The sequence below is a fragment of the Nicotiana tabacum genome, chromosome 5 (genome assembly GCF_000715075.1).
Source record: "Nicotiana tabacum cultivar K326 chromosome 5, ASM71507v2, whole genome shotgun sequence".
Taxonomy (NCBI): domain Eukaryota; kingdom Viridiplantae; phylum Streptophyta; class Magnoliopsida; order Solanales; family Solanaceae; genus Nicotiana; species Nicotiana tabacum.
The window spans coordinates 63792261-63936439 of NC_134084.1; the positions used below are offsets into that span (position 1 = coordinate 63792261).

The 144179-nt window shown below is 40.5% G+C and overlaps 1 non-coding gene across 1 annotated transcript; it reads left to right on the top strand.

Moving 5' to 3' along the window:
- Positions 1 to 20263: 20263 nt before the first annotated feature.
- LOC142181372 (small nucleolar RNA R71) lies at positions 20264 to 20370 on the top strand. Its single transcript, XR_012710040.1, has one exon. It is a non-coding gene; the product is annotated as a small nucleolar RNA R71 (small nucleolar RNA).
- Positions 20371 to 144179: the final 123809 nt, after the last annotated feature.

A 144179-nucleotide genomic window follows, 5' to 3' on the forward strand; every position in this document is an offset into this window, starting at 1 on the left:
CAAGGAGTGGTATGGAATTTGAAGTGAGGATCAAGGTTGCAGTTCGGTGTTGACAAGGATATCACGAGCTCGGATGAGCAGGAACAGAGTCTCGATGTTTAAAGTAAGTTGGTATTGTCTTCAGCATCACCTGAGATCAGTGTTTTGTGAAAAAGGCTTTGCATCCTGGTTAAGGATTCTTGATCGCTTTTCAGCATTAGTGCAGCCGGTGGTTTGGATGTACAAACATGTTATCTGTTACGGAAGGTTGTGGGAGCGTGCCCCATAGGAAGGTTGTATAAGTGTGGCATGTAGCCACTTGATCGATTGAAGAGTTAAACCAAGTATGAAGATTGTAGTGATGTCATTAAATTGAGAATCGATGCCTGGAGGGCACTCGATTTATTGGGTTATTGACCGTGGAGGATTACTCCGGTTATGATGGTTGTTCTTGTGTTTTATGAGAAAAAGGGGGTTATTATGGAACTATGAAAGGTTATTGGCCTAGTTTAGTGTGATCAAAATCAACTTGAGGTCTGTGGATGGATTTAAATATGAATATAGGCTCTATATCAGGCCAGATGCGTTCATTTTAGCAATGTGCTCCTTATAGAAGAGTAGTCGGGGTGTTATTTCGTCGTCAGCTATTTCATGTAATGATACATTGCACCGTGTGGGATGTGAGATGGCTTGGTGAATTTCTTATGTGATGAGATTCTGCGTAGGGATGATGTTATATGAGCGGAATGGCTCTTGAGATTCAGATCGTATATCGCACCTCAGTTGTGCTTGAGTTGTAGCTTATAGCGCTATATGTCTCCCCAGGGATGGTATTATGCACTTAGCGTGCTTGTGACTGACATTTGGTATTTTGTTGTAATGAGCAATCTAGCTCGGTGTGTATCTCCTTATGTGAATTTTATGGGTGGATCGGGTGGCACGCCGCCATAGGTATGTTATTTGAATCGGGTTGCGCGCCGCAACAGTGTGATGTTAAATACAGCTTTCTATATTCTATTTTGTGTGTCTTGTTTTCCATTTATGAGGAAAGTTCAAAATAGCGCATGATTTGTGTAGTTCCTTCCAGGGTTTGTTTTCCTTTTGTATCCCGTTCGAGTTGGGTAGCCTATTGGCACATTGTGACATCATACGAGACTTTTTGGTCATGTCTGGGTGGCTTATTGCCTGAGCAGTTCGTACTGGGTGAGACGAGATCATTGGATTTAGGATCAGTGCAATCTGATTATATGAAGTATGTTAAGGATCTAAGACCATTATTTGGTTCAGAATGAGGTGATGGTTCTTGTCACGAGTATAGACACAATGATTTGTTGATTCAGTAGTTGGTTATGAATTTCTATACATCTCTTCTGTCATGGTGGTATTGTAAGAGTTAGAACAAGACCTATGTATGACATGAGGTGCAATGGGAGAATCAGATTCGTGGAATTTTGACTAATGTGATCAGAGAATGTATTGTGATTCTGTGAGTAAAGCGGTGCAAGGTGTGAATCCAGCAAAGGTATGCAATCATATTCTGGTACATCGTGCAGTGATTGATACGGTGAACGTATGTTGGAAACAAGCCTGACAGAGAATTTCGGATGTTGGAATTGGGCTCTAAGGCTTATTTGCTTAAGTGAAAAAAGATATCTTCAGATTAATCAAGCTAAGGTGCCCAGCCGAGTTGTGGTAGCACAGGTAGGTGCTCGAGGTGTTAAATAGTGATTTCGGACAACTCTAGTGCAGTTCTTAGCACGTTCGAGGATGAACGTATGTTTAAGTGGGAGAGAATGTAACGACCCGACCGGTTGTTTTGAGATCTAGCACGTCGTTCAGTGGTTTGAGGCCATGAGCAGCTTCACTTCAGGTATTATGACTTGTACGCATGGTCGGAATTGAAATTCGGGAAGTTCGGAGTTGATTTGGAAGGAGAATTCTCATTTTGGAAGCTTTAAGTTGAAAGAATTGACTAGGATTGGATTTTTGAGTAAACGACCTCGGAATTGAGATTCAAAGGTTCCAGCAGGTTCGTATGATGATTTCGGACTTGGGCGTATGTACGGATTGGGGAAGACACGAGAATATTTCGGCACCTATTGTGGAAGTTAGCACTTTTGAAAGAATTTCATAAGTTTAGGTTGAAGTGCATTTCAGTGTTATCAATGTCTGTTTGGGATTCCGAGTCTGGGAATAGCTCCGTATGTTGATTCTAGTGCTGGGAGCGGGATCGGATGTGAACTCAGAGGTTCGTGGGTCATTTGGCTAAAGATAGAAATTTGAAGTTTTTTTTAAAAGTTTGACCGGAAGTGGACTTTTTGATATCGGGGTCAGAATTCGATTCCGAAAGTTGGAGTAGGTCTGTAATGTCGAATATGACCTGTGTGCAAAATTTGAGGTCAATCGGACGTGATTTGATATGTTTTGGCATCGAATGAAAAAGTTTGAAATTCTAAAGTTCATTAAGCTTGGATTGGAGGTCGATTCATGATTTTAGCGCTGTTGGATATTATTTGAGGCCTCGAGCAAGTCCGTAATGTGTTTTGGGACTGAGTGGTATGATTGGTTGGGGTCCCGAGGGCCTCGGGTGGATTCCGGGTGGTTAACGAATCGAAAATAGAATTTTGGAAAGGGCTGAAGTTGCTGGTTGCTGGTGTAACAGCACCTGCGAGACTAGGGCCGCAGGTGCGGAGCCGCGAAGCGGCCTTCGTGTCGCAGAAGCGGCCTTCGTGTCGCAGAAGCGGAAATGGACGGCTAGGCTGGGACCATAGATGCGGTCGTTTTGCCGCAGATACGGGACCGCATCTGTGGAGGATAGGACGCAGAAGCGAAATGGGCTGGGAGCCCTGGACCGCAGAAGCGGCGTTTTGTTCGCACCTGCGAGACCGCAGAAGCGGTCAAGAGACCACAGGTGCGAAAATGCTGGAGGCAGTGAGGTTCTTTTAAATCGGGGGTTGGGTTCATTTCAACCCCATTTCTTCCATTGGAGCCGATTTTGGAGCAATTTTGAGGTGTCATTTTCACCACCAAGCATTAGGTAAGTAATTTATGCTAGTTTTTAGTTAAATACATGATTATATACGGATTTGGACATGGAAATTGGTAGAAACCTGGGGTTTGAGGGGAAACCTAGAAAATTGATATTCTTGGAGTTTGATCACGACTTTGGATACGAAATTAAGAAAAAATCATATATTGAGTTCGGGAGTTCATGGGTAAACTTTATCTTCGAAAAATTTCGGAATCCATGCACGTGGGCCCGAGGGCAATTTTGTTAACTTTTCGATCAGGGTTAGGAAGTGTTATAAATTGGATTATAATGAGTAATTGAACAAATATTCATGGATTTGAATAATTATTGGCTAGTTTTGGAGCATTGTGCATCGATTCGAGTCTTCGGAAGAGCGTGGAATGCCGGTTATAGGTCTTCGAAGCGAGGTGAGTCTCCTTTATAACCTTGTAATAGGGAATTGTCCCCATAGGTGAAATAATTGGTTATGTGCTCCTATTTGTGGGGGATACGTACGCACGAGGTGACGAGAGTCCATGAGTAGCTACTATTATGTGTAAGTCCGGGTAGTCTAGGACCCAAAAGCATGCTATACTTGGAGTATTTGTAACCTTGTTGACAAATGAATTGCTTAATTCCTATCGAATTGGTAAATGAATTTCTAAAAGGATTAAACTTCTTTTTATTAAATTTTTAAAAGAGAATTGGCTTTTCTTTGGATAATTGTTCCCTGTTGACTTCTTGATTGACTGTCTGTATGTGTTTAATTTCGGAATGGGCCGAACGCCTCGCTAGATTAAATAGATGCATCTATGGTTCGCGCCATTCGACCCTCTGGCAGTGCACATTTTAAATATTGTTGGATCGGGCTGTATGTCCTCGGCATGATTTGCGCATGCTTGTAATGCTTGCCTTGTGATTTATCGATATTAATATTTTCCCTCCCTGGCTTGAGATAATTGGAAATTAATAGATTATTAATTCAGAGATTTTTAATATAAAAAGAAACTTTTACCTGTTCGTGACTTATTTGAAATTACTGTCATTCTTAATAACTCCATGATTAATCGCATTAATAATATATTACTATTAGACCACTAGTAAGTGTCGAAGTTGACCTCTCGTCTCTACTTCTTCGAGATTAGATGGGATACTCATTGGGTACACGTTGTTTTCGTTCTCATACTACACTTGCCGTGCATTTTTGTTGCATAGGTTTATGTGTGGCTAGTGGCATAACGACATGATTGATACAGAGACTTAGGTGAGTTGCATTTATCGAGACGACCGTAGCCAGCAGAGTCTCCTTCAGAGTATTGTACTGCATTTTCATTTCTATCCACTTGTATTCCGGACAGTTACTGTATTTTATTCCATTCCCTAGTAAATGCTCATGCACTTGTGACACCGGATTCTGGGATGTCTATGGAAGTAGCCAGTATTTTGAAATTGTTAAAGATATCATTATTTATTTAGTGGAAATTTATTCCTTATTGTTTAGACGTATAAAAGAAGTGAAATAAGAAATATCTAAAATGAGAAACTACTAGTTATTTAGTGTTGGCTTGCCTTACAATGGTGTCTGGTGCCTTCACGACCCTTAGTGGATTTTGGATCGTGACATTTTTGCCTCCAATCTCGCACCTTCGCCCCATATTGCCCCCTGATGATTCCTACACATAAAAACACAATGAATTAGCACAAATTATTATATTTCACATCCGAAATTTACGAAACATGAGTAAAATACGAGGCAATATACATATAAGTATGCATACTTTAAGCTAAATATCGATAATGCAACCTGATGTCGCCCAAACTCACACCACAAATATAGGTAGTGAGGCGTTCAAAGCAATAATAAATCCCAACGCGAGTCGGGATCGAATCCTCAGGGAGTTAGAACTGGGATTAGGTATATATTTAGTGCAATTGTATGTTGTGTCTTAAATTACACTTCCACATTCTTGTTTGTTGTTTTTACTTATACTTTAAGATATTGATTGCAAATATGAAACTAGGAGACAATATTTTTGGTTTTGGTTGTTTTTCAAATGATAAAAGATACCGTGATTTACACCTAGGTGGTTACCTAACGGGTTGTACACTCTAGGGCAAGTTTGATTAGTCGAGGTTGTAATATAGCAATCACACGTAATTACCCATTCTATACCTCTCGGTAGTTTGAGTGATTTTGCCCATTTGGCCTTTTCAAGTCCAAATGGGTATTGCACAAAACAAGTGATATATTCTCAAGTCGTGTCTTACTATCTCAAGATTTGACCTTTTAATTGGGGCTAACAATTTCTTGAGTTCACCCCAATTTCTTGTTAGCCAAGTGTTCCTAGACTTACCCTCTCTTTCTCAAGAAGAGACTAAGTCAAATAGGCATGAATCAATGTTTGCAACCACTAATTCTTGAATTTAAGCATGAACTTTGCTAAATATCACTAACCCAATCACAAACAAGCCCTAAATCAAACACCCCTTAAGTACCCACACTAGGGTTGGGCCACAACCCTAACTACTCATGAAACATGAAGAAATACAAGAAGAAATTAAGATAGAATGCATAATAATTGATTAGAGAAAGAAAATCTAACATTTAGAAATTAATTTAGTACAGAATTACTCAAAACAGCAAAGAAAAACGGCTCAGGTGTTCTCCCAAAACTAAACTTTACCTAAAAATAACAAAAAGTTCTATTTATATTAAGCTGAAAATATCTGATAAAAATGCACTTGCAAAGGTTGTCCGTCCGCATAATTGTGTGCGGTTGATACGCTCAAATTACACTTTAATAAATAGTGTAAGATGCTCGGTGTAAAATATAATAACCCAACAAGGTTGGGGTCGAATCCCAAAGGGAATAAGTGTTAAAAGGTTACTCGAATAGTGTGTTGCTCGACTAAAGTCGTAATTCTATCCAGTTAATGGTAACAAGAGTATGAATTGAGTTTGGTTTGAAGAAATAACTAATTGTAATATTGAGAATGTAAATAAATTTGATTAGAGAAACCAAGGTTGTGTCCCCTTTAATGAAGTGTAATGCTATCGATGTTAATATGATATATTTCTAATGGAAGGCCCTTTTTGACATGCAAATGATGCCTAAATGACTACCCAAAAATTTTCAATAGTTGGGTAGTATTTCCTCTTTATGATTTTTCCAAATATAAAAGAGTTGCAATTAAGAATAATCAATATATGCCAAATAAAACTCACTTATTCCTAAGCGATTCTATTAAATAAAGTTTAAAGCCTTGAGTCTTTAATATTTACTTTTACCAAATTCTAACCCACTTTCCCAAGCAAAGCAAGAATTTAATGGCACTTGTTAATGTTTGCAACCACCAACAATAAATGAAGAATGAGAAGTAAATAAATATCAACCAACCATTATATATATATATATTCAATGTTAAACACCCATTAACATAACACCCATTTAGGGTCCGCAACCTCAGTATTTAAAGTTAGCTACTCATACTAAAATACAACAATAAGAGAATATTAAATGCCATAAAGCTTACAAAGTGAAAGATTCTTGACCCAAAAGCTTCCAAAAGAGAGGAATATTAAAGCCTTGTATTGTAGTCTCAAAATTAGACAAGATGAGCCCACAAAACCTAAATAAATCTATTTATAGAGGGCCAAGATTTGGGACAAAAAGTGGACAAAAATGCCCTTTTCGGTTAAATATGCGACTGCATATCTGTCACATAATAGACATGCGGACGCATTCTATTCATGCCCATCGCACTTCAGAACCCTAGTTTCCAGGCCATCATCGCATTGTTGATTTGCGGTCCGCATTCCAGATATGCGATCGCATTTTGCGTCGCATTTTCCACCATCAGCATTTCTCTCCATGAGTTTGCGGTCCATTATGCGTTTCGCAAACCTGTTATGCAATTGTATTCTGGACCGCATTTCTTGCACTGGACTTTGGACAACATTCTGTTGTGGTTTGCGATCCTTTGCACATTATGCTGCTCGCATGTAGGATTTGCGATCGCATCTTGGACCGCATTTCCACATTTGTGCTGTATCTTGCTATTTTCTTGTCTTTTTGTGGCCTTTTTCTTTCATTCCATGCTCTTAGGTCCATAAAACTCATGTACTGCAATAACACTAAAATTACATAAGTATAGGAGATAATTGCATTCAAAACAAGCTAAAATCTAAGCAATTTGCATTGAAATGTGCCGAAATTCTTTGGCACATCAACACCCCCAACTTAAACTCTTGCTTGTCCTCAAGTAACTAAAACGAAACTATCCTATTATAGACTCCATCTAATAGATATGAAACAATAGTGACCGTGGATGGTGTCCGTTGTCAGTACTACAAGCATGCATTTTTCAATTGTTTACCCTTCCTGAACCATCAATATTTACAAGGAACTAATCAACTTATAAACTTTGAGCCTCGACCAATTTGACAAAATGTTACCCTCAACTGAGTGCACTTGTATTTGATTCCAAAAGCTCAACTTCTATACAACCTCACAGTTCATGTGCCCTCACTAGAAAGAAAGTCCCAAAATCACAATATTTACAATGACAACAAAAAGGGACAAATTTACAAATACACTCACTCTCTGAAAGAGTTTCAAGTGTTACAACATACCATACCATAGGCTTGCCCTTATTTTAATTCTTCGCATAATTCTAAGAATGCTCGGTTGGAAATCCCATTAGGACTTTTTAAGCTTGTAATGTAGGTTTAGGGAAGGTCGGATAAGCATTTAGGTATAAGTGACTACACCCTCCTTGAACACTAGTCACATTTTTCTTTCTTGTTGCTCTTTGCTTTTTTTCAAACCACATAGCCTTTATTAGCTTCAATATTTCCACCATTTAGCCACCTTAACTACCCCTTCAATTCTTTTCAAGACTCCATATATATATAGACAAGTAATTCTTCTTTTTCTTCTTTTCTCGTGCCAATTTTATATATAATTTATATATTTTTCTTTTGGAGCTTGAGTAGTTTCACACTTTGAGGTTCACTTTCCTATGATCATTGTACAATCTTGCCAATTTCTGACTTTACACCACACCCCCAACTTAGGCTTTTAGCCTCATTCTTAATGCTCAAGGAGGGACGGGTTCAAAAGAGGGAATTATTTCACAAAAAAGGGAAAGGTTTATAATGAGGTAGCCAAAGAAAAGATTAAAGGCTGAAATGGGGTGACTAGTGATACTATCTGTACAATGGGTGGCTTGAAAGGCTAACTGATTTTCCAAAAATACAAAGACTGCCTAAGGTCATTTCTCCAACCAAATGTAATTATTATAAGAATCGAAAAACCAACCGGGCATGTTCTAGATGGCAGAAGCAAACACAAGAATTATTTACACAAAGAACTCACACACATGGCACATGAACTGTTTGGCTCACATAGTTTGAAGCCCTCGAGTCAACACTTGGCAACTCAAAGCTTTCATCATATATACATGTATAACTCTAGGTAGACATAGAGTCACAGAGCGAGCCTCAAGTTCACACAGTTGATATTTCTTTTTTTTATATTAATGGAAAGGTATATGGCTATATACAGACACACATGCTTGAGACTAGACACTTACACCAAACCGGTCAACATGTTTCATTCTACCGTACTGGTTCTACTATTATACCCTTGGAAAAGAACTTGGCGAAGAAAAACCAAGGGGAATTTATTGCTAAGTACTAAAGATGGACAACTATCTACTTGTTTTTGTTTTTTTTAATATACAAAAGGATAACCTAACTTCTGTACGTAAATTGCAAAACACTAATGTATACAAACTCACGAATTACACAACATAACTTATGTACAGAAATCACAAAACACTAATATATACAGAATCACAAAATACACATGAGTAAATACAAAAGCATAAACATGTACAACAGTTGCCAATGTCACAAAAGTATATACAAGGCTACCAAAAATTTGATACGCTCAAATTATACTTTAATAAATAGTGTAAGGCGGTCGGTGTCAAAAAAAAAATAACCCAACAAGGTTGGGATCGAATCCCATAGGGAATAGGTGTGAAAAGGTTACTTGAATAGTGTGTTGCTCGACTAAAGTCGTAATTCTATCCTGTTAATGGTAACAAGAGTATGAATTGAGTTTGGTTTGAAGAAATAACTAATTGTAATGTTGAGAATGTAAATAAATTTGATTAGAGAAACCAAGGTTGTGTCCCCTTTAATGAAGTATAATATTATCGGTATTAATATGATATATTTCTAATGGAAGGCCCTTTTTGATATGCAAATGATGCCTAAATGACTACCCAAAATTTTCCAATAGTTGGGGTAGTATTTCCTCTTTATGATTTTTCCAAATATAAAAGAGTTGCAATTAAGAATAATCAATATATGCCAAATAAAACCCACTTTTTCCTAAGCGCTTCTATTAAACAAGGTTTAAAGCCTTGAGTCTTTAATATTTACTTCTACCAAATTCTAACCCACTTTCCTAAGCAAAGCAAGAATTTAATGGCACTTGTTAATGTTTGCAACCACCAACAATAAATGAAGAATGAGAAGTAAATAAATATCAACTAACCATTATATATATATATTCAATGTTAAACACCCATTAACATAACACCCATTTAGGATCCACAACCTTAGTATCTAAAGTTAGCTACTCATACGTAAATACAAAAACAAGAGAATATTAAATGCCATAAAGCTTACAAAGTAAAAGATTCTTGACCCAAAAGCTTCCAAAGAGAGGAATATTAAAGCCTTGTATTGTAGTTTCAAAGTCAAACAAGATGAGCCCACAAAACCTCAATAAATCTATTTATAGAGGGCCAAGATTCGGGACAAAATGCGGACAAAAATGCCCTTTCTGGTTAAATATGCGACCGCATATCTGTCGCATAACAGACATGCGGTCCGCATTCTCTTCATGCCCATCGCACTTCAGAACCCTAGTTTCCAGGCCATCATCGCATTGTTGATTTGTGGTCCGCATTCCGGATATGCGATCGCATTTTACGTCACATTTTCCACCATCAGCATTTCTCTCCATTAGTTTGCGGTCCATTATGCGGTCCGCAAACCTGTTATGCGACTGCATTCTGGACCGCATTTCTTGCACTGGACTTTGGACAACATTCTGTTGTGGTTTGCGATCCTTTGCACATTATGCTGCTCGCATGTAGGATTTGCGATCGCATCTTGGACCGCTTTTCCACATTTGTGCTTCATCTTGCTCTTTTCTTGTCTTTTTTTGGCTTTTTGCTTTCATTTCCATGCTCTTAGGTCCTTAAACCTCATGTACTACAAAAACACTAAAATTACATAAGTATAGGAGATAATTGCATTTAAAACAAGCTAAAATCTAAGCAATTTGCATTGAAATGTGCCGAAATTCTCTGGCACATCAACACCCCCAACTTAAACTCTTGCTTGTCCTCAAGCAACTAAAACGACACTATCCTATTATAGACTCCATCTAACAGATATGAAAAAATAGTGACCGTGGATGGTGTCCGTTGTCAGTACTACAAGCATGCATTTTTCAATTGCTTACCCTTCCTGAACCATCAATATTTACAAGGAACTAATCAACTTGTGAAACTTTGAGCCTCGACCAATTTGACAAAATGTTACCCTCAGCTGAGTGCACTTGTATTTGATTCCAAAAGCTCAACTTCTATACAACCTCACAGTTCATGTGCCCTCGCAAGAAAGAAAGTCCCAAAATCACAATATTTACAATGACAACAAAAAGGACGAATTTACAAATACACTCACTCTCTGAAAGAGTTTCAAGTGTTACAACATACCATACCATAGGCTTGCCCTTGTTTTAATTCGTAGCTTAATTCTAAGAACGCTCGGTTGGAGATCCAATAAGGACTTTTTAAGCTTGTAATGTAGGTCTAGGGAAGGGTCAGATAAGAATTTAGGTACAAGTGACTATACCCTCCTTGAACACTAATCACATTTTTCTTTCTTGTTGCTCTTTTCTTCTTTCCAAACCACATAGCCTTTATTAGCTTCAACTTTTCCACCATTTAGCCATCTTAACTACCCCTTCAATTCATTTCAAGAGTCCATGTATATATAGACAAGCAATTTTTCTTTTTTTCTTCTTCTTCTCTCTTGCCAATTTTATATATATTGTTTTATATTTTTCTTTTGGAGCTTGAGTAGTTTCACACTTTGAGGTTCACTTTCCTACGCTCATTGTACAATCTTGCCAATTTTTGACTTTACACCACACCCCCAACTTAGGCTTTTAGCCTCATTCTCAATGCTCAAGGAGGGACGAGTTCAAAAGAGGGAATTATTTCACAAAAAGGGAAAGGTTTGTAATTAGGTAGCCAAAGAAAAGGTTAAAGGCTCAAATGAGGTGACTAGTGATACTATCTATACAATGGGTTGCTTGAAAGGCTAACTGATTTTCCAAAAATTACAAAGACTGCCTAAGGTCATTTCTCCAACCAAATGTAATTATTATAAGCATCGAAAAACCAACCGGGCAATTTCTAGATGGCAGAAGCAAACACAAGAATTATTTACATAAAGAACTCACACACATGACACACGAACTGTTTGACTCACGTAGTTTGAAGCCCTCGAGTCAACACTTGGCAACTCAAAGCTTTCATCATATATACATGTATAACTCTAGGTAGACAGAAAGTCACAGAGCGAGCCTCAAGTTCACACAGTTGACCTCAAGTTTACATAGTTGATCTCTTTTTGGAAGGGTATAGCCTATATACAGGCACACATGCTTGAGACTAGACACTTACACCAAACCGGTCAACATGTTTCATTCTACTGTCCTGGTTCTACTATTACACCCTTGGAAAAGAACCCGGCGAAGAAAAACCAAGGGGAATTTATTGCTAAGTACTAAAAATGGACACCTATCTACTTGTTTTTTTTGTATACACAAGGATAACCTAACTTCTGTACGGAAATCGCAAAACACTAATGTATACAAACTCACGAATTACACGACATAACTTATGTACGGAAATTGTAAAACACTAATATATACATAATCAACAAATACACATCAGTAAATACAAAAGCATAAACATGTACAACAGTTGCCAATGTCACAAAAGTATATAAAAGGCTACCACCCCCAACTAAAAAGCATGCATAGTCCCTAATGTATAAGAACATAGAATAGAGTTAAAGGGGCTCCCTGAGGCGCACTAAGCTCTACAGGAGTCGGCAGCCGACTGAGTGATGGTGGGATCGCCCTCAGATGCTGAAGATGGGACCGATGAGATCTCAGCATGAGGAGTGACCTCCACTAATGGAGGAGGGATCTCTGGCTGGCCTAATACTGGAGCTAGGGCCTATGAGCTGCTATCCTCGCCCGCTAATGGCTGAGTGGCCGATGGATCTGCAGGGGCGGCCATATCTACTAGCCAATGTTGTATCGCCATCCGAATTGCTGCTTGCTCCTCATCCTCAGCTGTAGAAGCAGCAATCTGCTTGCCCTTCTCCTGAGGGTCACCATCATCCGTGGACCATGAATCCTCCTCATCCTCTCTCTCATCAGCCTCCTCACCCTTGAACTCAGTAGAGCATCGGGAAACCTTCTCATCAGGATACGTACAGGAGGAGCTAGAGGATGGGAAGCCTCGGCAGTCGGAGGTGTGATGTCTGTCATCAATGTGGTGAAGTCAAGACCCAAATCTGGTGTTGCTGTGTCTGCTCCCTTCTCACCTTCCTTGGGTAGGAGGGATGATAGATCGAACTCCAAAGTCTACATCTTGTGGATCTCGGTCTTCATAGTGGCAACCTCCTCTCGGAGCTTAGGCAGGTCACAAACCTCACCTTGCTCTATCTTCTTAAACCTCAACTCAAGCTATTGCAGGCGATCCCCATAAGTTGTTTGTTGTTGTTGGTGGGCTATCACTGAGGACTGTATCAGAGTCAAGGCCTATTTGATGAGGTTCGGTAAGGTTTTCAGAAGCTGGTCTACCTTAGCATTGGCATGCTGAGCTATGAGACCAAGCCTCGAGATGGCTGGCAGTGCAGCAGAAGGCTAAGCAATGGTAGACTGAGAAGCGGGCTGTGCAGTGGAAGTGGATGCAACCGGAGCCTGAGGGGACACAAGAGTTTGGGACTCTAAGGGATCTACATCAACTGGAATCAAAGTTTGAAGCTCTAGGGGAGTAACAACATCACTAATGCACGTGATGTCAATATCCTTCAGCACCTTCCATGTCTTGTCAGAGTGTGACATGAGTGGGACGTTCATAGCCTTGCAGAGGGTTATGATCAAACAGGGGAATGGCAGTGAAGTGGATGTCTGGCTTGCTCGGATCCCTAACTCTTGGAAGATAAGGGCACCCACATCGATCTTAATTCCCGTCATAATGCATGCAATGAGAAGAGCCTTCTCAATGCTTATGTCAGTCTTATTTGTGGACGGTATGAGTTGAGAGGTGACAAAACTAAGCCAAAATAGACCCTCTCGTATGAGATTCTCCTTGAATATTTTGCGCACAAGATTGATCCAAGCAGGGGTTCTCTTTGCTATCACAGATGCTATCCAACTCCGCTCATTCTCTCAGTTTACCCATTTGGCTTGGTACTTAGCTGCGCCCAGACTCCAGTCAGGGATGTAAAATTTATTAATAGTCTTAGCGCTGCAGCTCATGTTTTCCCCCCGAACTAATACAATATCACATAATACCCTATTACGTTTGTGGTGAGCAGTCCTCGAAGCTCTGTATGAGGCATAAAACTCACGGACAAGGGTGTCATTGTAGTCATCCGGCAGCTTAGTGAAACACTCCCATTTTCTAGCTTTTATGTTCTCCCAAATGTGGGGGTGCTGCTCTTTAAGTCCGTTCATGCTCACTTGTTTCTCGGCAAGGATTTTTCTCTTTGTTAGCCCTTCTCGATAGAGTTCCCTAGAACCATAGATTGCAAACCAGAGTTGGTAGTCATCACCCCTTTTTCTTCTTGCCTTTGCCTATAAGTCTATTGAAGGCAAGGTCTCCTCCTCATCAGACTGGGACGGACATGCCGCAGTAGGATCCGGTCGTGGACGTTTTGATGGTATTGCTTGACGGATGGTGGAGGCCCTTTTCTTGGAAGACGATGCGTGTTTCTTGGGAGCCATATCTGCACAGAAATACCATGTGAGAAATCGAGTAGGCAACAGTGAAAAACAAAGAAGAAGTTCAGAATGCGACAGGTATGCGGTCGCATAACCACTATGCAGACCGCAAACTTGTTGCAAACTTGCAAGCTCTTGAAATGATCCAAGTATGCGATGGGTTATGCAATCGCATAACCACTATACAGACCGCATAACCATCGCAAACCTGATTTCACAGAAAACCAAATCATGAAATGCGATCACAAATTCCACTGCAAAGTGGGAAATGCAATCGCAAAATGGCCGCAAAAATCATGTTGTGAAACTAGGTGTACTGTGTCAATATGTGGTTAGTTTGCGGTATGCATATCAATTATGCGATCGTAAACTCGCCGCATTTCATCATCTTTCTCAACCAATCTAGGGTTCAGTTATGTGGCAAAAATGCGGACCACTTTTTGATTTTGCGAACCGCAAATGTCGTCGTTCCCAACGATTAACTGATCCTCAGTAATGGAGGACCTAATTTTCACTACCCAACACCCCCAAAACACATTACTTACTAAGAGCACACTACGAATAGGTATCTAATTACAAAGCACGAAAGAAAAACACAAAAGAAAAGAAAACATGAAACAACAACAGGAGGAACAAGAATATGAACAAATGTGCAACCAAAGCTTGCAATAATGGAATTGGGAACAAGAAAACATACTAGTGACGTTGTTTATGGGCACACACTTGGGGTATTAGATCATGCACTAGTTGATTTTGCCTTCTCTGTTCCTTTTTTTTTGTTTTACTTCTGATAAAATAAAAAAACTTTCTTTTTGTTTGTTTTGAATGAAGAGATGCAAGGGTGATACCTGCACGATTTGCGGTGGATAAGTCACCGCATAACACACTATGGGTTTAAGTGAGATGCTAAAGGGCCAGAAATGCGGTGCACTATGCGATCACATAGTTGAAATGCGGTCCGCAAAGTACACCACCTTGTCGCATTCTTACCACCAATATTAGCCAAACTCACTGTTTTGATTTGCAACCAAAATGCGGTCTGCATAGTGAAAATGTGACCGCATTTTTGTAGCAAACTTCACACGGTGATTTTTCTTCCCTTTCTTATGCAATCTTACCCAGAGTTATGATCCTTTGAATCCCCTGCACTCTAATACACACTTTAAATTGCTCAATTAAATGTATCTACCACAAAATTAAAAATTTAAAGAACAAAAAGGGTGTTGCCACACATGGGTTTCCTCCCATGAAGCGCTTGATTTAACATCGTGGCACGACAAAGTTGGCGTTTCTTTTGCTTCACTCTTTTGTCGGGCATGGACCATCTTGGAGAGCCAACTGTTCCACCAAATTTTTTTCTCCATCTATGCCCAAGTAGTGCTTGATTCGGTGGCCATTAACTTTGAATGTCTGGAGCCCATCTTCCGATGCTAGTTCCACAACTCCAAAAGGAGAGACATTGACCACTTTGAATGGACCAGACCATTTTGATTTGAGCTTGCCCGGAAACAATTTGAGCCTTGAGTTAAAGAGAAAAACCATGTCACTCGACTTGAACTCTCTTTTCAAGATCTTCTTGTCATGGATGAACTTCATCCTTTCTTTGTACACAGCTGCACTTTCATAAGCATGGAAACAGAATTCCTCTATTTCATTGAGTTGTGTTAACCTCAAATTTGCAGCTTCAGCCCAGTCTAAGTTCAACGTCTTTAAAGCCCACATGGCTTTGTGCTCCAATTCCACGGGTAGATGACAAGCTTTGCCGAACACTAACCAATAAGGAGAAGTACCAGTAGAAGTTTTGTATGCTGTGTGGTACGCCCACAATGCGTCATCTAGCTTCCTTGACTAGTCGGTCCTGTTTGCATTAATAGTCTTTGCTAGAATGCTTTTGATCTCCCGGTTGGAAACCTCAACTTGACCACTAGATTGGGGATGATAAGGTTTGGCCACCTTGTGCTTGACACCATACTTCTCTAGTAGCCCCGTGAAAGCCTTGTTACAGAAATGAGACCCACCATCACTAAGAATGGCCTTAGGAGTGCCAAACCGAGTGAATATGTTTTTCTTCAAGAATGCGGTCACATTTCTTGCCTCGTTGTTTGGTAGGGCAATCACTTCAACCCATTTGGACATATAGTCCACATCTACCAAGATATATTTCATCCCACAAGAGCTCACAAAGGGACCCATAAAATCAATTCCCCACACGTCGAAGATTTCTATCTCCATCACAAAGTGCATTGGCATTTCATGCCTCTTGGAGATTGATCCTTGCCTTTGACATTGGTCACAAGCCTTGACCATTTGATTGGCATCATGATAGATTGACGGCCAATAGTAACCACATTCAAGCACCTTAGCCACCGTTCAATTTCCTCCATGATGACCCCAACCGGTGAGTCATGGCATGCCTTTAGAATTGGGATGATCTCTTCTTCTGGAATGCACCTTCTGATAATATTGTCAGCACAAACACGGAACAAGAATGGTTCCTACCAATAGTATTGTCGGCAGTATCTCAAGAACTTCTTCTTTTGATAGGATTCCAATCCGTCCGGAATAAGGTCACTAACCAAATAGTTAGCAATATCGGCATACCAAGGAGAAAAAGTGCTAGATAGTGCCAATATATGTTCATCCGGGAATGCATCGTTGATTTCAAGATCTCCCTTTGGTCTCTCTGCCTCTTCAAGCCTTGATAAATGATCCGCTACTTGATTTTGAGTTCCCTTGCGATCCATAACCTCGAAGTCAAATTCTTTCAACAATAAGACCCATCGAATCAACCGAGGATTTGCATCCTTCTTTGCCATGCGATAGCGAAGAGCAACATGATCTGTGTACACTATCACCTTGTATCCCAACAAATAAGGCAGGAACTTCTCAAAGGCATAGGCAATGGCAAGAAGTTTTTGCTCAGTTACTGTGTAATTCATTTGCGCCCCATTGAGTGTCTTGCTTGCATAATAGACCGGGTGGAGAACCTTATTGTGACGTTGGCCAAGCATTTCTCTAATAGCTACACCACTGGCATCACACATGAGCTCGAAAGGAAGAGACCAATCAGGTGTGACAATAATAGGTGCCGTGGTGAGCCTTTGCTTCAATTCCTCAAAGGCTTTGAGGCATTTCTTGTCAAACACAAATTTGGCATCCTTCTTAAGGAGTTTGCACATAGGATTTGCAATCTTGGAGAAATCCTTGATGAAGCGCCTATAGAACCCGGCATGTCACAAGAAACATTGAACACCTTTAACGGAAGTAGGTGGAGGAAGCTTAGAAATAATCTCGATCTTTGCCCGGTCAACCTCTATGCCACGTTTTGAAATTTTATGCCCCAACACAATGCCTTCATCCACCATGAAGTGACATTTCTCCCAATTTAGCACAAGGTTGGTCTCTTCACATCTCTTAAGCACTTGTCTAAGATTGTTAAGACAATGCTCAAAAGAATCACCTACCACAGAGAAGTCGTCCATGAAGACTTCTAGAAAATTCTCTACCATGTCGGAGAAAATGGACATCATGCATCTTTGAAAAGTAGCTGGAGCGTTACATAAACCAAATGACATCCGGCTAAAGGCAAAAGTTCAATAGGGGCAAGTGAATGTCGTCTTCTCTTGATCCTCCAATGCTATGTTGATTTGGTTGTAGCCGGAATATCCATCAAGGAAATAATAGAATGACCTTCTCGATAGCCGATCAAGCATTAGATCAATAAAAGGAATAGGGAAATGGTCTTTGCATGTGGCACTATTGAGCTTCCGATAATCCATACACACCCTCCAACCGGTCACCGTTCTTGTTGGGATAAGCTCATTTTTCTCATTTTCAATTACGGTCATGCCTCCCTTTTTCGGCACGCATTGAACCGGGCTGACCTAAGAACTATCGGAAATAGGGTAGACTACCCCGACATCCAACCATTTGATGATTTATTTCTTTACCACCTCTTGCATTGACGGGTTCAACCGTCGTTGATGTTCCACACTTGGTTTCATTTCACTTTCCAATTGGATTTTTGCTCGCAAATTCCCACGGGGATCCCTTGGATGTGCGCAATTGTCCATCCAATAGCTTGCCTATGCTCCTTCAAGATTTCCAACAATTGTTCTACCTGCACATCATTCAACAAAGAATAAACAATTACTGGTAAAGTATCATTTGAGCCAAGAAATTTATACCTCAAGTGTTGTGGGAGTGGTTTGAGCTCTAGTTGCGGAGGTTCAATAATAGAAGGCTTTGAGGGTGGAGTGGATCTATTCTCCAAGTCGAGAGAGAGCTTTGCCGGAGCATAAGTGTAGGACCCAAGCCCCTCCAATGCATTCACCGATTCCATATACCCCTCCATATCTTCACCATCAAAGTTCACCAAAATAGCCGCCAATGCCTCGCCGAGGCATTGTTCCTCCATTTTCATTTCAACCGCATCCTCTACTTCATCAACAACATTAATCATCGAGATGATTTCATACTCATGCGGTAGTTTCATACCCTTGCTTGCTTGGAATGTAACCTCTTCATCATTCACACGAAATTTGATCTCATTCCGTTCCGAATCCATTAGTGCTCTTCCAGTGGCAAGGAATGGTCTCCCCAAGATGATAGGGATCTCTTTGTCAACCGCACAATCAAGGATTACGAAGTCGGCGGGTAAATGAAATTTTCCCACATTCACAAGTACATCATCAATAATTCCCACTGGTCATTTGATGGAACGATCGGTCATTTGCAATCTCATACTTGTGGGCCTTGGCATACCTAATCCTGCTTTCTTGTAAATGGAAAGAGGCATCAAGTTGATGCTAGCTCCATTATCACAAAGGGCTCTTGCAAAATCATGTGCCCCAATGGTACAAGGAATGGTGAAAGCTCTCGGGTCTTCTTTCTTTTGAACGGTGGATGTTGCAATGATGGAACTAACCCGGTGAGTCACATTCACCACTTCATTTTTGGTGGTTTTATTCTTGGTGATCAAATCTTTCAAATACTTAGCAAAACCCGGCATCTCTTGAAATGCTTCCACAAATGGAATATTCACCGATAATTGGTTGAGAATGTCGTAGAACTTTTCAAGTTTGCTATCATCAACCTTCCTAGCGAGTCTTTGAGGGAATGTAAGAGGAGGTCTAGGAATAGGTGGAAGAGTTTTTGGTGTCTCTTTTACCCTTTCCTTTACCTCTTCCCGGTTCTCTTTTTGCACTTGCACATCCTCCAGAATCTTCTCAATTTTGATAACACTTGGCTCTTCAATCTCAACCCCTTTCTCTAACTCTTCTACATCAACCACTTGTTTGCCCTCTCCTTGTAGTACCTTCCCACTCCGAGTAGTAATTTCCATAACATGAGAAGTTGGGACACTCCCACTAACCTTTGGGTTCGCAATTGTGTCACTAAGGAGTGTTTCCTTTTGATTTGGATTTTGTTCCTAGAGAGGTCTCTCATTTGCATCTCCAATTTTTGAATGGATGCGGTATGAGATCCAATAAGCTCGGTCATGTTCCTCATAGAAGTGTCGGATTTTTCTTGATTTTGCAATGCCCGTTCAAGCATACTTTCCAACTTAGACTCACTTGAGGAACCTTGATTTGAATATTGACCTTTTGGGGGAACATAAGAGTTTGAACTCCGGTTTGAGAAGTTGTTGTTCCAATTTCCTTGGTTTGAGCCACCTTGATCATTTCACCATTGTTGGTGGCCTTGCCCTTGTGGGTTTGGCCTCCATTGATTTTGTTGTCCTTGACCTTGGTATTGTTGCCTTTGATAGCCTCCTTGAGAGTTGTTGACATAATTTGCTTCCTCAAAATCCTCATTTGATATGTGTTGCACATCCTCAGTCACATTTACCTTCTTCATTTGGCTTTTGGTGAATATCTTTGTCAACACATTGACATTTGTAGCAAGCCCTACAATCACTTGATCTCTCTTTTGATTTTCCTTGATCATGTTGCTCAAGGAAGGAGAACCATATGTAATTCCACATGTGGTGTCCTCGGAATGCCATGCTTGATTATGCTTTGCCATTTTATCAAGTAATTGTGTCACCCTTGCGAATGATTTGTCCATGAAAGATCCGTCAGCTGCATTCTTCGCTATAGATTGGTTCATAGGATCCAAGCCTATGTAGAATTTTTCCAACAAGATAGAATCCGGAAAACCATGGTTGGGAAACCTCACCAAATATAATTTGAAACTATCCCATGCCTCATATAGATGTTCTCCCGGTACTTGCTTGAAAAAGAAGATTTTATCTCTAAGCTCAGACTTCTTACTTTGCGGGATCCATTTAGCTAAGAATGCTCGAACAAGTTCGGGCCAAGAATGAATAGAGTTTGGTGGCAAATTCTGAAGCCATTTCCTTGCGTCCCTAGCTAGTGAGTACTTGAAGCACCTCAACCTTAGAGCATCATCTGAGACATTGTTCGACTTATGCATCGCACACACACCCAAGAAGTTTCTGAGATGTTGTATCGGATCATAATCAGTGGAATTCCTGAAAAACCCCTCCGCTTTGAGCATAAGAATTAAACTATGTTCCACCTTGAAAGTTGTAGCACCAACAGCCGGAGGTACAATAGCATTTGTATCCTCAATATACTCCTGTATGTCCGCAAAAGGATTTTCTTCCATTTCCGCCACCATTTCTTCTTCATATTCGGCCATGTTTTCCGATCAACACCAAGCAAAACAAGCAAAGTGTGATGGGATAGACTAAGACGTAAAGTAAAGCACACACTAATTAGTAATTTCAAAACTGTATTCCCTGGCAACGGAGCCAAAATCTGATATGCTCAAATTACACTTTAATAAATAGTGTAAGGCGGTCGGTGTCAAATATAATAACCCAACAAAGTTGGGGTTGAATCCCACAGGGAATAGGTGTGAAAAGGTTACTCGAATAGTGTGTTGCTCGACTAAAGTCATAATTCTATCCAGTTAATGGTAACAAGAGTATGAATTGAGTTTGATTTGAAGAAATAACTAATTTGCTGAGAATGTAAATAAATTTGATTAGAGAAACCAAGGTTGTGTCCCCTTTAATGAAGTGTAATGCTATCAGTGTTAATATGATATATTTCTAATGGAAGGACCTTTTTGATATGCAAATGATGCCTAAATGACAACCCAATATTTTCCAATAGTTGGGTAGTATTTCCTTTTTATGAGTTTTCCAAATATAAAAGAGTTGCAATTAAGAATAATCATTATAAACAAGGTTTAAAGCCTTGAGTCGTTGATATTTACTTCTACCAAATTCTAACCCACTTTTCCAAGCAAAGCAAGAATTTAATGGCACTTGTTAATGTTTGCAACCACCAACAATAAATGAAGAATGAGAAGTAAATAAATATCAACCAACCATTATATATATATATTCAATGTTAAACACCCATTAACATAATACCCATTTAGGGTCCACAACCTTAGTATTTAAAGTTAGCTACTCATACTAAAATATAAAAACTAGAGAATATTAAATGCCATAAAGCTTATAAAGTGAAAGATTCTTGACCCAAAAGCTTCCAAAAGAGAGGAATATTAAAGCCTTGTATTGTAGTCGCAAAGTCAGACAAGATGAGCCCACAAAACCTCAATAAATCTATTTATAGAGGGCCAAGATTCGGGACAAAAAGCGGACAAAAATGCCCTTTTCGGTTAAATATGCGACCGCATATCTGTCGAATAATAGATATGCAGTCCGCATTCTCTTCATGCCTATCGCACTTCAGAACCCTAGTTTCCAGGCCATCATCGCATTGTTGATTTGCAGTCCGCATTCCAGATATACAATCACATTTTGCGTCGCATTTTCCACCATCAGCGTTTCTCTCCATGAGTTTGCGGTCCATTATGCGGTCCGCAAACCTGTTATGCGATTGCATTCTGGACCATATTTCTTGCACTGGACTTTGGCCAACATTCTGTTGTGGTTTGCGATCCTTAGCACATTATGCGGCTCTCATGTAGGATTTGCGATCACATCTTGGACCGCATTTCCACATTTGTGCTGCATCTTGCTCTTTTCTTGTCTTTTTGTGGCTTTTTGCTTTCATTTCCATGCTCTTAGGTCCTTAAACCTCATGTACTGCAAAAACACTAAAATTACGTAAGTATAGGAGATAATTGCATTCAAAACAAGCTAAAATCTAAGTAATTTGCATTGAAATGTGCCGAAATTCTCTGGTATATCAGCGGTTCGCACAATAAGCTTCTGCGGCCGCACAATTATAGTGCGGTTCACATTCCTGGAACTTGGGCTTGGTACTTTGGGACTTCTGCGGTCCTCATAAAAATTATTGTGGCCGCGCTTCTGATTGTGCGGCCGAACAAAAATAGTGCGGTCTGCATTCCAGCTTGACTCTAGAATTCCCATCTCTCTAATCTTTGTCTTCTTGGGACTACATAATTTTGAGTGTGGCCTCACTGGTCCTTTTATGACTGCACAATTATTATGCGGACCGCATGCCTTCAACCTTCCAAAAATCCAACTCTCTGAATCTCCTTGTCTACAACTGCATAATAATTGTGCGGTCCGCACTGTAGGCCTTTTTGCCCTATTTTGGTTTGTGTTCACTTTTGACTCCGTTATGAGTTGATTTTGAATTTTTTGGCTCGTTTTTCAGTATTCCTGTACAAAAGCACATTTAATTAGTTCTTGGGAATACCTTTATGCATTTTTGAGCTAAAACGCAAGTAAAAGAGAGCAAATAAGCGGTTAAAATCCCTGCTTATCAGCTCCCCCAAACTTAATCTTTTGCTTGTCCTCAAGCAATTAAGGCGATTCGCACCTCTACTAGAAAAAAGGGATATTTCAGCTGGCCTAAGGTGAATCAATAACACATCAATTGGAACCAACAATTACCCACAACATATATGAATTATCAACAATGCAATGATTTGACTTTTTGAGTACAATAATTCTAATGTGACACTAGAGCATCAAAAATTGAGTCTATTCATCAATGAAGCTCGCTCTTTCACGTAGGTCATTGTTGATCCCACATTCTTCCTCCTCTACTCTCCATTAGAAAATTTCACTTTAGAATGTAACATTCAAATCAAAGATTGTGAAAAATTCGCTCTTCTCTCTCAAAAGACCTCATGTAAATCACCACTAATGTAAGCTCACTCAATTTGAAATCATGTAGGGCTTTTTCGGGATGTAATGAAGGCTCTTTGGATCAAGGTAGGTCTTGATGAAATAGAATGGGTTCATCTTTCAGTAAGCACTCCATTTTTTCATTTGGCTTATATGTTGTCGACTCTTTGAGTTAATTTCTTTTTCCTTGGGGGAACTAGAGAGACGTAACATCATTTTTTCTTGGTCATGACATTTATTTTTCTCCTTTTCTCTTAACTCCATGCCTTTCATCATTGTTTTCTTTGAATCCCTTCAACTTTCTACCTTATTCACTTTCTTTTTGGCATCTTTTTTTTGTTCTTTTTTTTTGGCCTTCCCTTTCCTTCATTTCTTTCTTTTCTTTGTACCTTATATCACTTTAAAGCTCCTCGTATCTCCCCCAAACTTATTTTTTTGCCAATTATTTCTCAAGAATGCCAAGGAAATATTGGGTGCCAAGAGAGGGTCATTACAAAACGGATAAATGCTTGTACGTGGTTATTGTAATAAAAAGGGCTTAGGCTCAAATAGGTTGACTAGGGATATCACATTGGTAGGATATGGATGATTTCAAACCTTCAAATCGGATCAAGGAGATCCTACATTCATTTCTCAAGCTAAGCTACACTTAGAATTTCACCTAGAAAAACATTCAAGGCAAGTTCTAGACTATAAGCACGGGTACTTGGACTTGCAATTCAATACCTCACCTCTCACACTTCCGGATTGCTAAAGAGAAAGGAGTCGAGGGCCCACAACAACCCTAGTTAAGATTGAGAATCACAAATGGCTCGACTGAACAACTCGATGGCTGCTTAAGTCAACACAAGAGTCAAAAGGTCACAACTAGAGCTATTTTCTGCCAACAACTTGTTTTTAACCATACGATCATAGGTAAATGTGTTGGTACCAAGTGAAGCATGCTTGAGACCCTTTATTCATTACTACTATATTTTCCTACACATAAAAGAAAACGGACTCAATCCCTTAAAAAGGTTGTTACGCCATCTATCATTGGGAAGAGCCACCCGGTTCACACAAAATCCACCTTTGGAAAGAACCGTGGCATTAAGAAAATCGAAGGCTTATTGTTCACTCAAAACATAAAAAGAAGCTACTAAAGTAAATAAGAAATTATACTACTAAGGAAAAACAAACTAAAGAAGTTAGAAGTAAACTACCGAAAGTAAAATGAATATACAAAACGAAGTAAAGTGAATATATACATAAGGGAATGAATATATACATCAAATGGGGAGATTATACACATACCAAAGAGAAAATAAAGATAAAGGAAAAATAGTGTAATAGTTATTACATGCCAAATGTCAATGTCAATCAATTAAAATAGACCACCCCCTAAATGAAAATATGCATTGTCCCCAATGCTTAACAAAAATAAGAGCAGGGAATGGTAGAGAGTGAAGAAAAGTCTCTATGTGCTCTTAGTCTTCATGGCATCCACAACACCTTCGGGCTCCTCTAGCTATATCTCATCATCCCCTAGCGGAGGGATAACAAGGTTGCTGAGCATTTGGATCATCTCCTCACTGGTGTGGGCAACATCAACCGGCTCCTCAGACTGACCGACTGCTATATGTGATGCCTCTGGTACTGCTGGTGCTACCTATCCTGCTGGGGTAGAAGGTGATCCCTCCATAAGTTAGTCCAGTGGTAGATCTCTGGCAAATGTAATCTTTTTAATCTCTTTGCTCCGCTTCTCCGCCAACTTCTTTGATGCCTGAGACCTCCGCCTCTTCTTGACCTATTTGCCCCAATCCTTAATGACCTCCCCATGCATCAATAGAGTCTCCATAATGGTCTTTTAGTTGTCCAGAATCTTCTTCAATATTTCCTCCACTGACGGAGGTACATGTGGCTCTGTTGGGGCTGCTGGGGTAGAGGACTGTGCTACAACAGCACTGGATATGTCCATTAGCTTTGTAGTAGCTGCCTGCATCCAGTTGTTGAGACTTGCAACACAGTCTAAGGATATGTGCATGAAGTTGGCACTAATAATGGCACTAATAGTCTGGCAGAGGAAGATGGTGGTAAGTTTGCTGTCTCGATGGAAGGGCCGGCTGCTGTGGGAGGTAATGCAGATGCTGTAGGCTCAGCAGCCAAATCAGTAACCACTACCACTGGCTCCTCAGACTGGCCAGTGGTGGTAGTATCCTTACCCTTGAATTGTGGGTTATCAGCTCCCTGAAGGTGGTACCATGAGAAAGTCTTCTTTGCCTTTACTTCGGTATCATAGTGTCTTGGCTCCACCCTTTGATCCTTGAAGTATTCCGTGAGGAAGTTCTGGTACGGATAGGATCTTTTAGCCTTCTGGACAGTTAAAGTGATGTTGGTGGACATGATGGCACCAACATTAATAGAATACCCAGCCATAATGGATGCCACCAACATTAATCGGATACCCAGCCACAATGGATGCCACCAAAACTGCACAGGGAAGTGAGAGGTTGTTCTCATTGAGGCATGGATTAATGCGGCTACAGACGAATGTATTCCACCGTTTTGCTTCAAAGTTTAGGGTGGCTCGAACTATTGGAACCCCTACTGTAAGCCACAAAGGTGTCGACCCTTGGATTGCCAGAATCTCAGCTAGCTACGGACGAGCTGCATCACCCATAACTAGCTTTTCCAAGTATTGCACTGCTTCTACTTCTTCAAACCCCACATATGAGTTTAGTGCACAGGAGTCAAAATGAATTTTCAGATTTCGGGCTTTTGTCACCTTGGTACCCTTTTCGATGTGAGCAACGTTGGCATAGAATTCTTTGACCAAGTGCTCATTTGCATATAGAACACTGTAGGTGAACCATTTCCATCCTTTTCGCTCTTGGAATTGTATAAAGACATTGGGGTTGTGCTTGTTCAAATCTTTCATCAATAATTGCCGCTGAAGAGTGAGCGACCTTTGCGGCCACCATTCTCTAAATTTTGCAAAGGCATTGGCATTGGCACCGACAAATCTGTCTTCCCACAGCTCTAGCCTCCTTGATCTCTCTAAACCTCCCATTGTAGTATCACCCCTATCCCATCATCTAGGACATCATCATGATTGTCCAATTTAATTGGAATAGCTGGAGCATATGGGGAAGAGGGCTCAGAGTCTTGACTACCCTCTTCCGAATATTCAGAATAGCTGGCATCAAAAGATGACTCATCTACTAGGTGGAATCTACCCGGGACTTGTTGTGATTGGGCTTCCGGCTGTTCTTGCACAGAGCTACCCTCAGAAGCTTCCCCAAATGGGACATACTCACTGGTTTCGGAGGGTTCAGGAGCTTTGTTGGTAGTTGCCTTCTTACTTATGGCTCTTTGTATTGCTAAGGGTAAGTTGCTTTTGCCTCGGCCTCGGGAGGGTTCTACCCTCCCTTTTGATGTATCACCTCTTCCCCTCGATCTAACCATTTTCTGCAACACAATAGTGATAGTAATTAGTAGACTTGAACTCCTAATGTATACAGAAGCATGCTTGGAAGTTGCAGTAAATCAATCTCAGAAGAGGCAGTGCGGACCGCACAAAAATGAGTGCGGCCGCAAACTGCCAAGTGCAGACCGTACAAAAGTGAGTGTGGTCGCACAACCCCAGGTTCAGACGACTGGGGTCTCTGAGGTTTCGTCAGTGCGGACCGCACAAAAGTGAGTGCGGCCACACACGTCCACTGTGGACCAGGCAATTTTGAGTGCAGCCGCACAATTCATGCACACACATTCCCTAACATAGAAAGTTGCAGACCACAAATAGTGTGTGCGTCCGCAAAGCTCAAAGTGTGGAACACAATTTGAATTTTACAGGCACTGCCTTACGATTCAGACAGGTTTTTCAAAAATTAGGCATGGATCTCGCAATTAAGCATGATTAGCTGCTTACCTAGGCCCCAACAAACATTTAAGATGCTACCCACATGATTCTAAACAAAAAATGACTAACTATTGGCACATTTTTTTAGGCATGAAATTATCCCTAGGGAAAAGAACCAAACTAAGAGAAGATGAAAAATCCAAAGATGTAATGAACATACCAGTAATGAAGAATGCAGGTGAAAATATAAGAGATGAAATGCTTGAAGTTTGAGAATCAGTGGGGGATGCACTATGTTTGCTTAAGGCTTGAAGGTTCAGAGAATGTAAATTGTAAAAAGTTGAGAAAAGCCCTATTTATAAGTTGACCCATCGGGCCCAGACCTACCTGAGTGCGGCCGCACAATTTTGAGTGCGGTCCGCACAAAAGAGAGTGCGCTCGCGAAACTTGTATGGACAACACAATTTTTTGTGCGGCCGCAATTTGCTAAGGAATTTTGATAGGCCAAACTTCAAAGACCATGCATTTGTGATATTCCAGTTGTGCGACCGTACACAGAATTGTGTGGCCGTATAGTGCCAGTGCGGTCCTCATAATTATGACACTTAGACAAATTTTCTTGTATAGTCCCTGCAATGCACAAGCATTCCTCATACACTCCAAAACTAGTTAGCACAAAACCAAGACTATCTAATCTAAAGAAGAAAAACAAGAAAACGAAAAAGAAACACATGGGTTTCCTCCCTAGAAGCACTTGATTTAACGTCGCGATACGACGCAAATTACCAATCAGTTGAAATGAAGAACCACCACAATGTGGCCATCATCAACCTTGCCAAGATAATGCTTAAACCGGTGCCTATTGACTCTAATAACCTCATCATTCTTATTTTTTAAATCTAGAGCACCATAGAGGGTTACATTCACCACTTCAAAGGGGCCACTCCATTTTGACTTCAGCTTGCCCGGAAACTTCCGTAATCGGGAATTGAACAAGAGCACGAGATCACCTTCTTTAAACTACTTGTTGTGGATGTACTTGTCATGGAGGTACTTCATATTCTACTTGTAAAGGGACGAACTTGTGTAGGCATGGTACCGGAATTCATCAAGCTCATTCAAATGTGCCACTCTTAGGTTTGCGGCAACATCCCACTCAAGCTTCAACTTTTTCAAAGCCCACATGGCCTTATGCTCAAGTTCTACCGGAAAATGACACGCCTTCCCAAACAACAATGAATATGGAGACATCCCAATCAGCATCTTGTAGGCTGTCCTATAAGCCCAAAGAGCATCATCAAGTTTTCTTGACCAATCCGTATAGTTGGCATTCACAGTCTTCGAAAAAATACTCTTGATCTCCCAGTTGGAGACTTCAGCTTGTCCGCTTGCTTGAGGATGGTAGGGGGTCGAGAGATTATGAGTGATACCATACTTGGTGAGTGAGGTATCAAAAGCCCAATCTCTAAAATGCGAACCCCCATCATTAATAATGGCCCTCAGAGTACCAAACCTTATAAAGATGATTTTCTTCAGAAATGCCACCACACTTCGAGCTTCATTGTTGGGTAAAGCCACGACTTCAACCCATTTTAACACATAGTCCACAACTACCAAATGTAAGTGTTCCCACAAGAGCTCACAAACCGTCCCATTAAATCAATACCCCAAACATCAAAGATATCAATTTCTAAGATGGTGGTAAGGGGTATCTCATTCTTCTTAGAAATTCCAGTAGCCCTTTGGCATTCATCACAATGCTTGACAAGCTCACTAGCATCGTTGTAGACAGTAGGCCAATAGAATCCACAACTCAACACTTTTGTAGCCGTTCTAGCTCTACCATGGTGACCACCATACGGTGAAAAGTGGAAAGCGTCAATAATTCCCATTTGTTCTTCCTCTAGCACACATCGCTAGATCACACCATCATACATATCCGAAAAAGATATGGATCATCCCAATAATAGTCCAAGCCATCCCGTTTAAGCTTCTTCCTTTGGTTTGAAGAGAATTCATTTAGCACAATGCCGCTCACAAGATAATTGGCTAGATCGGCAAACCATGGCATCCCGGCCATTGAAACGGCTAGGAGTTGCTTGTCCGGAAATGAATCATTGATATCAAGGTCGTCATGTTGTCACAACCCAAACTGATGGGCCGCGACGGGTGTCTGAGTCCTACATATCAAACACCCCTAAGCATGCGTCTAAGATATGAACCTAAATAACATATATTGCATTACGAAAATAACATAAATAAAGGAAACCTAGCAACAAGGCATATGCACGTATGCATGCAGAATACAGTGGGCGAGTCGGCAAGGCTACTATAGACAACTATATATCCAAAATTGAAAGCCGACAAGGCCACATACAACCCAACTAGACTTACTGTCTACATACCTCTAATGGAAACATAACTGTACAAAGACGGGACGGAGCCACGTCATACCCATATATATATAAATATATAAACATATCATACCAAAATCAAAAGCAGCTCCGGATCAAGTGGAGCACGCCAACTCTCGCTGATCAGAGATCCTAAGAAGGGGGACCGTTAGCTTGCCTACCTGCACCTACGGGCATAAAACGCATGCCCCGTGAAATAGGGCGTCAGTACGAAGAATGTATTGAGTATGTAAGGCATGAAAATCGGTACGTAAAAGACATAGATGAAATATAGAATATAGAAACACGTCTTTAAATCTGAATAACTTTGTAAATTCTAAAACATTTATAATGTCATACACGTGTGTATAAATGTCATGCCATGCATAGGTATGGGTGTGCATTATATCATCAAGCCACTGAGGGCATCCCATCATATCATCTCGGCCACTGTGGGCAACATCATCAACATATACCAACTGATAAGGTGGTGGTGCGTATATAATGCCGTAACCTTTTTCCATATCTCATACACATATATTTACATATATACACGTATATAATGCCATCTGGTCATGGGTTAATACCCATGCATAAATGGGTGAAATGCATGAAAAATACATAAAAATTTCAATATTCCTTCCGGATAAACTTTTTTTCAACTGAGTATTATTCTGAGACCCATGAACAGAAGATAATAATAATTCTCATGGGGAATCAAGAATATAGATACCCCTAGTATCTCTATGAATAGAGTAATTTATGGAAACCGTGTGTTTGCTCGTTTCTTTAGTATAATTTAGACCATGCCAAAAGAAAGAAGGGATGACCTTAACATACCTGGAGTAGGGAAAATTCCGTATAATATCCCGTTGAAAACCTTTGTGGATTGAACTTAGAACCCAAAAATTGGATTAAGCTTTTGCGTTTTGAAACTTATGAAGGAAATCGGCTTCTATTTTTGGTGTTGAAGTGTCTGGACGTTGGAGCTTCTTTGAACAAATTGAACAAAATTTCAAGCTTCTTACTTTGTTGAAGTGATGAACGACTTTGTTAGTCTTCTGTTCTTGAATTTTCAAACCAAGAAGGAAGCCTTCTAACATTATTTTCTATTTCTAATCCATAACAAGACTTATGTCTTGTTTTGGATAATTAGGTTAGGCCTAGGTTGCCACCTAATACTTGGAGTGACTAAGAGTCACCTTATTCTGCCACGTCACTTGGGGTGTAAATTATTAAGTTTTCATCCACTTATTAGTTAATTGGGTAATGTCCCGTTACCCGGTAATTAAACAATTACCCGCATAATTTAAAAATGACCAAATTTACTTAAAATTCCACTTATTTTTTTATATACTTTATATATATACTACCATGGTGATATGGTACCTTGCATGGTACTAGTTCATAATTATCGGGTATTATCGCTCGGCCCGTATTTTATCCCAAATTGGCCACTTTCAACGAAACTCGTTTTCTTTAATTTGTGCACCCTTTATCCTTTATGACACTTATTTATAGCTTGTTATAAATAGCATAAATATGTTAATCTCAAGATAATCTCATCCTTGAGACTACGTCGATTAACTGAAGGTGAAACTTTTAACGTACGAAAATGCGAGATGTAACATCCTTTCCCTCTAGAAACATTAGTCCTCGAATGTTAAACTCCCCGTGATCTATGTAACTTTTGCAGGGTCGCCTATGAAACAACACCACTACCAACTCTTCTCGTAGAAGCTTAATAACCCAATCCCACACAGGACCATAATTATGAATAACGACAATGGCCTCACACGACCAACGACAATAACCAACACAAGAATGTATACACGTACCTTACTGTTATGATGTCTCAGTTGGACCCTTCTCCGAAGGAGGAAATAAGTAGGGATGTCTAGACTTCATGTCTTTTTCGGCCTCCCAAGTCATTTCTTCCACATTGTTGTTCCTCCAAAGTACTTTCACGGAGGCTACCTCCTTATTCTGCAGCTTGCAGATTTGTCGGTCTAGGATGGCAACCGGAACTTTCTCGCATGATAAGTCTTCTGTAATCTGTACATTATTCATGGGCACCACTCGGGTAGGATCGCCAATGCACTTCCATAACATAGATATGTGAAAAACCGGATGGACAGACTCCAATTCTGAGGGTAATTCTAACTCATAAGCTACTTGGCCCACTTTCTGATTAATCCTATAAGGCCCAATATATCGTGGGCTAAGTTTTCCTTTCTTGCAAAACCTCATTACACCCTTCATAGGTGACACCTTTAAGAATACCCAGTCATCAACCTCGAACTCTAAATCTCGTTGTTGTACATTAGAATATGACTTCTGATGACTCTGAGTTGTCAATAGTTGATCCCGAATCAACATTACTTTTTCTATGGATTAGTGATCCAGGTCTGGACCATGTAATCCAGATTCTCCAACAACGAACCACCCTATAGGCGATCTACATTTTTGTCTGTAAAAAGCTTCGTATGGAGCCATCCGAATACTAGAATGGTATCTATTATTATATGTGAACTCAATAAGCGACAGATGATCATCCCAGCAACCTTTGAAGTCTATTACACAAGCTTGTAACATATCCTCTAGTGTCTAAATAGTACGCTCAGCCTGTCCGTCTATCTGGGGATGAAATGCTATATTAAGACTTACTTGAGTCCCCAATCTTTTTTGGAAGGACCTCTAGAAGTTAGCTGTAAATTGAGCTCCTCTATCCGAGATAATAGATAAATAGACACCATGCAGTCGTACTATCTCCTTGATATAAAGTCTCGCATAATCCTCTGAGAAATATGTAGTTCTAACGGGTAGAAAATGGGCTGACTTTGTAAGTCTATCAATAATCACCCATATCGAATCAGACTTATGCTGGGTATGAGGTAAGCCTAAGATGAAGTCCATATTGATTACTTCCCACTTCCAAGTCAGAATATCCATATCTTACAATAACCCACCGGGTTTCTGATGCTCAATTTTAACCTGCTGACAGTTAGGACACTGAGCAACAAACTCTGCTATATCCTTTTTCATTCCGTCCCACCAATACACTTCCCTGATATCATGATACATCTTTGTTTCTCCTGGATGGATAGAATAACGAGAATAGTGAGTTTCTCCCATAACATGCCGACGCAGCCCTGCAACATTAGACACACATAATCGTCCTCGATATCTGAGGACCCCATCTTCTATAATTTCAAACAACATCTTCTCCTTCTAAAGTGTGGTATCCCTATAATGAACTAACACAGGATCCTCGTACTGGCATTCCTTTACTTTAGTTACTAAAGAGGATGTTGTCGTATCCTCAAGAGTAATTTCAATGTCAACTGAGTCTAGTAACCGAACTCCGAGACTAGCTAGCTGATGAACCTCATGGGCTATTCCCTTCTTTTCTTGCTGTAAATAAAATAGGCTACCCATAGATCTATGGCTGAGGGCATCGTCTACTACGTTCGCCTTCCCCAGATGGTATAATATATCAACGTCATAGTCTTTAAGTAGCTCCAACTATCTCCTTTGACGTAGATTCAATTCCTTTTGCTGAAGATGTATTGGAGGCTCTTATGATCTGTATAGATATCAACATGAATGTCATACAAGTAGTGCGTCCTCATCTTTAGTGCATGAATCACCATGGCTAACTCTAAATCGTGGGTCGGGTAGTTCTTCTCTTACTTTCTTAGTTGCCTAGAAGCATAAGCCACAACCTTACCATGTTGCATCAGTACACAACCCAATCCAATGCCTGAAGCATAATAATAGATCATATAACCATCGATCCCTTCTGGAAGCGTTAGAACCGGTGCTGACGTTAATCTATCCTTTAATGCTTGGAAAATTCGTTCACAAGCATCAGCCCATTGAAACTTTGCTCCCTTCTTAGTCAACTTTGTCAAAGGTGCTGAAAGGGAAGAAAATCCCTCTACAAATCTCCTATAATAACCTGCCAAACCGAGGAAGCTACGGACCTCTGTCAATGTTGTAGGGCTAGGCCAAGTCTTTGCTGCCTCAATCTTTTGTGTATCCACCCAGATGCCTTCACCCGAAAAGATATGCCCAAGGAAGGTTATAGAGTTCAACCAGAATTCATATTTAGGAAATCTTGCATACAACTTCCCTTCTTGTAGAACTCTGAGCACAGTACGCAAATGATCAACATGCTCATCCTCTGAACGAGAATACACCAATATATCATCGATAAATACAATTACGAACAGATCTAAAAATGACCTGAACACACGGTTCATCAAATCCATGAATACTGCTGGGGCTTTGGTCAGACCGTACGACATAACCCGAAACTCAAAGTGCCCATATCTAGTCCTGAATGTTGCCTTCGGAATGTCTTCATCCTTAACCCTTACCTGATGGTACCCAGACCTCAAGTCTATCTTTTAAAAACACTTGGCACCTTGTAACTGATCAAATAAATCATCAATTCTTGGGAACAAGTACTTATTCTTGATCGTCACCTTATTCAGCTGCCTATAATCAATACACATTCATAAGGAACCATATTTCTTTCTCACAAACAACACAGGCGCTCCCCACGATGATGTACTAGGTCTGATAAAACCTTTTTCAAGTAAGTCTCTTAGTTGTTCCTTTAACTCTTTCAGCTCTGCGGGGGCCATTCTATCGGGGGGAATAGATATTGGATGAGTATCTGGTAGTAGGTCAATGGCAAACTTAATTTCTCGCTCTGGCAGGAGACCTAGAAGCCCATCGGAAAAAATATCGGGAAACTCATTCACCACAGGGATGGACTGAATGGTTGTTGACTCCACTTCCACATCTTGAACCCGAACTAAGTGATAAATATAGGCCTTTCTGATTATCTTCCTTGCCTTGAGGTAGGAAATAAATTTTCCTTTCGGCAACACCGTATTACCTTTCCACTCCAAAACAGGCTCCCTTAGAAATTTAAAATTGAACTATCTTTGCTCTACAATCAACATTGGCATGACAAGAAACCAACCAATCCATACCCATTATAACATCAAATTCTACCATATCTAACTCGATTAGATCTGTTATGGTAGATCGACCATGAACTAGTATTATATAACCCCTATATACTTGCTTAGCTATCATCGAGTCCCCAACAGGTGTAGATACCTCAAAAAGTTTAACCATTTCAGGTTTTATTCCAAACTTACTAGCAACTAATGGAGTAACGTATGATAAGGTGAAACCTGGGTCAATCAGTGCATATACATCATACGAGGAGACTGATAATATACCTGTAACAATATCAGGCGATGACTCTTAGTCCTATCGTCCTGCCAACGCATAAATGCGGGTCTGAGGGCTACTCGAGCTAGATGCTTCGCCTCTTCCTCTACCACGACTCATTGGTGCTTGGGGACCTTGCCTAGGGGGGCGTACTGATGATGACGAACCAGCTACAGATCCCGATGGTTGATCTATGCTTGCATCACCTCTCATCGGACAATCCCTCATAACGTGGCCCGGATAACCACAAGTGTAACAAACACCTAACCCCATACGACACTACCCGGTATGTTGCATACCACATTGATCACATCGTGGCAAGGGTGGCCTCATCTAATTTGACTCACTCCTATATTGAGAACGTGAGGCCCTAAAATTCTGACCAGACCCTGAATATATGGAACGATTGAGGGGGTGTATTAGCCGATGGCTGGGCTGGATACCTTGGGTACTACTGCCTTTGACCACCTTAAAACTCACCAGAAGGATCCGAAGACCTCGCTCTCTTATTTTGGGCCCTATCATGCTCATGATCGGCCCTCTATTTCTGTTTACGCTCCTTTACACCCTGAGCGTATGCCTGAATACGAGAAATATCCATGTCTAGCTGAAGTGAGACTGGCATACAATCGTTAAGCAAGTGGGGCTCTAATCCCATTACGAACCGGTGAACCCAATCCTCCATCTTAGATACAATAGTGGGATCATACCTAGCCAATGAATCAAGTTGAAGGTTGTACTCCCGAACACTCATGTTACCCCGCCGAAGGGTCAAGAACCTATCAACTTTTGCCCATCTAAGCTCTAGTGGCAGATAATGATGAAGAAAAGCTTATGTAAACTCCTGCCATACTGCTGGAGGGGCATCCTCACCTCTGGACAATTCCCAAGGCATGTACCAATTAACTACAATATCTCGGAGTCTATAGGAAGCCTTAACTGACTCAGTCTCAGTGGCCTTCATTACCCTTAACGTCCTCTGTACCCTATCAATAAATACCTGAGGGTCCCCATTCGGATCTGACCCAGTGAATACTGGAGGGTCTAAGAATGAAGCCAAGAACCCTCGCACTGACGGACCTATCTGCATGACCAATACCTATTTCCTGAAGCTGAGCCTGCGCGGCTACTAATCGGGTTAATAGCTTAATAACATCTCTCATCTCCTAATCCGGTGCATCCAGCTGAGGTGCTGAATGTATAGGGGTAGGCGCTGGAGCTGGTGTCCCTCAAAGCTCTTCTGGTAAGGGCGGGGTATGTGAAGTCTAAGATGGAACCTCACCATGAGACTCTCCCTAAGCCCTGGTAACTCATGGATCTCGACTAGTAGTCTCACCAGCCACAGACTTTCCCTTCTAGGCGGCCATACTCTTTGGAGGAATCGCGGAAAATAGAACATATCATTAGGAACATGAATTCTTGTATCGTACGATCTGAGATAAAAACAGAGTATAACATCCTATATGTCCTGTAGCCTTATGTCTATTAGTGTGGTGCACAACACACCCATAAACAAGACTCTACTAGACACGATCTGTAGACAACCCTAGGACAGAACTGCTCTGATACCACTTTTGTCACGACCCAAACCGATGCGCCACGACGGGTGTCTGAGTCCTACCTGTCAAACACCCCTAAGCATGCATCTAAGATATGAACCTGAATAACATATGTTGCATTACAAAAATAACATACATGAAGGAAACCTGCCAACAAGGCATATGTACATATATATGCAAAATATAGTGGGCGAGCCGGCAATGCTGCTATAGACAACTATATATCCAAAACTGAAAGCCGACAAGGCCACATACAACCCAACTAGACATACTGTCTATAGACCTCTAATGAAAACATAACTGTACAAAGATAGGACTGAGCCATGTCATACATACATAAATATATATATCGTACCAAAATCAAAAGCAGCTCCGGATCAAGTGGAGCACGTTAACTCTCGCTGATTAGGGATCCTAAGAAGAGGGCCCGTCTGCTTGCTACCTACACCTGCGGGCATGAAATGCAGGCGCCGTGAAATAGGGCATCAGTACGAAGAATGTACTGAGTATGTAAGGCATGAAAATCAGTACGTAAAAGACATAGATGAAACATGGAATATAGAAACACGTCTTTAAATCTGAATAACTTTGTAAATTCTAAAACATTTATAATATCATGCACGTGCGTATAAATGTAGTACCATGCATAGGTATGGGTGTACATTATATCATCAAGCCACTGAGGGCATCCCATCATATCGTCTCGGCCACTGTGGGCAACATCATCAACATATACCAGTTGGTCAGGTAGTAGTGCGTATATATTGCCGTAACCTTTTCCCATATCCCATATACATATATTTACATATATACGCGTATATAACGCCATCTAGTCATGGGTCAATACACATGCATAAATGGGTGAAATGTATAAAAAATACGTAAAAATCTCAATATTCCTTTTGGATAAACTTTTTTTTCAACTGCGTATTATTCTGAGACCCATAAAAAGAAGATAATAATAATTCTCATGGGAAATCAAGAATATAGACACCCATAGTATCTCTATGAATAGAGTAATTTATGAAAACTGTGTGTTTGCTCATTTCTTCGGTATAATTTGGACCATGCCAAAAGAAAGAAGGGATGACCTTAACATACCTGGAGTAGGGAAAACTCCATATAATATTCCGTTGAAAACCTTCGCGGATTGAACTTAGAACCCAAAAATCGGATTAAGCTTCTGTGTTTTGAAACTGATGAACGAAATCAGCTTCTATTTTTTGGGTTGAAGTGCTTGGACGTTGGAGCTTCTTTGAAAAAATTGAATAAAATTTCAAGTTTCTTACTTTGTTGAAGTGATGAACGACTTTGTTAGTCTTCTATTCTTGAATTTTCAAACCAAGAAGGAAGCCTTCTAACTATATTTTCTATTCTGATCCATAACAAGACTTATGTCTTGTTTTTGATAATTAGGTTAGGCTTAGGTTTCTACCTAATACTTGGAGTGACTAAGAGTCACCTTATACTGCCACATCACTTGGGGGTGTAAAATATTAAGTTTTTATCCACTTATTAGTTAATTGGGTAATGTCCTGTTACCCGGTAATTAACCAATTACCCACATAATTTAAAAATTTCCCCAAATTACTTAAAATTCAACTTAATTTTAATATACTATATATATACTACCGTGGTCATATGGTACCTTGCATAGTACTAGTTCATAATTATCGGGTATTATCGCTCGACCCGTATTTTATCCTAAATTGGCCACTTTATACGAAACTTGTTTTCTTTAATTCGTGCACCCTATATCCTTCATGACACTTATTTATCGCTTGTTATAAATAGCATAAATATGTTAATCTTATAATAATATTATCCCCGAGAATAAGTCGATTAACTGAAGATGAAACTTTTAACGTACGAAAATGCGAGATGTAACACATGTGGCCTCCTCTCCCCCTTCAAGCAGGGCAAGTGGTTCGCCACTTGATTTTCACTACCCTTGCGGTCTTGAATCTCTAGATCAAACTCTTGCAATAAAATCACCCATCACATTAATCTTGCTTTAGAATCTTTCTTGCTCATCATACCGAAGCGCCACATGGTCGGTGTGAACAATCACCTTAGTGCCCATCAAATACTGCCAGAACTTCTCCATAGCAAAAACAATAGCAAGAAACTCCTTTTTGGTCAATGTGTAGTTGACTTGGGCATCATTCATGGTCTTTCTAGCATAGTTGATCGAATGAAAGATTTTGTTGATTCTTTTCCCCAACACCGCTCCAACCGCAAAATTACTAGCGTCACACTTGAGCTCAAAAGGCAAGCTCCAATCTAATGCGGTGATAATAGGAGTAGTAGTCAACTTGAACTTTACCAATTCGAATGCCTTCATAAAATCTTCATTGAAATGGAACTTGGCATCCTTCTCCAAAAGTTTGCACAATGGGTTCACCACCTTGGAAAAGTCCTTGGTGAATCGGTGATAGAAACCCGCATAACCCAAGAAGCTCCTCACTCTCTTCACGGATGTAAGGGGGAGGGGGGGGGAGTTTGGAGATCACCTCAATCTTGTCCTTGTCAACCTCAATACCATGCTTTGAAATTTTGTGGCCAAGGACAATGCCTTCCTCGACCATGAAGCGACACTTCTCCCAATTCAACACCAAATTTGGCTCCTTACATCTAACCAATACCCTATCCAAATTGTTCGAACAATCTTCAAACGAATTCTAAACCACAGAAAAATCATCCATAAAGACCACAAGAATATCCTCGACCATGTCTGTGAAAATAGCCATCATACACTGTTGAAAAGTCGCCAGTGCATTACACAACCCAAATGGCATCCGCGAGAATGCAAAAGTACCATAGGTACAAGTGAAAGTGGTCTTCTCTTGGTCCTCAGGAGAAATAAGGATTTGATTATTGCTGGAGTATCCATCAAGAAAGCAATAAAAAGCACGTCCGGCCAACCTATCTAGCATTTTATCAAGAAATGGAGTGGGAAATGGTCTTTCCTCATGACTTTGTTGATCTTACTATAGTCCATGAACACTCTCCACCCGGTGATGGTTCTTGTAAGGATCAATTCATTCTTGTCATTTGTTACCACAACCATGCCCCCTTTCTTTGGGACACATTGCACCGGAGAAGTCCACGAGCTATCGGAAATGGGGTAAACAACCCCGACATCTAACCACTTGATTATCTCCTTCTTTACCACCTCTTGTATTGCTTTATTTAGTCTCCTTTGATGTTCAATGGAGGGTTTGGCACCCTCCTCCAAAATAATCTTGTGCATGCAAAAGGCGGGGCTTATGCCCCGGATATCCTCCAAAGTCCAACAGATTGCTCTTTTCCTCCTTTTTAGCACCTCCAATGTGGACTCTAACTGCATGTTAGTTAAGCAAGAAGAAAGGATAATCGACAAAGTAGAAGAAGGGCCAAGAAATTCATACCTGAGATGTGGAGGCATTGGCTTTAACTCCAAAGTGGGAGGCTCCTCGATTGAGGGCTTTGCTGGAGGAATCTTCCAGTTTTCAAGATCCAAAGGTAGCTTGCGAGGCTTATAAGTATACGACCCCATGCCTTCCAATGCATTCACTCACTCCACATAGACTTCTTTCTCCCAACATCATCAAGATTGGACAAAACAACTTCCAAATTATCCTAAACATTCATTGTGGCACTAGGATCATCAACAATCACATCGGTGACCAAATCCACGAATGAAGACACTTAATTACTATTCAGTTGCCTAATAGATTTGCACACATGGAAGACCACCTTTTCGTCACCCACCTGGAAGGTGAACTCACCGGCTTCCACATCAACAAGAGCCTTCCCCGTAGCAAGGAAAGGTCTACCCAAAATAATAGGCACCTCATAGTCCACTTCATAATCAAGAATCATAATGTCCGCCGGGAGGATGGTCAACTCGAACCAACACATCATTAATAATACCCAATAGCCTCTTCATTGTACGATCCACCATTTGTAACACTCATGGATATGGGTCTTGGTTGCCCCATTCCCAAAGTTTTAAATACCGAATAGGGAATCAAGTTGATACTCTCCCCAAGATCACATAATGCTTTGGCAAAGTCGGCACTCCCAATAGTGCAAGGGATTGTGAAAGCGCCCAGATCTTCCAACTTAGGAGCCATTGAGTGCACAATAGCACTCAGTTGATGTGTGATCTTGATTGTCTCTCAATTCATCGATCTCTTCTTGGTTACCAAATCCTTCATGAATTTTTCATATCTCGGCATTTGTTCCAATGCCTCAACCAATGGTACATTAATCGACAAACTCTTTGTCATATTGATAAACCTTTTGAATTGGTTCTCACTATTTTGCTTTGCAAGCCTTTGAGGGTATGGAGGAGGAGGCCTTGGTATTGGTGCCTTAGCCTTTGGTATTATCGGTTCCGGCATGTCGATCATGTGTTCCTTAGAGGGGTTCACATCTTCTTGCGTCTCCTCCAAACTTTCATCAATATCAATTCTCACTTCTTCATTAGCTTGAACTACATTGCTTGGGATTTTATCTTCTTGTACCACAACATCTTCATCCACAATACTTATTTGATTTGAGGTGGTTGCATCTCCACTTTTTCCACTTCTAGTAGTCACAGCCATAGCATGTCCCATATTATTCCCACCCTTAGGGTTTACCACCGTATCACTAGGCAGTGCCCCCTTAGGACGAGTGTTCAAAGCTTGTGAGATTTGGCCTCATTGAACCTCCAAATTGCGAATAAAAGTGTTGCGAGAGGCTAATTGAGCATCAGAGTCAGCATTATTCTCCATCACCTGTTTGAACATATTCTCAATTCGATGTATTTAATTATTAGAGGAGCTTGGACCTTGAGAAGGATAGGGGTGGATTCCTCGGTTGTTGGAACATCGGAGGCCTTTTAAAACCTGGCCCCCTATTGTTGTTGTTGTTCCATCCTTCTTGATTATTTCCTCCCCAATTGCTTTGATTGTTGTTACCCCAATTGACTTGATGATTACCTCCCCATTTGCCTTGATAATTACCTCCCCAATTTCCTTGGTTACCTTGATTATTCCAATTGCTTTGATTATTGTTGCCACCACTCCAATTGCCTTGGTGGCCTTGGTTGTTCCAATTGCCTTTGATTTCCTTGCGATCTCCATTTTTGTTGATTTTGTCCTTGAGCATTGTTTATTTGACCTTGATAATTGTTGACATATTGAACTTCTTCTTCTTGCTCATTGAACAAATCACCTTGATCATAACCACTATCATCTTGCATGAATTGTTCCGGACGACTTTGCATTTGTTGACCTTGTTGCCGTCTCTTGTTCATCATTATATTTACACATTCCATTGCATGTACTTGTTTCAGCCCTTGAACTCGTTGAAGCTGAGCTTTGGCCAATTGGTTCATGGTAGTTGTCAACTCGGCAATAGCTTGCCCATGATCATGTAACTCCTTGTGTAGGTAAATAACATTAGGGTCACCTTGTGGAACATTGGCTCTACTTTGCCACACTGATGAGGTATCCTCCATCTCATCAAGTATTTCACAAGCTTCGGCATTCGGCGTGTTCATGAAGTTCCCTCCGGCGAGTTGATTTACCACACATTGATTTGTTGTGTTGATCCCCCTGTAGAAGGTTTGTTGGATCATGGCCTCGGTCATATAAGTTATTTGGGCATTCTTTGACCATGGTACGATATCTTTCCCAAATCTCGTGCAATGGATCATTAGGTTCTTGCTTGAATGCAAGAATCTCATCCCGAAGTGTTGCCATATGTCCAAGAGAGAAGAATTTGGATATGAATTTCTCCCGCCAACTCATCCCAAATGTAGATGGAATGATTGGGCAATCTCTCTAACTAGTCCAATGCCTTTCCCCCTAGTGAAAAGGGAAATAGCCTCAACCTCCGCGCGTCCTCTGAGACATTTTTTTGCTTGCTCTCCTAAAAAGTATCGACGAACCCCTTGAGATGCTTGTAGGCATTTTGATTCGGAGCCCCGGTGAAGAATCCCCGTGTTTCTCAAGTAGTGTAAGCATCACGTTGGTGATTTGGAAGTTGCCTGCCCTAATGCGGGGCGGGACTATAACACTTGCATAACCCTTGTTCGGTAACTGTCGGTGGGCTTCCGATCTTGGTGGATGTGGGGGAGGGATGGGACTATTATCTTGAAGTGGGCGTCCTTGTCTATTTGCTTGAGGTTCAAGAGTGTCACACCTCCTTTTACCCACACCCCGTAAAGGGTATATTTATAAGTGAGTTTTTTCAATTAAAGGATAATCGAAACGGGATTGTTTATTTATTAAAAATCAGAGTCGCCACTTGGGATAATTTATGGTGTCCCAAGTCACCGGTTAAAATATCGAATTGAGGAAATTGACTCTAATTACAGTCTGCGAACACAGAAATCTAGGCAAGGGATTCTGTTAACCTGGGATAAGGTGTTAGGCACTCCCGAGTTCCATGGTTCTAGCACGGTCGCTTAGCAATTTATACTTGGCTTAAATTATTTAAATACTCATTTTTAGGACCTATGTGCATTTATCTATTAACCGCTTTTAAATCACTTGATTATTCGTAGTTAGAGAATTGAGTTACGCGTACATATGCTCTATTCCTTTGGCGCGTCAAAAATCATGTCACGCGTACGTGTCCACAATTAATAACGCTTTATGAAGAAAAATTTGGCCAAAGTTGCGCGAAAGCATACTCCGGTTTTGTTTTTGAGATCATAATCATGTCACGTAAACGTGTCCACGACCACGATAATATATTAAACGTGCCTAAAGCAAACTACGATAATTGGTTATTTTATATCTATATTATGAAATTAACATGAGGGCCATTTATTACGAAGTGTCTAATTATGGCTCACCTCAAATCTTAAATTAAAAAGATTAACTTAACTCATCCGGAGGTTTGTGTTATGGGGATAGCTCACCTCCAGCCTAATTAATGGGCTCAATTAACACTAAATGTTGTCCAATGTTCCATTTAAACTGGGCTGCATGATACAGTTAATCCAATCACGGCCAAAAATGCTTGAGCCAGGCCAGAGGACTAATAGTCCGATAAAAGGAACGACCCAGACTTTGTTCAAAAGGGACTTTAGGATTGGGCTTCAAAATTGGGCCCAAGTTAGGGGCCCTGCAGTTGAGCAATAATGTCTCAGGATCGAATCCATGAGACACCCAGAATTACACTGATTTGATCATGAAAGATTCAAACGTTAATGCCACTGATTTTGGAACACAAAACAGGACCACGCCTCTATAACTAAATAACATGTAACTTTAAATTCTGGATAACTAAATAACATGCAACTCTAGTCTTCAGAATCTCATGGAAAGAGATATCAACAACTTCTGAGAATTGGCACTTAACAGCTGGAGAATCCAATTTATCAAAACTAGCTTTCCCTTTTTGTTTTTAGAAAGTATTAATCAACATTACGATAATAACTAATTCAAACCATCTGTCAGGCCTAACCACACTGATACAATGTCCATTTACACATTAGGAATTGTAAAGTTGCTGTAACAGAACACTAAATACATAATCACGCTTATTACCAAAATAGACTGCATATTAACTTCCCTTTAAATGCTACCATTCGGATATAATGGCAGATCTAAATCACTTAAAGCCATACAAGTCAAGGGTTCATTTAATACGACTGAATTTTCTCATACAACACCATAGTCCCAATATAATTATAACTATATGAATCAATCTCATCAAATAACAGTATCAGAATTCGTGACACTTCAAATGACCAAAGTACAACAATAACATGAAGAAAAATGCAAATGAAGTAACGCCAGGTTGATTGTCAGGCTTTTAGCTTTTATTTCCATCTTCATTATAGTACTTACATCGAGTAAAGCTTAAGAAAATGTACATGAGAGAACAGATAAGAGAGGGGTAAGAAGATCAATAACAAGCAGTAACAAGAGCAAGGGTCAGCAGCAAAAACAAATCAACAGAACCAACCAGCAGCTCCAAAATCAAATTTCAAAACCCAGAAATTGAAGTAAACGACCAGAAACCAGTCCAATCCAAACAATGGACCAGGAAAACTTCAACCAAGCTGATTTTAATTCATGTCTAAGGTCAGCTAGTCAAGACTTTTTGTATCACCAGGAAAATTTCAGAAATTAGCAGAAGAACTCAATGAAACAGTATTTTTCTGAAGTTTTTGCCGTCTGGAATTTTTAGGGAATTTTTAGCTCTTAAAATCCTTGCCTTCTAAGGCAAGTAAGAATGCCTTTATAGGCAAGTCACTAGGGCAGACCCCAGGTTTCAGTTTTCATTTCTAGTCCTTCCTTTAACTTTATTTTTGCCCATTGAACCCTCATTTTCTGACTTGCTCCCCAAGTTCAAACACCTAAAATCTGAAATTCCCTTAGAAACCCCCACTAGAAGCTTCCTATTTATGGAAACCGTGTGTTTGCTTGTTTCTTTAGTATAATTTAGACCATGCCAAAAGAAAGAAGGGATGACCTTAACATACCTGGAGTAGGGAAAATTCCGTATAATATCCCGTTGAAAACCTTTGTGGATTGAACTTAGAACCCAAAAATCGGATTAAGCTTTTGCGTTTTGAAACTAATGAAGGAAATCGGCTTCTATTTTTGGTGTTAAAGTGTCTGGACGTTGGAGCTTCTTTGAACAAATTGAACAAAATTTCAAGCTTCTTACTTTGTTGAAGTGATGAACGACTTTGTTAGTCTTCTGTTCTTGAATTTTCAAACCAAGAAGGAAGCCTTCTAACATTATTTTCTATTTCTAATCCATAACAAGACTTATGTCTTGTTTTGGATAATTAGGTTAGGCCTAGGTTGCCACCTAATACTTGGAGTGACTAAGAGTCACCTTATTCTGCCACGTCACTTGGGGTGTAAATTATTAAGTTTTCATCCACTTATTAGTTAATTGGGTAATGTCCCGTTACCCGGTAATTAAACAATTACCCGCATAATTTAAAAATGACCAAATTTACTTAAAATTCCACTTATTTTTTTATATACTTTATATATATACTACACTGGTGATATGGTACCTTGCATGGTATTAGTTCATAATTATCGGGTATTATCGCTCGGCCCGTATTTTATCCCAAATTGGCCACTTTCAACAAAACTCGTTTTCTTTAATTTGTGCACCCTTTATCCTTCATGACACTTATTTATAGCTTTTTATAAATAGCGTAAATATGTTAATCTCAAGATAATCTCATCCCTGAGACTACGTCGATTAACTGAAGGTGAAACTTTTAACGTACGAAAATGCGAGATGTAACATCCTTCCCCCCTAGAAACATTCGTCCTCGAATGTTCAACTCCCCGTGATCTATGTAACTTTTGCAGGGTTGCCTCTGTAACAACACCACTACCAACTCTTCTCGTAGAAGCTTAATAACCTAATCCCACACAGGACCATAATTATGAATAACGACAATGGCCTCACACGACCAACGATAATAACCAACACAAGAATGTATACACGTACCTTACTGTTATGACGTCTCAGTTGGACCCTTCTCCTAAGGAGGAAATAAGTAGGGATGTCTAGACTTCATGTCTTTTTTGGCCTCCCAAGTCATTTCTTCCACATTGTTGTTCCTCCAAAGTACTTTCACGGAGGCTACCTCCTTATTCTGCAGCTTGCAGATTTGTCGGTCTAGGATGGCAACCAGAACTTTCTCGTATGATAAGTCTTCTGTACTCTGTATATTATTCATGGGCACCACTCGGGTAGGATCGCCAATGCACTTCCATAACATAGATATGTGAAAAACCGGATGGACAGACTCCAATTCTGAGGGTAATTCTAACTCATAAGCTACTTGGCCCACTTTCTGATTAATCCTATAAGGCCCAATATATCGTGGGCTAAGTTTTCCTTTCTTGCAAAACCTCATTACACCCTTCATAGGTGACACCTTTAAGAATACCCAGTCATCAACCTTGAACACTAAATCTCGTCGTTGTACATTAGAATATGACTTCTGACGACTCTGAGCTGTCAATAGTCGATCCCGAATCAACATTACTTTTTCTATGGATTAGTGATCTAGGTCTGGCCCATGTAATCCAGATTCTCCAACAACGAACCACCCTATAGGCGATCTACATTTTTGTCCGTAAAAAGCTTCGTATGGAGCCATCCGAATACTAGAATGGTAACTATTATTATATGCGAACTCAATAAGCGACAAATGATCATCCCAACAACCTTTGAAGTCTATTACACAAGCTTGTAACATATCCTCTAGTGTCTGAATAGTACGCTCAGCCTGTCCGTCTGTCTGGGGATGAAATGTTGTATTAAGACTTACTTGAGTCCCCAATCCTTTTTGGAAGGAACTCTAGAAGTTAGTTGTAAATTGAGCTCCTCTATCCGAGATAATAGATACATAGACACCATGCAGTCGTACTATCTCCTTGATATAAAGTCTATCAACAATCACCCATATCGAATCAGACTTATGCTGGGTATGAGGTAAGCCTAAGATTAAGTCTATATTGATTACTTCCCACTTCCAAGTCGGAATCTCCATATCTTACAATAACCCACCGGGTTTCTGATGCTCAATTTTAACCTGCTGACAGTTAGGACACTGAGCAACAAACTCTACTATATCCTTTTTCATTCCGTCCCACCAATACACTTCCCTGATATCATGATACATCTTTGTTTCTCCTGGATGGATAGAATAACGAGAATAGTGAGTTTCTCCCATAACCTGCCAATACAGCCCTGCAACATTAGGCACACATAATCGTCCTCGATATCTGAGGACCCCATCTTCTGTAATTTCAAACGGCATCTTCTCCTTCTAAAGTGTGGTATCCCTATAATGAACTAACACAGGATCCTCATACTGGCATTCTTTTACTTTAGTTACTAAAGAGGATGTTGCCGTATCCTCAAGAGTAATTTCAATGTTAACTGAGTCTAGTAACCGAACTCCGAGACTAGCTAGCTGATGAACCTCATGGTCTATTCCTTTCTTTTCTGGCTATAAATAAAATAGGCTACCCATAGATCTATGGCTGAGGGCATCGGCTACTACGTTCGCCTTCCCCGGATGGTATAATATATCAACGTCATAGTCTTTAAGTAGCTCCAACTATCTCCTTTGACGTAGATTCAATTCCTTTTGCTGAAGATGTATTGGAGGCTCTTATGATCTGTATAGATATCAACATGAATGTCATACAAGTAGTGCGTCCTCATCTTTAGTGCATGAATCACCATGGCTAACTCTAAATCGTGGGTCGGGTAGTTCTTCTCTTACTTTCTTAGTTGCCTAGAAGCATAAGCCACAACCTTACCATGTTGCATCAGTACACAACCCAATCCAATGCCTGAAGCATAATAATAGATCATATAACCATCGATCCCTTCTGGAAGCGTTAGAACCGGTGCTGACGTTAATCTATCCTTTAATGCTTGGAAAATTCGTTCACAAGCATCAGCCCATTGAAACTTTGCTCCCTTCTTAGTCAACTTTGTCAAAGGTGCTGAAAGGGAAGAAAGTCCCTCTACAAATCTCCTATAATAACCTGCCAAACCGAGGAAGCTACGGACCTCTGTCAATGTTGTGGGGCTAGGCCAAGTCTTTACTGCCTCAATCTTTTGTGTATCCACCCAGATGCCTTCACCCGAAATGATATGCCCAAGGAAGGTTATAGAGTTCAACCAGAATTCACATTTAGGAAATCTTGCATACAACTTCCCTTCTTGTAGAACTCTGAGCACAGTACGCAAATGATCAACATGCTCATCCTCTGAACGATAATACACCAATATATCATCGATAAATACAATTACGAACAGATCTAAAAATGACCTGAACACACGGTTCATCAAATCCATGAATACTGCTGGGGCATTGGTCAGACCGTACGACATAACCCGAAACTCAAAGTGCCCATATCTAGTCCTGAATGTTGTCTTCGGAATATCTTCATCCTTAACCCTTACCTGATGGTACCCAGACCTCAAGTATATCTTTTAAAAATACTTGGCACCTTGTAACTGATCAAATAAATCATCAATTCTCGTTAACAAGTACTTATTCTTGATCGTCACCTTATTCAACTGCCTATAATCAATACACATTCATAAGGAACCATCTTTCTTTCTCACAAACAACATAGGCGCTCCCCACGACGATGTACTAGGTCTCATAAAACCTTTTTCAAGCAAGTCTCTTAGTTGTTCCTTTAACTCTTTCAGCTCTGCGGGGGCCATTCTATCGGGGGGAATAGATATTGGATGAGTATCTGGTAGTAGGTCAATGGCAAACTCAATTTCTCGCTCTGGCAGGAGACCTGGAAGCCCATCGGAACAAATATCGGGAAACTCATTCACCACAGGGATGGACTGAATATTTGGTGACTCCACTTCCACATCTTGAACCCGAACTAAGTGATAAATATAGGCCTTTCTGATCATCTTCCTTGCCTTGAGGTAGGAAATAAATTTTCCTTTCGGCAACACCGTATTACCTTTCCACTCCAAAACTGGCTCCCTTAGAAATTTAAAATTGAACTATCTTTGCTCTACAATCAACACTGGCATGACAAGAAACCAACCAATCCATACCCATTATAACATCAAATTCTACCATATCTAACTCGATTAGATCTGCTATGGTAGATCGACCATGAACTAGTATTATATAACCCCTATATACTTGCTTAGCTATCACCGAGTCCCCAACAGGTGTAGATACCTCAAAAAGTTTAACCAATTCAGGTTTTATTCCAAACTTACTAGCAACTAACGTAGTAACGTATGATAAGGTGAAACCTGGGTCAATCTGTGCATATACATCATACGAGGAAACTGATAATATACCTGTAACAACATCAGGCGATGACTCTTAGTCCTATCATCTTGCCAATGCATAAATGTGGTTCTGAGGGCTGCTCGAGCTAGATGCTTCGCCTCTTCCTCTACCATGACTCATTGGTGCTTGGGGACCTTGCCCAAGGGGCGTACTGATGATGACGAACCAGCTACAGATCCCGATGGTTGAGCTATGCTTGCATCACCTCTCATCGGATAATCCCTCATAACGTGGCCTGGATAACCACAAGTATAACAAACACCTAACCCCATACGACACTGCCCGGTATGTTTCTTACCACATTGAGCACACCGTGGCAGGTGTGGCCTCATCTAATTTGACTCACCCCTATATTGAGAACTTGAGGCCCTAAAATTCTGACCATACACTGAATATATGGAACGATTGAGGGGGTGTACTAGCCGATGGCTGGGCTGGATACCTTGGGTACTGCTGCCTTTGACCACCTCAAAACTCACCAGAAGGACCCGAAGACCTCGCTCTCTTATTCTGGGACTTATCATGCTCACGATCGGCCCTTTGGTTTTGTTTACGCTCCTCTACACCCTGAGCGTATGCCTGAATATGAGAAATATCCATGTCTGGCTGAAGTGAGACTGACATACAGTCGTTAAGCAAGTGGGGCTCTAATCCCATCACAAACCGGTGAACCCGATCCTCTATCTTAGATACAATAGTGGGATCATACCTAGCAAATGAATCAAGCTGAAGGCTGTACTTCTGAACACTCATGTTACCCCGCTGAAGGGTCAAGAACCTATCAACTTTTGCCCATCTAAGCTCTAGTGGCAAATAATGATGAAGAAAAGCTTATGTAAACTCCTGCCATATTGCTGGAGGGGCATCCTCACCTCTGGACAATTCCCAAGGCATGTACCAATTAACTACAATATCTTGGAGTCTATAGGAAGCCTTAACTGACTCAGTCTCAGTGGCCTTCATTACCCTTAACGTCCTCTGCACCCTATCAATAAATACCTGAGGGTCCCCATTCGGATCTGCCCTAGTGAATACTGGAGGGTCTAAGAATGAAGCCAAGAACCCTCGCACTGACGGACCTATCTGCATGATCAATACCTATTTCCTAAAGCTGAGCCTGCGCGGCTACTAATCGGGTTAATAGCTTAATAACATCTCTCATCTCCTAATCCGGTGCATCCAGCTGAGGTGTTGAATGTATAGGGGTAGGCGCTGGAGCTGGTGCCCCTCAGAGCTCTTCTGATAAGGGCGGGGTATGTGAAGTCTAAGATGGAACCTCACCATGAGACTCTCCCTGAGCCCTGGTAACTCGTGGCGCTTGACTAGTAGTCTCACCAGCCACGGACTTTCCCTTCTAGGCGGCCATACTCTTTGGAGGAATCGCGGAAAATAGAACATATCATTAGGAACATGAATTCTTGTATAGTACGATCTGAGATAAAAAGAGAGGATAACATCCTATATGTCCTGTAGCCTTATGTCTATTAGTGTGGTGCACAACACACCCATAAACAAGACTCTACTAGACACGATTTGTAGACAACCCTAGGACAGAACTGCTCTGATATCACTTTTGTCACGACCCAAACCGATGGGCCACGACGGGTGTCTGAGTCCTACCTGTCAAACACCCCTAAGCATGCATCTACGATATGAACCTGAATAACATATGTTGCATTACAAAAATAACATACATGAAGGAAACCTGCCAACAAGGCATATGTACGTATACATGCAGAATATAGTGGGCGAGCCGGTAATGCTGCTATAGACAACTATATATCCAAAACTGAAAGCCGACAAGGCCACATACAACCCAACTAGACATACTGTCTACAGACCTCTAATGAAAACATAACTGTACAAAGATAGGACTGAGCCATGGCATACATACATAAATATATATATCGTACCAAAATCAAAAGCAGCTCCGGATCAAGTGGAGCACGCTAACTCTCGCTGATTAGGGATCCTAAGAAGGGGGCCCATCTGCTTGCTACCTGCACCTGCGGGCATGAAATGCAGGCCCCATGAAATAGGGCATCAGTACGAAGAATGTACTGAGTATGTAAGGCAAGAAAATCAGTACGTAAAAGACATAGATGAAACATGGAATATAGAAACACGTCTTTAAATCTGAATATCTTTGTAAATTCTAAAACATTTATAATATCATGCACGTGCGTATAAATGTCGTACCATGCATAGGTATGGGTGTACATTATATCATCAAGCCACTGAGGGCATCCTATCATATCGTCTCGGCCACTGTGGGCTACATCATCAACATATACCAGTTGGTCAGGTAGTAGTGCGTATATATTGCCGTAACCTTTTCCCATATCCCATATACATATATTTACATATATACGTGTATATAACTCCATCTAGTCATGGGTCAATACACATGCATAAATGGGTGAAATGTATAAAAAATACATAAAAATCTCAATATTCCTTTTGGATTAACTTTTTTTTTCAACTGCGTATTATTCTGATACCCATGAAAAGAAGATAATAATAATTCTCATGGGGAATCAAGAATATAGACACCCATAGTATCTCTATGAATAAAGTAATTTATGAAAACTGTGTGTTTGCTCGTTTTTTCGGTATAATTTGGACCATGCCAAAAGAAAGAAGGGATGGCCTTAACATACCTGGAGTAGGGAAAACTCCATATAATATTCTGTTGAAAACCTTCGTGGATTGAACTTAGAACCCAAAAATCGGATTAAGCTTTTGTGTTTTGAAACTGATGAACGAAATCAGCTTTTATTTTTGGTGTTGAAGTGCTTGGACGTTGGAGCTTCTTTGAACGAATTGAATAAAATTTCAAGCTTCTTACTTTGTTGAAGTGATGAACGACTTTGTTAGTCTTCTATTCTTGAATTTTCAAACCAAGAAGGAAGCCTTCTAACTATATTTTCTATTCTGATTCATAACAAGACTTATGTCTTGTTTTTGATAATTAGGTTAGGCTTAGGTTGCCACCTAATACTTGGAGTGACTAAGAGTCACCTTATACTGCCACATCACTTGGGGGTGTAAAATATTAAGTTTTTATCCACTTATAGTTAATTGGGTAATGTCCCATTAACCGGTAATTAAACAATTACCTGCATAATTTAAAATAGTTACCACAAATTACTTAAAATTCTATTTATTTTTAAAATATATCATATATACTTTATATATTATACTATTGTGGTCATATGGTACCTTGCATGGTACTAGTTCATAATTATCGGGTATTATCGCTCGACCCGTATTTTATCCTAAATTGGCCACTTTATACGAAACTTGTTTTCTTTAATTCGTACACCCTATATCCTTCATGACACTTATTTATCGCTTGTTATAAATAGAATAAATATGTTAATCGTAAGATAATATTATCCCCGAGAATAAGTCGAATAACTGAAGATGAAACTTTTAACGTACGAAAATGCGAGATGTAACACATGTGGCCTCCTCTACCCCTTCAAGCGGGGCAAGTGATTCGCCACTTGATTTTCACTACCCTTGCGGTCTTGAATCTCTAGATCAAACTCTTGCAATAAAATCACCATCACATTAATCTTGCTTTAGAATCTTTCTTGCTCATCATACCGAATCGCCACATGGTCTGTGTGAACAATCACCTTAGTGCCCATCAAATACGGTCGGAACTTCTCCATAGCAAAAACAATAGCAAGAAGCTCCTTTTTGGTCAATGTGTAGTTGACTTGGGCATCATTCATGGTCTTTCTAGCATAGTTGATCAGATGAAAGATTTTGTTGATTCTTTTCCCCAACACCGCTCCAACCGCAAAATTACTAGCGTCACACTTGAGCTCAAAAGGCAAGCTCCAATCTAATGCGGTGATAATAGGAGTAGTAGTCAACTTGAACTTTACCAATTCGAATGCCTTCATAAAATCTTCATTGAAATGGAACTTGGCATCCTTCTCCAAAAGTTTGCACAATGGGTTCACCACCTTGGAAAAGTCCTTGATGAATCGGCGATAGAAACTCGCATAACCCAAAAATCTCCTCACTCTCTTCACGGATGTAAGGGGGAGGGGGGGGGGGAGTTTGGAGATCACCTCAATCTTGTCCTTGTCAACCTCAATACCATGCTTTGAAATTTTGTGGCCAAGGACAATGCCTTTCTCGACCATGAAGCGACACTTCTCCCAACTCAACACCAAATTTGTCTCCTTACATCTAACCAATACCCTATCCAAATTGTTCGAAAAATCTTCAAACGAATTCCCAACCACAGAAAAATCATCCATAAAGACCACAAGAATATCCTCCACCATGTCGGTGAAAATAGACATCATACACTATGGAAAAGTCGCCAGTGCATTACACAACCCAAATGGCATCCACGAGAATGCAAAAGTACCATAGGGACAAGTGAAAGTGGTCTACTCTTGGTCCTCATGAGCAATAATGATTTGATTATTGCTGCAGTATCCATCAAGAAAGCAATAAAAAGCACGCCCGACCAACCTATCTAGCATTTTATCAAGAAATGGAGTGGGAAATGGTCTTTCCTCATGACTTTGTTGATCTTACTATAGTCCATGCACACTCTCCACCCGGTGATGGTTCTTGTGAGGATCAATTCATTCTTGTCATTTGTTACCACAGCCATGCCCCCTTTCTTTGGGACACATTGCACCGGAGAAGTCCACGAGCTATCGGAAATGGGGTAAACAGCCCCGGCATCTAACCACTTGATTATCTCCTTCTTCACCACCTCTTACATTGCTTCATTTAGTCTCCTTTGATGTTCAATGGAAGGTTTGGCACCCTCCTCCAAAATAATCTTGTGCATGCAAAAGGCGGGGCTTATGCCCCGGATATCCTCCAAAGTCCAACAGATTGGTCTTTTCCTCCTTTTTAGCACCTCCAATGTGGACTCTAACTGCATGTTAGTTAAGCAAGAAGAAAGGATAGTCGAAAAAGTAGAAGAAGGGTCAAGGAATTCATACCTGAGATGTGGACGCATTGGCTTTAACTCCAAAGTGGGAGGCTCCTCGATTGATGGCTTTGTTGGAGGAGTCTTCCAGTTTTCAAGATCCACAGGTAGCTTGCGAGGCTTATAAGTATACGACCCCATGCCTTCCAATGCATTCACTCACTCCACATAGCCTTCTTTCTCCCAACATCATCAAGATTGGACAAAACAACTTCCAAATTATCCTAAACATTCATTGTGGCACTAGGATCATCAACAATCACATCGGTGACCAAATCCATGAATGAAGACACTTAATTACTATTTAGTTGCCTCATAGATTTGCACACATGGAAGACCACCTTTTCGTCACCCACCTGGAAGGTGAGGTCACCGGCTTCCACATCAACAAGAGCCTTCCCCGTAGCAAGGAAAGGTCTACCCAAAATAATAGGCATCTCATAGTCCACTTCATAATCAAGAATCATAATGTCCGCCGGGAGGATGGTCAATTCGAACCAACACATCATTAATAATACCCAATAGCCTCTTCATTGTACGATCCACCATTTGCAACACTCATGGATATGGGTCTTGGTTGCCCCATTCCAAAAGTTTTAAATGCCGAATAGGGCATCAAGTTGATACTCTCCCCAAGATCACATAATGCTTTGGCAAAGTCGGCACTCCCAATAGTGCAAGGGATTGTGAAAGCGCCCAAATCTTCCAGCTTAGGAGCCATTGAGTGCACAATAGCACTCACTTGATGTGTCATCTTGATTGTCTCTCAATTCATCGATCTCTTCTTGGTTACCAAATCCTTCATGAATTTTTCATATCTCGGCATTTGTTCCAATGCCTCAACCAATGGTACATTAATCGACAAACTCTTTGTCATATCGATAAACCTTTTGAATTGGTTCTCACTATTTTGCTTTGCAATCCTTTGAGGGTATGGAGGACGAGGCCTTAGTATTGGTGCCTTAGCCTTTGGTATTACCGGTTCCGGCATGTCGATCATGTGTTCCTTAGAGGGGTTCACTTCTTCTTGCATCTCCTCTAAACTTTCATCAATATCAATTCTCACTTCTTCATTAGCTTGAACTACATTGCTTGGGATTTTATCTTCTTGTACCACAAAATCTTCATCCACAATCCTTCTTTGATTTGAGGTGGTTGCATCTCCACCTTTTCCACTTCTAGTAGTCACGGCCATAGCATGTCCCATATTATTCCCACCCTTAGGGTTTACCACCGCATCACTAGGTAGTTCCCCCTTAGGATGAGTGTTCAAAGCTTGTGAGATTTGGCCTAATTGAACCTCCAAATTGCGAATAAAAGTGTTGCGAGAGGCTAATTGAGCATCAGAGTCAGCATTATTCTCCATCACTTGTTTGAACATATTCTCAATTCGATGTATTTAATTATTAGAGGAGCTTGGACCTTGAAAAGGATAGGGGTGGATTCCTCGGCTGTTGGAACATCGGAGGCCTTTTAAAACCTGGCCCCCGATTGTTGTTGTTGTTCCACCCTTCTTGATTATTTCCTTCCCAGTTGCTTTGATTGTTGTTACCCCAATTGACTTGATGATTACCTCCCCATTTGCCTTGATAATTACCTCCCCAATTTCCTTGGTTACCTTGATTATTCCAATTGCTTTGATTATTGTTGCCACCACTCCAATTGCCTTGGTGGCCTTGGTTGTTCCAATTGCCTTTGATTTCCTTGCGATCTCCATTTTTGTTGATTTTGTCCTTGAGCATTGTTTCTTTGGCCTTGATAATTGTTGACATATTGAACTTCTTCTTCTTGCTCATTGAACAAATCACCTTGATCATAACCACTATCATCTTGCATGAATTGTTCCGGACGGCTTTGCATTTGTTGACCTTGTTGCCATCTCTTGTTCATCATTATATTTACACATTCCATTGCATGTACTTGTTTCAGCCCTTGAACTTGTTGAAGCTGAGCTTTGGCCAATTGGTTCATGGTAGTTGTCAACTCGGCAATAGCTTGCCCATGATCATGTAACTCCTTGTGTAGGTAAATAACATTAGGGTCACCTTGTGGAACATTGGCTCTACTTTGCCACACTGATGAGGTATCCTCCATCTCATCAAGTATTTCACAAGCTTCGGCATTCGGCGTGTTCATGAAGTTCCCTCCGGCGAGTTGATTTACCACACATTGATTTGTTGTGTTGATCCCCCTGTAGAAGGTTTGTTGGATCATGGCCTCGGTCATATAGTTATTTGGGCATTCTTTGACCATGGTACGATATCTTTCCCAAATCTCGTGCAATGGATCATTAGGTTCTTGCTTGAATGCAAGAATCTCATCTCGAAGTGTTGCCATATGTCCCAGAGAGAAGAATTTGTAAATGAATTTCTCCGCCAACTCATCCCAAATGTAGATGGAATGATTGGGCAATCTCTCTAACTAGCCCAATGCCTTTCCCCTAGTGAAAAGGGAAATAGCCTCAACCTCCGCGCGTCCTCTGAGACATTTGTTTGCTTGCTCCCCTAACAAGTATCGACGAACCCCTTGAGATGCTTGTAGGCATTTTGATTCGGAGCCCCGGTGAAGAATCCCCGTGTTTCTCAAGTAGTGTAAGCATCACGTTGGTGATTTGGAAGTTGCCTGCCCTAATGCGGGGCGGGACTATAACACTTGCATAACCCTTGTTCGGTAACTGTCGGTGGTCTTCCGATCTTGGTGGAGGTGGGGGAGGGATGGGAATATTATCTTGAAGCGGGCGTCCTCGTCTGTTTGCTTGAGGTTCAAGAGTGTCATACCTCCTTTTACCCACACCCCGTAAAGGGTATATATATAAGGGAGTTTTTTCAATTAAAGGATAATCGAAACGGGATTGTTTATTTATTAAAAATCAGAGTCGCCACTTGGGATAATTTATGGTGTCCCAAGTCATCGGTTAAAATCTCGAATTGAGGAAATTAACTCTAATTACGGTCTGCGAACACAGAAATCTAGGCAAGGGATTCTGTTAACCCGGGATAAGGTGTTAGGCACTCCCGAGTTCTATGGTTCTAGCACGGTCGCTTAGCAATTTATACTTGGCTTAAATTATTTAAATACTCATTTTTAGGACCTATGTGCATTTATCTATTAACCGCTTTTAAATCACTTGATTATTCGTAGTTAGAGAATTGAGTTACGCGTACGTATGCTCTTTTCCTTTGGCGCGTCAAAAATCATGTTACACGTACGTGTCCACAATTAATAACGCTTTATTAAGAAAAATTTGGCCAAAGTTGCGCGAACGCATACTCCGGTTTGTTTTTGAGATCATAATCATGTCACACAAACGTGTCCACGACCACGATAATTTATTAAACGTGCCTAAAGCAAAATACGATAATTGGTTATTTTATATCTATATTATGAAATTAACATGAGGGCCATTTATTACGAAGTGTCTAATTATGGCTCACCTCAAATCTTAAATTAAAAGGATTAACTTAACTCATCTGAAGGGCCACAATTATTTGTGTTATGGGGATAGCTCACCTCCATCCTAATTAATGGGCTCAATTAACACTAAATGTAGTCCAATGTTCCATTTAAACTGGGCTGCATGATACAGTTAATCCAATCACGCCCAAAAATGCTTGAGCCAGGCCAGAGGACTGATAGTCCGATAAAAGGAACGACCCAGACTTTGTTCAAAAGGGACTTTAGAATTGGGCTTCAAAATTGAGCCCAAGTTAGGGGCCTTGCAGTTGAGCAATAAAGTCTCATGATCGAATCCATGAGACACCATGAATTACACTGATTTGATCATGAAAGATTCAAACGTTAATGCCACTGATTTTGGAACACAAAACAGGACCACGCCTCTATAACTAAATAACATGTAACTTTAAATTCTGGATAACTAAATAACATGCAACTCTAATCTTCAGAATCTCATGGAAAGAGATATCAACAACTTCTGAGAATTGGCAATTAACAGCTGGAGAATCCAATTTATCAAAACCAACTTTCCCTTTTTGTTTTTAGAAAGTATTAATCAACATTACGATAATAACTAATTCAAACTATCTGTCAGGCCTAACCACACTGATACAATGTCCATTTACACATTAGGAATTGTAAAGTTGCTGTAACAGAACACTAAATAGATAATCACGCTTATTACCAAAACAGACTGCATATTAACTTCCCTTTAAATGCTACCATTCGGATATAATGGCAGATCTAAATCACTTAAATGCATACAAGTCAAGGGTTCATTTAATACGACTGAATTTTCTCATACAACAGTTCCATAGTCCCAATATAATTATAACTATATGAATCAATCTCATCAAATAACAGTATCAGAATTCGTGACACTTCAAATGACCAAAGTACAACAATAACATGAAGAAAAATGCAAATGAAGTAACGCCAGGTTGATTGTCAGGCTTTTAGCTTTTATTTCCATCTTCATTATAGTACTTACATCGAGTAAAGCTTAAGAAAATGTACATGAGAGCACAGATAAGAGAGGGGTAAGAAGATCAATAACGAGCAGTAACAAGAGCAAGGGTCAGCAGCAAAAACAAATCAACAGAACCAACCAGCAGCTCCAAAATCAAATTTCAAAACCCAGAAATTGAAGTACATGACCAGAAACCAGTCCAATCCAAACAATGGACCAGGAAAACTTCAACCAAGCTGATTTTAATTCATGTCTAAGGTCAGCTAGTCAAGACTTGTTGCATCACCAGGAAAATTTCAGAAATTAGCAGAAGAACTCAATGAAACAGTATTTTTCTGAAGTTTTAGCCGTCTGGAATTTTTAGGGATTTTTTAGCTCTTAAAATCCTTGCCTTCTAAGGCAAGTAAGAATGCCTTTATAGGCAAGTCACTAGGGCAGACCCCAGGTTTCAGTTTCATTTCTAGTCCTTCCTTTAACTTTATTTTTTGCCCATTGAACCCTCATTTTCTAACTTTCTCCCCAAGTTCAAACACCTAAACTCTGAAATTCCCTTAGAAACCCCCACTAGAAGCTTCCTATTTCTGTTATCAGGGAGATTCTCTCAACCAAATACCCAAACTAACCCTCATGCCCCTTTTATTTCCCCTTTTGACCCAATGGGTATAGGTCAATGTTGATCTAAAATTTGAGAAACTCCAGGAGGATTGGAAGCAAACGTTGTGGGGATTCAAGATGAGGAGGGGGAGGTGGTTGTCTGGTGTGATTTTGGACCCGATTGGACGAGTTAGGGTTTCGGTCGCCCTCTTCAATCCAAGATTCGAAGAGTTTTGGTGGGATTAGAGGGAGATGGTTTGTAGTTTTGGAATGGGGAGATGAAGGGGAATCAAGGGTGTAAATTTGGGGTCAATCGGAGCACCGCCGCCAGCGGAGACGATTTCTGGTAAGCGGTTCAGGTGGGGATGATAAGAGTATGGTGAAAGAGATGAGAGGGGGAAGGGGCACATTTGGACACTTAAATATCAGGTGATCCAAGCTTCAGGCCCGTCTGATCAACAAACCTCGATGGTCCTGATCTGTCGCCAAGAAGACCGGACCGGGTTAAGGTGGTTTGGGTCGGGTGAGGGGGTTTGGACGGGTGTGGGGATGGACGACTTGGGCCTGAGGAATTTTGAATACAAATGGCCCAAATCAGGATCTTCTAAATCCAACTCTTTTTATTTTCCTTTCTTTTGATTTTTTTCTAATTTCTTTTAAAATCAAATTTAAAAATTAAAAATTAAAATAAGACCTAAATTAATTCCTAACCAAATTATCCTATCAAATTGAATTAACTAACTCTAAATAATGCTCACTACCACTAATTAAATTCCAAATTAAAGAAAACTAACCAAAATTCGAAAAATTAAAATTAAAGTGCGAAAAATGAACTATTTTGTGATTTTCTCATTTTTATAAAACACTAAATTATTAATTAGTTCAAAAATACAAAAATAAAATCCTAAATGCAAATGCAACATATTTTGTATTTTTCATTAATTAAACAAAATAAGATGCACAGAAAAAAATGCAAATAATTAACAAAAACTGCCACGAAATCCTTGTTCTCCGGGATCCTGACTTCCACATAGATAAAACAAAGAATTTGAAAGCTAAAACTTGAATTGTACTCCCTTGTTCTCCGGGCGGGCTCCTGACTGCTGCGTTTGAAAGTATTCCCTGCTCTCTAGGTGGGATCCTGACTTCAACTTGAAAGTATTCCCTACTCTCTAGGCGAGCTCCTGACATCAACTTGAAATGTATTCCCTACTCTCCAGGCAGGCTCCTGACTTCAAAAATAGACAAAACAAAGAATTTGAAAGCTCCTGACTGCTATGCTTGAATGTATTGCCTACTCTCTAGGCGGGCGCCTGATTGCTACAAAATAGACACAACAAAGAAGACTTCTACCCCAATTTGGTGCTGGGCGCATCTGTGAGTGTTAATTGAATCATGTTACCAAATATCTCTATGAATTTGAAAGCTAAAGCCCATTATCCAGTAGGGTCCTGAAAACTTCTAGTTAAATGGTGGCTTAAAAATCTAAATTATATCTTCTGAAGGTGTGACTCCCGCTGAATCTTGTTGTCTAAGAATGTCTTAAAACTAAATCCCATTATCCAGGAGGGTCCTGAAAATCAAACATCAAGTCCTATCTTAAGAGTGACAACTTTTGCGGCTGAATTATACTACCCTACAGCAGAACTCACGCTAAATGTTGTTATCCAATTGAAATCTTAAAACTAAGTCCCATTATTCATGAGGGTCCTGAAAACTCCTGTTTGAATCCTATCTTAAACATACCAACTTTTAAGCCAACTTATATTCCTTTGTGGTATATTTATGCTAGATTATGCTACTCATGATTGTTTCGAATTTTAAACTAGGTCCCATTTTACAGAAAGGTCCTGAAAATCAAAAATCAAACCTGTTTGGTGCCTGCCTTTCTCCACAGGGGGGTTTCTCCGAAACAACTGAAATTTCCTGCCCCTGTTTCAATCAAAGAAATTTTTGTCAGTTTAAAATGGAGGTTAGTGATGGCATTCTTGCTGAAGATCTTTCCGCCGCATTGTTTTGTTCTGACTGGCTTCCCCGAACTAGACCTGAACCGGTTTGACTTTCTGACTGACTTTCAAACCCCATGACCTTTGACGAACCGAGTGTCCTATGCCTATGTTGTTGTTTCACACCTCTGACCCCTTTATCCGAACCTTTGCATCTCCCATGACATTACCAAACCATTCCACCGATGAAACTTCCGGTGATTCTTTGTAACCCCTCTCACATCATGTTATCCTTAGTACGCTCTGACCACGTTATGCTTTGCAATTTTGGAAGTTGGTAGTGAGCTTTGAATTTCTTTTTCACTTGCTTTGAACAAAACTGACATTGAAACATCTTAGATAAATAAACCCAAAAGAAAATAAAATGCAATGACTTTGCTGGTTTAAGATAAGAAAAATCCAAAACCAGATGACTGCTACAAAGGGGAAAAAGAAAAAGAAACTTATCTGAGTGGAACAACTGGTACCGAGGATCATGACATGCATTTCGGATTAATCATCCCAATCTGTCCAACCAATCAACTTTCAGTACTTCGTTGCCTCATAATTTCCATGACCTGATTACTTGACCCAAACCTTGACCTTGTTCATCCTGCGGTGCCTTGAAAGGTTTTTACTAGCATACCTCTTTCATTCGTTCATCTCTCAGCTTACTTTCGCCTCACGGTGCCCGTAAGGGTTTTCAACAATAAGACTCTCTCATTCTTTAATTTCTCTCAGCTCTCGTCGCTTCATGGTGCCCACGAGGATTTTCACCAATAAGACTCTCTCATTTTTATTTTCTCTCAACTCCCGTCGCCTTACGGTGCCTGTGAATGTTTTCACCAATAAGACTCTCTCATTTTTATTTTTCCTGCTTGAACCAGAGTGCTGCCCCTGACATGAATTACCTCTACCTGCTTGACATGGCATTTCTCAAAGACTGATCAGAAGGTCTTTCTTTGGACCGTAATGTGGGCTTTTGGACAGGGTTAGAAAGAAAGGATATAAAAGGCTCAAAACAATTCAAATGGGTTAAAGTTACAACTTTCGGAATCAGGTTTCTTAAAACATACACAACTTCTGCCCCAGTTTCTTCCATAGGGGACTTTTGGATTTTTGTTTTGATGAGACCGAACCATGAGGCTGCCTACGTATTTTTAAAAGGAATCAGGTCGAACGTAGTTCATGTTATAGAAATTACTTTGTTGTTGTGATTTTTCTTTTTCTCTTTCTCTTTTTCTCTTTTGCTTTTCTCTCTTTTTCTTTTACTATTTTTCTCCTTCTTTTCTCTTTTCTTCTTTTTCTTCATTCTTTTCTTTCTCTTTCCTTTTCTTTTTTCCCTTTTCTTCCTTTTCTTATCTTTCACGCTTGTGTTTCTGATATTGCTATTGATTCCGAATGGGGGTATGAAAGAAAAATAAATAAGGCTCAAAGGGGATGATGAGGGATAAAGTGTTTAGATAGCAGAACAAAACGCCTTCGTTATTTCAATCTTTAAAATATGCCAAATACAAACAAGTACAATCAAACAAAAAAATCATACATAGTATCTCTTGACTGCATCGGAATTGATAGCCATTTCTACACATTTCCCTTCTACATCTATCAAATATAGCGCGCCATTGGATAGCACTCTAGTTACGATAAACGGCCCCTGCCAGTTTGGGGCAAACTTTCCTTTTGCTTCAGCCTGATGAGGCAAGATACGTCTCAACACTAACTGACCCACTTCGAACTTCCGTGGACGTACCTTCTTGTTATATGCTCTTGCCATTCTCTGTTAGTACAATTGGCCGTGACACACTGCTGCCAATCTCTTTTCATCAATCAGACTTAATTGCTCCAAGCGGGTTTTGATCCATTCAACTTCATCAATTTCTCCCTTAGCGACAATCCGAAGGGATGGGATTTCAATTTCTGCGGGTATTACTACCTCCGTGCCATACACCAACATAAGGAGTTGCCCCTACTGAAGTACGGACAGTAGTGCGATAACCCTGCAATGCAAACAACAACTTTTCATGCCACTGTCTAGAACCTTCCACCATTTTTCGAAGTATCTTCTTTATATTCTTATTGGCTGCCTCGACTGCTCCATTCGCCTTGAGGCGATATGGGGTGGAATTGCGATGTATAATCTTAAACTGCTGACATATCTCCGTCATCAGATGACTATTGAGATTAGCACCATTTTCCGTGATAATTACCTTTGGAATCCCAAACGGACAGATGATATTTGAATGCACAAAATCAACCACCGCCTTCTTGGTTACAAACTTGAATGTTTTAGCCTCTACCCACTTGGTGAAATAATCGATGGCCACTAGATAAACCTGTGTCCGTTTGATGCTGCTGGCTCGATGGGCCCAATGACATCTATGCCCTAAGCAACAAAGGGCCATGGTGCCGACATTGTGTTCAATTCAGATGGTGGGGAATGAATCAAATCTCCGTGCACCTGGCACTAATGATACTTGCGCACAAAACTGATGCAATATCGCTCCATGGTGAGCCAATAATAACCTGCTCGGAGAATCTTCTTTGCTAGAACGTACCCACTCATATGCGGTCCACATACCCCGAAGTGTACCTCAGTCATGATAGCTATGGCCTGTATAGCATCTATGCATCTTAGCAATCCCAGATCTGGAGTCCTTTTGTACAATACCCCTTCACTGAAGAAAAATCCACTTGCCAATCGTCTAATAGTTCTTTTCTGATCGCCAGTGGCCTGTATCGGATATACCCCCATCCTGATATATTCTTTGATATCGTGGAACCATGGCTCCCCATCAAGTTCTTCTTCCACCATATTACAGTAAACATGTTGATCATGGACCTGGATCTGCAAAGGGTCCACATAAGCCTTATCTGGATGATGTAACATTGACGCCAAAGTAGCCAAAGCATTAGCAACTTCATTATGTATTCTTGGGATATGCCTTAACTCTATTGACTGAAACTGTTGACAAAGATCATGCAAACATTGTCTGTACGGTATAAGTTTCAAACCCCGTGTTTCCCATTCTCCCTGAATTTGGTGCACCAGAAGGTCCGAATCACCCTAGACCAAGACTTCCTGGACACCCATATCCACAGCTAACCTCAAACCCAGAATGCATGCCTCGTACTCAGCCATGTTGTTAGTACAGTAAAAACGAAGCTGAGCCGTAAGAGGGTAGTGCTGCCCTGTTTTAGAAATAAGTACCGCTCCAATCCCCATGCCCTTCATGTTTGCAGCCCCATAAAAGAAAAGTTTCCATCCCGGCTTCTCGACTTGTTCCAACTCATCAATGTGCATCACCTCTTCATTAGAGAAATAAGTTTTCAAAGGTTCATAATCTTTATCAACCGGATTCTCGGCCAAATGGTCCACCAAGTCCTGTGCTTTCATTGCAGTTCGAGTAACGTAGATGATGTCAAACTCTATGAGCAGGATCTTCCACTTTGCAAGCCTCCCTGTGGGCATAGGCTTCTGAAAGATATACTTCAATGGATCCAAGTGAGATATGAGGTAAGTAGTATAAGATGACAAATAATATTTCAGCTTTTGTGCCACCCAAGTTAGGGCACAACATGTCCTCTCAAAATGGGTATACTTAACCTCGTAGGATATGAATTTCTTGCTGAGGTAATAGATGGCCTGCTCCTTCCTGCCAGTGATATCATGTTGACCCAATACACTGGCGAATGAATTGTCCAAAACTATCAAATATAAAATCAAAGGTCGCCCTGGTTCTGGCGGGACCTACACGGGTGGATTTGACAAATACCCCTTTATCTTATCAAATGCCTCTTGACATTCGTCTGTCCACTTGACCGCATCATCTTTCTTTAACAGTCTGAAGATTGGCTCACAGGTTGTCGTGAGATGAGCAATAAACCGGCTGATGTAATTCAATCTTCCTAATAGACTCATCACCTCGGTCTTATTCTTCGGAGGTGGCAATTCCTGGATAGCCTTGATTTTCGATGGGTCCAGTTCAATTCCCCGACGACTGACTACGAACCCTAACAACTTTCCAGACGGAACACCGAACGCGCATTTTGCAGGATTAAGCTTGAGATTGTACCTGCGAGGCCTTTGGAAGAACTTCCTCAGATCCCTAACATGGTCAGACTGCTTTCTAAACTTCACGATCACATCATCCACGTACACCTCGATTTCTCGGTGTATCATATCATGGAATATTGTTGTCATTGCCCTCATATAGGTTGCCCCAGCATTTTTCAAGCCAAATGGCATGACCCGATAGCAGTACATTCCCCACGGCATGATGAATGCTGTCTTTTCTGCATCTCCCTCATCCATTAAGATCTGATGATAACCCGTGTAACAATCCACAAAAGAACCAATCTCATGTTTGGCACAATTATCAATCAAGATATGGATGTTCGGCAGTGGGAAATTGTCTTTTGGACTCGCCTTGTTGAGATCCCGATAGTCAACACACACCCTGGTCTTGCCATCCTTCTTTGGCGCCGGCACGACGTTGGCTAACCAGGTGGGATACCGTGTGACCTGAATGACTTTCGCAACGAACTACTTGGTGACCTCTTCTTTGATCTTTACACTCATATCCGTTTTGAACTTTCTCAGCTTCTGTTTGACAAGAGGGAATGTCGGGTCAGTGGGCAACTTGTGAACTACTAAATCATTTCTTAGACCCGGCATGTCGTCATAGGACCATGCAAAAACATCTTTGTATTCGAACAGTGCTTTATTTATCTCCTCCCTGAGTTGAGGTTCCAGATGTACATTTATTTTAGTTTCACGGACATTATCTTGGCCCCCTAGATTAACTGCTTTTGTATCGTTCAAATTAGGTTTGGGCTTTTTCTCAAAATGACTTAGTTCCTTACTAATTTCTTCATAGGCCTCATCATCATCATCAAATTCCAACTCGTCATCACACTCAATTTGTTGTATTATTATTTCAGAGTTAGATTGGCTTTTAAAACTGGGCCGAAGATTCCTTATTCATGTCATGTCATTGATGTCAGCATAAAAAGAACTGTACAAAAGAAGAAAACAAAAATAAAATTAGAAGATATGAAGGGAAAGGAACAATTGCATTTCATTGAATTTAAAGATAACAAGGTTTTAACACATCCAATTGGACGGAACATAATATCTGAATTACAGACCCTGGAATAATCTAGACAACTAAAGGAAAATCAAAACCCACTACCAAGACTCCCTCCGGATAGGAAGAGGAGTAGCTTCCCAATTGTTGACTTTCGCACGTGGTCCCACGAATTGCACATCTGCCTTGCTTGACCCTTCCCCAGCCTCAACCATGTCAACCTCGGCAAATAACCTTTCGAGTCCTTTCTCCAAGTCTCCATCAGCACCAATCAATGATCCATGAACCTTTGACAACAATTGCTTTCTGATACCCGGCCTGATGAATAATCTGGATAGACGCGGGATTTGCTTTGGCAAGGCCCATGCTTTCTGTTTCATTTTCTTGGCTCTTCTTACATCCGCAACTGTGGGCTTGAACCCTAGGCCAAAAGTATCCAGATTCCTTGGAAGAGAAACTGGCTGCACAATACCTTGCAGAGATGCACCTAAACCCTTGCCCGGTACAAAACCATTTTTCAACATTTCAACGGCTACCATGACTGATGCAGTAGCTACCTTTGGAGTTGGAACGCACTTCCCTTCTAGAATTTTCTCTACCGATACTGTGTCAAAAACCTGATAAACCCATGGCCCCTTGCCGTCTTCAACCTCAATGAGCGGAACAATGGCATCATTGGGCACACAAAAATTATCCTCGCCGTGTACAACAATTTCCTGTCGATCCCATTTAATCTTGACAATTTGATGCAGAGTAGACGGGACCACTTTGGCAGCATGAATCCAAGGTCGTCGCAACAGCAAATTATAGGAAACAACCACATCGAGCACCTGGAATTCCATAGTAAATTCAACTGGCCCTATTGTGAGCTCAAGCACTCTGTCCCCGACTGAATCTTTCCCTCCACCGTCGAATCCCTGAACGCAAATATTGTTCTTGTGAATTCTTTTATCCTTCACTTTCAGCTTGTTCAATGTGGAGAAAGGACAAATGTTCGCGCTAGACCCATTGTCAACCAGTACCCGAGTAACCACGGAATCTTCGCATTTCACCATCAAATAGAGGTCTCTATTGTGCTCAGTACCCTCCACGGGCAACTCATCATCAGAAACAGTGACTCGGTTTACCTCAAATATCTTGCTAGCTATCTTTTCCAAGTGGTTTACTGAGATTTTTTCAAGAACGTGGGCTTCGTTCAAGATTCTCATCAAAGCCCGACGGTGTTCGTCTGAATGGATCAATAATGACAATAGCGAGATCTGAGCTGGTGTCTTCCTTAACTGCTCTACAATGGAATAATCTTGCACTTTCATCTTTCTCAGAAATTCTTCTACTTCTTCCTCAGTCACCGCTTTCTTCACCAACATTGGATTATCTTTTGAAGTCTTAGCTTTTATCAACTCTTCGGAGGCAAAGCATCTCCCCGATCCAGTCAAACCATGAGTCTCACACACCTCTTCTTTAACCTCTTTCCCTTTGTAAGTCACACTCACTCATTCATAATTCCATGGGACTGCCTTGCTGTTAACTATTGGTAATTAAGTTACCGGTTTGATAATTACAGGATCTGCGGGGGCGCCCTTCACAATTACCACAGGCTTGTTCGTCATTCCTGGCACAACCACTTTTGCTCTTTCATGTTTTCCTACAATGTCACTTGAGGACCCCTTCTTGACCTCCACAGATGGTTCATTATTTGCCCTGTTCAACTTGATCACAGACTTCTCACTTGTTGACTTTTCAAATGGCCTGGCGTCACTAGCCCGAATCATCATGACGGTTTGTTAAGGCTTCTTAGGCTCCCCTCCCTTATGCACTATCTCAATCATATTTGTTTCATGATGGGCTGGCAAGGGATTCTGATTGATATTGGGCGCCTCAGGAGCTTGGACCTCAATCCGATTGGTGTAAATGAGTTCTTGAATGGCTGTTTTCAACTTCCAACATTTCTTTGTGTCATGTCCCTGGGACTCACAACTCACCAAGCGGTCAAGATTTCTAGGAGAGGGATTCGGCAATTTAGCCTCAATCAGATTCAACATACCCAACTGTCTCAGTCAGTGAAATAGACTAGCATATGATTCTCCCAAAAGAGTGAAGGTCTTTTGTTTCTGCAACCTCTCATTCTTAAAGGCCTGATTTGGCCGTAAACCTATTCTAGGGGGATTTCTGTAGGCTCTTGAGAGTGAATGGGCATTTTGTGGAGCTAGGTATGGACTTTGTGGGGCCGGCACATGCCATTGTGCGCGGGAGGGAGGTTGGGTATAGGTTTGTGCATGATGGACGGAAAAATGGGGATCGGGCGGTGGGTAGTAGTGTTGTGGTGGACTATATGGAGTGTGGGGGTAAGTTTGGTGGTAGGGTCGAGGCGGGTTGTAGTAACGTGGAATGTTTTTGGATCCAACCCAAGCTCCTGACTCAATTATCGCAACATCCTCCTCCTTCTTCTTCCCGAGCACACCCCCAGTACCATTTTGAATGGCCTGAGTGGTCGCTTTTATCGCTGAATAACTCATGATCTTGTTGGACTTGAGTCCCTCTTCAACCATGCCTCCCATTTTTACGACTTCAGTAAAGGACTTACTTACTGCTGACACCAAGTGACCGAAATAAGTGGGTTCCAAAGCCTGCAAGAAATAATCAACCATCTCGCTTTCTTTCATCGGAGTGTCAACCCTTGATGCTTGCTCTCTCCAACGGAATCCTTATTCCCTTAAGCTCTTACCGGGCTTCTTCTCAAGTTTTGTTACTGACAGACGGTCTGGGATAATTTCGAGGTTATACTGAAAATGGAAGGCAAAGGCTTGGGCCAAATCGTCCCATGTGTACCACCTATGGTGATCTTGTTTGGTATACCATTCTATGGCCGATCCACTTAAACATTGGTTGAAATATGCCATCAGCAACTCATCTCTTCCACCCGCTCCTCTCATTTTGCTACAAAATCCTCTTAAGTGTGCTACTAGGTCACCATGCTCGTCGTACAGATCAAATTTGGGCATCTTGAACCCGGCTGGTAACTGAACATCTGGGAACAGACATAAATCTTTATAGGCCACACTTATTTGGCCTCCTAACCCCGTCAAATCTCGGAATGATTGTTTAAGCTTTTAACCTTTCTGATCATCTCCTCATGCTCAGGATTTTTGAGTAGCTTCTCGGTTTCTACCGTGAGATCAAGATGAGGGGTGTAAGAATATGGTTCTGGAACTTTGAAGGTAGGTTCAGGGGGATAGTACTGGTTGTCATGAGTTTGGAACAGGGGTTCACTGGAAGATCAGTGTAATATAGTAGGTGGAGGTTCTACAAAAACAGGTGTAATTGGTGGGGGAGGGTGTGGGACTTGTTTGGGTGGTGGAGCTTGAAAAGTATGGGAAGTGGCTCCATGGCATTGTTGGTAAAGGGGAAAGGCTGGAGATGAGTTCACAATGGGAGGGTCCAGAGGTTGGGCTGATGGTGGGATATAAGCAGGGTTGGCGGGATTAACCGGTGGTGGATGCCCCTTGGCCCAGGCTTGGTACATTTCAGCCATTTGTTGTTTTAGCTTATACATTTCTTCCCTCATCACATTAACGTCCAATTCTTCCACTTCTTTCGATGGGGCGACAATACTTGTTTTCGATTCCTGGTTAGCCATATTTAGCCTGTCTTTCGATCGGGTGTTGTATGAGTGAGTTGCCAGTATGATAATCAACTAACCACTTGCCTGGACTCAATACGTCAACAACAACATTGTTAGTGATTAGATTTTAACAGATTGGTAACCGCACATTGGGCATGAATGCACCTAAACAGTTAACCGTCTCTATTATGTATTTGATCGGTTGCATGCGTCATCCCGACTTTTTAATTGCAAACTTCCCCCTTTTCTTTCTTTTTCGCTTCCTTCCTTTCACTCTTGCCTCTGTTCTCTCTTTGTTTTTATTCTCTCTTGATTTCTTATTTTCTTTCTTGTTTTTCCGCTCTTTTCTTTTCTTTACTCTCTTGTTTTTTCTCTTATTTTCTTTCTCTCTTTTTTATTTGGTTACGGTCGAATCCTATGGAGATTGCCTACGTATCATGACCCCGCATGAATCAGACCAAGCGTAGTTCTTGGAGATAAAAAAATAATAAAACATTTTGGAATTTTCAAATTTTTTCATAATAAGACTTGGAAGCAAAGTTAAACAAAACTAAAAGACTATGATGAAAGACGAAATACAGACTTGAAAAACAAACAACCCACATACTCTGATAAAAGAAATACAGATTCCAAGACAAACTGGCAAACTTTAACGGAAAGAAAATATAGACTCGAGGAATCACGAATACATCAATGCCTCAATTGGCCCGGGACACGTGGGGCATCATTCGGTCTCGCCGCGGGCCGCCTCGCTAAGTCCCCTTTGAGGTGGTAGAGATCTTCCATTACCCGGCGAACAAAAATCATCACAGTAGCGAAGAACATAGATCTAATCATATCCTCACAGCTACTGCATTTCATCGCGATGTAGTTGGCGACCCTTTTGACTCGCTCTCTTATGACGCCCTTCTCTTGCAACAAACGCCCAATCTGCTCGGTTCTGGCTTCCAAAATTTGCTCGGCTACCTGGTTCTGCTCTTGGAGTTGTTGCAAGTCTGTTTCTAGCCGTGCCATTAAGGCGTAATAATGTTCTCTTTCAGCCTTAAAAGTTTTGGCTTGTTTAGCCATTTTACCCTTGAGGTTGCCAATTGCCTTTTACCAACCTATGACCTCTTTTTCATATCTAACTTTCATCTGTTGAACGAAAGCTGCAGGCCCTTCGGCGTTTTTATCCAACCTTGCCTATGCTTTTGCTAGTTCAGACTCAGCTTTCTGCATGTCATCTTCACAGTCACATACCTTTTGAGTAAGGTTATAAATGAGCCTTTCATCTTTCCTGCTTCGGCTTGGGTTCTGGGCTTCAATTTCAATTGTCGAACCTGAGCTCTGAGGGCTTTATTTTCTCGCACCAATATTCTCCTTTCACCCTCGGCCTCTTGTGCTTGCAAATCATTGTTGAAGGTGACATTTCTCATATCTTCTCGTAGACCATGGATGATGGCCTTATATTCCTTTTCCTTCTCCCCCAAGCTAACTTCTCCTGAATTTTATCATCAAAGGCTTGAACATGAGGCCTTTTGGCGGGCCTTTCGTGCTCTGGCTCGATGTTTACATAAGACATTTTCTCAAACCAAGCAACATAATTTGGATCTACTCCCCCCTTGGCGATGTCTGGTACCTGGGTGCCATTTTTTAGATACCGGTAGCTATTCCAATCCTGCTGAACTACAGCCTCGGGCAATGCAGCTTTTGGATGTAACTCTATGACCTGGGTGCTTAGATCTTCATCTTCAAGCACAATCTGATACCTTTCCAATTGCCTCAAGACCCTCTGCAGTGCATATGGCTGAATACTCCTTACGCCCATTAACCTTAGGTAGCCTTTGGTAACAGTCATATAGATGGCTTCTATCCTCGGGAGACATCCTATAGTCCACTCGACCTGACCTGCGTTAAGAACTTTCAAGTGAGAGACCCATGCTTCAAACCCTTCTGGTGCGTTATAATCTTTTACCCTCTCCTCGTAACTAGTGATGAAGTTATTCGGGCTCGAACCATAACTCATGAATCTGGGATGATGGCGAAGGTGCTCGATCAACCACATTTGCAGAAGGATGCTGCAACCTTCAAAAAATTGAGCCCCTGCTTTGCATAGAGTCAATGCTCGATAAATATCCGCCAACACCAACGGGGCAAGTGTATGATCTTCCTTGGTAGTGAGGATTTGTGCAATTCTAGCCATACAAATATCCACCATCCCTTTCTCATTTGGAAAAACCATGATCCCCAAGAATGCCACAATAAATGCGAACCGGCGATGAATTCGCCAAAGGCCCTTGTCATGTTTATTGCTCAGACCTTTTTCATGCGTTTAAAAACCAACAGAGTGCCCGAACCTGAAGTATAAGAAATGGAAAGCACAATACCTGTTGCTCACACATTCTTTATTCGTCTGTTTACTAATATTCAGGAGGTCAAAGAACTTGTGCACCGATGGAGCCCTTGGAAATATAAGTCGTTGCTTCCTCAAATCCCTTCCGAATTCAATGTACCCGGCTATTTCCACCAAAGTGGGGGTGATCTCAAAATCCGAGAAACGAAATACATTGTGGACAAGATCCCAGAAAGTTACCAAAGCCTTGATCAAATCTTCCCGTGGTTTGATCTCAAAAATGTTTATAAGAGCACCCAACTGCTTTTTCACCCATTTCTGACCATCTTCGTCTAGCTCATTCCACCACATACACAAGTGTAGCTGAGCCTGTCCCCTGACCACTTCTGGCGGTTCCTAGATGGTATTAATTTGTTCCTGTGGAAGATTAAGGTTAGGGTTGACTCGAGTGGACCCTTTTATAAACAGTTTTTTTGAAGAAGAAAAGAAAAAAGAAAGAGAAAAGAAAAGAAAAAAAGAAAAAAAAAACAAATCAAAGGACCATGATTTCTTCCCCTATATGCCAATTTTAGCCCAGTGACTGTTTTTGCAAATGCGGCCCCTTCCCAATTACACATGAATTTTGAGGCCGGGGTGAATTATTTTATGACCCTTCACAAACTTGTCCATTCTTTTACGAAAATAGCCTTTCGACAACTGAAGAATACTCTGATGTTATCTCGGCAAGAACGGTTTAAGACATTGCCGAAGCTGGATCGGCTTATTTTGACCAAAAATCAAGATTGCATTCACTCGACCACCGACTCTCTTTTCTTGGTTTTCTTTCTATTTTTTCAAAAATAAGGCCGAACCTTATGTTGGTTGCCTACGTATCCCACATCCGGTGAGAATCAGACCTGCGTAGTTCGGTCAGTTTTGACACATTTGAAAGAACACAGTGTTTGACTCTTTTGAAATAACTCTTTTTGAAAAAATTTTGGCAGAGTTTCAGGACATTTTTCAAATACCGGGATTTTTAGAACCGGGCCTTATTTCCTTCCCTATATCACTCTTGGCTTTTCTTTTTACTTTATTTTCCATGGCCGGTCAACATGCATGCCAAAACAAATAAATGTTCACATAGCATGTAGAATGCATCAGGATGGTCTGTTATTTTGGGCACACCTGCCCTAGACGGACTTAACACCTGTGTTGAGTCCCCTAAGTCAAATGCACATGATGCGAACAAACGTTCCTACTAGGGATCCGACATGATGCTGTGTTTTTCTAGGTTTAAATCCTGGGGTTTTGTTCTCGACTTGGGTACCCGAGAGGACAACTGGGCCCGAGGAGGGGGCGACGTACCGGGAGCACTGAAGTATACCCGTCCTTGTCGCTTGCCCAACCTTGTTATATTTGGTATAATTTCTACATAAAAAGCGGGCTATGCGAACGTATGCACCATTTCAAGAAGACTCAGAGGGGTAGCGTAAGAAGACAGTTATATACAATTCAGACAATATTAAAGCGGTAAACATACAACATTTAGCACTAAAGATTCACAAAATACAGTAATATTAACAATAAGTGAAGCCAAGCAAAAATCATATTATTCTAAGCTCGAATTCTTGAACCCTGAACCAGAGATTCTGGGTTCGGTCCCTAGCAGAGTCGCCAGAGCTGTCACACCTCCTTTTACCCACACCCCGTAAAGGGTATATATAAGGGAGTTTTTCCAATTAAAGGAAAATCGAAACGGGATTGTTTATTTATTAAAAATCAGAGTCACCACTTGGGATAATTTATGGTGTCCCAAGTCACCGGTTAAAATCCCGAATTGAGGAAATTAACTCTAATTACGGTCTGCGAACACAGAAATCCGGGTAAGGAATTATGTTAACCCGGGAGAAGGTGTTAGGCACTTCCGAGTTCCGTGGTTCTAGCACGGTCTCTTAGCAATTTATACTTGTATTAAATTATTTAAATACTCATTTTTAGGACATATATGCATTTATCTATTAACCGATTTTAAATCACTTGATTATTCATAGTTAAAGAATTGAGTTACGCGTACGTATGCTCTTTTCCTTTGGCGCGTCAAAAATCATGTCACGCAAACGTGTCCACAATTAATAATGCTTTATTAAGAAAAATTTGGCCAAAGTTGCGCGAACGCATACTCCGGTTTTGTTTTTGAGATCATAATCATGTCACGCGAACGTGTCCACGACCATGATAATATATTAAATGTGCCTAAAGCAAACTACGATAATTGGTTATTTTATATCTATATTATGAAATTAACATGAGGGCCATTTATTACGAAGTGTCTAATTATGGCTCACCTCAAATCTTAAATTAAAAGGATTAACTTAACTCATCCGGAGGATCACAATTGTTTGTGTTATGGGGATAACTCACCTCCAGCCTAATTAATGGGCTCAATTAACACTACATGTAGTCCAATGTTCCATTTAAACTGGGCTGCATGATATAATTAATCCAATCACGCCCAAAAAGGCTTGAGCCAGACCAGAGGACTGATTGTCCGATAAAAGGAACGACCCAAACTTCGTTCAAAAGGGACTTTAGGATTGTGATTCATAATTGAGCCCAAGTTAGAGGCCCTGCAGTTGAGCAATAAAGTCTCAGGATCGAATCCATGAGACACCCTGAATTACACTGATTTGATCATGAAAGATCCAAACGTTAATGCCACTGATTTTGGAACACAAAACAGGACTACGCCTCTATAACTAAATAACATGTAACTTTAAATTCTGGATAACTAAATAACATGCAACTCTAATCTTCAGAATCTCATGGAAAGAGATATCAACAACTTCTGAGAATTGGCACTTAACAGCTGGAGAATCCAATTTATCAAAACCAACTTTCCCTTTTTGTTTTTGGAAAGTATTAATCAACATTACGATAATAACTAATTCAAACCATCTGTCAGGCCTAACCACACTCATACGATGTCCATTTACACATTAGGAATTGTAAAGTTGTTGTAACAGAACACTAAATACATAATCACACTTCTTACCAAAACAGACTGCATATTAACTTCCCTTTAAATTCTACCATTCGGATATAATGGTAGATCTAAATCACTTAAAGCCATAGAAGTCAAGGGTTCATTTAATACGACTGAATTTTCTCATACAACAGTTCCATAGTCCCAATATAATTACAACTATATGAATCAATCTCATCATATAACAATATCAGAATTCGGGACACTTCAAATGACCAAAGTACAACAATAACATGAAGAAAAATGCAAATGAAGTAACGCCTGGTTGATTGTCAGGCTTTTAGCTTTTATTTCCATCTTCATGATAGTACTTACATCTAGTAAAGCTTAAGAAAATGTACTTGAGAGCATAGATAAGAGAGGGGTAAGAAGATCAATAACGAGCAGTAACAAGAGTAAGGGTCAGCAGCAAAAACAAATCAATAGAACCAATCAGCAGCTCCAAAATCAAATTTCAAAACCCAGAAATTGAAGTAAACGACCAGAAACCAGTCCAATCCAAACAATGGACCAGGAAAATTTCAACCAAACTGATTTTAATTCATGTCTAAGGTCAGCTAGTCAGGACTTGTTGCATCACCAGGAAAATTTTAGAAATTAGCAGAAGAACTCAATGAAATAGTATTTTTCTGAAGTTTTAGCCGTTTGGAATTTTTATGGATTTTTTAGCTCTTAAAATCCTTGCCTTCTAAGGCAAGTAAGAAGGCCTTTATAGGCAAGTCACTAGGGTAGACCCCAGGTTTCAGTTTTCATTTTTAGTCCTTCCCTTAACTTTATTTTTTGCCCATTGAACCCTCATTTTCTGACTTGCTCCCCAAGTTCAAACACCTAAAATCTGAAATTCCCTTAGAAACCCTCACTAGAAGCTTCCTATTTCTGTTATCAAGGAGATTCCCTCAACTAAATACTCAAACTAACCCTCATGCCCCTGTTATTTCCCCTTTTGACCCAATGGGTATGGGTCAATGCTGACCTAAGGTGAACCAGATATAGGCCTTCAAAAATCCCGGGCTAGTCCCTTTCTTTTGGACCTAGGTCCAAGTGAGAAGTTCAGAAGAGACTAGAAAGCAGAAAGATGAAAGGCAATTAAGATTTAATTCAGCCTTTCGAACGAAATGCTCTTAATCGGCCCAACACTAACGGGAAAAATCAAACAATCTAAACTAACGAATTCAAACAAAACTAAAGAAGCTAATAACTAACCACTATTCCTGATTTAAAAGAAACACATGCAATAAAAAGAAGAAGAAGAAAAGTAGAAAAAGATAAAAAATGGGATAGAGAAAATATTAGGAAAACCTGCCAAGCCGAACAGACACAAATCTTGTAATCTTCAAACGAACCTCTGATTTTTGGCCGAGATAGACTTTAACCGTGTGTTTTTGACTGAAAACACGTGATTAAAGTCGATTTCAAACTCAAAATCTTGAGACCCTGCTACTCTGATTTTGGGACTTAGGGCTTGAATCTTTGATCTAAAATTTGAGAAACTCCAGATTGGAAGCAAACGGGGTGTGGATTCAAGATGTGGAGGGGGAGGTGGTTGTCTGGTGTGATTTTGGACCCGATTGGACGAGTTAGGGTTTCGGTCGCCCTTTTCAATCCAAGATTCGAAGAGTTTTGGTGGGATTCGAGGGAGATGGTTTGGGGTTTTGGAATGGGGAGATTAAGGGGAATCAAAGGTGTAAATTTGGGTTCGATCGGAGCACCGCCGCCGGCGGAGACGATTTTCGGCAGGCGGTTCCGGCGGGGATGATGAGAGTCTGGTGAAAGAGATGAGATGGGGTAGGGGGCACATTTGGACACTTAAATATCAGGCGATCCAAGCTTCAGGACCGTCATATCAACAAACCTCGACGGTCCTGATCTGTCACCTTCTAAATCCAACTCTTTTTATTTTTTTATTCAGGAACCTCCTATAACCATATTTTCCCCATCCCTGATGATGAAATGGATAGTTTAGCTAATTAATGTGCCACCCTCTTACCATTGAGTATTTTTTGATTTTTTTTCTAATTTCTTTTAAAATCAAATTTAAAAATTAAAAATTAAAATAAGACCTAAATTAATTCCTAACCAAATTATCCTATCAAATTGAATTAACTAACTCTAAATAATGCTCACCACCCCTAACTAAATAACAAATTAAAGAAAACTAACAAAAATTCGAAAAATTAAAATTAAAGTACGAAAAATGAAATATTTTGTGATTTCCTCATTTTTATAAAACACTAAATTATTAATTAGTTCAAAATACAAAAATTAAATCCTAAATGAAAATGCAACATATTTTGTAATGAAATTCATTATTAAACAAAATAAGATGCACAGACAAAAATGCAAATAATTAACAGAAACTGCCACGAAATCCACAAAATTGCAAACACTTGAAAGAAATTATTTTGTTTTGAATTTGTTGGAATAATTCATATAGGGCAAAAATCACGTGCTCACAAAGAGGAACCTCATCCATTTGGTCATCGTGCACTTCCTCCCCCAATGGCACATTTCCGATGGGCTTGTTGTTGAGAGCCATTCTCGTACCTATAATAAATTCAAAAACAAAATTGGTGACTCTGAAGGAAAAGAAGATAAAGCAAACAAAGCAATATATATAGCGAAATCTATTTAACTCCCTGGTAACGACGCCAAAAATTGGTGTCGCCCATACTCACACCACAAATATAGGTAGTGAGGCGGTAGAAGCAATAAAAAATTCTAACGCGAGTCGGGGTCGAATTCTCAGGGAGTTAGAATTGGGATTAGGTATATATTTAGTGCAATTGTCTGATATGTATCAAATTATACTTTCACATTCTTGTTTGTTATTTTTACTTCTACTTTAAGCTATTGATTGCAAATATGAAACTAGGAGACAATATTTTTGGTGTTGGTTGTTTTTCAAAGGATAAAAGATCTAGGGTCGTGACTTCCACCTAAGTAGTTACCTAACGGGTTGTACACTCTAGGGCAATTTTAATTAGTCAGGTTTGTAATATAGCAATCACACGTAATTACCCACTCTACCTCTCAGTAATTTGAGTGATTTTGCCTATTTTGGCTTTTTCAAGTCCAAATAGGTATTACACAAAACAAGTGATATATGCTCAAGTCGTGTATTACTATCTATTGATTTGACCCTTTAATTGGGGCTATCAATTTCTTGAGTTCACCCCAATTTCTTGTTAGCCAAGTGTTCCTATACTTAGTCTCTCTTTCTCAAGTAGAGACTAAGTCAAATAGGCATGAATCAATATTTGCAACCATTAATTCTTGCATTCAAGCATGAACTTGGCTAAATATCACTAACTCAATCACAAACAAGCCCTAAATCAAACACCCATTAAGTACCCACACTAGGGTTGGGCCACAACCTAGCTAGAAATTTAGCTACTCATGAAAAATGAAGAAATACAAGAAGAAATTAAGATAGAATGCATAATAATTGATTAGAGAAAGAAAATCTAATGTTTAGAAGTTAATCTAGTACAAAATTACTCAAAACAACAAAGAAAAACGGCTCAGGTGTTCTCCCAAAACTAACTTTCCCTAAAAATGACAAAAAGTTCTATTTATACTAAGCTGAAAATATCTGACAAAAATGCCCCTACGAATGTTGTGCAACTGCATAATTGTGTGTGCGGTCCGCACAATGAGCTTCTGTGGCTGCACAATTATAGGGCTGTTCGCATTCCTGGAACATGGGCTTGGCACTTCGGGACTTCTGCGGCCCGCATAAAAATGAGTGTGGCCGCACTTCTGATTGTGCAGCTGCACAAAAATAGTGCGGTCCGCATTCTAGATTGACTCTAGAATTGTCATCTCTCTGATCTTTGTCTTATGTGGACCGCATAATTTTGAATGCGACCACACTGGTCCTTCTGCGGCCGCACAATTATGGTGCGGTCCGCATGCCTTCAGCCATCCAAAAACCCAACTCTCTAAATCTCCTTGTCTGCGGCCGCACAATAATTGCGCGGTCCGCTCTGTAGGCCTTTTTGCGCTGTTTTGGTTCTTGTTCACTTTTAACTTCGTTATGAGTTGCTTTTGAATTATTTGGCTCATTTCCCAATATTCTTGTACAAAAGCACATTTCATTAGTTCTTGGGAATACCTTAAGCATTTTTGAGCTAAAACGCAAGTAAAAAAGAGCAAATAAGCGGTCAAAATCCCTACTTATCACAACCGGCCACTATTAAATCTTATATTGTGAATTGACACATGGTAAGCTGGATAATCAATGTGTTCTTCAATTACAGGTTAATTGATTAATTAATTACTCTCTTTTCATATCCCATAACTGAATTTTCTTCATAATTGAGTAGTAATTAACACTTTTTATATATTCTATATCTGTCCTTATCCATAAGCCTTATTTATTTTCCTTATTAGTTCACTTTTTTAGGTAGTAAATGATTTTGTTGTAGTAACTTTAGAGGAAAATCTCAACAAAAAAAAATTAGAAGAGAAAAAAGATAAATAGGATCTTTGGCCAAATAGAGATGCCAAGTCATCTCTTCCATTTCTTCTTTTATATAGCTACTAGAAAATTTATCTGCACTTCGCGCGGTCATAAAAGATATTTATCAACTTTACGTAATAATTTAAAATATATAAAAATTAAAAATTCTAGGATCTTGTAATATTCTCACTAAGTAATATTCTCACTATTAAAACATAGCGGAAACATCAATATAGTCGAGATAACTGGGATATAATTAGAAAAATTTAATATGACAAATATAACAAACTTTTGTTTCACCACAAAAATCTTAGATTCACATAATGTAGATAGAGCTTTCAATTAGTAGTTAGTTACTTTTTTATAATTTCTATGTTTTTTATTAGTATGAACCTTTATTACTAACACGAAACTCAAAATAATGTGCTAGAGGTAAAATTTATCAGATACATACACTGTCATCTTAACTAAAATTCACAACTAGCCTCTCCTCAGAGAGGTAAAATATATAATGAAGTTCAAGTATCAATCTTTATCATTGCAAATGCTTAACTTACGTTGCATGCTTACTCTTACGGATCATATTGGCTAGGTTGTTCATATCGAGGAATCTAGTCTGTATCTTAATCGATGAATTTTTTCAACATCTACATGATCGAAAAATCAAATTAAAGTCAAAGATATTAAAGGAATAACATAATTAATGAATACAATCCCAAATAGATAAGTAACAACTTGTTTGGATAGTTGTTACCTATTGTATTATTACTTTAACTACAATATTTATTTTGATTGCTATTTAAATTTTATTGTATCGTGTCGTTTTATCCGTTGTTACGTAACGATGAAATGTGCCACTTTACGTAACGACCGATTTGGTGTGGTCGCGTCGTTTCCTTGTGTTTTTCTCTCAATCTCACCCTTCATTATTATTAAATAATTCTATTTTATCAGTTACCCTACCTTTTTATATACTGTATCATAATTTTTCTTTGTAATATTGCAAGTTTATTCATCATATTACTGATGCATGATACATGAAATGACGGTAAAATGACACAATCTAACCAAACATTGTATTCATCAAACAATACAGTACAGTACAATACAATACGATACGATACAATATGAAATGATATGTAACAACTATTCAAACAAACTTTAAAGAGAATACCCCAACCAAGTCCGAAAAACTGAAACATACCTTATCATGAAAAGAACTTTTATGTACAACCACAAAGGAAACACAACACCTTCTTTCAGAAAAACAATTTGTAAAAAGAGAGGAGAATTACATCTAGTATAGCGGTAATTGGATGGTGTTGTTCGTCTCTGATAAGTACTGTTTGAATGCATCATATCTCCTGTTTGTATAATATGTATACCTATTTATTCAAGGCCTCAATAGATTTGTGAATAGATTTGTAACTTTTTTTTCAATTGTAAAATGTGAATGTTTAGCATTCAATTGTTTTTCACTATGAAAGGGTAGTGTAGTAACGACAATTATTGAAACTGATACTGTACATTAAAGGGTGATATTTTAACAGCCATTTGTCATAACTGTAGGTAAATATAATTAAATAATGCTGTAAATGCATGAATATGCTGATTTTTCAGCCAAAAAAATGAGTTAAGATGGCAAAAATTGAGAAAAGAATAAATAATGTTCCTAGCCTATAAGAGGTGCCAAGTCAGCATTATTTTCTTACACACACACATATATAAATGGGTACTTTAGAATGAGTTATTGTTTTAGTTAGTCTTCCTAGTTGGGGAAAGTTATCTTTTTGGGTTGGATTAAGGCTGGCATGTGGGCCTGTCCGGCACTAAATGGGCCAAGTGGGCCAGTCCAAACGGTCCCGTCCCAAACCGATCCCAAATTAAACGGGCCAAATAATCCCGGTCCAAATGGTCTTTCTGTAGGAACCGGTCCAGGACCGGACCCACGAACTCATGGTCCCGGGCTAAACGGTCCCGACCCGCGGGCTAAGTAGGCGTAATAGATATTTTTTTAAAACTAAATAGAAATTATAGACAAAAAGATGTTAAAAAAATATCTAAGGCAATGCCTTGTAAATTTTATAATAGAATTGTGACCTAAATTTTTTAATTTAAATTTAAAGTCTAAGGACAAAAAATATTGTAAATAGATATTCAAAGCAATGTCTTGTAATTTTATTAAATCATTAAAGAAATATGGCAATGTCTTTCTTAGTCTTCCTCTCCCCTATGGAATGAGCATAACAAGGTGCTAATACCACCATTGAGAAGAAGAAAAACTAATCAAGATGCGCCAAAATATAAGTTACATAATACATACTAATTTTTGTTCAAGTTGTATGGTATTTCTTACAAACTTCATAAATCCATCAAGATCCGGAGGAATTTCCATTGGTGGTGGCGAAAAAGTAGCTTGGTCATCGCCGCGTTCGGGCGAAGCATCATCCTCTACAAGTTCAACTAGCATTTCTTCGTAAGCTTAATCTTCCTCTTATTGTGATTCAGCACGTCCAAATTTTTTTCTTTCCGAACGTATCCAATCTCTGAATAGTACTGATTTTTCCTAGCTGTCCCTCATAGACGCTCTATAATCACCGAGTTGAAGTCTTGCTTGACTAAAAGATCTCTCCGATGCCACTGTTGAAGCTTGAATAGTTAAAATATCTCGGGCCATCCTTGAAAGAACCGGAAAGTGTTTTTCTTTGTCTTTCCACCATTCCAAAAGATTAAATGAGCCGTCGGGATTAAGTTCCTCAATTCCGTGCGACAAATAAACTTCAAGCTCATTTAGTTTCGAAAAATCACTATTTCTAGAACCTTGAGAACCCTTAAACCCCGCCCAAGCACTAAGTAATCTTAATTCTGTAGTTCTTTTAGATGATTGAGAATCAGAAGAAGAAGGAGTTGGAACATTTGGTCTAGCTTGATTTAATGCAACTTGATAAACATTATAAATAGTTTGAACATTTATTCTAATTGAGGCTATTGCTTCCGGAAGTTGAGATAGCTCATCATCTTCAAGTGCTAAACCATAATAAATTGTTTCATACCAAAATTGAAGACTTCCTAATTTCATACAAGGATTTAACAAAGCAGCAACACCATAAATATGGGGAATAGGAAAAAAATATTTTTTAAACTTTTTTCTCATAGAATCAATGTCAAGTTTATAAATTCTCCCCCTCCCCCGGACCCCCTTAAAAAATGAGCAAATAAATTAGCAAGCTCTGCAATATAAACGAAACAGTTAGAAATAGTAGGATAATATTGCCCCAAAAAATTATTTGTAGCAATATGCAATTTTTCTAAAAAATCAACAAGCATCTTAACATTAGTCCAATCCCCATTCGTAAGGTGCTCATCATAATCACTTACATGTGCATTAAACGTTGAGGTTATGGGGTTTCTATATTCATATGCAGCAACCAAACTTTCATACATGTAATTCCATCTAGTTGGACAACGTTTAGGAACCTTTCTTTCTGTTAGGCCACATTTATCACATATTTTAAAATATTCTTTAAGTCTACTTCTACAGTTTGAATAAAAAAGCCAATTAAGAGCCATTTTAACATTTTCAATTTCAATATTTAAATTTCTCATACCATCACCAACAATTAAATGGTAAATATGACAAATACATCTAACATGAAAAATATTACTAAATGAAGGACTTAGTGTTGTGGTAAGCAAGTCTATAATATTTGTCTTACTAGTAGCATTATCCATTGAAACTGACATTACTTTATCACTAACGCAAAAATATCTGCAAATATCCGTAATTGTGATAGCAATAAACTGCCCTGTGTGATGTGAATTAATTATTCTATAAGCAATAATGCACTTTTGCATTATCCAATCCTCATTAATCCAATGACTGGTAACAGTAAGGTAATCACAGTCGTTGCCACTTCTACCAATATTAGTTGTAATGACAGTACGACAATTTATATGAGTAAATAAATAGCACAAATATTATTCATATTCATAAATATCGCTCTTTACGGTTGTGCGAGGAAAACCTTTATAAGTAGGATTAAAAAAATTTCTAATTAGTGCACAAAGTTAGGGCCAGAAAGAAAACTATAGGGTAAGCACATAACAGTTACCATTTTTGGCAATTCTTCTCGATCTTTTTTTGGATCATAATATAAAATACCACTAGTAACAGTGTTAATTTCCAGTTGAAATTGATTTGAATCGATAGTAGGGTCAGTCTGACTAGGAGTAGGTACACTTTTCCCGTCGGCCAAAGCTTTCAGACGAAGATATCTGACTCTATCTTGAGGGTGTTTCAATATGTGTCTAGCCAAAGTTCCCGTCCCCCTCCCCCGCGATCCAAAATATCCTCCCCCTCCCCGCGATCCAAAATATTTAAAAACTAACTCTGTGCTATAAATTTTACACTTAGCCTTATTTTCTGGAATTAGTTGAGTGAAAAATGGCCAACCATGAGATGTTTTCGTCCATTTGGTAGGTTGTTTAGAAAAGGTAGGGGGAGTAACAGGAGTATCAGATGGGGCGTCATTTGGATTAGCAGGGTTATTACTAGTTGAGTTAATATCAGGATCAGGACTAGTGGGTGTGTCATCATTCGGTTGAGTTTCATCAAAATCTATTTCCTCATCATTATTTTCATGAATAGTTGGATTAGAATAAAGAGCATTCATTAATTCATGGTCTATTTATTCACCAGCTGTAATATAATGGCAAAATTGAATCTTAGTAAATTGTAATAAACTATTATCGCTACCAAGAATAGCAGGTGTAGGACGGATATGACGTTTGGTTTTGGGAGCCGGGGGCAGTCGAGGAGGAACAAATTGACCACTAGATTCGCCACTCTTGAATTTTTCCTTATTTCTACCAAAAAGTTTTTTAAGGAAGCCATCTTAGTTAAGCAAGTAATAGAAAATAAATAAAACAAAGAAAACTATAATATTAAAATTTAAGAGTTGGAACGAGTTTACCAAATTGACGAACAACTTGTTGAAAATTGATTATCGTTAAAGACTTGAAGACTTCAATTCACCAACTTCACAATTTTTTTCCCACAAATTGTGACAATAAAGTAAGCAATAGTAGCAATTATAGAAGAAAATTAGAGAGAGATTGTGATAGATTGATGATTTTGTAAGAAAAATGAAAGAATGAGGGGGTATTTATAGTTGAAAATAGGGAAAAAGTGTAATTATAAAAAGTTTGGGGTTAAAACAAAGTTGGGGGGTTTTGGGGGGGGGGGAGGGGGTTAAATGGCAATTTTGGGCGACCCAACGACCAGATTATAAATGCTCCAACGGGCAGATTTTTTTTTTTTTTTGAAATTTGCCCTTTGGGACCGTTTGTCCCGCCAGGGACTGGTACGGTCTCGGTCCCAAACGGTCTCCGGTCCTAGCAGTCCCAATCTGAAGAACCGGCCTAGAAGCCCGGACCATGCCCACAAATATCGATACAATTAGTCCTGGCCCGTTTGGCCCGCAGTCCTCGGCCGGTCTCGGTCCTGAATTGGTCCACTTGCCACCCTTAGGTTGGATTGGTCAAATGAGACAGGTTGTATGAGTGGGTTCAAATAAATTAGGGTGGAATTGCTTAAGCCAATAGATAAGCGACACATAAATTTATAGTATTTTTTATTATTATTGTGAAGTTTTAAAGGTAGAAATGAGCCAAAAATTTAAAAATAGAGTTAATAGGTGGACTAAGGGCAATTTACTATCAATTCTGACAGTTCCGGGGCAGTTTTAGTCATTTTTTGAACCAATTATAATGAAGGCCTTTCCATTTCAAAACTGGAATAGCTAGCTACCTCTAACCTGTGCTTAATTAGCTAGATCTAGAGTTTGTTCACATTAGGCCATATTTGATGATGGTGTATGTGATTCTCTATTTTAATGAGAAGGAGGGACTATTTCTTTGATACATACTCATGTGGCATCATGGAAATTTTTAATGCTAAAAAAATTAATTCTTTTATAGTATATAATATTGAGCTAAAACAAGTTAACTGCACAACATAAGCAGTAAGGATTTATATTCGGCCTGAATTTTACTTAAAATTGAGATGTGTTTGTTGTTCATACTCATATGACATCATCCTATCTCAATGTGTAGCCAAAAGCCATAAGAGAAACTATCTAATTTGGTATTTTAGAACAAAAATATTTTCAATATTAACTAATTCATAAAATATTATTAATATTAGTCAATTATCATAAAATGCTATTAATGTTAGTCAAATTTCTTTCAAAGAAATACGTAATTGAAGCTTTGCCATTAGAATTGAGTTCTCCAGTAAAAGACACCTTGGAGCCTGTCTCTTTCTTTTTCTTTTATTTTTTTAAAAATCTTTCTGCTCCTCTTTTTCATCTTCTGATATTTTGTTTACCTTGAAAATGGTAATTACAATTAGATTTGATTTTGTAGTTCTAAAAATACATGATTTATTTTATGCTAGTTGTTAGACAATAAATACAAAGTGTAAGCTAGGAAAGTAAAGTAAGAGTAAAGGGCAGTATGATTATTCAAACCGGACGGCCGCGAATTGGGGCCTCGAGCTGGCCTATTCTGGCCTTGAGGTCGAGCTAGAGTACTTGACTGGGGCTGACCGATGAAGGTCTAACAGTTCCAAGAGCCTCAATAATGGCTCTTTATGATCAATGATAAGTAATAAATGAAGAACAATCAATGAAACACAATAAATGTAAGCAATAAATTAAAGGAAAGACAATGGAGAATGTTTAAGGTAGAGAGCAGAGAATGTTCTTGTTCTTATATTGAATATCATGTGTACAAGAAATAACAAGGGTCCCCATTATATAGGAGAGAAAATCACAACATAGTACATATGCATTTATTACAAAGATATGCAGCTGGTACAACTATTTAATGTTACGGTACGGACTTGTACTATTCTTATAGACCTGGTCAGCTTTAGCCATGTGCCTTTTGAGAATTTTCCGCTTTTCTAAAATAATCACCTATTTGCACTGTCACGAGGTCGAGCATTGGGAGCCCTCGGGGTCAAACCTCGAGTTGTGCTTCGAGGCTTCTGAAGACGGGTTGTGAAATGCCATAATGATCACAAAATTAAACTCTCCAATTTCAGCCATATACAGATAGTCCCCGCATTTCTTAGAATAAAATGAAAAGGAATGATCTTGACCTCAACTTTCTCGAACATCTTGTGTTGACATCATACTCGTGGCGTAAGCGTTCGAAGTGAATTCAATGTCCCATTGGTCCGTCTCCCTAGAAGTGTTGGATGTACCATCGGTTTGCTTTCCCAAAAGCGGCGATCGCGCCGTCGATCCATTTCCCCAAAAAGCATTGATTGCGCCGTTGATACGTTTTCCAAAGGCATTGATTGTGCCGTCGGTTACGCTACTGTCCTTCTATAAATGGGGAATTGCTTGAGTCAAAACTTTGCTCCTCCTTTCTTTAACAGCCTTTAACCCTTTTTTTCTCTTCATCCTCATCCAAACTCCGATTTCCATGGTTCAAACACGTGACCGTAAGGTCACACAGAAGCAGTTTTTCCATGGCTCTTTTTCAAAGCTTTTCCCCACTGAGTGGGATCATACTAGGTGGTTGTTGTTGTTGTTGTTGCTGGCCAAAACTAATGAGAGAGTGGCCTCAAATTATTCCTGTATCTGAGGATATGTGGACTGTAAACTGCTGCTCATCTCTCTTAACTTCAGCCTGGTGTGGCGCTTCACTCTTTTTGCTTTCCATGGAGTGAGGTGGCGCCATCTACTAACTTTTACATCCTACACTGGTGTAATATCTCAAGAAGTGGCTTTGCAATAGTAGTGCTGACAAGACCCACACTCGCTAAGTTTTTCACCAAGCCACAATTTTCCATGCTTGTTAAAAACTTTTGCTCTTTGATAGGCTATAACCTCTTCCTCATCTATTACTGCTTCGGAGGAGATTCTTGAAGGCATCGTTCTGAATATCAAAATGGGGTCCTCGAGGAAACGGTTCTCGTAGATGTCGCTCCCGAGGATGTACCACCGAAAGTACATTAGGCTTTTTAGCTGTTGTTTTTTGCTTCTTTGTTTCGGTGTAAGGACCCCTTGTGGGATTTTGTAATCGTTTTTTATCAATACAAAAGTTTCTTCGATTTGCCTATGGCTTGTGCCGAACTTTTATTTTACTTTTGATTGGTCTGAATACTGGATCCGGACATCGTAATCCCTTCGGTTCTCGATTGGTCAATATGATATTTCTTGAGATTATTTGTCATCCCTCGGACTGAGTCTGGATCAATCTAATATAAACTTAGGTCGCTGGGACTTCTGAGCTCGAGTTAGTTGGGAGCAGGGTCCCGATTTTCTTTGAAATAGAGCTTAGCCTTTTTAGGCTTCGTTGCTAGTCCTCGAGTGAGAGTTTTCTTGATCACCGAAAAATAAAGATAGCCCTTAGGCCTTTACAAATAGTCCCCGAGTGAGAGTTTGCTCGAACTCGGGTGACCTCCAATTGAGCAAAAATTTGCTTCGAACTTAAAGTGAAGATAGCCCTGAGGCTTTATGAATAGTCCCCGGGCGAGAGTTGGCTCGAACTTGGGTAGCCCGGGGGCTATATAATCGAGTGAGTGACTACTTTCTCTATAGGCGAATAGTCGCCGCTTGCTCTTTGTATGTATTTGCTTTCTTCTTATTTCAGGATTCTGCTACTTTGAGCAACTTATCCTTTCTATAGAGCTCTTCTTCCTGGCGTCAGTTCTTTTACCATTTCAATTCAAGGCTTTTCGCCTAAGTTTTCATTTCTATTTTCTTGTTTTTACCACAGTTATGGATGCCACGCCGAAATCCGTTCACCAAGAAGAGGAGAGTTCTGCCCCTGCTTCCCGCTCGGTCGGTGGTACACAACCGGCGTCTGGTGAGCTAACCTCGAGATGCTTTGTCTCGATGAGGGACTTTACGTTAGAGATACCTCCCAATGTTCAGGGACATCGAGAGCATGCATCGAGGTTCATCTCATCAATAGGAGAGGAACACCTCGAGGCAATTAGGAGAGAAATGCAGATGGGGAGAAAAGGCGGTACTGCAGGTACCTTCCATGGAAGAGAACATCATGGCACATGTATAAGGGTTTCTCAACGTATATGCGTACCCCTTTACATTGGTCCCTCTAGATAGAGTCGTGCTCGAATTTTGCAGGAGATATCGGGTTACCCTAGCACAGGTTCACCCGTCGTTCTGGAGGATAGTGTTGATAAGGTACTTTGCAGATAAAGCCGGGCTCGAGTTCACCCTCAGTCATCTTATTAGATTGTACCGGCCCTTGCATTACTGAGGCCTGATTACTCTACGACATCGATCCTCCTGGCCTTTTGTTGCCAGTAATGAAGAAGACGAGGACCGAGGGGATGAGCCAGTTTGTCCGAGTCAGACCATCGATATTTTCCTCGCAGAGTTCCTTCCATTTCTTGAGAAATGGAATTACATACGTAAGTGGTACACTCGTGATTTTATTAATTTTGTTCATGGTCGAGGCAGACTCCGTAAAGACGCTTTCTATCTCTATAGCAATCTCATGGCTGCCATACGAGGTCCCCGACCTAGCGGATTGGACTTGAAAACTGGCAGCTTGCTCGACTTACGATGAGCGTAAGTGGCGAGATATGTCTAAGGGCAGATGGGAGGCTAAACACCACGGTACGTGCTGGGTGGTTTATTTTCTTTGAAAGGTACTTTGTTTTATGTGTATTGACTCCGTCACCGCAGGCATTGGAGAATTTTCTAAGATGAGACCGTGCTCCCTCGGAGAGGAGGAAGGATCGTCAACTTCTGGGCCGAGGAATGATAACAAACTGAAGGAATCCTTGAATGACAAGGGTGCTCATAGTGAGGCAAGACCTGCTCGGAGGCTTAAAGGAGATGTATCGGCTGAGCTTGCAGCACCCGAGGCTTCTAGCCTCGGAAGAATGGCTCCTCCTTTGCCGCCATCTTCTTTTCTCGTGGAAGGTACTTCGAGGGATAAAAATTTTCATCCGACATCTTCTTCTCCAGTCGAAGGTACTTCGAGGCCAGGGGACGCCTAAATCAAGCGGGGCCTCGAGTGACTATGTCCCCACTGAGATCGGTTCAATTGGGACCGGTGAGACCAGGCTAGTAGATGCACGCTCAACTTTTGAGGAGGCTCAACGGCTCTATTCTGTGGTGAGTTTTGGTTGACTTTGTTGGTTTTTTGGTTTTGCATTTTCATTTTCTTATTGAGCGTCTTTTTTATAGGCCTTTGACAAGCTCAAGTTCGAGCTGCTATGTCGTGAAGCTAGGTTGAGGAAAACCTTGGACGGGGAGAAATTCCTTAGGCTTCTTTTTGACAAAAGGGCAAAGGAGCTGAGACACCTTCGATACGAGATGCATCGAAGCCTAAACTACGAAGGCCTCCTCGAGAGACAGGTAACCTTTGTTTCGAGGGGGTGCATGTTTCTTCTCCTATTCTCCGGAGATTAATATTTTGATTCTTAAGTTGCAGAGTAAGACAGAGGACCTGGAACGCCTTTGGGGAAAAGTTGGTCAGGCCATGTATGAGTGTAATGAGCTTAGGGCTCAGATATATGCCCAAGTTGCGGACAAGAAGAATGCTTTGGCTAAGGCTTCTACCCTCTAGGTGTAGCTCCAGAATGCTCATGAAAATAGCTTGGTCCAGACGAGCAGGATTACAAGCCTCGAGTCTGACCTTTTGAAGATGAAGGCCGAGGTCGTGGATGCTCGGGATGAGTTGAGAGGGGCTTTTGATCGGGAGAGCAAAAGCAATGAATATGTGCGGCGTAAATCCTGGATGGAAACCTTCGGGGAGATCCACGCTAGGGGCTTCTATCTCTCGGAAGAGATAGAGTAGGCCAAGGCGGATGAATATGACACCAAGTTCCTCGCATCTGATACCGAAGATAATGAGGAAGAGGCTGATGGGGCCGCAGTCCCCGAGGGGAACGTAGGATAGGCCTTTCCTTTCTGATTCTGCGTATAATGCTCTTAGAGAACATTGTAAATAAAGCTTTGTATTTTTTCACATATAAATATAAAAAAAAAGCCTTTCGATTTTCTCTTTTCATGAATTTCTCTTTGCTTGTGTGTGTCTTTCTTTGTCTTATATTTTGACATTTGTCAATGATTAGGCTGATGAATTGGCCTTCGAGGTAAAAACCCTTAGTTTTACAAATTGGCCCTGAGGCTTGTTAGGCTAGCCCGTCGGCTCTTATGCATTTGCCCTTAGGCGTTTTTTAGTTAACCATTTCAGGCTCAGTTTTCAAGTCGGGTTTCGACTCGAGCTCAAAGACCCTTAAGTTTTTTAATTTTAAGTTGGCTCTTAGGCTCTTATGCGTTGATTCGGTACAACCTTTAATATAGGCTGGTACTTAGGCTCTTATGCGGTGGGTTGGTACGACCTCTAATATAGGATGGTGCTTAGGCTCTTACGTGGTGGGTCGGTACAACCTCTAATATGGCTTTATTTTTCCATCGTTAAAGACTTTTTGAAATTTTTGTGTTCGTCCGACTCTTCGGCGGTTTGATAAGAACCTCGATTGTGAGCCGTTATGTAACAATAAATGAGCACCTCGGTAGGTTTCACTCGTTGGCTGAATTGTCTCGAAGCCTTTTTATTATATGGAGCTAATATAATGAAGCTCTTTGGCTTATGCCGAGGGTAGCCTGATTAACCAATTCTTTTCAAAGTATTATCGATGTAATTGAAGGCCTGTGATTTTATGGCGACGGTCGGGCGTCCCCGAGTTGTGTTAGTTTGGTTGGAGCCTTATGACCGTAGTCATTATGTTTGGCCGTAGTATTAGTCCCCGAGTGAGGTAGCCTTGGTATTTATATCGAGGATATGCCTTTTTAGGGGTCTTACAAGTTCGAATATATAGCCTTGATTTTAAGATCGGGATTATGCCTTTTGTAAGGTCTTATAAATTTGAACATGCCTTATTGAGGTCTTACAGATAGGTTACTTGGTACAAGTATAATTCCTGCCTTTCTTGAGGCCTTATAGGTAGGTTACTTGGTAAAAGTATAATTCATGCCTTGCTTGAGGTCTTATAGGTTTGGTATTGCCTTATGGAGGTATTTCGGGCTCGAGGTTGCCCACTTAGGGCCTTACGGCCTCGAGTTTTTTATAGTTCAATGAGGTGACAGTCGGCGACAGTCCTCGAGACATCAAGAGTTTTTGCCTCTGGAGCCGTTCTTTGATGTTGCCTCATTGAGGACTTATGAGCTCGAAGTTTCTGGCCTGGAGATCTTATGGCTTCGAGTTTTGACGTCAGTTCCCGAGAGTTCGAGAAATTTCTTGCCCTAGAGCCGTTTCTTGTGAAAATAGCAAAGTTCTTTGAAGCGCAAAGTGTTTTGATGGTAAAAAATCAAAAAATATTCCTTGATTACTTGGTATAAGTATACATAGTTTTCGCCGTCGAGGGTTTGATTATTCTATGTAGACACGGTTCTTTCGACCATTTGGCCCGATACATCATTTTTCTACCGGGACCCTCTTTGGCTCGTCTTGATTTTTCCAGGGAGATGATCTCCTAGGGGGATGCCCCCCAGTATTTGAGGTTGGTTGAAGAGAATCCTTGAATACTTGTTAAGTTCTCCTTAGGTAGCATATAGATGTTGCCTCGTTAAAAACCTTGCCGGTAAAACCCTTCTTGGGATAAAACCCGATCGAAGGAAAAGAGTGCAACGCATGCTTTAAAACCTAAGGTCTTCAAGCTGGAATGTGCTTCGATTCTTCTTAACCGAACACATGCACAAAGGTTAGTGTAAGATGTAAATTAAAAGGGAGATGGTTATACCTTAGTTGTGATGGCGCTCGAGCCTCGATATGCTTCAACAGCTTGCTCCTGGGATGCGGTACGGTCCTTTGCTTATTTACTCGGATGCAGCCGAGAGTGTAGCTTGCAATTGCTACTTTGCTATTTTCTTATCCTTTGGCTTCTTCGATGTTGAAGGTGTCGATGCCGGTGCCACATCGTGCACCGCAAACATCTCTCTTGGTGCATGCTGCTCCCCATATACAGTTTTTATTATGTCCTTTGTTGGAAACTTCATCATTTGATGAAGGGTTGATGGTACTGCCCTCATGCAGTGTATCCATGGCCTTCCGAGCAAGGCATTGTATCTCATGTTTCCTTCGATGATATGAAACTTGACATTTTGGGTTGTGTTGGCCACGTTGACCGGGATGGTGATTTCCCCTTTCGTTGTCTTGCTCGCTATGTAGAATCCGTTGAGGACTCGAGAAGTGGGCACAATCTGCTCTACTAGTCTGTGTCTGGTGGAGCAGTCCGAGCTGCTCTACCACCCTCGATCTGATAGGGTTGACCGAGCTACCTAGATCCACAAGTACATGTTTAATTTGAAACGTATTCACAAGAAAAGAAATTACCAATGCACGTTATGAGGTTGAGACAGGGTCTAGATGTCTGCTTCAATGAACTTGAGAGCATCCTCGGGTATGTGACATCGAGTTCGCTTTTCCCTAGTGATAGATATTTTTGTTCTTTTGTTAATGGGTTCCTATGGGATGTCGATTCCTCCAACGATCATGTAGATGACATGTTGTAGCTCTTCTGTTTCATTTTTCCTATTTGTCTCTCTTTCCCGAAATTGATTTTTGGCTTGGTCGCCAAGGAATTCTCGGAGGTGCCCTTTGTTAAGTAGCCGAGCTACTTCTTCTCGGAGCTGGCTGCAATCTTCGGTCCTATGACCGTGTGTGCCGTGAAATTCGCACATCAGGTTGGGATTCCTTTGTGATGGGTCTGATAGTATGGGTTTTGGCCACATGGTGTCTTTAATTTTACCTATGGCTGATACGATGTCCGAAACATCGACGTTGAAGTTTTACTCAAATAACCTAGGTGCCTCCATCGACCCTGTGTATTTGTCGAATCCGGCTCTGCTCACGAGTCCTCGAGGATTCTAACCTCGATCTGCCCTTCGGTCGTTTCGGGGTATGTTATGCCTTGGAGCGTTTCTTCGATCTTCAGTGTATGGTTGGTACCTTTCCTTGTTTGGCTTTGAATCCTTTGCCAGGAGCCTGCAAGGATATACTCAGCCTGAGGGGGCTCCCAGTTGGTCGTCCTCAACCCTAATCTTTGATTGATACCGGTTGTGGACATCCGCCCAAGTCACGGCGGGACATTCAACCACGTTTTGCTTTAGCTTCTTCGAAGCTACCGAGCTTCGTTCATTCAAACCTTGGGTGAAGGCCTGAACTGCCCAGTCAATGGAGACTAGTGGTAACTCCATTCGCTCCATTTGAAAGTGAGATACAAACTCCCGCAATATCTTGTTTTCTCTCTATTTGATTTTGAAGACGTCGGACTTTATTGTAGCAACCTTGATGGCACCGACATGTGCCTTTATAAAAGAATCTTCCAGCCTAGCGAATGAGTCCATCATATTCGTGGATAGGTTGTGATACCATATCATGGACCCTTTTAAAAGTGTTTCCTCGAATTTCTTCAACAGGACGGATTCAATTTCGTCACCCTTTGTACTTCGGGAGATCAGGCATTCTGAATTTCTTTGGGATGGGCATTGGAGCTACACTTGATGGGAATGGCTTTTGTGCGAATTTCTTTAAATCAACACCCTTCAGGATCGGGGGTGCGCCCGTGATATGGTCGACCCTTGAATTGTAGGTCTCCATTTTTTTATCATTAGATTCTATCTTCTTTTCGCCCGATTTAATCCTCTTTGTGAGGTCCTCGATGTTGATACCTTATTTTTCCCTATAATATTTTCAAAACTATGCATTGGCATCAATTAGTATTTTTTACAATTTTTGCATTTTTAAATTTTTTAATTAATTCATCAAAGTATTTTATTTATAAAATAATCACTGATTGCATCCTAAATAGTTTTATAATAATTTTGTGGCTTAATTTTATCATTTGCATTTGTACCAAGTTACAATTATTGCATAAATAGCCACATTTGCATTTTTAGGGTACAATTGCAATTACTTTGCAATTATAGCCCGTGCATGTATTATTACATTATCTGGGGTTTCCACTTTTATTTTTATAATGACCCGGCCGGTCGTTTTTAGAATTAATGCCCCGATCCCCTAATAACTGCATTCCCCGTGGTTATTTCTACTATTGTGAGCTGCTGGGAGGATTCGTTTTGAGTTTCGGAGTGTTTTGGATCGATTAGTCCCTAAATGAGAGTTTAAGCTTTAGAATTTGGACCGTAGTTCTAGCAGTGTGAAGACGGCCTCGGAATGGAATTCCGTTGGTTCCGTTAGCTCCGTTGGGTAATTTCGGGCTAAGGGGCGTGTTCGGATTGTATTTTGGAGGTCCGTAGCTTATTTAGGTTTGAAAGGCCGAAAATTGAATATTTGAAGTTTCCGGATCGATAGTGATACTTTTAAATCAGGGTCGAAATGGAATTTCAAAAGTTGGAGTAGGTCCGTTGTGTCATTTGGGACGTGTGTGCAAAATTTCAGGTAATTCGGACGAGGTTTGATAGACTTTTTGATCGAAAGAAGAAATTGGAAGTTTTGGAAATACTTAGGCTTGGATTGGAGAGTGATTTGTGGTTTTAGCATTGTTTGATGTGATTCAAGGGTTGGATGTTTTAGGATTGGTTGGCATGTTTGGTTGAGGTCTCGGGGGCCTCGGGCGAGTTTCGGGTGCTTAACAGAAGTTGAATTTGGACTTAGGCCAAAATCTGAGTGTTGTACCTGTCATAACCGCACCTGCATGTGTGGGACCGCAGGTGCGGCGCCGCAGAAGCGGCTTGGTGACCGCACAAGTGGAATTGGCCCAGGCTCCAAAAACCGCAAGTGCGGCTGGGTGACCCTAAATGCGGGACCGCAATTGTGGACCTAGCCAGTTAAGTGATTTTTCTCACCTGCGATGCCTTTCCGCAGGTGCGGTACTTTAACCGCAGAAGCGGTTTCGCTGGTCAAAAAAAGGGAAATTTCGAGGGTTTGAAATCAAAACTTGGAAAAACAACTTGGAGCTCAGTTGAGGGCGATTTTGGGAGGAGTTTGAAGAGGAAATCAATGGGTAACGATTCCTAATCCCTTTTTAGTTATATTCCTATAATCTAATATAAGTTTTGTCATTTAATTTCAGATTTGGGATGAAAATTGGGAAAAAGTTGAGAAAAGTTCTTAGGCCTAATTTTGGGGTTTTGATCGAGCTTTTGGTATCAGATTTGAGGGATTTTGGTATGGTTAGACTCGTGAGTGAATGGGTGTTCATAATTTATGATTTTTGCCCGATTTCGAGACATAGGCCCGGAGAGAATTTTTGGACGTGTTCCTATTTTCTTGTCTTAGCTTCGTTTCCTTTAGCTAAATTAGTTTGTTGTAGTTTTATCTACGCATTGGTATTAATTTGATTAGATTTGGGCGACCCGGAGTTGGATACTCGTGGCAAGAACGTGATATCGAGTTGATTGAGCTGGTTCGAGGTAAGTGGCTTGCCTATTCTTGTGTGGGGGAACTCCCCTTAAGATTTGGTATTATTGATATATAAAATGCCTTGTACGTGAGCTGACGAGTGCTTACATGTGCTAATTGTTGAAAATCCTATTTTCATTAAGTAACTATTACTGTTTTTTCTTTCCTGTTTATACTACTTGCAATTTAAGCCTAATGTTAGCTTAGGGAAGCATTTCTAATTGACTTAATTGCTTTACTTGCTCAAACTACTTAATTTGAATTTTGTGCAGCATGCAAGGTTAGAAATGCATGTTTTACCTTGGTATGAAATTTAGATTGAATTGAATATTCTTCGTGTTGCTGTTGTGTGTTTACTTTGGGACTATGGGATGATATCCCGGGAGATCCCCCTGCATGTTTATTTTAGGACTACAGATTTGTATTCTGGTAGATCCCCCTACACATTTATATTGGAACTACGGGACTGTACCCGGTAGATTCCTCCAGTACTGGGTATTTACATTTAGGACTACGGATCAGGATTCCGGTAGATTCCCGCGTACTATGAGTTGGACTACGGGATGACACCCGGGAGATCCACTAGATATTTACATTTGGTGACTACAGGACGGTATCTTAGGATATTCCCAGTTGCTATCTCTCTGTGGAGTTATATTCTTTCTGTGATTTTTCTCTCTCTGTTGTAGTTGTTGTTATTCTTATTATCCTATGTTACTTCTTACTATTTCATTTCCCTATATATGTATGTTTTTTGCCGGTAGGGCCTGACCTTCCTCGTCACTACTCGACCGAGGTTAGGCTTGGCACTTACTGGGTATCGCTGTGGTGTCTCATGCCCTTTCCTGCGCATGTTTTTCGTGTGCAGATCCAGGTTCTTCGACTCAGCCCTACTATCCTTGAGGCGAGGTGATTCTTCAGAGACTTCGAGGTATATCTGCCACGTCCACAAACCGAGGAGTCCCTCTCCATTCTCTCTTATAGTTATAGCCCTTCTGTATTTATTTTGATTTAGACATTCTGGAGTTAGAGCACTATGTAGTATCCATATCTTGTGATTTCATGAGATTTTGGGTTTTGGGACATCTTTTCAGTTGAGAGTGTGTATTTGTGTATGTCGAGCGACATCTTAAATAATTTCATTATGATATTCCGCAGTTTCTACTAGTTTTTATCTGTTGTTTTCCTTTTTCCGCAAATTGTTAGGCTTACCTAATCGTAGAGACTAGGTGCCGTCATGATAGTTCATGGAGGGCGAACTGATGTCGTGACAAGTTGGTATCAGAGCTCTACGTTCATAGGAGTCATGAATTGCAAGCCGGTTTATTAGAGTCTTGCAGATCGGTACGGAGACGTCTGTACTTATCTATAAGAGGTTATGTAACTGTTAGGAAAATTCCACTTCATTTGATTTCCTTGTCGTACGAAATTTTTGATATCACAATTCTAAACTTTTGTCCTCTATTCTCTTACAGATGGTGAGGACACATGCTACCAGAGATGATCAGGCACCCGCACCCTTTACTGGAGCCGTCAGAGGTCGGGGCTAGGGTAGAGGCTGAAGACGCGCACGTGGTGTAGCTAGAGCACCCGCATGAGCTGCCACCGAGGAGCCACCAGCAGCTCTCGCCGGAGCCTAGGCACCTGATAAGCCTAGTGCTACAGCCACTTCCCAAGCCGGGGGAGGAGCACAGACTCCCACCATCCCCACTCCTGAGCAGCGAGTGCATGTTGATCAGGTCCCACAGATTATTCTTGTACAGCCTGCAGCCCCAAATCAGCCCGAGGATAGGGCAACAACTTCCAAGGATGAGTAGCGGAGGCTTGAGAGGTTCAAGAAGTACAAGCCTCCTTTATTTAGTGGTCTACCATCAGATGATGCTCTGGGTTTCATAGAGGAGTGCTACTGTATCCTCTGTACTATAGGTATATTAGGATCGAGCAGGGTTTCCTTCACTACCTTATGAGTTAAACAGACCGGATGAGGCAGCTTCCCTGACTTGGACTCAGTTTTGCAGATATGTTTCTGAGAGAGTATTTCCCAGAGCCTCAGGGACGCATGGCGCGCAGAGTTTGAGCATTTGCGCATGGGTACTATGACTATCTCGGAGTATGCTGTTCGTTTCACTAGCTTTCGTTTCTACTGTATGCGAGAGGGTTCGACGGTTTATTGAGGGGCTCATTCCCAACATTAGGTCTAGCATGGCTCGTGAGTTGGAGATGTATATTTCATATCAGCAGGTGGTGAGCATTGCTAGGAGAGTGGAGGGTATGCATGCTTGGGATAGAGAGGAGAGGGAGGCCAAGAGGTATTGAGAGTCGGGCTATTATTCTGGTGCCCGTGCTCTAACTGCAGTTCGTCATGGTAGGGGTTATATAAGTTTCCCTGTTTATTCAGCTCTTCCAGCAGCCAGCGGTATTCCAGCTCCTCCTAGATCTCGGGAGCCTTATTGTGCACCTCTAGTATCTGGTGTGCCTCCTGCACGGGATGCTTTCAGTGGTTAGTCCAGTAGACCTGGCCTGAGCCAGTCACAACTGCCACATCCTCCCAAAGCTTATTTTGAGTGTGGTGACACACGCCATATAGTTAGGGATTGACCCAGACTTTGGAGGGGTGCACCTCCACAGACTTCTCAGCCACAACATGCTCCGCAAAGTTCTCAAGCTATGATCACAGCACCAGTTGCTACCCCACCTGCTCAGCCAGCTAGAGGTGGAGGCCGGGGAGGTAGAAGTCTCCCTAGAGGGGAGGCCAGGCCAGATATTATGCCCTTCCTGCCCGTACCGAGGTTGTCGCCTCTCATGCTATCATCGTAAGTATTGTCCTGGTTTGTCATAGAGATGTATCGGTTCTATTTGATCCACTCTCCACTTATTATTATGTGTCTTCTTATTTTGCCCCGCATTTGGGTGTATCTCGAGATTCTTTGAGTTCCTCTATTTATGTTTCTACTCTTGTGGGAGATTCTCTTGTTGTAGACCACACTTATTGGTCGTGTTTGGTTGCTCTTAGTTGTTTTGAGACCAGAGCAATTTATTATTGCTCAACATGGTCGATTTTGATGTTATCTTGGGCATGGACTGGTTGTCGCCCCACTATGCTATTCTTGATTGTCACACCAAAATCGTGATGCTGGCTATGCCAGGTGTACTGCAAGTAGAGTGGAGGGGTACCTTAGATTATACTTCCAGTAGAGTTATTTCATTCCTTAAGGCTCAGCGTATAGTTGAGAAGGGGTGTGACGCGTATCTAGCTTATCTAAGAGATGTCAGTATTGATACCCCTCCAGTTGATTCGGTCCTAGTAGTACGGGACTTCTCTGATATGTTTCCAGCTGATCTTCCGGGTATGCCGCCCGATAGAGATAATGATTTTGGCATTGATCTGTTGCCGGGAACCCAGCCCATTTTTATTCCTCTGTATCATATGGCTTCTCATGAGTTAAAGGATCATATATAGGAATTACTTGATAAGGGTTTTATTCGGCCCAGTGTATCACCTTGGGGTGCTCTTGTCTTGTTTGTGAAGAAAAAGGATGGTTCTATGCGTATGTGCATTGATTATCTCCAGTTGAACAAAGTTACAGTGAAGAACCGGTATACTTTGCCTCGTATTGATGATTTGTTTGACCAGCTATAGGGTGCATGAGTGTTTTCTAAGATTGACTTGTGTTCAGGTTACCATCAGTATAAGATTCGTGAGCCAGATATCTCGAAGACTGCTTTCAGGACTCGGTATGGTCATTACGAGTTCCTTGTTATGTCATTTGGGCTAACCAATGCCCTAGCAACCTTCATGCATTTGATGCACAGTGTGTTCCGACCATAACTTGACTCGTTCATCATTTTTTTTATTGATGATATTCTGGTATACTCCCGGAGTCGGGAAGATCATAAGCAACACCTGAGGACAATGCTTCAAACTTTGAGAGAAAAGAAGTTATATGCAAAGTTCTCAAAATGTGAGTTTTGGTTGGATTCCGTGGCATTCTTGGGTCACGTGGTATCGAGTGAGGGTATACAGGTGGATTTGAAGAAAGTGGAAGCAGTGCAGAGTTGGCCTAGACCATCCTCAGCTATAGAGATCCATAGTTTTCTTGGCTTGGCAGGTTATTACCGTCGATTTGTTTAGGGGGTTTCATCTATTGCAGCACCTATGACTAGGCTGACCCAAAAGGGTGCTCCATTCCAGTGGACGGAAGAGTGTGAGGCGAGCTTCCAAAAGCTTAAGACAACTTTGACTGCAGCCCCAGTTTTGATATTTCCTACAGGTTCGAGGTCTTATACTGTCTATTATGATGCCTCGAGGATTGGCCTTGGAGCGGTATTGATGCAGGACGGTAGGGTGATTGCCTACGCGTCCAGACAGTTGAAGGTATATGAGAAGAATTATCCTGTCCATGATCTCGAGTTAGCTGCTATTGTTCACGCCTTGAAGTTCTGGCGTCATTATTTGTATGGTGTTCCTTGTGAGATCTATACTGATCACCGGAGTTTGCAACATCTGTTCAAGCAGAAGGACCTTAATCTGCGCCAGAGGAGGTGGTTAGAGCTGCTGAAGGACTATGATATCACTATTTTGTATCACTCAGGCAAGGCCAATATGGCGGTCCATGCTTTGAGTCGCCAGGCTGAGAGTTTGGGGAGTTTGGCTTATTTACCAGCAGCGGAGAGGCCTATGGCAATGGATGTTCAGGCCTTAGCCAGCCAGTTTGTGAGATTGGATCTTTCGGAGCCCAGTCAGGTCCTTGCTTGTGTGGTTTCTCGGTCTTCCTTGTTTGATCGTATCTAGGAGCATCATTTTGATGACCATTATTTACTTTTCCTCAAGGACAAGGTCCTGCACGGCGATGCCAGAGATGTGACTATTGGTGATGATGAGGTATTGAGGATGTAGGGTCGGATTTGTGTACCCACTGTTGATGGGCTTTGGGAGTTGATTCTAGAAGAGACCCATAGTTTGCGGTATTCCATTCATTTGGGTTCCATGGAGATGTACCAGGATCTGAGACAACACTATTGGTGGAGGCGGATGAAGAAAGATATAGTTGGGTTTGTAGCTCTGTGCCTCAACTGTCAGCAGGTGAAGTACGAGAACCATAGACCGGGTGGGTTACTTCAGCAGATAGAGATTTTGGAGTGAAAGTGGGAGAGGATCACCATGGACTTTGTAGTTGGACTCCCCATGGACTTTGAGGAAGTTTGATGCCATTTGTGTGATTGTGGATCGGCTGGCCAAGTCCACACACTTCATTCCTGTGTGTACTACCTATTCTTTGGAGCGGTTGGCAAAGATTTGTATCCGGGAGATTATTCGTCTACATGGTATTCCAGTTTCCATCATTTCAGATAGAGGTACTCAGTTCACATCATGGTTCTGGAGGGCCGTACAACATGAGTTAGGTACTCGAGTGGAGTTGAATACAATATTTCACCCCCAGACGGACGGACAGCCCGAGTGCACTATTTAGATTCTTGAGGATATGCTCAGTGCGTGTGTAATGGAGTTTGGAGGTTCTTGGGATCAGTTCTTGCCATTGGAGGAGTTTGCCTACAACAACAGTTATCAGTCCAACATTTAGATGGCATCGTATGAGGCTTTATATAGTAAGCGGTGTAGATCCCCGGTGGGTTGCTTTGAGCCGGGTGAGGCTAGATTACTGGGCACAGACTTGGTTTAAGATGCTTTGGAGAAGGTTAAGATGATTCAGGATAGACTCCGTACAGCTCAGTCCAGACAGAAGAGTTACGCGGACCGGAAGGTTCGTGATGTTTCCTATATGACTGGAGAGCGGGTCTTGCTTCGGGTTTCGCCCATGAAGGGCTTTATGATATTTGGGAAGAAAGGGAAGTTAGTCCGAGGTTTATTGGTCCTTTTAAGATATTTAGACGCGTTGGGGAGGTTGCTTATGAGCTTGCCTTACCTCCCATCTTGGCAGGAGTTCATCCGATATTTTATGTTTCGATGCTCTGGAGGTATCACGGTGATCCGTCGCACGTGTTGGATTTCAGTTCAGTCCAGTTGGACAAGGATCTATCTTATGTTTAGGAGCTGGTGGCGATATTGGACATGCAGGTCCGGAAGCTGAGGTCAAAGAATATTGCATCTGTGAAGGTTCAGTGGTAGGGTCAACCAGTCGAGGAGGCGATTTGGGAGACTGAGCAGGATATGCGCAGCCGTTACCCTCATCTTTTCACTACTTTAGGAATGTCTCTATCCTCGTTCGAGTATGAATGAATGTTTAAGAGGGGGAAGATGTAACGACCCGTCTGATCGTCTTTAGAATTAACGCCCTGATCCCTTAATAACTGCATTCTCCATGCTTATTTCTACTATTGTGAGTTGCCAGGAGAATTCGTTTTGAGTTTCAAAGTGTTTTGGGATACTTAGTCCCTAAATAAGAGTTTAAACTTTAAAATTTCTGACCATAATCAGAGCAGTGTGAAGCTGGCCTCGGAATGGAACTTCATTGGTTCCGTTAGCTCTGTTGGGTGATTTCGAGCTTAGGGGCGTGTTCGGATTGTGTTTCGGAGGTCCGTAGTTTATTTAGGCTTGAAATGCCAAAAGTTGAATTTTTGAAGTTTCCGGATCGATAGTGAGATTTTGAAATTGGGGTCGGAATAGAATTCCGGAAGTTGGAGTAGGTCCATTGTGTCATTTGAGACGTGTGTGCAAAATTTCAGGTAATTCGGATGTAGTTTGATAGATTTTTTGATCGAAAGAGGAAATTGGAAGTTTTGGAAATCCTTATGCTTGAAGTGGAGAGTGATTTATGGTTTTGGCATTGTTTGATGTGATTCGAGGGTTGGAATAAGTTCATATGATGTTTTTGTATTGGTTGGCATATTTGGTTGAGGTCCCGGGGGCCTCGGCTGAGTTTCGGGTGCTTAAGGGAAGTTGAATTTGGACTTAGGCAAAAATCTTAGTGATGAACATGTCATAACCGCACCTGCGTGTGTTGGACCGTAGGTGCGGCGCCGCAGCAGCATCTTGGTGACCGCAGAAGCGGAATTGGCCCAGACTCCAGGAACCGCAGGTGTGGTTGGATGACTGAAATGCGGGACCGTAGATGCGGCCAAAGGACCGTAGATGCGGACCTAGCTAGTTAATTGATTTTTCGCACCTGCGATGCCTTTCCGCAGGTGGGGGACCACATGTGCGGTAATTTAACTGCAGAAGCGGTTTCGCTAGTCAGAAAAAAGGGGAATTTCGAGGGTTTGAAATCAAAACTTGGAAAAATGATTTGGAGCTCGGTTGAGGGCGATTTTGGGAGGATTTTGAAGAGGAAATCAGTGGGTAACGATTCCTAATTTTTTTCTAGTTATATACCTATAATCTAATCTTAGTTTTGTCATTTAATTTAGGATTTGGGATGAAAATTGAGGAAAAGTTCTTAGGCCTAATTTTGGGGTTTTGATCACGGTTTTGGTATCGGATTTGAGGGATTTTGGTATCGTTAGACTCGTGAGTGAATGGGTGTTCATAATTTATGATTTTTACCCGATTCCAAGACGTGGGCCCGAAGAGGATTTTTGGGCGTGTTCCTATTTTCTTGTCATAGCTTCGTTTCCTTTAGATAAATTAGTTGGTAGTAGTTTTATTTACGCATTGGTATTAATTTGATTAGATTTGGGCGACCCGGAGTTGGATACTCGTGGCAAGAACGTTATATCGAGTTGATTGAGCTGGTTCGAGGTAAGTGGATTGCCTAACCTTGTGTGGGGGAACTCCCTTTAGGATTTGGTATTGTTGATATATGAATTGCCTTGTACGTGAGATAATGAGTACGTACATGTGGTAATTGTTGAAAATCCTTTTTTCATTAAGTAACTATAACTGTGTTTTCTTTCCTGTATATACTACTTGCAATTTAAGCATACCGTTAGCTTGGGGAAGCATGTCTAATTGACTTAATTGCTTTACTTGCTCAAACTGCTTTATTTGAATTTTGTGCAGCATGCTAGGTTAGAAATACCCGTTTTACCTTGTTATGCAATTTGGATTGAATTGAATATTCTTCGTGTTGCTGCTGTGTGTTTACTTTGGGACTACAGGATGATATCCCGGGAGATTCCCCTGCATGTTTACTTTGGGACTACAGATTTGTATTCTAGTAGATCCCCCTGCACATTTATATTGGAACTACGGGACTGCACCTGGTAGATTCCCCCAGTACTAGGTATTTATGTTTGGGACTACGGATCGGGATTTCGGTTGTAACAACACGACCATACCTTTCATAACTTACCACTCCATTTGCCCTATTTTTGCTTCTTATTGTCTTATTCAACTGTATTATATGTTATCGGGTTTATTGGCTCGGGTTTAGAGATATTTTGGTAAGATTTGAGACACTTAGTCTCTTTTGAGTAAACTCAAGTTGGAAAAGTCAACCAGATATTGACTTATATGAAAAAGAGCTTGAATGTGAATTCTGATGGTTCGGATAGCTTCTGGAGGTGATTTGGGACTTAGGAGTGTGATCGGAATGTGTTTTGGAGGTCCGGAGTAGATTTAGGCTTCAATTGATGAAATTTGAATTTTAGCGTTTTCCAATTGATAGGTGAGATTTTGATATAAGGGTCATAATGGAATTTCGGAAATTGATGTAGGTCCGTTTTGTGATTTGGGATGTGTGTGCAAAATTTCAGGTCATTCGGACGTGGTTTGATATACTTTTTTATCAAAAGCAGAATTCAGATGATTTTTGGAACCTTAAACATGAATCCGATGTAATTTGGTTGATTCGATGTTGTTTGAGGTGTTTTGAAGATTGGTATAAGTTTGGATAGTGGTATATGACTTGTTCTTACTTTTGGTTGAGGTCGTGAGGGCCTCGGGGTGAATTCGGGTGGTTAACGGGAGATTTTGAGTTGGGTTTGGTAGCTGAAGTTATCTATTGCTGTCATAACCGCTCCTGCGGCTAGGGGACCGCAGGTGCGGACTCGCAAGCGGATATGGAGCCACAGATGCTGCCTCAGGCGAAGAGAAAGAAGGCGCAAATGCAGGAGGTGAGCCGCACTTGCAGGACCGCATATGCGAAGTATGGGTCGCAGGTGCAGAAGTGGGACTTATGTGAAAAACCGCAGAAGCGGTGTCTTTGACCGTAGAAGCAGTAGCGCATAAGAAGAAATAGACCGTAGGTGCGAAAAGCCTAGGTCAGAAAGTTTATATTTCATCCTTCGCGAATTTCAGCCTTTCTTTACCATTTTAAAATCGATTTTGGAGCTTTTTGTGGGATTTTGAAGAGGGAATACAAGGGAACTTCATTGAGGTAAAAGTTTTGAACATATAACTCATTCCTATGGTGTTATTTCATTGATTAGGCTTGAAATTTATGGGTAAATATTGAAGAAACTAGGACTTGAGATTGGAGACCTTTGACTAAGGGTTTGAGGGGTCATTTGTTGTCGGATTTTGGTATTCTTGGTATATATGGACTTGTGGGAGGTTGAGGAGTTTATTGATATAATTTTTATCAGATTTTGAGACGTGGGCTTGGGGGTCGGGTTTGGTTAATTTCTGGATTTGTGTTGTAATTTGATTATTTTCACATGGACTTCGTTCCCTTAGCATATTTTTGACGTCATGATTCTGATTTTGGATAGATTCGACGCGAGTTAAGGCTGAGGCGAGAGGCAAAGTAATCACGGGCTAGAGTTTGGACCAGATAGAGGTATGTAATGATTGTAAATGCTGTCCTGAGGGTATGAAACCCCTGATTTCACATCATTGTGCTACTTTGAGGTGACGCACATGCTTGATGACGAGTGTGGGGTCGTACACCGTTGGGGATTGTGACTTAGTCCATCCCATATGATTGTGTAATCGCGTATTTGATTGAAAACTGTTTTCTATCATCATGTTTTGAGCTGAATGCCCTAGTTGGGCTTCGTGCCAACTGTTTTGGACCCTTCGGGGATTTTTACTACTGTCCCTCAATATTTTGACTTCATATTTGTACTCAGTCATGCCGTATCTTAATGTTTTCACAACCCAACAATATTTACTCTGTTTTGACATCTTAAATGATACTTTGGGCTGAGCATCATATTTTTGCTATGCCCGAGTGGCTTTGAGAGATTTCTAACTGAGTGAGGCCGAGGGCCTGTGTTGTGAGGTTATTATAGGATCGGGCTGTGCGCCGCAGCGGTATTGTGCTGATTTATGATTATGAGGCCGAGAGCTTGAGTTGTTATGCCACAAGGTGGCTTGATATGAGGCCGAGAGCCTGTTTGATTATGCCACGAGATGGCTTATTATTGTACTTGGGCCGTAAGGGGCCCCTCTCGGAGTCTGTACACCCCCAGTGAGCGCGGGTACCCAGGGTGATATGTGATATAGCCCGAGGGGCTGATATTGTTCCATGTTATTGCCCGAGGGACTGATACGAGTGATTGTGAGATAGCCCGAGGGGCTGATTCTATTGGTACTTTGCCCGAGGGGCTGATTTATGTATCTATCTTTTCTCTCTGTTTTCGTGCGCTCGTTTACATATTAAAAGATGTTTTAAAGAGGTTTTCAGTGAACTAAGGTGTTTTTGCGAGCTTTCACTATTTTATTGCATTGTATTGGTTTTATTTTGCCTTGTTGTAGCATTTTGCTGTGTTTTACATGTTTTCTTATCGCTCAACTGCCTTTATTTTTATTACTTACTAAGTTGGCATACTCATATTACTCCCTACACCCTGTGTGCAGATTCAGGAGTCTTGGGTCATGCTAGCGAGGGCTGATTGTTTTCCAACAGGCTGTTCGGAGTTGACTAGGTAGCTGCTCGGCATTCACAGCCTAGTGCTTCTCCTCCCTATCTTTACTTTCCTTGTACTAGCTCTGTAATAGACTGTGTAGTATTTTTCATACTCTTAGAGAAATGTTTAGATGCTCATGACTGGTGACACCCCGATGTCAGGCTGTGTTGTTTCCGCAATTGTTCTATTTCACTCTTTATTTTTGGATTTATAGTTTATTTATGACTTAAAATTAATTATTATACTTTTGTTAAGTGATTTGAGGGTTTGTGTCGGCTGACCTTATTTCACGAGAGGCGCCATCACGACCGGGTCCTGTTTGGGATCGTGACACCGGTAGATCCCCGCGTACTATGAGTTGGACTACAGGATGACACCCGGGAGATCCACTGGATATTTACATTTGGTGATTACTGGACGGTATCTTGGGAGATCCCCGATTGCTATCTCTGTGTGGAGTTATATTCTTTCTGTGATTTTTCTCTCTCTGTTGTAGTTGTTGTTATTCTTATTATCATGTGTTACTTCTTACTGTTTCATTTTGTTATATATGTATGTTTATTACCGGTAGGGCCCTGACCTTCCTCGTCACTACTCGACCGAGGTTAGGCTTGGCACTTACTGGATACCATTGTGGTGTACTCATGCCCTTTCCTGCACATGTTTTACATGTGCAGATCCAGGTTCTTCAACTCAGCCCTAGTATCTTTGATGCGAGGCGATTCTTTAGAGACTTCGAGGTATATCTGCCGAGTCCGCAGACCGATGAGTCCCTCTCCATTCTCTCTTATAGTCAAAGACCTTTTGTATTTATTTTGACTTAGACATTCTTGAATTAGAGCACTATGTAGTATCCATAGCTTCTGATTTCATGAGATTCTGGGTTTTGGGAGATCTTTTCAGTTGAGAGTGTGTATTCGTGTATGCCAAGCGACATCTTAAACGTTTTCATTATGATATTCCATAGTATCTACTAGTTTTTATCTGTTGTTTTCCTTTTTCGCAAATTGTTAGGCTTACCTAGTCGTAAAGACTAGGTGCCATCACGATAGTTTACGGAGGGTGAATTGGGGTCGTGACAGTTTTTTGCAAAAGATTTCAGATGTTTTTATGTTTTGTTTGATCTTTCTCGCATGGTTATGTTTTTGGTCCAATTGTTTGACTATTTAGTGTTTGATTTCAACCTCTTATCCGTTATTGTTTGAATAATTGAATGATTAGCCTAATTATCAACGAGTTTCATTTGTTTACTAAACTAATTTACTGATTTCTGATTGTTTTCCTTAATCCTGAGATTCTTAATTGACATCTCTTGTCTATCTATGGGTTGATTGACCATGATTGGTCTCTGATTACCTGTGTTGCCTTATTTGTGAAACTAATTACTTGATTTAAGGGTTCTAACCCTAATTGACTGTTAAACCTACTTCTTGCCTTATTTGAAATTCAATTAGAGTTATTTATGGTATAATTCTCTAATTTCCTATCCCCAATCAAGCTTGATTGATTATTTGATTACTTCCTTACTTTATTTTTGCAATGTCAATTTGCCTTGCCTTATTTACCTACACTATTCGACATATATATATATATATGCATTCTCATTCTACCTTAGACATGAACAATAGTTCATACACACATAAACACTCTCCTCTCATCTCTCTGCTACTTGTGATCACTACTGGACTAGCCGGCTGAAAGCCAAGGCTAGGCTATTGAATCCTGCTTACTTTACCTTCTGTTTCTGCTTCCTTAACTGGTATGCCTCTACCATTGTCATTCAATTAAAATGTTTGTTTATCAGCATGCTACTTTTGTTTAAATTTGTATGTTTACTAGCATATTTACTTCTGTTCAATCCATGTGTTTGTTAGCATGACTATTTCTGTCTAATCTATGCGACTACTTCTGTTCAAACTATATATTCAATAGCATGTCTGACATATTTTCCCAACATGTCTATTAATGTTCAATCTATGCGTTTATGTCCACTCCTGGCCAATACATGTGTTTACGACAATAGCATGTTGACTCCCGTTTTCTAATTAGAACTATGTGTTCTGCTTTCAGCAAGTTTACATGTTTACTTATGTTTAAAATTAGATCTATGTCTTGTCTACCCCCTACTAATCATGACCCTCCCTATCTGAATACTTTGCTCGCTAATCTCTATTAACCTTTACATGTGGTTGTTTGATCTTCAGCATGCCTTGCTTTTGTGTTTGGTCACTTAGTAACAGCTAATAAGCTTAAGTAATCCTATTTCTGGATGTCATTTGTTTGGCTGGAACCTTTGCCTAGGTTCCAGGAACTGAATAATTCTGTTTACTTCTAATTTTCCTGAAAGCCTGAAATTGTTTTCTCAAAACTATTCTTGCAAATCACTATCACTTCAACTCTTAGAACATATAGGGTCCTGACCCTCCAGTGTGAGAATTGCTTTGGAGTTTATGAGATCCCTCTGAACTTTGACACACTGGGGCTGGCTATTCCACACTGCACAAGTTTTTAATCTTTAAAGAGGCCTTGGTGTGAGCAGTGCCCTGGGTCCTGGAGGCCCTTGGGAATTTTGACACACCAAGATACCCTCCCTGGCACTATGAGATGTGGCAATTGAGACTGTTTGAAGGCCTGGTTCCCCAGGTTTTGCTTTGGGCCTATCTAGGCTCCCTATATTATACTATTATCATTCCTGTAATTTATTTACACTTGGTTTGTAATATTATTCACTTTATAAACAGATATTGGGGAAATTAGTAAACTCGGAGGTATTAGTATACACATTTTGTTGGGGAAATGGTAGATATCCTGCCTATAGGGTTTAAAAATAGTGTTAACATTCCTAGAAACCATGCCTATAAGACATTGCAATGTTCATCACTTGTTTGCATTATAGAAATCATGTCTATAGGGTTCAAACTAAACTTCTGCAATTAGAAATCATCGTGATGTTTAATTGTTTGCATGCATTCTAGATATCATGCCTATATAATTTAAAAACAATGTTTCCCTTCCTAGAAACCATGCCCATAGGACATTACAATGTTTGTCACTTGTGTGCATTATATAAATCATGTCTATAGGGTTCAAACTAAACTTCTGCAATTAGAAATCATCGTGTTGTTTGATTGTTTGCATGTATTCTAGATATCATGCCTATAGGATCTTAAATCAATTTCTACATTTTTGCTACCATCATCTATAAGTTTAAAATTAGTCATCGCACCTAGACAGCATGCTTATAGGATCCAAATTGCTCGCTTAAAATTGCTTACTGGTCTATTGCTCTTCTGAATAATGACTAGATATCATGATCATAGGATGTCATTGATGCACACCTAGGCAAGCCTGCAGGGCGATTAAAATCCTGTAAACTTCAAAATTGTGCTTCTGTTAACTCTCCAGATTTAGCCCTTCTAAAATTAGTAGGGAAACTGGTTAAGTATTGGTTCCCGCTTTAATAAAGCTTTGCATATGTTCTGATTTGTGTTCGCCTAGATATCCTGTCATCAAGATTCTTTTAAAATGTCTGAAATATTTGGTTGAGATGTGCACTTGTTTGCCCTATTTATGGAGGTAAAATGTGAGCCATTTAATTGCTTTGTCTTTGGTGTAGTCCTATTTGTTTTGGTTGTCACCTAGAATTTTTCTCCTTTAAGTACCTTAGGACAGTCTAGAACTGCCTAAATACCTCCAGGGCCATAATAAAGGGACAGGTAGTGCACACATAAGATATATCTTAAGGTTGCTAGAACGCTTTAGCCATGACCAAGGGGAGGGTAATTGGGTAGTAAAGGATATGATGACATGTGCGCCAATGCCACGCATAATGCCTCTATCCGAGGGAAGTTTATCTGGCATTGTACTGATGTGATCCTATAGGCTAACAAACATAGGACTTCCCTCATTTCATTTACATATGTGTGCTTAGACTGCTTATCTGTTAAAATTCTTTTTGTCTCTTATGTGTGCTTAGACTGCCTATCTATTTATATAACTAAATTCCCAAAGAAATTAGTTTGGCCGGAACCATATTTGTGGACTTCGAGGGGTGTCTAACACCTTCCCTTTAATATTATTTTGAGCCCTTACCCAATCTCTGGTAACGCAAACTAGTTTATGAGTTAATTGCTTTAGGTGCCCTAACGCACCTTAATCCGTTAGGTGGTGACTTTTCAAATTCAAATACCCAATTCTTAAAAGGAAATGAGTTGTTACCCATGAATGTCGAAACCCCGGACTCCACGAGGAAAAAGGGGGGCGCGATAGCATGATGACTCTGCTGGGGATATTTAGGCTCTTACCATAACAAACTTGCTTCTTGTGAATTAGTCTCGAACATGCTTTACTTTGTTGATACATGCACACCCCTTCCCATTCTTCCTTTATTTGGAATTAATTGCTTGTTTATTTTTAGAATTTATGATTTTTTCTTTGATACAAAACTGACTTGTCTCTTTTTTTTCTTTCTTAACTGTCTTTCAATTATTAAATGTTGTATTTATCATTTTTCAAATGTGCAAGTACATGACAACGTGCTATTTATTGTTGCATAAAGCATGCTTAACATCATACTCTACTCGTGCATTATCAATACTATAGCTACACTTCATGAGCGTGTTAAATTCGGAAAGGCGTATTTGCGATAAAACTAGTTGATCAGCGGTGCGTTCGACGGTTTCGTCCCTTTTCCCCTCAAGTTGTCCACTTGAGGGTCCTAGTCTAGACCTCTATAGCAACCTTACTTTGATTAATTGTACATGCATCATGGTAAAACCTAGACGGGATAATATGTTGTCCATATAATAACCCTTTAATACAAGCCTCACCCAAAAGTCCATCGAGTTTTCCATAATCTCCAACGGACGTGATCACGATTGTGTGCATTAATTTGGATAAATACGTGCCAATATGCTAATAATTGTTGTATAAATAGATGAATCTGGAGGGGGAAAGGGCCTAACCACCTTTTGTTTTGCAGAAAATAAGGTACAAAGTCCCCAGATTTGGCATGGTCGGTAGCATACCTTCACTTTTGCTAGATTGGTGGAGCTAACTTGCCTCAAGTGACCAAAATTATGTGGAACGAGTTTTAGGAAATTTGCCTTCTCTGTTGGATCTTTAGCTAAACAAAATGTTGATCGAGGCTGCCACCATGTTTTGGGATAAGGAAAGGGCTGTGTTCCACTTTGCGGACATAGAAATGACCCCTCTTCTAGAAGAAATAGGGGGATTTGCTGGGTTGCCTTGGGATAGCCTGGTTTTTAGCGCCTAAAAATCGCACCACTAGAGGATTCCTTAAGATGATGGGGCTGAAGAAAAATGATGACTTGGAGTGCCTAAAAAATGCCTACATACCTTTCCACTTCCTCTATGAACGATACGGTCACAGTGGCTCTTACCGTATTTTTTATGATGAGTTATGAATTACCTCCTTGGGCTGGGTTCATCATAGGGTCTTCATGTTTATTGTGTGTTTCTTGGGCATGTTGGTATTCCCGATCCAATGGGATAGAATCCATTCCAGGTTGGCCATGGTAGCCAAAACTTTGATAGACGGGATCGAGGGGTAGACATATACCATTGTCCTTATGATCATTGCAGATATGTCCGGGGCCATGGAACGCTGTCAGAAGGGGTTCAGATTCTTTGAGGGTTGCAATTTTCTGTTACACATTTGGTTGTTAGAGCACCTCCAAAGGGGTCAATACCACAGGAGTTTCCACGAAGTCCGTGGAATGATCACATAGCTTTCCATCGCCCGAAGAGAATGACTTATATTCCGGACATGTTTGCTCAACCTATGGATGCTATAGGATAGGTGCGGTTTTTCAACAAGTTAACCGAGGACCAGGTTCAGTGGATGTTCGAGTGGTTCCCCACCGACGAGTTCATCATCAGATCCAGAGAGGTTCCACACTTGGTGTTGATTGGGTTAAGGGGAATATACCCTTATGCTCCCCTCAGGGTTATGAGATAGGCAGGCAGGAGATAGGTCATACCACGAGTTGCTAAAATGAGTCACTTCATAGCTGACTTTCAGGGTGATGCCATCCTATATAAGAATGAATCACAACATATATGAACTTTTAAGATTATCGTGGAAAAGGATACCATCGAGGCAGACCGATATCATGCGGGTTACTCATACTTCTACCCCTCATGGTTGGATGATAACATAGCAGGAATCTTTGAGCCAAGGGTTGGCCTAGGGAACAAGGTCATAGATGAATTTGCCGAAGCAGAGGTGAAGTATAACAAGCTGCACAAAAGAATTTACAAGTTCGAAGCTGAGCATATGGAGCAGCATAAGGCCGATATGAAATGATCAATGAGTGGAAAGTGAGGGCTGTTAAATCCAGCGAAAGGTTGGAATATCTGGAGTATAGTTTGATGGAATTAGAATGGAAAATGAGAAAGAGAGTCACCGATTGCCAGAACGCTGGAGGAAATGAAGGAGGACATTTGGCAAGGGGATTCTTACTGCTGAACCTGCGCGAACTGGGGGAATTGATGGACAATAGCATCCGGTCTGGAGATGGTCCTTCTAGGACCAAGTGCCATTAGTAACATTATCTTATTTAGTGTCGTTTTGGGTCTTTTATTTTTAACATTAATGAAATGAGGCAAATATTGGCACTGAATTTCTCCAAATCTATTTGTCGCTAGGCCTACGTCGGTCACAACAAGGCTCCCTTACTGAATTGTTTACCTTTTGTTTTCTTTATCTCTTATTATTCTCATCCCCCAAGGTTGGTTCGCACATACTGGCATCATCAACATATCACACCAGATCTCGAGGACCTCCACCTCCTCCTCCTCCAAGTATTACGAAAGGTAGAGGAAAGGCTAAAATGGATGACTTAAGTGGTATTCCAAAGGAAAATGCGAAGAATGCGGAAACTTCAGACGGTTGGAGCACTCCGGCACCAAATGATTTGGTTTTACAGTTGGAACAAAAGATACTGGAATTATAGGGAGAACTTGAGCAGGTCCGCAACTTGGCAAACCTATCCCTCACCCTGAAAGTCCCGGATAGCAACCAACAAAACACCAAAAACCCAGCACCTCCCCAAAATAAACCAAACCAGCATCCATAAAACCCTCCCGCACTGCATCAATATGCAACTCCACCTCAAAATCTCAATCCTTTACCGATACCAACTCCACCACAACACCATCATCAAACAATCCAATACCTACCAACCGCTAACTATCACACTCCTCAGGACACACCACAACCCATTCCTGATCCTCAAAACTCAATCAACAATCACCACTACACCCAAGTCCCTGACACTCACCAAAACAACCCTATATATGTGGAAATCGTACCTCACTCTATCTAACTAATCTCCTATACACCAGAATCCACTAAGAAGGACCTGCTCATCAAAAACATGGATGAGGAACTCAAGAAATTGACAAGTCGAGTTCAGGGTGTCGAAGAAGGCAAAGGGATAGAGGGCTTGAATTATGAAAACCTATGCATACAACCGGATGTAGAACTGCCGGAGGGTTACAAACCTCCCAAGTTCGAGATGTTCGACGGTACAAGTGATCCCAGGGTTCATCTAAGGACCTATTGTGACAAACTTGTCGGGGTCGGAAAGGATGAAAAGATCCGGAGAAGCTTTTTATGAGGAGTATTATGGGAGATGCCTTGTCATGGTACATAAGCCAGAACCCTAAAAAGTGGTCCAATTGGGTGAGTATGGCATCAGAATTTATGGACCGATTCAAGTTCAACACGGAGAATGCATTGGATGTCTTCTACATCCAGAATTTAAAGAAGAAGCCAACTGAGACTTTCCACAAGTATGCTACTCGATGGAGCTCAGACGCAGCTAAGGTCAGACCAGCACTAGAAGAAGAACAAATGAACAAGTTCTTTGTCAGGGCACATGATCCACAGTATTATGAAAGGTTGATGGTTATTGAAAACCATAGGTTCTTTAATATCATCAAACATGGTGAAAGGATCGAAGAAGGCATCAAGAGCAGGATGGTAACAAACTTTGAGGCACTATAGGCCACGAACAAAGCATTACAATCAGGCGACATATCCAAGAAGAAAGACGTGGGGGAAGTAATGGTGGCTCAAGGCCCAAAATATCCACTCACCCACCAAACATCTCCACCCACATACCAAACACCTCCACCCACATACCAACTCTCATCTCCCAGATATTCCCAACCAGCCACTGCCTATCACACATATAATTCCCAACCAGCCACTGCCTATCACACATATAATTCCCAACCATCTCATTTTTAGTCACCTTCGACTCACCAAAACTACCCAAGACCCCGACCTAACTTTGATTGTAAACCACCGAGACAATGCATCGCTATTGCTGAACCCATCGACCAGTTGTACGAAAGGTTGAAAGCCGCCAGTTATGTCACTCCTATTCCTGCTGTGGCAGTGGAGAACTCATCTCAATGGGTCAACCCAAACAAAACCTATGCATATCATGCCAGTATGAAGGGGCACACCATTGACAAGTGCCGAACATTGAAAGATAAAATCCAGACATTGATTGACAACAAGGTCATACAGGTAAAAGAAGCTGCACCTAACATACGCAAGAATCTTCTCCTAAATCATAGGGATGGTGGGATTCATGTGATAGAGATGGATGAAGAATGGGATCATGAGGGGTCAATCAAGCTTATTCGAGAGGGCGATGACTTTAAACCTGCAGTCACACTCACTCCTATTGTAGTACAGACGCAGTCGCCAGTCGAGGTTGAGGTAGCCGCATCAGTTCTATTTGAGGTAGAGGTAGCTCCACCTGCAACCACACCTATTCCATTTGAGGTAGAAGTGGCCACACCTTTCACAATGACAGTATTCACCATGCTTCCTTTCGATTCCAAAGCCATACCTTGGGATTATGTTTCCGATGCTAGGCAAAAAGGAAAGGCAAAGATGGAAGAATCTGATGCCACACAAGGAATGACCAGAACGGGAAGGGTCTATACACTTGAACACTTGGCATGATCGAGTAAGAAGGTCGCTACTAAGCAACCTGTCATTGAAACGGGACCGGATGATCTTTGGAGGAAAGTGCAAGTGAGGGAGTACTCTGTTGTCGATCATTTGAACAAAACTCCCGCTCAGATATCCATCCTATCACTATTGAAAAATTTAGAGGCGCACAAGATTGCTTTGATAAAGGTGTTAAATGAAGCTTACGTACCCAACAATATCACATGCGGAGAAATGACCAACATGGTAGGGCTGGTGCTGGAAAGTCATAAGATCACCTTCCACGAGGATGAATTACCGCTGAAGGGTTGTATCATAACCGAGCATTTGCATATCACGGTACAATTTGAAGACAAATTCATTGCCAGAGTCTTGATCGATGGAGGTTCAAGCCTCAACATTTGTTCGTTTGATACTCTGAAAAGATTGGGCAAAGGTTTCCATGAAATACGGGCAGAAAGTATGAACGTGAAAGCCTTTGATGGGTCTTAAAGGGCCACGATTGGGGAGATTAACCTATTCCTGCACATGGGGCCAACTTGGTTTAATGTTGAATTCCAAGTGCTTGACATATCAGCTACATACAATCTTCTGTTAGGACGACCTTGGATACATGCCGCTGGGGCTGTGGCTTCCACACTACATCAGGCCGTGAAGTTCAAATGGAACCATCAGGAGTTGGTCATTTATAGAGATGGGAGTAACCCCATTTACACCAATCAAACCATCTCGGTTATCAGGAATAGAAGAAGGCTAGGATGGAAAACTTATCACCACAACAAACATGTCAATGCTGTTGAGAATGATAAATGGTGGAGTAATAAAATAAAAAGCATACTAGCATGGTCTGGGTATGAACCCGGCAAAGGGCTTGGGAAGAATCTCCAAGGCATTTCTAAACCTATACAGCTGAAACGTCATGGTACTACCTTCGGGCTCGGATACCAATATACATGGCAATAGTATGATTATTGGTTGCCTCCATGGCGTGGACTTTATTACCCTCTCGAGCAACTAGTGCCACATCTAGGTCAAACTTTTCACCAAGCTGATACATTATGGGGAACGATAGAGGAAGAAGCGTTAGCTGGGCTGAGGAATTTGTTCCTATAGGACGAGGATATGGATTGCAGTGCAATAATTGAGGATGAGAAGGAGGAAGAAGGCCTCATCATTCAGATTGTGGAAAAGGGAGCCGTTCTCAAAAATTGTACTACCACACCATACTGGGCCTGCCGAGTCCCTGGGTAGCTTGGCATTTAGCCTAATTTTATTTCTATAGCCACGCTAGGCATTTCCGATGTTTTCAGTAATTTTGTTTCTAAAGAAGCGTTTTGTTTCAAAATAATTGCTCGATTCATCGAGTCGTACTCGTTTGGATATTTTCAATTCTTAATCAATGCATTGCTATTTATTATTCATTATCATCTTTCACACTTTTCTTTCTACATCATTATTATTACTTTTCCTGATGAACCGGTGACTGTGACATGTAATGAGACAACGCAACATAAGGATAGTAACTCAGAAGAAGAAGATAAAATACCTAAGGAAGTTGTCAGAGAGGTTGAGAACTTGTAGAATAAGCCTAAGTCCAACCTGGATGAAACCGAAGCAGTAAATTTGGGAGACGCCAAAACCGTCAAAGAGACTCGCATAAGCATTCACTTATCACCGATAGAGAAGGAGGAGTACATTTGTTTCTTGAAGGAATATGAGGACATATTTGCATGGTGATATGATGACATGACCGGTCTAAGAACATCCATAGTGGCTCACAAGTTGCCTACCAATCCAATGTGTCTGCCGGTAAAGCAGAAACTCAGAAAGATCAAACCAAATTTGAGCCTGAAAATCAAGGAAGAAGTTACTAAGCAGATCAAAGCCAAAATCCTCAGGGTAGTTGAGTACCCAACCTGGTTAGCCAACATTGTGCCAGTTCCGAAAAAAGATGGGAAAGTCAGAGTATGTGTTGACTATTGAGACTTAAGCAGAGCAAGTCCAAAGGATGACTTTCCACTGCCAAATATACACATCCTGATCGATAATTGTGCCAAGCATGATCTCCAATCCTTTGTAGATTGTTTCGCAGGTTATCACCATATCTGGATGGATGAAAAACACGCAGAGAAAACAACTTTCATTACACCATGGGGAGTGTACTGCTAAAAGATGATGCGATTTGTTCTAAAGAATGCTGAGGCTACTTACATGAGAGACATGACAACCATCTTCCATGATATGATACACAAAAAAATAGAGATGTATGTTAAGATTAGCCAAGTGGCAGATACTGTTAAATGAGTTCGACATCGTCTATGTAACTCAGAAGACAGTCAAGGGAAAGGCCCTGGCAGATCATCTTGCTGAGAATCTCATGGAAGGAGAATACGAACCCCTGAAAACGTATTTTCCCGATGAAGAAGTATCACTCGTAGGAGAGGACATTACTAAAGCTTACGACGGTTGGAGGATGTTCTTTGATAGAGCTGCAAACTTCAAAGTAGTGTGCATTGGAGCAGTTTTGGTATCAAAAATAGGTCAATGTTCTTCGGTATTAGAAACTCAGATTTCCCTGCACCAACAACATGGCAGAGTATGAAGCCTACATACTAAGTCTCAACATAGAAATCGACATGAATACTCAGGAGCTACTGGTAATCGGTGATTCAGATTTGCTTGTGCACCAAGTGCAAGGAGAATGGGCCACTAAGAATTCCAAGATATTGCCATATCTATACCATGTATAGAAATTGAGAAAGAGGTTCACAAAGATAGAGTTTCGGTATGTTCCAAGAATTCAGACCTAGATTGCCGATGCATTGGCCACCTTGTCATATATATCATCCCGACAAGAACTTCATCAATCTCATCCCAGTAATGATCCATAGCAAGCCGACGTATTGTGCCCATGATAAAGAAGAAACAGATGGGAAGCCTTGGTTTCACGATATCAAAGAATATTTGGCAAAAGGAGAATATCTAGAGCATGCGAATCATACTCAGAAGCATACGCTTCAAAGGTTGTCCATCAATTTCTTCCACAGAGGAGGAAACTTGTACAGAATAACTCTTGATTTGGGATTTCTAAGGTGTGTCGACGCAAAAGAAGCTTCTAAGATACTTGAGGAGATACACGCCCGAACTTGCGTACCACACATGAACGGTTTCGTTCTAGCCAAGAAGATACTCAGAGCTGGAAATTTCTGGATGACCATGGAAACAGATTGCATCTGGTACGTCCAGAAATGCCACAAGTGCCAAGTACATGCAGAAATGATAAGAGTACCACCAAATGAGCTCAACACAACTAGTGCACCTTGGCCTTTTGCCTCTTGGGGAAAGGATGTCATCAGTCCAATTGAGCCCGCCGCTTCTAACGGGCACTGGTTGATCCTAGTGGTTATTTACTACTTCACGAAATGGGTGGAAGCTGCATCTTACAAAGTTTTAACCAAGAAAGTTGTCGTAGATTTCGTCAAGGATCGCATCGTCTGCCGATTCGGGGTGCCCGAGTCCATCATCACTGACAATGCCGCCAATCTCAATAATGATCTAATGAAAGCCATGTGTGAGACCTTCAAAATCAAGCACATGAACTCTACAACATACAAACCTCAAATGAACGGGGCAGTGGAAGATGCAAACAAAAACATTAAGAAGATACTAAGAAATATTGTAGAAAATCACAAACAATGGCATGAGAAGTTACCCTTTGCCTTATTGGGATACCGCACTACGGTTCGCACATCAATAGGGGCAACTCCACATCTGCTAGTCTATGGTACCGAAGCTGTAATTCCGGCTGAGGTAGATATTCCCTCTTTGAGAATCATATAGGAAGCCGAACTCAGTGATACAGAATGGATAAGGAGCCGCTATGAGCAACTAGCCCTCATAGACGGAAAAATAATGAACGCAGCATGTCATGGTCAGCTTTATTAGAATAGAATGTCCAGAGCTTTCAACAAAAGGGTCAAGTTGAGAACAATTTGCACCAGGATAGTTAGTGCTGAAGAAGATCTTCCCACATCAAGATGAAGTCAAAGGTAAGTTCTCTCCCAACTGGCAGGGTCCTTACATGGTTCACCGGGTACTAACAAGAGGAGCACTCATACTTGCAAAAATGGATGGAGAAATTTATCCAAAACCAAACAATTCAAATGCAGTCAAAAGATACTATGCTTAGATTTTTTGCATTCACATGATGTAATTGAACTATGCTCGACCTGATTCCCATTTAAGAGGGGATACGTAGGCAGTCATGTGGGTTCGATCATATCTTAATAAAATTTTCATTTCCCCCAGAACCAGAAACTGGGCAGAATTTTGAGGAGGACCCCCAAAATTCCGGAGCAAGTCCAGCCAATACCATCACATGCCAGACAGTCAGTAATCGGTTCACAGACTCGGGCAGATTTTCAAAATTCTAGAGAAGGATCAGGAAGCTTCGTCACACACAAGCAGGCGTAGAGTCATTTACCAAACTGGGGAAGAATTTTGAGGAGGACCCTCAAAATTCTAACACAAAGAAGATGCAATGTCTCTGAAATGTGTCATAGCCATCAGATCATCTAAAATTACTCAATGTTTCATTAAGATTTCTAAAACTACTCTATTTTATCAATAAATGCATATTTTCAAAAACTCTATTTCCATAACTGCCAGGTGTTACCCGGGGCAACTCAAACAGGGCCTCCAGAAAGGAGCGAAAGCAAAGCCCGCAGACAAGGATACGAACCAACCTCCCCCACAAAACTTACAATTGTTCTTTGAGCGTTGACACATCTGACGTAACAACAACAATCGCAAAAATACACACGCAGCAAAATCACTATTAATCGGGCCACCAGACACCGAATATATCTCCAGCTAAGAAATACTCTACTCCTATTTGATAAATGTTCACTGCATAAAGCTAAGCATTGCTTCCTATTTGCATGGGACTAAGCCCTATCCCAATCCTTGCATGAGTCTAAGCCCTGCCTCCATATTTGCATAAGGCTAAGCACTGCCTTTTCTCTGCATGAGACTAAGCCCTGTCTCAAATCTTGCATGAGGCTAAGCCCTGCCTCCATATATGCATAAGGCTAAGCCCTACCTTCCGTTTGCATAGGACTAAGCCCTATTCCGAACCTTGCATGGGGCTAAGCCCTGCCTTCCATTTGCATAGGACTAAGCCTTGTCCCGAACCTTTCATGAGGCTAAGCCCTGCCTCCATACTTGCATAAGGCTAAGCATTGCCTTCTATTTGCATGGGACGAAGACCTGTCCCGAACCTTGCATGAGGCTAAGCCCTGCCTCCATATCTGTATAAGACTAAGCCCAGACTTCCATTTTCATGGGACTAAGCCCTGTCCGAAATCTTGCATGAGACTAACCTCTATCTCCATCTGCATGAGGCAAAGCTCTGCCTCCATATCTCCATAAGGCTAAGCTATGCCTTCTATCTGCATGGGACCAAGCCCTGTCCCGAATCTTGCATGAGACTAAGCTTTGTCTCCATCTGCATGAGGCTAAGCTCTGCCTCCATATCTGCATAAGGCTAAGCTCTACCTTCTATCTACATGGGACTAAGCCCTGTCCCGAATCTTGCATGAGGCTATGCTCTGCCTCCTATTTGCATAAGGCCAATCATTGCCTTTATTTGCCGAGACTAAGCACTGTATCTCCGGCACTATCTATTTGTTCCTTTTTGGGGTTAAGCTCTGCCCTCAAACTCACAAGACTAAGCCTTGTCTTGTTGATTTTAGCATCATATTATTGCATCTCATGAGCTGAAGCATCGCCAACTTGTCCAAAGGCGTCATTGTCTAGAGGCATCATCCACATAGCTGGAAGACACCATGTCATGGCCTGAGGATCTCTCAAATTTGCATATCATTATTCAAAGGCGTCATGGTTCAGAGGCACCATCCTCATGGCCCGAGAACATCATTTCATGGCATGCGAATCTCCTATCTCACAATTCATGGCCCAGGACATCATAGTCTAAGGACATCATTCGCACTGTCCAAAGACAATCTTTCATGGTCCAAAGGGAATTTTCATCATGCTTAAATTCTCGTAGTAAGGTATACATTTGCATGCATCATGCGTTTTAAGTTTTGCAGGTAATCCAGGAGGTGACCGTTCTTCAAATAGGAGCAATCCTCGCTCCGATTTTCGTTTATACTAGTCCGATTACCATTTGCTCCTTACCATTGAACAAGATCAACCCCCATCAACTACCCTCCTTCGCTCTGCAATCATTCAGACATCCGTCCGGCGATACATCCGTCACACTTCACACTTGTAATCCTAACTCCATTCGATACTACATTTCGTAAACCCCATCAGCTTTTGCTCGCCGTAAGGTCCGGAACTACACATGGCCTGATTGCTGTAAAACCATGGATATGTAGGCAGCTCAAAGACCAGAGTCTAGCCTCTACTTTTCAAAAACATCCCATTCGGTCAAAAATTGCCATCATTTCTTTACCCGAAAACTCTTTCATTTTTCCCGGGTAAAGAGGGGCAGTTGTTGATACCCAATTTTTCCCTATAATATTTTCAAAACTATGCATTGGCATCAATTAGTATTTTTTACAATTTTTGCATTTTTAAAAGATTTTAATTAATTCATCTCAGTATTTTATTTATAAAATAATCAGTGATTGCATCCCAAATAGTTTTATAATAATTTTGTGGATTAATTTTATCATTTGCATTTGTACCAAGTTTCAATTATTGTACAAATAGCCACATTTGCATTTTAGTGTACAATTGCAATTACTTTGCAATTATAGCCCATGCATGCATTATTATATTTTTTTTACCAGAAAATAGCCTTTTATATTTTTAAAATATTAAGTAATTATTTTAAAAAGTTTCTAGGCATTAAAATAATTTTTTATAATTTATTGACTATTTTTAAAAATTATTTTAGCTATTAAATGGGTATTTAACAAATGATCCCTTTTTATTTTTTGACTTAGCCTAAATTAAACAGCATAAATCCCTAACCCACTGTAACGATCCGACCGGTCATTTTGAGCTTTTGCACTTTGCTCGCCAGTTCTCGGGCATGACTTGCTCTGTGTGATGTATTATAAATTATGTAAAACATTGGTTTTGGTTTTTAGGGTAATCAAATTGAATTTGGAAGAACAGTTCTCAGTTTAAAGCTTGAAATTTGAAAGGTTTGACCAAGTTTTTGACTTTTTAGTAGATGACCTGGGATATGAATTTTTATGATTTGGTTAGCTCCATTAGGTGATTTGTGACTTAGGAGCGTGATCGGAATGCATTTTGGAAGTTCATGGAAAGTTTAGGCTTGAATTGGCGAAATTGAGATTTTGGTATTTTTCGGTTGATAGGTGAGATTTTGAGATAGGGGTCGGCATGGAATTCTAGAAGTTGCAGTAGCTTCGTTGTGTCATTTTTTGATGTGTGTACAAAATTTCAGGTCATTCGGACGTGGTGTGGTTGGGTTTTTGATCAAAAGCGGAATTTGGAAGTTCTTGAAATTCTTAGGCTTGAGTCTGATGTGATTTTGGTGTTTTCATGTTGTTTTGAGCGTTCCGAAGGTTGGAACAAGTTTGAATGATGATATGGTATATGTTTGCATATTTGGTTGAGGTCCCAAGAGCCTCAGGTGAGTTTCGGATGGTCAATCAGACCATTCCATGTTGTTTGGAGTTGCAGGTTTTGAGTTCAGCTGTTGCAGAGAATTCTCCTTCGCGATTGCGTAGGGAGTCTCACGATTGCGTAGGGCTGTAGTGAGGGAATGTCAGGTTGTTCTTCATTATCGCGTAGCATGATTTGCGATCGCGTGAGTTGGACAAGTGGTGCATCGCGTTCGCGTGGATTTATCCGCGTTCACATAGGTTTACAGTTCTGAGCATCGCATTCGCGTGGACCTCACCGCGTTTGTGTAGAGTAAATTTGAGGGCCTGGTAGATTGTGCTTCGATATCGCGAAGGAAGTCCTGCGATCGTCATGAAGGATTTCAGGCCTAGGGCAGAATGTTTAAAAAGTGAGTTCGCGATTTTTGGTCTATTTTCTCCATTGTTGCGCAGTTTTTGGAGTTTTTGGGAAAGATTGAAGAGGGAATCGATGTGAAACACTTGGAGGTAAGGTTTTTGAACTCAATACTCGATCCTATATTGATTCTTACTTGTTTAATCATGAAATATGTGGAAATTAAAGCCTAAAATTGGGGAATTAGGGCTTGGATTTGGAGAGTGTAAATTGGAAATTTGAAGGGGCAATTAAGGTCCTGTTTTGATGTTCTTGGTATGTATAGACTCGTGAGAGAACGAGCATTCCATTGATGTTAATTTCTTCAGATTCCAAGATGTGGGCCCGAGGGCCGGGTTTGAGCAATTTCGGGATTTTGATGTAAATTGGATATTTTCAAGTGGGCTTTGTTCCCTTAGCATATTTTAATGGTTATGTACTGATTGTGGTTAGATTTGGAGCATCCGGAGGTCGATTCGTGAGGGTAAAGGCATCGCGGGCTAGAGTTTTGACCGGATTGAGGTAAGTAATGATTCTAAATGCTGTCCTGAGGGTTTGAAACCCCAAATTTCACATCGTTGTGCTACTTTGAGGTGACGTATATGCTAGATGAAGAGGGTGGAGTTGTGCACTATTGGGGATTTCTACTTGGTCCGTCCCATATGACTGTTAAGTCGCGTATTTGATTTGAAATCTTGTGATATTCCATATTTCAGAGATTGATATTATATTTGGGCTGTGTGCCACGTTTGGTGCCTTGTGCCGACCTGTTGAGACCCTTAGGGGTATTTTACTATTTTATCTCACTCTATTTGTTTAGAAAGCATATCCTCAGTCATGATTTGCCCGTTTATTGTCTAAATCTGGTTTTATCACTTAAATTCTTAAATGTGAAAACTGTTTGGGCTGAGTTCCCTATTTTACTGATGGTCCGAGTGATTGTGAGGTTGATGACTAAGATAGACTAGGGTTTGATTGTGAGGGTATTGACTGAGATAGACGAGGGTCTGATTGTGAGGTTAATGACTGAGATAGACTGAGGGTCTAATAGTGAGGTTAATTACTGAAAGAGGCTGAGGGCCTAGTTGTGAGGATTATATATTTATGGATTAGGCTGCACGCCGCGGTAATATATATATATATATATGTATGTATGTATTTGTATATATAATATGTATGTATGTATATGTATACGTATATGTATATGTATGTATATGGGTCGGACTGCACGTCGCAGCGATATGTTGGATCGGGCTGCATGCAACAGCGATATATCGCTTGGGCTGTAGGAGCCCCTCCGGAGTTTGCACACCCCCAGTGAGCACATCCGACCATATATATGGATCGGGCTACATGCCGCAACAATATATGGACCGGGCTGCATGCCACAACAGTTACTATATGGTACTTATTGAGTGTGAGTGCTGATTGATGAGAGTTGAGTCCCGAGTGACTGAGGGGCTTGCCCGAGGGGCTGTATACATATATGAGTGATGTTTTGCCCAAGGGGCTTGTTTTTATGAAATTGCTGTTTTCACTCCTTATTATACTGAGCCTCTATTGAAAATGTTGAACAAATACTTTTAAACAACTTTCATTTAAGCTGGAGTTTTATGACATATTCGGTATTTAATCACTGATTTTGGCTTTGTAATTTTCACTGAGATTTTTATGATATGAGGTGTTTATGATTCCTGTTTTGCCCGAGGGGCTGTATACGAGCCATGTTTTGCCCGAGGCACCAATTATGATTTTCATCTCTTTTATTATAAATGGTATTGAACCCCTACTAAAACTGTTGGAAAGCATTTAAAATGATTTTTACTAAAAGCTAGATTTCAAATGAGACAATTGACTCGTATTCTAATTTGAAAGCCTGTTGTTCTTATTGAGTTTATCATAAATGTGAATTCATCGTTTCCTATTGCTCAGTCTTTATTTACCCTTATTACTTACTGGGTTGGAGTACTCACATTACTCCCTGCACCTCGTGTGCAGATTCAGGTATTTCGGAACCCGGTAGCGGGTGTTGATTTCTCAGAGGTGGGGTTATCAGAGTTAGCAAGGTGGCTGCACGACGTTCGCAGCATACTTTCCTTCATCTTGTTTCATTATTGTATTTAGTACATTTTTAGACTATTGTTGTATTCAGACATTAGTAAATGCTCATGGCTAGTGACACCCCGATGTCGGGCTTGTGTAATTATTCCGCACTTTTCTTTTAAATTTTCATTATGAGATTATTGGTTTATAAATGGTATAAAAACAACTTTTATTGTAAAATGGTTGATTCGGGAGTTGTGTCGGCTGGCCTAGTTTCAGGATAGGCGCCATCATGACCGGGTTGGTTTTGGGTCGTGACAAGTTGGTATCAGAGTCTAGGTTACATAGGTCTCACGATTCATGAGTAGGTTTAGTAGAGTCTCGCGGACCGGTACAAAGACGTCTGTATTAATCCTCGAGAGGCTGCAGAACCTTTAGGAAAAACTTCACATTCTTGAATTCTTATTGTCTGTCCTTGATTCAGCTTGAAAAGTAACTCTTTGAATTCGTTCCATGCGTTCGTATGTGCGCATGAGTGCTCGGTATCAGATGTGCATCGATGTCTTGTGATTCCCTGATCGAGGGGTGAGATGTGATCTCTGTGTGTTGATGTTGGGCCAGTTTGAAAGACTCGAGGCCGAATTTTTTCCTATAGCTTGAGCACCTAGGTGCTAATTGTGTGAACAAGTATTTTTGAACTTATACATTCGGTGGTGCCCTATTGGTAGAAGTACTGACTGGATAGTTACGTGATGAGTGTGATGTGACTCCGAGATATATTCATATGATTTTGAAGCAACGAGAAGGGTATGTTGGAGGATATAAGAACTATTAGGTGCTTGATTTCCATCTTGATTCGAGGTTTAGCCCCGATTTATGGGTGTGTGAAGAATATTTTCATGTTTCCTAGTTGGGGGTGAAGTAAATTTCATGTTGCAGTATGAGTTCAGACTCAAGAAGACAAAGTGACTACATAATGTTTATTACGGTGGAAGGTATACAGAAAGTTTAGTTGGAGGCAAAGTAGGTGGGTTATCTCATGCAGAGTGTTCTGAGGTTGTGTGATCCTTATGTCGTCTGCTAGGAGATCTCATTTACAAGTGTAATATATGTGTTGCAATTTAAATTTGGGTCACTTAAGAGAGTGGGTTCAACTGTTACGAGAGTGAATACGAGATTTGCATAAGATTTAAAGTACCAGGTGGTCTGTGTTTCATGAGTGTATGAAGGGTTGAGTTTAATCTCACTATGGTATTATGGCAGCAATAGAGTATATGCGTTTTGAGTTATTGAGTGTGTTTTGATCTATGGCTTCGAACCAAGTGGGGGAGTCTGCTATTGATTAGTTTATTGCACGGTTATTTGCTATGTTTGTTCCAGTTTGAGACGTACTGGTGAATCAGTTTTGGCCTACGAAGATTTAGACCGAGGATGGCTCGAGTAAGGGAAATTTTTTGTCAAAGGTTATAGTATGCTACATAGGTGTGTGAGAATCACGGAATGTCTTGAGTTGTTGTTGTTAAAGGATGTTCGGTGCATAGAGCAAGAAGTTGCTTGGTTGTATCGGGATGAGATTGCATTCTATAGTGTCTGAAGTGCTAATGAGGCACAGGTTGTTTGGTTCTTTTGATCGGGCTAATTGCGGTTTGAGTAGAGTGGATGACTCTCTAGAATGGTTCTAATGTGTTCAAGATTTTTCATGTAACACTTGAGTTTTTTCAAGTTGTATATGTGGCTAGAAACTGAGTTTTCATTAGAAGATGTCAAGACTTGTGGTATTTTGTATATTAATTATGGGATTCTATGTATCAGTATCAGGAAGGTAAAGCTAACAGATTTAGATTTGGAGGAAGTTTCTTCATAGTAAAGTATTTTGAATGTGGTGTTTTTGGGAATATTTAAGAGAGTATTCAGCAGCTTATGAGTCTTAGACGGTGTGGTTTTGTGCTTGGGTCTCGTGTGGTGAATCTGGGTTGAGGAATTGTGGTGTTGTAGCAAGAAGAAGTGTCAACCTGACAGTAGATCAGAAGGAAACTCGGATAGATGGGATAGCTTGGTAGTAGGCCGGATCGGTGTGGTAGGGATATGATTAGTTCTTTGGATGCTTAGGAGGTAATGAGTTTATACAGGTGTTTTGCGACAATGCTCTTGGGTTTTAGTGGCCTGTGTAGCTTGGTTGAGTTAGAAGGATTCAGTCCTGACGGTTTAGTTTTGTGCAAATCAAACTCGGAGAGCTCTAGATAGTTTCCACCACAGTTAGAGAGGTATATTTTTCCTATTGGCGTGAGGAGCATGGGAGGTATAGTGATTTGCTTCTAGATGGGATCAATGGGAAGTTCTTGGCTAGTAGAGTACATAGCTGCTGTTGGTTCGGAAGGGATATGATGTTCTCGTGGTTATCCTAGGAAGGTACGGGTTATGCGGTATGTTGTGTAGGATTGAGATTTGTTTGTGTAAAGTCATGGTTCAAATTTGAAAGGGAGGTCACAAATTCTTAGATAGCATGGGTAGCTTCAGCTGACTAGATGAACGAGATCAACGATTGATATGGCTTGATGAGGGTAACATTTCACATAGGGTAATGTGTTTGACTTATGGATGCTTTATTGGTATTGCGACACTATCTTGTCCGATTGTCTGATGACATTCGAGTCTGCTTGGTGGCACATAAGAATTATAGGTGTACCTCTCATAAGATGATTGAGTACTAGAGGTGTGTTATATATGCGAGCGGCAAAATTGGGATCAGATATGGTAATTCGTGTGCTTTATGGACTTAGAGACCAGAAGTTCTCATATATAGGTTAGCTCGTGGTTGTGGACGTCAAAGATGTGGGTAAGTTAGTTAGATGATAGTGTGTGCTATGATTTAGTCATTGTGAACCTTCGAAGGATTATTTATCTGTTGTGTGTGACTAGAGTTGATGTGTGGTTCATTGGTAGACCTATATGGATGTGTGCTTTGCATTGAGACGACTTTGTTGACTTCTGGTTGGTGAGGGATGTGTTGATTCGGTTGTTATTGAGTTATTAGTAATCAGGGGGATCTATGAGTTATCTTTCCGTGTTGCCAGACGCCAGGGTTTGTTGGTTATTTGCACATGTGGTGCGGTGTTATTGCTGGGGTAGAGTACCGGGTATTGCTCGGCGGGTATCATGTCAGTTGTGTCCCTTAGGGTATGTGTAATGTTGTCTCAATTGCTTTGTGGTGGTTATGATGATTGCTTTGATTTTAGACATTATATTGCGCACAGTTGTCGATTTTGATCATAGTAACTTAAGGTGTCTCATGTAAATTGGATATTTTTGAGTGGGCTTTGTTCCCTTAGCATATTCTAATGGTTATGTACTGATTGTGGTTAGATTTGGAGCATCCGGAGGTCGATTCGTGAGGGTAAAGGCATCGCGGGCTAGAGTTTGGACCGGATTGAGGTAAGTAATGATTGTAAATGCTGTCCTGGGGTTTGAAACCCCGGATTTCACATCGTTGTGCTATTTTGATGTGACGCACATGCTAGATGACGAGGGTGGAGTCGTGCACCATTGGGGATTGCGACTTGGTCCGTCCCGTACGACTGTTAAGTCGCGTATTTGATTTGAAATCTTGTGATATTCCATATTTCAGAGATTGATATTATATTTTGGGTTGTATGCCACGTTTGGGGCCTTGTTCCAACCTGTTGAGACCCTTAGGGGTATTTTACTATTTTTCCTCACTCTATTTATTTAGAAAGCATATCCTCAGTCATGATTTGCCTGTTTATTGTCTAAATATGGTTTTATCACTTAAATTCTTAAATGTGAAAACTGTTTGGGCTGACTTCCCTATTTTACTAATGGTTCGAGTGATTGTGAGGTTGATCACTAAAATAGACCGAGGGTCTGATTGTGAGGGTATTGACTGAGATAGACCGAGGGTCTAATTGTGAGGTTAATGACTGATATAGACTGAGGGTCTAATAGTGAGGTTAATTACTGAGAGAGGCTGAGGGCCTGGTTGTGAGGATTATATATTTATGGATCGGGCTGCAAGCCGCGAAAATATATATATATATATATATATATATATATATATGTATGTATACTATACTATATTATATATGTATGTATATATATTATATGTATGTATATATATATATGTATGTATATGTATATATATATATATATATATATGTATGTATGTATATATGTATGTATATGGATCGGGCTGCACGTCGCAGCGATATGTTGGATCGGGCTGCATGCTGCAGCGATATAGCGCTTGGGCTGTAGGAGCCCCTCCGGAGTCTGCACACCCTTAGTGAGTGCAGTCGACTTTATATATGGATTGGGCTGCATGCCTATATGGATCGAGTTGCACACCACAGCGGTTACTATATGGTACTTATGGAGTGTGAGCGCTGATTGATGAGAGTTGAGTCCCAAGTGACTGAGGGGCTTGCCCGAGGGGCTGTATACATATACGAGTGATGTTTTGCTCGGGGGGCTTGTTTTTATGAAATTGTTGTTTTCACTCCTCTTTATACTGAGCCTCTGTTGAAAATGTTGAACAAATACTTTTAAACAACTTTCATTTAAGCTGGAGTTTTATGAGATATTGGTATTTAATCACTGATTTTGGCTTTGTTATTTCCACTGAGATTTTTATGATATGAGGTGTTTATGATTCCTGTTTTGCCCGAGGGGCTGTATACGAGCCATGTTTTGCCCGAGGCGCCAATTATAATTTTCATCTCTTTTATTATAAATGGTATTGAACCCCTACTAAAACTGTTGGAAAGCATTTTCAAATGATTTTTACCAAAAGCTGGATTTTAAATGAGACAATTGACTCGTATTCTGATTTGAAAGCCTATTCTTCTTATTGAGTTTATCATAAATGTGGATTCATTGTTTCCTACTGATCAGTCTTTATTTACTCTTATTACTTATTGGGTTGGAGTACTCACATTACTCCCTGCACCTCGTGTGCAGATTCAGGTATTTCGGAAACCGGTAGCGGGTGTTGATTGCTCGGAGGCGGGGTCATCAGAGTTAGCAAGGTGGTTGCACGACGTTCGCAACACTACTTTCCTTCCTCTTGTTTTATTATTGTATTTAGTACATTTTTAGACTCTTGCTATATTCAGACCTTTGTCGATGCTCATGGCTAGTGACACCCCAATGTCGGGCTTGTGTAATTATTCCGCAATTTTCTTTTAAATTTTCATTATGAGATTATTGGTTTATAAATGGTACAAAAAGAACTTTTATTGTAAAATGGTTGATTCTAAAGTTGTGTCGGCTGGCCTAGTTTCACGATAGGCGCCATCACGACCGGGTTGGTTTTGGGTCGTGACAAGTTGGTATCAGAGCCTAGGTTAGATAGGTCTCACGAGTCATGAGCAGGTTTAGTAGAGTCTCGCGAATCGGTACAGAGACGTCTGTATTTATCTTCGGGAGGCTGCAGAACCTTTAGGAAAAACTTCACATTCTTGAATTCTTATCGTCTGTCCTTGATTCAGCTTGAAAAGTATATCTTTGAATTCGTTCAACACGTTCGTATGTGTGCATGAGCGCTCGGTATCAGATGTGCATCGATGGATTGTGATTCCCTGATCGAGGGGTGATATGTGATCTCTGTGTGTTGATGTTGGGCCAGTTTGGAGGACTCGAGGCCGAATTTTTGCCTATAGCTTGAGCACCGAGGTGCTAATTATGTGAGCAAGTATTTTTGAACTTATACGTTCGGTAGTGCCCTATTGGTAGAAGTACTGACTGGATAGTTACGTGATGAGTGTGATGTGACTCCGAGATATATTCATATGATTTGGAAGCGACGAGAAGGGTATGCTGGAGGATATAAGAACTATTAGGTGCTTGATTTCCATCTTGATTCGAAGTTTAGCCCTGATTTATGGGCGCGTGAAGAATCTTTTCATGTTTCCTAGTTGGGAGTGAAGTAAATTTCATGTTGCAGTATGAGTTTAGACTCAAGAAGACTAAGTGACTGCATAATGTTTATTACGGTGGACGATATACAGAAATTTTAGTTGGAGGCAAAGTAGGTGGGTTATCTCATGAAGAGTGTTCTGAGGTTGTGTGATCCTTATGCCGTCTGTTAGGAGATCTCATTTACAAGTGTAATATATGTGTTGCAATTTAAATTTGGGTCGCTTAAGAGAGTGTGGTTCAACTGTTATGAGAGTGAATGCGAGATTTGCATAAGATTTAAAGTACCAGGTGGTCTGTGTTTCACGAGTGTATGAAGGGTTGAGTTTAATCTCACTATGGTATTATGGCAGCAATAGAGTATATGCGTTTTGAGTTATTGAGTGTATTTTGATCTATGGCTTCGAGCCAAGTGGGGGAGTCTGCTATTGATTAGTTGATTGCATGGTTATGTGCTATGTTGGTTCCAGTTTGAGGCGTACTGGTGAATCAGTTATGGCCTACGGAGATTTAGACCATGGGTTGCTCGAGTAAGGGAAATTTTTTGTCAAAGGTTATAGTATGCTACATAGGTGTGTGAGAATCACAGAATGTCTTGAGTTGTTGTTGGTAAAGGATGTTCGGTGCATAGAGCAAGAAGTTGCTTGGTTGTATAAGGATGAGGTTGCATTCTGTAGTGTCTGAAGTGCTAATGAGGCACAGGTTGTTTGGTTCTTTTGATCGGGCTAATTGCGGTTTGAGTAGAGTAGATGACTCTCGAGAATGGTTCTAATATGTTCAAGATTTTTCATGTAACAATTGGGCATTTTCAAGTTTCATATGTGGCTAGAAACTGAGTTTTCATTGAAAGATGTTAAGACTTGAGGTATTTTGTATATTAATTATGGGATTCTATGTATCAGTATCAGAAAGGTAAAGCTAACAGATTTAGATTCGCAGGAAGTCTCTTCATAGTAAAGTATTTTGAATGTGGTGTTTTTGGGAATATTTAAGAGAGTATTCAGCAGCTTATGAGTCTTAGACGGTGTGGTTTTGTGCTTGGGTCTCGTGTGGTGAATCTAGGTTGAGGAATTATGGTGTTGTAGCAAGAAGAAGTGTCAAACTAACGGTAGATCAGAAGGAAACTCGGATAGATGGGATATCTTGGTCGTAGGACGGATCGTTGTGGTAGGGATATGATTAGTTCTTTGGATGCTTAGGAGGTAATGAGTTTATATAGGTGTTTTGCGACAATGCTCTTGGGTTTTAGTGGCCAGTGTAGCTTGGTTGAGTTAGAAGGATTCAGTCCTGACGGTTTAGTTTTGTGCAAATGAAACTCGGAGAGCTCTAGATGGTTTCCACCACAATTAGAGAGGTATATTTTTCCTATTGGCATGAGGAGCATGGGAGGTATAGTGATTTACTTCTAGATGGGATCAATAGGAAGTTCTTGGCTAGGAGAGTACATAGTTGTTTGTGGTTCGGAAGGGATATGATGTTCTCATGGTTATCCTAGGAAGGTACGGGTTATGCGGTATGTTGTGTAGGATTGAGATTTGCATGTGTAAAGTCATGGTTCAGATTTGAAAGGGAGGTTACAAATTCTTAGATAGCATGGGTAGCTTAAGTTGAGTAGATGAATGAGATCACCGATTGGTGTGGCTTGATGAGGGTATACATTTTAGATAGGGTAATGTGTTTGAATTATGGATGCTTTATTAGTTTTGCAGCACTATCTTGTCCGATTGTTTGATGACATTTGAGTCTGCTTGGTGGCACAGAAGAATTATAAGTGTACCTCTCATGAGATGATTGACTACTAGCGGTGTGTTATATATGCAAGCGGCGGAATTGGGATCAGATATGGTAATTCGTGTGCTTTATGGACTTGGAGACTAGAAGTTCTCATATACAGGTTAGCTCGTGGTTGTGGACGTCAAAGATGTGGGTAAGTTAGTTAGATGATAATGTGTTCTATGATTCAGTCATTGTGAACCTTCGAAGGATTATTTATCTGTTGTGTGGGACTAAAGTTGATGTGTGGTTCATTGGTAGACCTATATGGATGTGTGTTTTGCATCAAGACGGCTTTGTTGACTTCGAGTTGGGTAGGGATATATTGATTCGGTTGTTATTGAGCTATTAGTAATCAGGGGGATCTATGAGTTATCTTTCCGTGTTGCGAGACGCCAGGGTTTGTTGGTTATAGGCATACGTGGCGCGGTGTTATTTTGGCCTCTTAGTAGAATTCAAGAGGGTAGAGTACCGGGTATTGCTCGGCGGGTAGCGTGTCGGTTGTGTCCCTTCGAGTATGTGTAATGTTATCTCAATTTCTTTGCGGTGGTTATGATGATTGCTTTGATTTTAGACATCATATTGCGCACAGTTGTCGATTTTGAGCATAGTAACTTAAGGTGTCTCATGTGGACCAGTGTTTGGACAAGGTCGCGCATTGGAGCGAAGCTATGTTGAAGTATAATCATGCGGGTTAGATTTGTGTCTTCTGTTTGTACAATGTGTGGCGGGTTCTCAGCCTTGTATTGTGGCAGTACTAGTGAGCTTGCGGTATAGCTCTTTCATTTGTGTCATCTTCATGATTTGAGTAAGTCCAGATTGTGGCTTATTGGTGCACGGATTGCACAAGTCATGGCTTTAGTCTGTATTAATGTGTCAATGTCACCAGAGTAGTTGTGTTGGATTTGATGAGATCGTCAGGATCTTTAAGACTGCAAACGGATTTGATTTCAGCATGTTGGAAGGATAACATTGAGGTTCGGCGTAGAAATTTGCTATGGACCTTGCCAAAGGAGAAGTGTCTTAATGAATGGTTGATCTAAGAAAATGGTTTTGGCTTACTGCGTGTTTCATTTATCATTGGCAGTATATGAAAGTGTTGGAATGAGACTTTAGTTGATAAGAGGTTTCCTATCAATATTCGGTTGTTGAGTGCAGCTGTTGTAATTAGAAGTTATCGCTGCAAGCGTTTGAGTTATGTGGTATATCATGTAATTGCACCGAGGTTGCGGGTGTGGGTTATTAAAGCTTGTTCGGGCTTAGTCAAAGTATAGATATGAGATTTTGACCTTGTTAATGATTTCAAAAGTGGAAATGTGGTTCTAAGGTTCATGGGCTAGGTTGGACTGTGAAATTTCAGTTACATTGCGTTATAAGACCTATACGAGATAGGGTGATGTGGGATCACCCTGGGTGTATGCATTTTAAGGTTATTCAGCGATTGGTTGGCTTTTCGAATAACTCTGGGCACGTTCGAGGATGAACGTATGTTTAAGTGGGGGAGGATGTAACGACCCGATCGGTCGTTTTGAGCTTTTGCACTTTTCTAGATAGTTCTCGGGCATGACTTGCTCCGTGTGATGTAATATGACTTATGTAAATCGTTGGTTTTGGTTTTTAGGGTAATCGGAATGAATTTGGAAGAACAGTTCTCAGTTTGAAGCTTGAAATTTGAAAGGTTTGACCAAGATTTTGACTTGTTAGTAGATGACCTCGAATCGGAATTTTTATTATTTGGTTAGCTCCGTTAGGTGATTTGGGACTTAGGAGCATGATCGGAATGCATTTTGGAAGTCCTTGGAAGGTTTAGGCTTGAATTGGTAAAATTGAGATTTTGGCGTTTTCTGGTTGATAGGTGAGATTTTGATATAGGGGTCGGAATGGAATTCCGGAAGTGGTTTGGTTGGGTTTTTTATCAAAAGCGGAATTTGGAAGTTCTTGAAATTCTTAGGCTTGAATCTGATGTGATTTTGGTGGTTTGATGTTGTTTTGAGCATTCTGAAGGTTGGAACAAGTTTGAATGATGTTATGGGATATGTTGGCATGTTTGGTTGAGGTATAGAGGGCCTCGGGTGAGTTTCGGGTGGTCAATCGGACCATTCCATGTTGTTTGGAGTTGCAGGTTTTGAGTTCAGCTATTGCAGAGAAATCTCCTTCGCGATCGCGTAGGGAGTCTCGGGATCGCGTAGGGCTGTTATGAGGGAAGGTCAGGTTGTTCTTCACGATCGGGTAGCATGAGTCGTGATCGCATGAGTTGGGCAAGTGGTGCATCGCATTCGCGTGGATTTATACGCGTTCGCGTAGGTTTACAGTTCTGAGCATCGCATTCGCGTGGACCTCACCGCGTTCACATAGAGTAAATTTGAGGGCCTGGTAGATTGTGCTTCTCGATCTCGAAGGAAGTCCCGCGATCGTGATGAAGGATTTCAGGCCTGGGGCAGAATGTTTAAAAAGTGAGTTCGCGATTTTTGGTCTATTTTCTCCATTTTTGAGCAATTTTTGGAGCTTATGAGAAAGATTGAAGAGGGAATCGAAGGGAAACACTTGGAGGTAAAACTTTTAAACTCAATACTCGATCCTATGTTGATTCTTACTTGTTTAATCATGAAATATGTGGAAATTAAAGCCTACAATTGGGGAATTAGGGCTTGGATTTGGAGAGTGTAAATTGGGAATTTGAAGGGGAAATTAAGGTCCGATGTTGATGTTTTTGGAATGTATAGACTCATGAGAGGATGAGGATTCCATTGACGTTAATTTAGTCGGATTCCGAGACATGGGCTCGAGGGCCGGGTTTGAGCAATTTCGGGATATTTGATGTAAATTGGATATTCTCGAGTGGGCTTTTTTCCCTTAGCATATTCTAATGGTTATGTACTGATTGTGGCTAGATTTGGAGCCTCCGGAGGTCGATTCGTTAGGGCAAAGGCATCGCAGGCTAGAGTTTGGACCAGATCGAGGTAAGTAATGATTGTAAATGTTGTCATGAGGGTTTGAAACCCTGGATTTCACATTGTTGTACTACTTTGAGGTGACACACACGCTAGATGACGAGCGTGGAGCCGTGCACCATTGGGGATTGCGACTTGGTCCGTCCCGTACGACTGTTAAGTCACGTATTTGATTTGAAATCTAGTGATATTCCATATTTTAGAGATTGATATTATATTTTGTGTTGTATGCCACGTTTAGGGCCTTGTGCCGACCTGTTGAGACCCTTGGGGGCATTTTACTTTTTTTTCCTCACTCTATTTGTTTTGAAAGCATATCCTCAGTCATGATTTACCCGTTTATTGTCTAAATCTGATTTTTTCACTTAAATTCTTAAATGTGAAAACTATTTGGGCTGAGTTCCCTGTTTTACTGAAGGTTCGAGTGATTGTGAGGTTGATGATTGAGATAGACCGAGGGTCTGATTGTGAGGATATTGACTGAGATAGACCAAGGGTCTGATTGTGAGGATAATGACTGAGATAGACCGAGGGTTTGATAGTGAGGTTAATGACTGAGAGAGGCCTAGGGCCTGGTTGCGAGGATTATATATTTATGGATTAGGTTGCACACAACAAAAGTATGTGTATATATATATCAGGTTGCACGCGCAGCAATATGTTGGATCGGACTGCACGCCGCAGTAATATAGCGCCTGGGCTATAGGAGCCCCTCCAGAGTCTGCACACCACCAGTGAGCGTAGTCGACTATATATATGGATCAAGTTCCACGCCGCAGCGATATATGGATCGGGATGCACGCCGCAGTAGTTATTATATGGTACTTATTGAGTGTGAGTGCTGAGTGTGAGCGCTAATTGATGAGAGTTGAGTCTCGAGTGACTGAGGGGCTTGCCCGAGGGGCAGTATACATATATGAGTGATGCTTTGACCGAGGGGCTTGTTTTTATGAAATTGGTGTTTCCACTCCTCTTTATACTGAGACTTTATTGAAAATGTTGAACAAATACTTTTAAACAACTTTCATTTATGATGGAGTTTTATGAGATATTCGGTATTTAATCACTGATTTTGGCTTTGTTATTTCCTCTGAGATTTTTGTGATATGAGGTGTTTATGATTCTTATTTTGCCCGAGGGGCTGTATACGAGCCATGTTTTGCCCGAGGGGCCGATAATGATTTTCATCTCTTTTATTATAAATGGTATTGAATCCTTACTGAAACTGTTGGAAAGCATTTTCAAATGATTTTTACCAAAAGCTGGATTTTAAATGAGACAATTGACTCGTATTCTGATTTGAAAGCATGTTGTGCTTATTGAGTTTATCATAAATGTGGATTCATCGCTTCCTACTTCTCAGTCTTTATTTACTCTTATTACTTACTGGGTTGGAGTACTCACATTACTCCCTGTATCTCGTGTGGAGATTAAGGTATTTCGGAACCCGGTAGCGGGTGTTGATTACTCGGAGGCGGAGTCGTCGGAGTTAGCAAGGTGGCTGCACGACATTCGCAACACTGCTTTCCTTCCTCATTTTTCATTACTGTATTTAGTACATTTTTAGACTCTTACTGTGTTCAGACCTTGGTAGATGATCATGGCTAGTGACACCCCGATGTCGGGCTTGTGTAAATATTCCGCACTTTTCTTTTAAATATTCATTATGAGATTATTGATTTATAAATGATACAAAAATAACTTTTATTGGAAAATGGTTAATTCGGGAGTTGTGTCAGCTGGCCAAGTTTCACGATAGGCGCCATCACGACCGGGTCGGTTTTGGGTCGTGACACCCACTAAGACCAGGCCCAAACCAATTACCCCTAGACCAATTAAATCCTACCCGGTCCCTAAGCCCTCTAAATCCTAGCCATTGATCATAGAGATCAACGACCACCATCACTTCTTACCATTTTAACCAAACGACCCCCCAAACCTAATTCATTCTCACCAAACGGCCGCCCTAGAATCCATTATCCTTTCCATCTCTCTGAGACCTAGACCTAACCCTAGCCGCTGCCACCCAAAACTAATCCTATTCCCTCCGATTCTCACTCAACCCATGGATTTCCATGGCCGTTTGAGGTTCCTACTGATCTTCTACGTCTTCTGGTTCAAGACTCTTTGAGAGTCCATCTATGGTTGTGAGTGGCTTTTACGGTTCAAATCTCTTGTTTGAGACTGGATTCTCTTTACCCTTTCATTTTTCTTCAAAAACCTCATTTCAAACACGAACCCATCCATATGCTTGTAGATCTGGAAAGTTTCTGAGTTCGTCATCAATTTTTTTCTTTAAAGAGTTTCTTGTTTCTTTACTATTAATCAATTTCTGGCACCATGTTATCTTAGGTTTGATTTCTTTATTATCTGTTGTTCTATCCTCTACATATTTGAAGTATTTTCAATTTTCCATGGTTATTCTTTAAGGTTCTTTTACTTTTCTACTGTTAACCGATTTTTAGCACTACGCTACTTTAAGTTTTTGATTTCTCTAGTTTTTGTTGTTCGAATCTCTGTATGATTGAAGTGCTTTCTGTTTCCATGGCTATTTCTTTAAAGTTATCCTAAGCTTCCTACTACTAACCAACCCTAAGTATCTTTCTTCTGGGATTTCCACTTCCATTTTTTGCAAAAGGTTTTCTGAAGTTTTTATGTTTTGTTTGATCTTTATCGCATGGTTATGTTTTTGGTCCAATTGTTTGACTATTCAGTGTTTGATTTCAACCTCTTGTCCGTTATTGTTTGAATAATTGAATGATTAGCCTAATTATCTAAGGTTTCATTTGTTTACTAAACTAATTTACTGATATCTGATTGTTTTCCTTAATCATGAGATTCTTAATTCACATCTCTTGTCTATCTATGGGTTGATTAACCCTTTGATTGGGCTCTGATTACCCGTGTTTCCTTATTTTTGAAACTTATTACTTGATTTAAGGGTTCTAACCTTAATTGACTGTTAAACCTACTTCTTGCATTATTTGGAATTCAATTAGAGTTATTTATGGCATAATTCCCTAATTTCCTATCCCCAATCAAGCTTGATTGATTATTTGATTACTTCCTTACCTTATTTTTACAATGTCAATTTGCCTTGCCTTATTTACCTACACTATTCGACTCATATATATATATATATATATATATATATATATATATATATATATATATATATATATATATATATATATATATATATATGCATTCTCATTCTACCTTAGACACTAATAATAGTTCACACACACAAAAACTTTCCTCTTATCTCTTTGCTACTTGTGATCACTAATGGACTAGCCAGCTGAAAGCCAAGGCTAGGCTATTGGATCCTGCTTACTTTACCTTCTGTTTCTGCTTCCTTAACTAGTATGCCTCTACCATTGTCATTCAATTAAAATGTTTGTTTATCAGCATGCTACTTCTATTTAAATTTGTGTGTTTACCAGCGTACTTACTTCTGTTCAATCTATGTGTTTGTTAGCATGACTATTCCTGTCTAATCTATGTGGCTACTTCTGTTCAAACTATATATTCAATAGCATGTCTGACTATATGTTTCCTAACATGTCTATTAATGTTCAATCTATGTGTTTATTGTCCACTCTTGGCCAATACATGTGTTTACAACAATAGCATGTTGACTCCCGTTGTCTAATTAGAACTATGTGTTCTGCTTTCAGCAAGTTTGCATGTTTACTTATGTCTAAAATTAGATCTATGTCTTGTCTACCCCCTACTAAGAATGACCCCCCTATCTGAATACTTTGCTACCCAATCCCTATTACCCTTTACATATGGCTATTGATATTCAGCATGCCTTGCTTCTGTGTTTGGTTACTTAGTAACAACTAATAAGCTTATGTAATCCTATTTCTGGATGTTGTTTGTTTGGTTGGAACCTTTTCCTAGGTTCCAGGAACTGAATGATTCTGTTTATTTATGATTTTGCTGAAAGTCTGAAACTGTTTTCTCAAAACTATTCTTGCAAATCACTATCACTTTAACTCTTAGAACATCTACGCTCCTTCCCCTCCAGTGTGAGCATTGCTTTGGAGTCCATGAGACCCCTCTGAACTTTGACACACTGGGGCTGGCTATTCCACACTGCACAAGCTGTTGATCTTTAAAGAGGACCTTGATGTGAGCACTGCCCTGAATAACAGATTTTAATTTAGTGTGCACTTATTTTTTAATGAAACTTCTGATTAAATAACATAGGGTACATGTTAAACATACATTTGCAGCCCTAGTCGATGCGCGAGAATCTCTAAACTATCCCAATAATATGAAACACAAGATCGAGAGGAGCGGTGAATTGTGTATAATTTTAAAACTTTAATCGACTAGATAATAACTTAGTCAACTAAATCTTCTCCGCGAACAAACACAGTGCAATAGATTTAAGACTGAATTGAAAGCAAATGAGGCAATATATTCATATACGGGTTTGTGTCTCGGTGTGGTACTTGTATTCAGTTCTCTTGAGTCACAAAGGTTCTCGTTGCGTTACAACTTGAGTTATTATTTTTCTTCGTTCACCACTAACGTGTTACAATTATTGAATTTTTTTCGTTTCAACTATGAGTAGTGACACAACCTCTTAATTATTTTCTTTTTTTTCCCTCTAGCTTTTAGGAAATTAGTAATTTTAAAACTCAAGATACAGTAGAAAGATTGAAAACTATGTGATGAAGCTGCGTACTTTGTCTTCAAATCTTCTGAAGGCCTAAAAATTCCACTCAACTTTCAGAAATGGTCTATCCATGCCATCCGTTAAAAAAATGCTCATTTCATGCCACTACCGTTACGTTTGGCCCATCCATGCCATTATTGACTAACGACACATACATTTATTGGCCAAATAACAATTGAGCCATTAGTCAATAATGGCATGGATGGGCCAAATATGTAACGGAAGTGGCATGAAATGAGCTTTTTTTTAACGGATGACATGGATAGACCATTTTTAAAAGTTGAGTGGCATTTTTAAGCCTTTTCCGTATAGGATTTGATTCTTGACCGTTGCTTCATATTTTTAGATCTTCTCGTTTTGAATTACTTCACTAATTCAGAAACACAAATTGATTCAAATAGAGTAGTATTTTCTTCCGAAGTAATTTTTTTTAAGAATATGACCTAAGGGTTAGTCTCTGAACCACTAATCTTTCTGTAACTGGATTAAAAGTATCGCCTTTTGAACAGGAATAGTGTATACGGTCAAAATCAAGAAATCTAATTTTGAAGCCTTAAATTGAGCTATGAGTTCGAGTTTGGGCGACTCGAAGTAGAGGTCAGACCCGGTTGGAGGATACGCACCTCGAGGAAGCAGATCGAAGACCAGGCTTGACCTATATCGAGGGTAGTACAATCTCGAGGGCACTTAAGAAAGAGCGGGAATTTCTCAAGGACATGTGGATCAAGGAATAAATTAAAGGATAAGATTTGTACAAAAAGGTGCAAGTCCGTACTAGGCTACTGTACACTTGTACCAATAGAATTCCTTACTACAATTAGGAATGTACTATATTGGGGCTTTCTCCACCTATATAAAGGAGATACCAATCATTTTGTAAGGATATCTCACATATTATTCACTGCAATAGAATATTATACTCTGCTTTTGTTGTTTAACATGCTCAACAAATGTTCTTCAGCTTTATTTCTTTTACTTTATTTTTCATACTTCATTGATCTTAGCTGACCTCGAGGTCCCCAGGAAAGTCAGGCTCGAGGTCCTTACTGACATAGAAACACTAGTTTGGTTCATCAATTCTTCTTATTTGAACTTAATATTACTTGTATATCTACTAGTATTAGAATAAATCACATATCTTTAAAACCACAAATTACATTTAATTGTTACCCCCATTTTTTGAGGTAAATAGTTTGGCACCCACCGTGGGACTAAATATAATAATGATTGTATTAGTTCTATTTTCTGATAACACACGTTATTCTTCACACTTTTTCTAAGAGAAAATTGTCACGACCCAAACTGATAGGCCGCGACGGGCACCCGGTACCTTACTCAACCGAGTACCAATGTAACGTATCTTTCTTATTACATTATCATATACATATGACATGAGGGCCTAATAGGCGAACATGATTATTTATAAACTCAAGACATTGGCCGGCAAGGCCGTACAATGTTTCACGTACACGACATATGTCTACAAGCCTCTAAGAGTACATAAATGTCATAAAGGTCGGGACAGAGTCCCGCCATACCAACCAATACACGTCTAAATCATACCAGCCAAACAAGCAACTCCAAAGCAAATAGAGCGCACCAACATCTTCCGCTGAGCTGATAGCCTACTTGGAGGGCTCTCGACCTGTCTATCGGGGCCTGCGGGCATGAAACGCAGCGTCCCCAGGCAAAAGGGACGTCAGTGAGAAAAATGTACCGAGTATGTAAGGCACAAAAATAAGTACATAACAGACATGGAAGAAATATAGAGTACTTGACTCAGCTTGTAAGTATGAATAACTCTGTAAATTGTGAAATACTTTTAGCATCATGCATATGCATATGAATGTCATGTCTTGCATAGGTACATGTCTCATAACATCACCAGCCTCTGAGGGCATCCCATCATATCATATGGCCATTGTGGGCAAAATCATCAACGTTTACCAACTGATCAAGGGGTGGTGCGTATATAATGCCATAACCTCTTCTCATATCCCATATACATATACATACATATATACGAGTATATAATGTTGTTTGAATCATATTTCAGCCATTGTGGGCAACATCATCATCATATACCAACTGATCAAGTGGTGGTGTGTATATAACACCGTAACCTTTTCCCATATCCCATATATATATATTTACATATATACGCGTATATAACGCCATCTTGTTCGACAAAAAAAGCGAAGAACGTTAGGATTGGCTAAAAATTGGAGGAAAAATGAAAAGAGAGTCGCATAAGCACACTTACAAGGTCAGTATCGTAGAAGCTGCATGATGGGAGGTAGCAACAGTTATGAGATTGGAAGGTAATTGATAACAAGTAATGGCATGAGAAAGAGGCCTAAAGGGGAGGAGGGGAATACCCTGGCCTTTGTACTTATTCACAGAACAGTTGCCTAGATGGAAAGAGGACTACTAAAGTATTCGCAAGAGCTATGGGATATGAGAACGATAATTGCATCAGTCAACATTCGGGGATGAATGTTCCAAAGGGGGGAATGATGTTACACCCCATATTTTCGTACATGAAAATACACCATAAATAAATTAATGAGAGCCCTCAAGTGAGATGTCACGTCCCGCAGTATTACGTTACGGTGATGTCACGTTTCACAATATTTAGTTACGACAATATTGCACCGTGAAGTATTGTACGTTATAATTTCATTTTCAGTTAACCGATGTAAGACTCGAGGATGAGATCATCTTGACGTTAACGTACTTACTCTATTTATAGCAAGAAATAAATAAGTGTTATGAAGAATAAGAGGGTACACAGATTAAAGAAAACAAGTTTCATTGAAAATGGTCAATTTGGAATAATATATGGGTCGAGCGATAATACCCGATAATTATGAACTAGTACCATGAAAGGTACCATATAACCATGGTAGTATAATATACAAGGTATATATGAAGTATTTTGAAAATAAATAGAATTTTACATAATTTATGATAATTCTTAATTATGCGGATAATTGGTTAATTACCGGATAACGGGATATTACCTAACTAAATTTATTGAT